General features: G+C 28.3%; 1 protein-coding gene across 4 annotated transcripts; it reads right to left on the bottom strand.

The window, feature by feature from the left end:
- Positions 1–12834: 12834 nt before the first annotated feature.
- Positions 12835–105174, bottom strand: LOC107443007 (tripartite motif-containing protein 2). 4 transcript variants are annotated; one of them, XM_043038920.3, is made up of 10 exons: positions 104885–105174; positions 83405–83452; positions 40312–40428; positions 35800–35990; positions 33233–33563; positions 31689–31991; positions 24417–25435; positions 22872–23121; positions 17201–17362; positions 12835–13347 (listed from the first exon to the last, which is right to left on the bottom strand). In XM_043038920.3, exons 1-9 carry the CDS (start codon positions 104912–104914, stop codon positions 17210–17212), a joined length of 2442 nt encoding a protein of 813 aa, XP_042894854.1. In that variant the 5' UTR covers positions 104915–105174; the 3' UTR covers positions 12835–13347; positions 17201–17209. The 4 variants fall into 4 exon arrangements, with proteins under 4 accessions (XP_042894854.1, XP_042894909.1, XP_042894983.1 ...); XM_043038975.3 differs by lacking the exon at positions 83405–83452 and having other exon boundaries at positions 104885–105162; XM_043039049.3 differs by lacking the exons at positions 83405–83452; positions 104885–105174 and adding an exon at positions 66262–66478.
- Positions 105175–119183: the final 14009 nt, after the last annotated feature.

Below are 119183 nucleotides of genomic sequence, written 5' to 3' on the forward strand. Positions count from 1 at the left end.
AAAAAAAGGTTGGTGATGTTGATCACAGATTAATTATTTATTGTTTTGAATTCCGACAAAAAGGTATTCTAAGATGTATGGTATCTAATTTCTCTTCCAGTCTCGTATAGCTAGAAATAATTGCTATTTAGAAGCAATAAAGGAAATAAATAATCGGTTTCTCTGACCCTGTTCTTACAAAATGACCATTGGTCTGACGTAAGCAGAAAAAGGCAATCTAAATGGGAAATCCAAGTATGTACATTAAAGTTGCTTTAGTCTACTCTTTCCTAACTTTTTTTTTTTTTTTTTTGCGAATCACAGATATGTATAGTAATACGTCATATCACTCTCTTGGATGGGATTTCCCATAATTCCAGTTCCGTTAGAAAGAAGGAAAAAAAAAGAGATAAGATTGAAAGAAAAAAAAATGAAAAGACAGAAGAAGCAGCGTTGATGTTAAGAAAAAATATTCCATTTATCCTCAAACATGTTGCTGTTATTTTTCTTCTGGCATTTAAGCTAAATATTATTTAGAAAAAAAATGAATGGCAACAGTTTTTATGGCAAGTATGATATATTTCCGGATGTTAGATGGAAGTTTTGTGAACTTATTTGAAAGGAAATTGCAGGTGATTTATATGCAATCGAAATGAATTTCAGAAATTACAATTTATTTCCATAAAAAGAAAAATTCATTGATTATTTAAACAGTGGCAAATATTTTTTTAATGCGGTTATCACAATAGAGAAAAATATGAGCAATTTACCTCCACTCTATCCATAACTCTATAGGCAATTTAATGGTTAGCAGTTGCCCATAGGGTTGCTTATTTGCCCGGACGTAGGCGCGTAATGGGTTACCATTTTTTGTTATTTATCTTAACTTCTGGCTAATATTTTTTTTCTCGTCTGAGGCTATTAACTCATAGTTCCTCAACGACGTTCGTAAAAGAAGAAAAAGGAAATCACAGACCTTGTAGAATATTGATTGATATTCGTTTAATTTTGTGCATTTTTAAATCTTTATTCAGCTGCAGTTAAAGATTCTGAGCACTTCATTATCACATTATTGTAGCAGCATGGTATAAAAAGGATTATCATTTCTAGCCCATAATGTGAAAATTATTCTAAGATATCAAGAAATTTCATTTTCTATTTCTAAAAGATTGAAGGGCTAAAAGAGGATAGACTTAAATAACTATCTATTTCTATAACTATCTATAAATAGCTATCTATTTTTTTTTTAAACATTGAATGCGAGAGAGTAATATTTTAGAAGTTATTTATGTTTAATGTATTAAACGTACAGTTTTTAATTTATGCCTATTTACGTATCTAACATTGCTATCTAGACAGATGAGGTATCGTTACCTATGTATATCATTACGCTAAATCGAATAAGAATAGAACCAAGTTGTCTGATTTAACTCTTTAGCAGTTATAAAATTTATATAGGTTTCGTTTGTACAAAATACAATTTTTTGACTTTGACTTATAGCAATTTATGCAACTGACATTAGTGATAGTGACTAGATAAAACATTGCTTCAAATATAATTTTTTTAAGCTAAATCCAATACAAATAGTCCTTTGAACTAATTGTTTAGAAGAAGTGAGGGTTTCACGTATGACATATACAATTTTTGCTTTACCTTTTACTCATAAAATATTTATAAAGTCAAAACTATTAGATCTATCAAATCAATTCTGATTTTTTTTTTACAATTTTGTCTAAATATACATAGGAAATAATGCCTCACTTTTCTATATTAAATATACATAGGAAATAATGATCACTTTCCTATATTTTATTGGCATAAAATGCAATTCATTTATATGTCATTAACTGTAATTATCAGGAATATCATTTTTACCAAATACCATATAATTTTTTTTAAAAATTGTTTTTTAAATATAAGAGGATTGGTTTTCACGAATTGAATGTCATATTTACAATTTATTATTGTAAAATATAAAGCATTTATTATTGGTTTTAATATAATCTAATTAAAATTAACAGGATTTATTTTAGGGCAAATATATGGTAGCCTACAATATCTAAATTCATGTTAAATAATAGCTAAGAGTACTCCTTTTATGTACCTTATTATTTTTGTTAAAGGCTTTTAATGTGTTTTGCATTTTAAATAACGCAGGAATAAATTTAATATAATAAAACATTTAATATCAAGTTCTACATTTAGTACAATATTAATTTACATTTTTGATAATTATATTTTATTACCAAAGCGCTTCGGCAAAAATTATCAAGCTTTCTGGTGTTGCCATACAGCCAAAAACTCGTTAAATTTTACCATATTCACCATATACGTAGTATATTTACCATATACGTAGTATCTACCATACTTTTTTCCTCAGTGTAATGATCGTTTTTCGACGAAAAATACTTTCTAAACAAAGCATCGAAAGTAAAAAAAGTAATTTGCTTTGGTTCAAAATAAACTAAGTGCATTTTTTTTTTTACATTTTCTGTTCTGATGTTCATTCTAAATTGGTCAAAACTTTCTATATATAACAACGGAATTAAAAAAAATTAAGTTGCTTCGATATTGTCAAAATCCGTTTTTACAATATCTGTTAAAATGATCTAAATTGTCTTAAACTTTCTATGCAAAGCACAGGCTTTCCGATTTACTGGAAATTCTGGTTTTCAAAATTATAATTGTTGCTACCATACATTTAGTAAAAAATAAAATAAAAAAACCTGAAAAGTAAATTTAACCGAGTTAAATAATTTTATGCCATGCTCTAAGATGTCGTGATGAAATTACCAAATTTTACCACATTTATCAAGTTTTATCACATATTATAAAGTCATAATTTATTGTTTATTTTAAAAAATCATTACTTAAGCGCTTTGATGAAATATACTGAGATATTTGGTGTTTCCATAGAGCCAAAAACACTGTAAATTTTACCATATTCTGGTAGTTTTGACTTTTAACCATACACTTTTTTTCTAAATGTAAGAAAAGTAAATGCAGCACTTGTATTCGACACTGAGGAAGATTCTATTTTGTGCCCTTATTTGTGCTTATTTCCGTTATTTTGCTTTATTCAAACAGGAACTACTTGTATATTTAAGCGTGTTACTTATGGAAAGATTCACGTTTCCTTGTGAAAATAACGCATTTTATTAAATGGGCATCATTTTTATAAAACTTTGCTGCTACAGTTTTTAAATTTTTTTTTTAAAAAAAAGACGAAAAAAAAACGAGAAATCTTACTTATGTATAACAGGCCAACTTCGGGGAAATAAATATATTTTTAAAAAGAGCAGTTTATAATCTAAGTTAAAAAATAATAATGTAAACAGATAATAAACACTATAAGCAATTAAATAAGATCAATATAAAATTTTTAGTATGTTTAGAAAAATTAAGTAAAAAATATTTTTGTAGAAAATGGATCAATACCCCTAGTTTTCCCTAATACTAGTTTTCCCTAGTACTGTTTTCCCTAATAAAATCATTTATATTTCTTACTGCTATACGTTGATAAGCATTAAATATTTCAAGCAAAATTTTATTTTCTACATGACTCTTATTTCATTCATTGAAATTGTATATTTAACCTCTCTACAAATTGTTTGGGAGTGTTTTCTGACGTTTCCTCTAGTAAAATTAATTACCAAATTATTTAGCATATAGAGAAAAAAAATCTCGCATTTTTCATGCCTTTATTCATTGAAATTGTATAATTAACTTTTTTACAATTTTTATGTTAAGTGCTTTCCTTTGTTTTGCTTAGTAAAATTAATTACCAAAATACTCAGTATTTTATAAAACAATTCATTTTCTTCATGCCTCTAAGCCCATTCATTGAAAATGTATAATTAATCTTTCTACAGTTTGTTTTAAATGGATTAAATTCAAAATACACAATTACTTCTTTGAAACAATATGTAAGAAAACGCGACCATAAGGTCGAAAAAAAAAGAGATGCATAATAAAAATAAAGTAAAAAATGTAGTAAAGATATATCGCGGTTTTCTGACCTCTGAATTCTGAGCTATCTATTCTAATTTCAATGTCAAGGGTAGAAAGATGTTTGAATTTAGGTTTGGATTATTTTATGCTCTACTTCCATAAGGTTACTCTTTTTTCTGTTTTTAGAAAATCATTAATTTTACTTGTTCGTACAATGACTTATTTTTGTAGAGCTATTGTGATGAATATTTTAGAACTTCCAAAAAAAGAAAAGCGGAAAAAAGTATTCGATAACTTTATATGTCAAACCATTTGATTATGAAACATGATGTAATCAGTATAAAATTATGTTTATATTTGTATCATCTTAGTTTATTGATTAAAGCGTATCTTTTGGCGGAATAAATAGTTTTATATAAAAAAAATTTTAATCTTTTGAAAAATTTGAAAATTAATTTTATTTAAAAATTTCTTTCCATTAATTAAGTTTATTTATACTTAAAGATTAAGTAAGAATTAGAATGTTAGAGAGATGTAAGGACGTTTAAGAGAAAGTTGTTCTCTAAAATTTTAGTTAAAATATCTTCAAATCTGATTAAACTTGATGTGTAAATATTTTTTCCAAAATACAATTTTGTTCACAATTTGTAAAATAGTTTTTATTTATCATGTAATTTTACTTTTGATAAATATCTCAAAAGTCTGAAAACTTATCTTTTGGTGGAATAAACTCTTTTATGTTCGAAATTTGCTAGTTTTTAAATTTTGAAAATTAATTTAAATAAATATCTTTCCAATAGCTATACTCATTTACATTTTAAGATTAAGTAGCGGAATCGGTCAAATGTTGCAGTCAATTTAAAAATATAGTCAATTGAAAATATATCGCGATGTTTTCCCAATTTATGTTATTTTTACCTAGGTCAATAATTTTATTCCAAATAAAATTTCGCAACACTCATAATAATATGGTATTGATATATTATCACGACGTACAATATTCGTGATATTATATTTTTAATTTGTTATCGATAATGATTGCAGTATAATCGTAATCGATATTTATAGTTATCATTGTTTTTTTTTATACATCTATGTACAGTGCGCAAAATAAAAACGAACCACCTAAAATAACTTTTGATCTAATGATCGGATCTTCACGTTCTAGGTATCACTCCTAATGGTTGGAGAGGATGAACTCAAATATTCTAATTAGTTAGTGTCACATTTACACTTAATGCAAAGTGACAATTTAATCTTTAATTTTACCTAAGTCTTTAATTTTTCTTTAAACTATATACCTTTTTTCAATATAGCAATTTTATTTTAACTTTCTTGTTGACCTCCCTCATGGTCAAGGTGGTCATCGCACTTCCTGTGGGGGAGGGGGAGAACCAACCCCTATTTCTTTTTTACTTCTTTTATTTTTTAGGGGGCTAACTAACCAATCTCTTTCCTTTAATTTTCAAACTCTCCTCCTCTTTGAACTTAATTGGCTGTAACTTTTCTGTTCCCACACCAGTTAAGGAATTTTTAAGTAATTTTTAATACATTCTCTTTTCTCGAGCCTTCGGGCAGGTTACCTTTTTCCCCCCGAGATGCGGACTTCGGTCCGTATCAAGGGAATTTATGTTTTATATCTTTTTCTCAGCCAGCCTATAATTTAAATTAAATCTGTGAAATTAATTTCTGCAATTTTAATAGCTTCATTTTTAACTTTAATTTTTTTTATATTAAAGACCCTCTTGAATTTAAGCTTTCTCGATATGAATATCTCTTTCTATAGTTAAATTTCTCGTTTTATTTATTTAAATCTTATGCATGACACCTCTTATTTCTTTATTCTCCTGTCATCCATTTCTATTAAGCGGCATTCCCAATGTTAATTGTTTTATCAATGATATTTTCCACTAAATACATTGTGAATTGTTTTGAAATAAATGCTCACGGACGTTAAATTCTATGTGTTCATCTCTTCATTTGCCGTTCTCATCAAATTCTTCTGTATGTTGTGGGCGAGTTTTGTAATTCTTCTGTTTTGGGCATGCTTTCTATTATTATATTGGAAACATCAGCTTACCCCATTTATCTTAAATGTCAACTTGTATCTGGATATAGCATGATTTTGTCTTATTTATCTTTAATCTTTAACTTATTTTAGTTTCGCCCTTTGGTGATCCCAATTTACCCAAACCTCACATTTTGTGACCCTTAAAAGCTATTGGGTTGTTGTTATCCCACATTAGCTTTGCACTACCACTTTCCTTAACGATCACATTCCCCTTTGTTTAATTACCTTTTATATATTTCGGCCTTAATTTGTTTATCATGACATTTCAATTATTTATTTATTTTTTATCATGACTATATCCAAATACAAGTACTTTACCAATGATTTCAACCCATCTATGAATTTTAATACATAAATAACTTTACTTTATTCGCACCAAATTAATATTTTTATTCAACTCTAACAGTTAGTGCAGACCATATTTTAAGTTACGAAATCACGCAAAAAAACGTACCTTCTCTGACTAAACGTACCTTTTTTTGACAGTTTTGGATTTCTGACCTTCAAAATATAGGCAACAGCCGTAATCTGAAAAATATGGTCTCAATAGTTTGACAGGAGAGCGTTTAATATTATGGCCACTAAATGTTAATTTTACTTCTTGCATAGGCCACCATACTACGATAACATTAGAAGTGAAAAATTTTTGCACACAGTTATAACATTCGTTTTTATAAAGCTAAATATAACTTTTACAAACACTTTTATATAAAAATATAACTTTTATCTATAAGGACATAACTTTTTTTTTAAACAAAACAAAATATAATTCCATACAAAATATAACTTTTAATAAATATTTATTATTTTTTATTAGTGCATTTAATAGTAGTCGAAAAAATAGAATAGCAAGGTATAAAAATTTTTTACATCAGTTTAAAAAATGCAATTTTAAATGGAAAAATTAAAAAATTGAGCGAAGCCGGTCAAATAGTTCTAGAGAAATCAAATTTTAAATATACGACTTTTTTAAAACTCGATTTCTCAGGAACTAATCGATCGATTTTGCTTTTGTATTTTTCCATGTAACATTACGTTTTCTGAAATTATGTAAAAAGTTGTATATCTTATGATTCAAAATTTTTTTATGGGTAAAATCAGTTTTTTTGAGTAAATTGACAGATTAATCCAAGAAAATTGAAATTATTTGCCAAATAATCGATTACAATTAATATTTTTATGAATCTGTTAAACGGAATGAAATTTACTTTGTATAAAATATTTTATGACGTGCTCAATTCAATCCTACGATTCTCTCTCTAACAAGCATGTCCAAGTAAACAAAGCGCCATCTTGTCACTTTCTTGAAATTGCAAAATTATTCGCCTTATTAACTTCTACTAACCTATACTTCACCTATTATTAACTTCTATTCACGGTCAAAAGCATACGATTAATGGTATACTTTAAGAACATGACTTTTTACACAATAATGTTAAATAGTCACATACTATAATTATTCGATAAATTTACGGAGCTCTGAAAAACCCGACCTTTGCTGCAGATTGGTGTAAGCTTTATATTGGAGTTAAAATTTAACTACACCCTTTGAAGTGTAAAAACATTCAATTGGTTATTTACTTGGAATAAAGTAATAAATCAAAAAAATTTTAGAGTTTTTCAACACCGCATTCAGATAGGTATTACACCGCAGTTTTTGCATTGCACAACTTTCCGAAACATGCAAAACCCAAAAAATTATGCAAATAATGACAAGATTTTTAAAAAAAGGACCTTGCAGTATTATCTTAAATCCTTCCATCGCACTTCATAAAGGGATACTCTCAACTCCAGAAGAAGACCACTAGTGTATATCCACCTGACTTATGACGTCAGCTGGTTGTTCATAAACAAGACATGGCTTGTCATTATTTTGGATATTGCTGTCCAAGTTTCTCCTCTTAAGTTATAATGCTAACTATAACGTGAAGTTAATTAAATAAAACTCTGTATTTCAGATCGAATTAGTTAAAATGTAATCCCTTTTTGTCAACGTATTTTATTTAACCTAGATTTATTTTTTGCTTATGTATTTTATTATAACAGTTATTATTTTGTTTTGTGTATCTGGCTGGTAACTTTGCAGCATAGTTTATGCTTTAAGTGGCTTTTCGTGCCTGTATTTGTGTTAAGTAAGAAATAAACTAAATATTTCTTAATGAAACAATGTGGAATGAGTCACTTAAAAGAATTTATGTTTGACAAGCTAGGCTTATAAGGCCCATTTATACGATCTAAGTTCATGGACCAAGATTGTTTGAAATTGATGGAAACTTGTTTTGCTTGGAGCATGGGATGCGTATAAACAATCATCCAAGTTCTTGGATGACAGTAGAGCATGTTCTACTTTCAATCCAAGTTTTTCCTTTCATAACCAATCAGCTTTTAAAGTTTCATTACGTCAGCGAGCTGGTATATGATCATTTAATTTTGTTGTCCGTTTTCATATATTCTAATCTCAAATTATTCTGTTAGGACCCATTTGTGCTATTAGGATATTATTTTGCCTTCTTGTAAATATGATTTTTATGATTTTGAATATGAGCAATGCGCATGCGCAGGTTTATCATCTGACCAATCAAGAACTTGGGTAGTGTCAACGAATCGTCCAATTTCTTGGACAGAAATTCCTCCAAGTCCTCGGATTCAAGTACTTGAACCAGGCCTTTTCTCGAAATGGAAAGAACAAGCGCTAACGTAAGCAAATGTCGTGTTCCAACACTCCAATCAGGATCTATATCCACTATGACGTCGCTTGCAAGTATCTAATCACTGTCAAGGATGATTAAGAAGCAAAAACTTAAATGCAATGAATTAAAGAAGCATATATTTCGAAACATATTTTATTCAGTCATATATATATAATATATACAAGAATAATGTTGCCTTTGCATCTGTTTGTACAAAAGCAGAAATACAAGCGATGCAATCAGAAACATTTTCAAATATCACAGCTATTTCTACATAAAATGTCAAAATTATATGGACAACATCATGTTTGAGCAGTCTGTCAGTTTCTATGTTTGCTAAAACTTTTTAAATCAATAACACATAGTGAATAAATATGGCACAATATAAGGGGGTTTCTCTATGTGCATGTTTTACACTGGTAGAAATCAATTAATGTTGTTCAACAGAAAACAACAAATGGATATCCACAAATCATAAGATAGACAAATAAAGCTTTAAAAATCATCAATGAGCCACAAAGCCATTGAGCATATTTGCCTCTTACTTAAAAATTACCCAATAAAACCGAAAAATAGAGATGTCACCTTCATCAATTGGCTGCCAATAAAACAAGAGTGGTTGAGAAAACGCATTGTTGCCATTAGCAACCAGGAGACGCGAACATTTGATGGATTGCTGAAGGTCAACTGATCCAGTTAAGCCTGGTAAGTTGGACATCTCTATAGCTACAGTTATGAAATGTTTAATATTTTTTAAAAACCCTAATATTATATTTTTTGGTCATATTACATATTGTATTTTACATTTGTGTAATATAATTTAAGTTAATGTTTCAATCATTCTCCTTTTATTGGTTCATGATTTTTTTCGAAGCGGTGGCAGTGAGATAACTTGTAGCACAGCTTACATTTTAACAGAAAGAAAAAAGTCGCAAGTTCGATTCTAAGTTCGAACAAAGATCGGGTGTGTATAAGCAGCTGGTGTGACTGGATTACGCTTTCTCTGATAATGTCTTAGTTGTTCGTTTTCCACTCTAATGATAATTTTTATAGCAGATTCAGATATAGAAAAAGTTCATGCGCGGTTGAGAAGCATGGTGCGGAGACCATGTGATGATTACCATCAAGGTCTCTACTAACTAAAAACTACATAGTTCAAGCATGTTCCAGTATTATTTTCGGATCATTTAAGATTAAATCCCACCAAAAGCCCCCTGATGTTACGCTAATAATCGAATAACAAATCCTTTGCCTACCTAATTCTTCCGTTGAGCAACCTCAAAAGCATGAAAACAAAATTATAGCGCAATAATTTATAGGGGAGAGAAAGAAATTAAGTTACCTTCTCAGAATTTAAAGCTTATAATAATCATAATAACTATGGATACAAAATGTTAAGTTTAAACAAATCTAGTTTTAAATAAGAAATATTTAATATCCTTTAGCAGTTTTATTTTGCTCAAAACGTGACAAACTGAGATACTTTATTTACTAGATAACGACGTGGCTTTTCATCATTTCTGAAACTAATAATGTATTATTAATTAATGAAATAGGTTTAACTGATATCTAACATTGTCCACTTATGACAATGTTAGATATTACACTTTATCTATTAAAAGTTTTATTTTGCTCAAAACGTGACAAACTGAGATACTTTATTTACTCAATAACGACGTTTTTATATTACTTCTGTTAGCTAATAATGTATTATTAGTTAATGAAAAACTTTTAACTGATATCTAACATTGTCTGTTTTGTTGAGACGCTAAATTAGCTTGTAATATTGGATAATATTTTATTTTACAAAATTTAATGCTGCTGTGTATTTTCTTTTCTTCACCAAAATCATTACAAAGTTTCAAAAATTTTCTACAAATTGCTATTCTAGCAACAATTATGCAAGTTGTTGCTGAAAGATCACGCGAGTATAACTGTAAGAATAAGTTTTCACAATAAGATAATAAAAAGTTTCACATAAATTTCATTATTATAAATTGATTGAAAGATAAATTTAAACAATAAAAAACGACGTAGCTAATAAACAGCGGTTTTTTAATTATATAAGTTTTTTCAAAGTTAAAAAATTGCCTGAAAAGCGTTGATTATATGCTATCAAAGTTTAATGTTTTAAATTCGTAAGAAATCTCGAAAGACCCCTAAAGGAAAATAAGCTGTTCTGCAAAGCTCAGATAAGCTGTTAGCAGCGAGTTTCTCTATGAAATGTATAAAAAATGCACATAAGCTCAAATTTCTATTTGTACCTTCTGTAGGTGATTAAAATAAATTATTTAGGTGTGTATCCTTGTATTTATAGTATTCGAAAGGCTTAGATTAAAAAAGGCCAAGTTCGAAAAAAAAAAGAAAAAATTGGAAATAGGAGAACAAACTTCTGATTTCGAGTTTCACATAATTCTTTTTACTCGTTTATTAAAAATGTATAAACGAGAAAAAGAAATAATATAAAAGAATGTTTCTATCAGTTTCTTTTGTTCAAACCTGGCCTAGTCCATTATTTTTTACATTTGATTTTTTACACTCAGGAAAAAAATTTGGTAAAATTATCGTACTGTATGGTGATGACATTTTTGCTAAAAAAAACATAATTCCGGTTAATAAAAACAAGATGTATGGTTTTTAAGTCATTCATTAATTTTTCCGTTCGTAAGATAGCGGATTATCGAAAATTCTGGTTTTCAAAATTATTGTTTTGATTACCACACATTTAGTAAAAATACAAAATTTTATCGAATAAATGGTTCTCATGTCATGCTGTAAAGTGTTATGATTTTGCCTAAGCTATTACCAAAGCGCCTCGGCAAAAATTATCAAGCTCTCTGGTTTTCCCATAGAGCCAGAAACAAGGTAAATTTTACCATATTCTGTTTTGACCATACTTTTTTTCTCTGGTAATGATCATTTTAAGTTTGAAAAAAACCCTTCTAAACAAAACATCGAAAGTAACAAAAAGACATTTGCTTCAAAATGGCCAAATCCATTTTTTAACATTGTTTCAATGCTCATTCTAAATTTGCCAAAACTTTGCATACAAAACTTCGAAAGTAACATAGTAAGCAAATTCGATACAAAACTGGCAAAATCCATTGTTTTAACGATGAAAGTCGGCAAAAACTTTCTAACAAAACACAATTTCAAGTACAGATTGTCTCATAATTATCTTTCTTCAGCATACAGAGGCCCATAAAATAAATAAGATATCTAAGTTCATTGCATGTTTCAACAGCAAATGAAATTTTTCAATTAACATTTACATTTTGACAGTATTTTATTTGATTTGCTCGTTTGATAAATTGAAATGATAGACCATTTCTATCCTGGAACTAAGACAAAGAATTTTCTCAAAATCATCCGAAGCTCTGGCAACAATCAGACAAGTTTGTTCACAAAAATTTGTGAAACGTTTATGCTCATAAGAAAACAGCATTTAAAACAATATTATTGTTTGTATTATACTTCAGCTAAAGTTTTACTTATAACCTAGATGCATGCTAGCTAAAGAACATGTATATTTTAGGTGTCACTGGCTTTAAAGATAATTTTGAGTCACTCTGTAGTTTAGCAATATGAAGGAAAATGAACTTATATTTCAATCGAAGCCCTCCATTTTTTTAAAAAAAAAGATTAATTGTGGCATCGTTTTCTGCAAATCCAAATATTAAATATGTTCACGTATTTCGAAAGTAAAAGAAATGATTCTGTCAATGGATAATTATGTCAGTACATTTAGATACATTTTGTGAACCCACACTTCCTTTTTAAGTAAAATAAATAATTGTCATAATTTATAATTATATCAATACATTTAGATAATTATGTCAATACATTTTGTATATCTACACTTTCTTTTTAAGTAAAACAAATAATTGTGTCAATGGATAATTATGTCAATACATTTTGTAAATCTACACTTTTTTTTAAGTAAAATAAATAATTGTGTCGATGGATAATTATGTCAATGGATAATTATGTCAATACATTTTGTGAATCCACATTTAAACAAGTTTATATAAAGGGAGCTATATAAATGCAAATATTGTGAACTCTTCTGATAAAAAATTGAGACGCTATTCTAATGCTTATCAGCTTTATGCTTTGTAATTCACTAAAATAGCTGAAATCTAACAATTCAAAGATTTTATTGTTTTTTTTTTCTAAATTGATAGTAGTTTTTTTTAGCAAAACAATTACTTATAGTTACAGTTAACAATTACAGTTTTACCACTTTGGCGAATTTAGACTTCTAAGTAAACACTTCTCTGAGATTCTTAATCAGTAACTCTTAACATGATTGGCACAGAGTGATGGTAATATGACATGAAAAGTTTTTAAACGCAATAAAACTAGCAGCTAAAAGAAATACTCCATTTTGCTTTAAAAAAAAGGAAGGAATAAAATGAAATAATAAAATAAAATCGAAATATATAATCACAAATATGTAGCTTACAAAGGGTGGTTAATTGGTTTAAATATTTAGATTATGACTAGCAAAAAAAGAAATATTTCACTATATTTGAATTTTTTTTATGCAAACATGATGTATGTAAAATTCACAGTCTTTATGGAAAATGTTCTTTTCAGGAAATCTTGCTGTTTTGTGAAAACATCTGATCACTAAAATTAGAATAACAGCAAACCTGAAAAAAAAGGAAAGTTTTTTATTTTTAAAAAAATGATTAATATACAAATTTAAGTCCTTATAAACAGGTTGTTCAGTAAAGACCACCCTTAATGTGTGTTTTTAGAGTCCTTATCAAAAAAATATTTTTATTTGGGATCACATATTAAAACTTTAGAAAAGGAAAAAATAAAAATGCTTTCAAAATCTGAATAATAATAGTATAGGAGGGTGGAAGTAGTAAGCACAGAAACAGGTTTCGTTGTGAAAAGTTAAAAGATGATTAATAAAAGCATCACAAAGTTTCAACCTCCAATTAAACCTATTTTTGATTTTTATTCCATTAGTTTTCATCTACCGTAATTGATCAGAATTTGATAACGTTTTTGCTTTTTTCCTCGCTATTTTGCGATTTCCAATGTTAATATTCTTTTAATTTATGTATTCCTATTTGATAAAAACTCCTAAAATACACATTAAGGGCCGACTTTACGGAATACCCTGTATAAAGTTTAGATATAGAGAATGTTTTTTAATTTTGCCAAAATTGAACTATGCTTTTAATTTATTATAAATATCTAAAACACACTAATAAAACTAATTTTAAACAAAATTCACTATTCGATCAAATGACACCTTTTAATTTGTAAGTTCTATACACTATAAAATGCCATGCTTTTAAGTATAGTAACTGTATATAATTCTTTTTTTTAAGTAACTAAGCCTGAAACTATAATAAGGGGATACTTAAAAATCAAACCAAATATCTGTATACAATTAAAAATTTATAAACGTTTAAAAAATAGAAAAATAAAATACAAAATCTTTTACTGTTATTCAGTTCACAAAATTCAATTACAAGTGGCAGTTGAAACCAGAGATTTATAAATTTTTAAACGTTTAAAAGAGACGAGAAAAATAAAATACAAAATTCTTCAACTGAAATACAAAAATTCATAAAACTCATTGATAACTGGTAGTAGGAACTAAATATCTGAAGACATTTACAAACTTTTAAACGTTTAAAAAAAGAGAAAAATAAATGACGAAATTCTTCAACTGAATACGGAAATTCAAAAAATTCATTTATAAATTGTTATTGGGACCAAATACTAATTAGACATTCACAAACTTCGAAACGTTTTAAAAAAAAGCATAAAATAAAATACGAATTTCTTCAGCTGAAATATGAAAATTCACAAAATTCATTGATAAATGGTAGTAGGAACCAAATACCTATAGACATTTAAGATTCTTAAACGTGTAAAAATGAAGAGAAAAATAAAACACAAAATTCTTCAACTTAAATACGAACATTAATAAAATTCATTTAATTAAATAATAAATAAAGGGTAATTGGAACCAAATATCTATATACATTGACAGATTTTTTGAACGTTTAAAAAAGAGAAAAATAAAATACGAAATTCTTCATCTGAAGTACTAAAATTCATTCAAAAATGGTACTTGTAACCCTAAGACAGTCAAAAACTTAACTTTATATGTAACTTAACTTAACTTAAACTTTAAATGTGTCTATTAATTAGACATTTACAAATTTCTAAATGTTTAAAAAATAAGAGGAAAATAAAACACGAAATTCTTCCACAAAATAACGAAAATTCTCCAAAATTCACTTATAAATGGCAATTGGATCCAAATCTACTAGAAGAAAACATTAAAAAAAAATTTAAATGTTTAAAAAAGAACAAGAAAATAAAATACGAAATCCTTCAATTGAAATACAAAACATTAAATTAATTTATAAATAATAATTAGAACTAAATACCTATAAACATTTACACATTTCTAAATGTTTTAAAATTCAGAGATTCACACAATAAATTATACAAATTCACATAAAATGATTTGATTTTAAAACATTTAATAAAAATCCACAAAAATATAGCATGAAAAGTGAATATCTAGTTCAATTTATTTTCAATCAATCTATATATTTTTATACAATGATTATCACTTAACTCTTATAATGCAATTACTGTTACCTTTATATAAAGAAAACTTTATATAAAGAAGACACAAGAAACCTTCGATTAACATTAAGCACAGCTAAATATGCTTTAAGTTACTTTTTTTTCAAACTAAAGTGTAGGTTAATTCCAGCTCATCTTGTTTTTATATTACGGGGTTTTGTGGTCCATAGGTCAAAGTCTAATTTTAAACATTGTTTTTTTCAGTGAAAAGGAAAGATAAGTTATATGATTCCTGGGTGTTATTTCGTCAACTTTTAGTTACATTTCAATTTTTTCTAGCCCGAAATAATTATAAATTAACATATAAAAATGATGGCGAAAATGGCAGTGCACACCGAGCAGTGATGGACGGGTGTTGCTCAATCTCCATACTGTCTACTCTGAAACAGACGAGACTAAAAAAATTAACGATTATATATATGAATTGGTTTTAATACTTGTAAAAAAACATGACAGTTGGGTCACCTATTAAAATAGAAAACAATTATGATTGCCTCCTAAACATGTAAATGGTTATATTCACAAACAAAGGACGCGCTAAATTCTTAAAAATTTAACAGTATGTGTATAACGTATTTGCACGTAGACTGTTTTTTTAATTATTAAAAAACAATGGTCATTGTTTATTATTTAATCAATAAAAATCCATAAACGTAACAAAACATTTATCATGCAACGGGAAATACTTTAGAAATTTACAAATGCATATATTTAAAAAAAAAAGCAAATTGAATAAAATAAAAAAAGACACCGAGCCTACTATAATACAAATTACCTTTGAGAAAGCGCTATTTAAAATTTGTGAACGAAATTCATATGTGTGCCAAAGTTAAATAGTTTTCTACGAATTTTAAGCAGTAAGGAAAATAATGTACGCGCAAATTTGGATTCAAATCCATCAATACGTTTATGTGGAACACGAGCTATTAATATAACATTTGATCAAATTGCATAGAAATATCCTTAAAAATTAATTCAACACATAATTGAGTCGCTCAGAAGCCAATGCGGTTAAGTCCAAAACACAACAATTGAGAAAATTAATGTTTTTTGATACATTAGTTTTTAAAATTCCTGGTTTATTAATTTAATTAGAACAGTGTATAAACTCTTTTTTCGAGGTGTAAACTCTGCAAAAAAACAAGATATGTACAGGATGTGTAAATAAAAACGTAAGTATTTATTGAAATAATGACAGCATCTTAAAAATTTTAGGACTTATACCTTTTGGCAGCTGAAAAAGATAAGAAATTTATGTCTTCTAGTATAAACGAACTTCGATTTTTCTCAATCATCACTAGATACAGTGACTAATAGAAAATAAACTGTTGGATTATTTCAAAAATTGTTTTTTACTTCAAAACTAAAGTGGCACTTTTCTTTGTTTTAAGAAATGAAAAAAAAAAATTTTTAAAAAAACCACATTTTAAAAAAATACTACGAAAAATACCATACCCCTTTTTTTGGTGAAAAAATACTACCGTAGTATTAAAAATACTACGTCTGGCAACCCTGGTTACTATGAATTTCTTGTTTTTCAGTGTTACCAACAAATATCGAAAGAAGAAGAAGAATTTAATTTTTATTTCAAAAATTATGTAAAAAAATATTGATAAAAGGTGGACTTATTCACAATGGCTTCTGAAATTATTATATAATATATTCAGAAGCTATTAAAAAAAGGACTGTCTAACCTAGAAAAAAGTAACCAATGAGTAAATCCCTTAATAACTAAGAAGATTATTATTTATTTCATCAAAATTTCCAAAAATCAGAAAATATCAAAAAATGGACTTAACCGCATTGGCTTCTGAGCGGCTCAATTAACAAACGCTCGCAAATGTTAATATTTTAGAATGAAATATATTTTTTCCTTACTTTGATATTTCACTGTAGATATTTGTATACTTTTAGGCAATGATTTCCAGAATCAGCTACTACAACATATCCTTCTGCAAAGAGGGCTAATCCTTGTGGTCCATATAAAGGTTCTCCATTTGTGTTCACAAAAGAAAGAAATGAACCATTGCAGTCAAATACCTGCAATACACAAAAATTGTAATCAGAAGATAACATTTAACCTTTTGGTTACGGCTGGTACAACATGTGGACCACATGCGGTGGTACAATATGGTATACCGTAAGCAAAGGGTTAAGGTTAATTTTCAAGTTCTGTTGATTTTATGACATAAAAATTGGTGGTTTTAAGTTTTTTTTAATGAAATTAAAATAGTTCATTTCAAAGATTTATTAATGTTGCGAAATTAAATCTAATAATTTTATATTACAGGGGTCTGTTTAGAAGAAATTTGGGTCCGTTAACGGACCCTTCACAAAATATCTTTTCATAAAAACGGACCCTTCACAAAATATTTTAACTTAAAAACGGACCCTTCACAAAATATTTTAACTTAAAAACGGACCCTTCACAAAATATTTTACCTTAAAAATGGACCCTTCACAAAATGATTTTTCTTTTAATCGGAACCTTCACAAATTTGTTTATCTTCATTATTATTTTGTTAATCGAATAAATCCTTTCCAGGGCAGAAAACAAGAAAGATGGATGTAAACGAATTAAGTTTTGTCTTCGGCAGACGATTCTTCCATTATTCGTGCGAAATTAATATTCTGCGTTCAGCAGTATAGGCTAAATACCAAATATTTGTATGTTGCATCTCTAATTTAGAAGCAGCAATTGTTGTTTATTTTTTAAAATTTAATTTTTTTAATTACAAATTTACAGTGTTGAGCATAATCTTGCATGTTTTTACAAAACTCCTTGAAAAAAAATTTTTTTTGCAATAACGAACCCTATTTGCACAAATTCATAAAAGCGGACCCTGGTTGAAAGAATGTGAGTAATTTTTTCACAATTTCATGAAAAACGGACCTTTCACAAAATGTCTGGACAGACCCCTGTATTATATTAATTTTATGAAATTAAAATTATTAATTTTCAACTGTTGATTTTAAGACATTAAAATTGCTGGTTTTAAGTTTCTATTAATGTTATAAAATTAAAATAAATAAAACCTTTATAGATCCTCTTGAAGTTTTATTAATTTTATGAAATTAAAATTGTTAATTTTCAAGTTTTGTTGATTTTATGACATAAAAATTGTTGCTTTTAAGTTTCTATTTTTTTATGAAATAAAAATAGTTCATTTTAAAGATTTATTAATGTTGCGAATTTAAATCTAATAATTTTATATTATATTAATTTTATGAAATTAAAATTATTAATTTTCAAGTTCTGTTGATTTTATGACATTAAAATTGGTGGTTTCAAGTTTCTATTAATGTAATAAAATTAAAATACATAAAACCTTTAAAGATCCTCTTGAAGTTTTATTAATTTTATGATAGTAAAATAACTTGTTTAAAAGTTTTATTAATTTTGTGAAATTAAATTTAGTAATTTAATCCGTTATAATTTTATGAAATTAAAAATGTTTATTTTTAAGTTTTACTAATTTTGCATTATTAAATTTAATAACTTTATATTATGCTAGTGTCATGAAATTGAAATTGTTAATTTTAATATTCTGTTAATTTAATGACATTAAATCTATGGTTCGAAGTGTCTAGTTATTTTGTAAATTAAAATCGATAAAACCTCCATAGATTCTAATGAAGTTATATTAATTTTATGAAATTAAAATTATTAATTTTCAAGTTCTGTTGATTTTAAGACATTAAAATTGCTGGTTTTAAGTTTCTATTAATGTTACAAAATTAAAATACATAAAACCTTTATAGATCCTCTTGAAGTTTTATTAATTTTATAAAAGTAAAATAGTTTGTATTAAAGTTTTATTTATTTAGTGAAATTAAATTTAATAATTTAATTTTGTATTAATTTTATGAAATTAAAAAATTTTATTTTAAAATTTTATGAATTTTGCAAAATTAAATTTAATAACTTTATATTGTATTAGTTTTATTAAATTAAAACTGTAATTTTCAAATTCTGTTAAGTTTATGACATTAAAATTATAGTTTGAAGTGTTTATTTATTTTTAAAAATTAAAATAGATAAAACCTCTATAGATCCCCATAAAGTTTTAATATTTTTAAACAGCTCATTAATAATAATATTAAATTAAAATAGCTCAATTTAAATATTTATTAATTTTGCGAAATTAAATTTAATAATTTTAAATTATATTAATCTTATGAAATCAAAATTGTCAATTTTAAAATTCTTACGCTTAAAATTCTTAATTTTAAAGTTAACGCATTAAAAATGTTAATGTCTAAATTTTTTTAACTTTAATGGAATTAAAATAGTTAATTATAAAATTAAATATATAATGATATAAAATGAATAGTTAATTATGAAATGAATAGTTAATTATAAAATGTTAACTATAAATGAAGAAATCTTTTAAAAAAAATGTCAATATTATTCCATTTTGATCCAATTTTAACGAATTGTTTTGCATTCGACCCTCTTTATAGTTCAATAATGGAAATTAGTTCAGATTTTGGAAGCATTAAATTTAATTATAAATATTAACTTCCACTTTTACTTAAAAGTATTTAATATAAAAACAAAATTTAAATTTTTGCATAAAAAAATATTTTTTTCAGAGATCATAAATGAAAAAAAAAAAAAAAAAAAAATTCAGAAACAAATAAAAAAAAAAAGAATATGAAAACAATCTAAAATAATTTGCAAATAAATAAATGGCAGAATCATAATAGATAAAGATTCGTGCCCAACACCATTTGGATCAACTGCTGCTCTAAATATTATCCAACTAAAGAGTTTTTTCCGCTGTTTTCCCTTCAGCTGAATTTATTACAGGCCACTTTTTTAGATTCACTTCATTTACTTCGATCCAGGCAGAAAGGTTTTTCTTGGAGAGCAGCCCAATTCTTACAAAGACAATAAAAATTGGTTTCCGACTACAGATTATTTTGAAAGAAAACATCTTCCTTTATGGACCTATGCGTAAATTGTGTCGGGGTACACAGAAAATACTCGGAGAAATTTGGTAAGGGGGACCAAACAAAAATTTATAAATCTTTTACCATATGATTTACAACTAGCGTAAGGTGACCAGATTTCTAAACCGTGATTTGAGGACAAAACAGCGAAACGTTCTCGAAAAATTTTGTGATTCTAGGACACCTATATATTTATGAAAAATATTAGTTTATAAGAGCGAAAAAGATTTCTATTAATTTTTTTTTTTTTAACTAGTATCAGGTGCGGAATCTTCATTAAGTTTAATTTTATGACTAAGCAGTAATGACAAATCATATTATAGTCTGCATTTGTTTACCACATGTAAAATGAATTAGTTAAAGTTGTTAATTTTCAAATTCTGTTAATTTTATGACATTAAAATTATGGTTTGAAGTGATTATTTATTTTAGGAAATTAAAATCGATAAAACCTCTATAGATCCTCATGAAGTTTTAGTATTTTAGATCCTCATGATTAGAGTTTTCATTAGCTAGTTTTAGCATGGTAAATTTTTGCTTTTCGCTTGAATTCTGTACAAGATAATAAAATATCTGTATAAGATAAGTCTTTGTTTTATGATGAATCTTGTTAGAATTATGTATGCGCATTTCCGATTTTTTTGATATTTCACGGCATGTAATAAAATATGAAATGCTTTTATAGAAATTTGAGCGCATTTTAGGACATATCGCTGGTTCAAAACTAAAACGACACTTCTGCACTCACTTCTCATTCAAATAACATCACAAGTGAGTGCAGAAGTGTCGTTTTAGTTTTGAACCAGCGATATGTTAAGATTTTGAGACCTTCAAATAGATTGAAAGGTTTTTAGTACAGCTATTGAAATTCGAGAACTGTTCTCAAGATTTGAGGACGTCAGGTCACCTCATACTAGTGATAAGTGACTTGCACTACTAAGCAGTACAGAATCCGTTATCCGGAAATCAGAAAACCGGAAAACCAAAAAACCGGAACGAAATTCAATAAATTTTCCCGCCATTTTTAAAAAAAAATTTTTTTTTCCTTATAAGATTTTAGGATTTTTCTTTCTTTTTTGAAAGATGTTCACCTTACCATCATTTTGGAAATAATCATTAGTGTATTACTTCATCGTTTTTTCTTCTTTTTAAGATTATTTCCCCCAAAATTTTTTTTTTTAGTTGGGTTTAACAATAAAAAAACGGCTTTTTGTAGCGATTCAGAAAACCGGAAAAATCAGTTATCCGGAATAGGGATGGTCCTGATCGTTCCGGATAATCGGTTCCCTACTGTACATGAAAATAGCTCTTTTTGTTTAAAAAGGATGAATTATTATTTGTTCTTCTGTGTATATGTAAAAGAGTTAGAACAAAAGTCAATAAATTGAAAGAAAAAAAGATTTTTTGATTTTAGCTTTAATCCTTTATTAAGTACAGTAAAAATAAGGTTTAAACTAACAATATAATAGATAAATAAACAAACATAAACTTTCAAGAAGAGAAAAAACTCTAAGTAGCCTCCTCTTAGTAAGTTTCATAACCGTCAGTGAACAGCCGACCCAATTTTTTGGGTTTACGACTACTAATGTTCAACTCCGTAGCCTTGTAATTTTAAACCCAATCCGGAATACAAGGGAACTCTTGGATCGAGTATTAGAAGAAATTTGCCTTCTTGGAGGACTTTTTTTATGGAACTAACCCGCATTTGCGTTACATGGAGAGGAAGACCTCGAGAACCACCCACGGTTAGCCTGACGGCAAGGGTACTCTAACCCATGATCTGTCTACCACTGAGGATATTTTACGTCAGCACTGTGGTCGTTGCAACCTGGATGCGGAATTTGCATCTACTGGGATTCGAACCCGGTTTTCCTCATTGGGAGGCGAACGCTCTATCTCCTGAGCCATCGTGGCTCCCTATTAGTAAGATTTTTTTTATTTTATAACCGTCGTTGAACAGCCGACCCAATTTTTGGGTTTACGACAACTAATGTTCAACTCCGTAGCCTTGCAATTTTGAGCCAATCCAGAAGCTATGGAAACTCCAGGATCAGTACACCCAGAGGTATGATTTGTTATGGGAACATGGAGGACTTCGTGACTCGACATATTTAACTTGCATCAGTCACTATTTACTACATGGAAAGTCTTCGGCAGGCAAGGATCGAGCCCACGACCTCTTGGACATGGATCTGGATCCAGTGCCCTACCAACCAGGCTATCCCGGCCTGGTTGGCAGGTTAAGTTGTAAAAGTTATGACCTCATACGTCGGGTTTTGGAGGAAGAATCAAACGGGAGAAATTTAAATATTCTTTTTAGACAAATGATGCGCTGTTTCCAATTTAGTTTTTTATGATGAATCGAATACGACTAAACACGGGAGGATTAGACAAGAAATTTTCTAAGTTACGAGCGTTTTATGTTGAAAAAGAACATTTGCTGAAACCACAGTAATGGAGAGGAGAATAATGCAGAGAAACTAATGACTAAAGACGGCTATTCTACTAAAAAAACTATGACTAAAGCATGCATATACACCTTATGTTTACCAACAAAAGAATGAATCAATAAATAAAATATAGTATGTCTTGCCTGTATTCGACTGTTGCCCCAGTCTGCTACAATGATGTTATCTTGACCATCAACAGCCACACCAGTAGGAGCGTTGAATTGACCGATGCCTTCACCATTCGACCCAAACGAATAAAGAAAGTTGCCTTCCTCATCAAACACTTTGATGCTGTGATTGTGAAAATCAGAAACAACAAGATGGTTTTTACTATTGATGGCTACGTAGTGAGGCCCAGCAAACTTCGAATTGTTACTTCCGCGAGCACCAAACCTTTTGGAAGAATAAGGGGGAATAACTTTTAATTAATAAAACTGAATTGACGTACATCATTGAAAAATATGAAAGATATTTAGAGCAGTTTATATAAGAAAATGCAGAAAGAAGTTTTTTAAGGGTTTCATTTTTATTCACCAAGTGACCCAAAAATGATTAACAACATGAAAAATCAATTAAAGATAAGCGGCAGGAGAGGAAAATATTGTTTGCTGCCTTCTGCTTAGGAAACTAGAATCTATTGCTAAGTTTCGATTTCCAACTTCATCTACAGACGGCTCTGTTAATTGCGAAACAGCATAAAACAAAATTTTCAAAACAGCCCTCATTTGCAGCAATATCGCGGCGTAATGCAGATACATATAACAGGGGTCTGTTTAGAAGAAATTTGGGTCCGTTAACGGACCCTTCACAAAATATCTTTTCATAAAAACGAATCCTTCACAAAATAATTTATCTTTTAATCGGACCCTTCACAATTTTGTTTATCTTCATTATGGTTTTGTTAATTGAATAAACCCTTCCCAGGAAGTGGGGGTGGAGAAAGACAGATGTAAACGAACTAAATTTTGTCTTCGACAGAAGCTTCTTCTTTATTCGTCCAAAATGAATATTCTGCATTCAGCAGTATAGGCTAAATACCAAATATTCGCATGTTGCGTCACTAATTTAGTAGCTGCATTTGATGTTTATTTTTTAAAATGTAATTTTTTTAATTATAATTTTACAGTGCTGAGCATAATCTTGTATATCTTTAAAATTTAAAAACTCCCTGAAAATTTTTTTCAGCAATTACGGACCCTATTTGCGCAATTTCACAAAAGCGGACCCTGGTTGAAAGAATGTGACTTAACGTCTATTTTATATTCACAAATTACGAGTAATTTTTTCACAATTTTACAAAAACGGACCTTTCACAAAATGTCTGGACAGACCACTGTATAACTATGCAAATAGCTTAGTTGGAATGGTCTGACAAGCAGTTTAAAAATTGTATTGTAGATTTTAGTCAGAATCATTATTTGTTGACAAGCTATGCAAATAATTTGTAAAACCGGTGAGAATAGATAGATAGTTTCCTACATTGAAAGCTGCAAGCCATTCATTTCTATCTCCTTTTTTTAAAAACTAATTCTTCAAATCGTCAGTCATTTTTGTGACAGTCGGTAGCTAAAGTAACCCCCTATATTAGATGAAATCATTCCTTGCAGAAATTAGCATATAAATTCCAGAAATGTGATATTTTTTAATTTAAAAAAATATTATTTTGATTTTTTTTATAGTTACATTACCTATGGAGTAGTTTGCCATTTTCTTGGAAAATAAGTACGCAATTTCCTTTGTTATCTGCCACAATTATGTGTCCATTTCTGTCCACAACAACTCCTTTTGGACCAAGCATTTTCCCATAACCAATTCGGTTCAAGAACTTTCCTTTGCAGTCATATATAAAAATAGCCTTATTTTCATAATCGGCCACAACATAGTTGCCAGTTGTACTGACCGCAACACCCGTTGGCCTTTGAAGCTGCCCAGGTCCTCTTCCTCTCACACCAAACTTCATCTTAAACTCTCCCAACGTAGAGAACACCTGAACCACCTGATTGTTACTGTCCGCCACAACAATCTTTCCCTCATGTGTGCAGCACACTCCTTGTGGATTCGCAAATTCACCTTTATTTTTGCCCTTCTTGCCAACTCTGAGGACGAGGTCGAATTCATCCTCGATTGGGATACTCCAACGATTCGAACTACTGGATCGGTAACTGGAAGGCCTTCGATTGCCTCGTTGCCGAACACCAGTCGTCCTGGGTATCTTGGAGTTGGCCGGACGGTCACTGGAAGAGCTTTCTTCCTCAGGAAATGCTTTTACAGTGAACGGACTTCCTTTGATGGGAAAGCCAAAAAGCTTGATGGACAAAGTGTAAAGTCCTTCTTTCGGCACAGTGTAAAGTAAATCGTAGCTGCCGTTTTTCTGGTCAGACATTTCCGGTTTGATTGTCCAAGGGGCGATGTAGTTGCTGGAAGTGATCTCTACTTTGAAATCGACTGCATCGGAAGCTACAATCTCGCCTTTGAGGTCTTTGGTTATCAGGTTGACCAGAGTCGGTTTTCCAACAGTGCTCTGCTTAAGGCCTTCTCCCGTTGCAGTGGTTTCCAGGGCAACAGCGTGAGAAGTTCTAATGGCACCACACATTTGAATACTTTCTCTGGCCATGCTTGAAGTGTTGTCTTCAAAATCCAGATAGTCGTTTTCTTCTGGCATGCTTTTGACTTGCATCACAGAATACTCTCGCAGTCTATCAGATACCTATCAATAAAAATAATTTTTTTAAAATTTTAAATCACATTTCTAAAAAAAAACATAATTAAATTAAAATTTTAATCATGGAACTACATTTTTCTTGATAAACGGTCAAATAATAAATTTGGTGGCGTCTTTAAACACCATACGAAAAATTGAACAAAATTATTTCCCTCGCGTTGTCCCGATTTTTATGCGCATTGATTTTTGTTCCAATTTGTCAAACTTGCATTTATAAGTAAAAAAAGAACGTTCGTTTCGTACGTTTTATTTGTGATATCATATGATTCTGCACTTCACAATAATCTTTCAAAATTTATATGCTTTTTTACATACATTGAACTGGTTTAAAATATAATGGAAATTTCATTCATGGTTAAAAATATTCTATCGTTGTAGGAAGTGTAATGAATTAATAATTTCCATATGTTTAACTATAACAAAATTTCCTTTAAAATTTGTTACCTGAACTAAAGAAAGTCAAGAATCAAGTTTTTTTTTTTAAATTTAAGAAAATACCTAACAAGAGTTAGGCTACTCGTTAGAGGCCACTGGATTGGAAAATCACGTTCCGGTTTTAACAGAAAATTATAAATTGTTTGTTTGTACCTTAAAACTGTTGCTCGAAGCTCTTAGATCAAGGAGAATAATAATAATAAAAAATCTTTAATTTGTGCGTACCTTAAACTTTAAGTAAAGTTCCGATTTTTTTATGTATACTATCGTGCTCAAAAATTGAGTAGCGAAAAAAACTTTTTTTTTTTTTAAATACTAGAATGTATCACACCTTGTTCGCTCCGCTCGCCAACACCCGTTGTTACTTCCCAATCAGCATTGAAGATCAAGGGAAAGAACGGTTTGCATTTCATTTTTACAAAAATTACGATTGAATTCCCATGCGTTGCGTTTTGAGAATGACTCAACTTTGGCAAATTAATGACATGGAAAATCGGTTCCCCCCGAGAGTTCTTACATAGTTAAGATGGGCCGTGCTGTGGAAAAAAGGTCCTGCCCATAAGCAAATTCGTTTTTACTCAAATTCAGCTTTCATGGACATTAATCGTTCATCCCCCCTTGATCTTCCTAAAGTTTTCTTTTTTAAAAGTCAATAAAATAAAGATCATTTTGTTTATAAAATATATAATTATTCTAATTTTATGCAAGCAAATTTTATTAATGTTAATGGTAAAGAAATGAAAGGATAGCTGGATTTGAAAAATAATCAACTCTACTTGAAAAAAATTTAAACTTAATAGAACAAGTGACACAGTAAGAAGTAATTTTATTTGTTAACAATCTGTAAAAAATAACCTTATATTGCGTAAATCATAGCTTAATCCCTAGCGACCCCCGTAAGAGGTATTCGTGGAACATTATATTGTATAACAGTAAGCATTAGAAACAGTTCTACTCTCTCTCTTTACGTTTTTAAAAATGTCTACATAAATGTTAATATTTATTTCTGGCAACATCTAATCCCTCTCTTATTTTTTATTAATTCCTTCTTTTGTTGTTATTTTTGACATAAAGTCAAGAGCGAGCTTATAAAATGGAAATAACCAAAGAGATAAATTTTTCTACTACAATTTATGAATATTTAATGAAAAAAAAAGAAGAAGAAAACCACTTAAAATTGTAATATCTTTCGAATAAAGAGGAATTTCGAAATTTTTTTTTTTATAAATAAATAAACAATACAAACGATATAACGATAACGATATAACGAAGCAAACGATATAATTCATGAGCTAATAATCGTAATTTTTTTATTCTATCAAACTCCTTGAATATTTTTCTACCCACTTTCTTAATTTCAAGTTACTAAATTTCATAGATTTTGAGCAGTCAAACAAAATGTAACGGAGATTAAAAATAAAATAAAAAAGTGAGAAAAACCGCAAAAGATCCGCAGACCTTAAAATAACAGTAATTTTCGAAGAAATGGAAATTTTGAAAAAAAAAAAATCTGTGAGTTAAGTTCATAAACAAATATAGTCCTTTCGGCATGGTAAAAATGTCAATGGACAATTGCAGCATCTCTTAAATTTTCCAAATTATAGTCATTACTTCTTAAGATTGATTTCCTGATTACGAAAATATAATTTTTAACTCTGACAAATAAATATTTATTTAATTATTAATATTTTAATTTGAGCGAAAACGCCCTCACTCGAAAACGACCGCTGATTGGTGTGACGTCATTAGAGCCTTACTCCTCACGACCTTCCCGTTGTTATTATGTATTTTCTTTCTTGCGGTTTTAACTAGCTCTTCTTTAACTTATTTTTTCCAAATTTTCCCGCGTGTATTTAAATGCGTATTTAGCAGCAAATATTTTGAAATCTATTGCATATATAGAATCAAAATGGAAGAGGGGTTTCAAAAAGCTCAAACGGACAATTTGCCGCAAGTTACTGAAGAGATGATTATGGATTTTTTTCGAACGAACCAAGATTTCATTTCGCCTGAAATCAAAGGCATAAAGGCTCAAAGGTATAAATTTGTTTATTTATAAACTGTAACTGTAAATAAGGGCGTCGGCAATGAGGTGCACTTGCACTACCCTGGATTTTCTTTAAGCAATTAAAAATAAATAGAAAAGCAATTTAGTTATAAAATTTTATGTAAAAAATTGATTAATCAAACAAGAATTGCAATCATACAGAATAGTTTTAATCTTTTTTTTTGTGGGGATGGTAGTTTGTTAAAGGGTTGCACTCCCCTATATTTTATTCTACCGGCGCCCCTGGCTGTAAATAATTTTGTGTGTGAAAATGGAACGGCGATTTGTTATAACACATATAGGTACACGTTAAAATATAGCAAGGATTTAAGTATACTAAAAACATCTTTCCACTTTCATAAAAGTATAAAACTAAACGCTATTCTTACACACTAAATTATTATTACTCACAAAAACAAATAATTATACTTACTCACAAAATTATTATTATAAACGTTATACTTACTCTTTTATTAAAATTATTTTATTAAAAATTAATTTTAATAAAATGTATTATTTTATTAAAAATTAATTTGAATTAAAGTTATTATTTTATTAAAGACCAATTATAAACAACTTTGTAATAATTACAATCAATTTTATTAAAATTAATTTAGTTAAAAATTAATTGAAGTCAATTTTATTAAAAATAATTTATAAACGATTTTATAAAAATAAATAAGCTATTATTTTTATTAAAAATTATTGTTTTATCAAAAATTAATATTTAATAAAATAAAATTAAAGAAAATTAGATTCTAATTTATAAAAAAAATTAAAGAAATAGTCAGAGGCAAGCTAGTTATAGAATATTTTTACCCTTTCTACTGTCAAACATAAATACACATCTTCAATTTTAGTATATTTTACTTTAACTACACCTGCTAATGTTTTTTTATCGAATTTTTTTATTAAATTTAAAAATAAGTTTTGCTTCATAATATTTTTTAAAGTGTTAAATCCAAGGTGTAAATAATAACATGAACCATTTTGAAAGATACTGGTACATTTTATGAATGATGTATTAAAAATCAAAAAGATTTTTATTACATTATATTTTAAAGCGTCTAGTTATGCAGATAGTGTGCATATTGAAGGATTTAAAAAAATATAATAGTTTTTATCCCTATTCTGTAAAAAAAAAGAAAAAATTAATGTATACTAAATTTTATATTAAATAACTATTTCATAATTTAAGGTTTCCAGAAACTTTTGGAATTTTTACGGAAAAGAAAGATATGAAATAGCGATTAACACAAACTAATATTACATGGACATAGGAAAGCTATAAAAAACTTCTTCTTCTTTATCGACACTATGGCCTTGGGGAGGCCAGGTCTGTCTCAATTGGTTGTTTAGTCTAATAAGATTCTGTTTTTCAGTTTTTAAATCATCTTTTTCACACACACATATATATATATATATATATATATATATATATATATATATATATATATATATATATATATATATATATATATATATATATATATATATATTATATATATATATATATATATATATATATATATATATATATATATATATATATATATATATATATATATATTTTAACTTCAGATCAGCAAGACAAACATATGGGGATAATGCTATAGGCTATGTGCAAGTTAAGCGAGAAAGTGATATCTGCATTGTTAAAGGGAAAATGACTCCTGAGCATAAAATAAAAACCAAAGCATATGCAATAACTTTGACATGTGATGAATCTTCTGGGGTCATAAACTCATTAGTGTGCGATAACTGTGCGGCCAGCGCAGGAGGATGCAAGCACATGATAGCATTTCTTTTCTGGGTTCACCGAAAATGTTCGCTACCATCTCCAACAGAAATAGAATGCTATTGGAAAAAATCTAAACTTTCATCAGTTGGTTCAGCCCAAAAATTTATTCATGCTTCTAGTTCAGGTAAAAAAGATATCAAAGATCTTCCCCCAAAGTGTCCTTCTATTTTAGAAGCAATACACTTCGATTTTAAAATATATTTTTAAAAAAACAAACGACGTTCAACTAGGCACGTAAACAAGCGTTAAATCACCAAGGAGAAAAAGTGTAAACAAACGCGAGTCAGTCTCGAATGGCGTCACTTTCTTAAAAGTCACGTGACTTCCTTTTTAAACTGAAAACGAAAGTACACGATTTTTAATTGCTCTTAATTAAAAAAGTAGCATTTTTTGGGAGGTAAAAAGATGTTTTTCAGGACTTTTCCATCATTCTGAATTCATTAAGAACATAAAAAAAATTGACTGCAATTGTCCATTCTGCGGTTGCATTCTGACGCCTTCTATGTGGAATGTATGGTATTTTTTCCAACAAGTTTATCAGTTAATTATTCTAAAATTAATGATCGAATGTTCTTTTTTTTTTATTCTATCGTAACCCCTGTACACCTTCCTACCCTCATTAGTAATTTCAAGCTTACAGTTTTAACGCAGCAAAACAAAATGTAACGTTAAGTTGGACACCCATAACAGCGACATCAGCGTCACCTTTACCTTTTTTTAATATAGAAAGAAAAATTGTCGATTTGCAGATGTGTATCACTACGAAAAATATAAAATCAACCGTATTTTTCAATTTTTGTACATTTTAATGAGTAAAAACAATACGACTACAGAATAAGTTTTCAAATCTTTAAAAGTTTAAGAGAAACGTTTCCTATATTGGAAAAAAATGTGTATCGATTTTCTTTAAACTAGAATTTTGCATGATTTTTATTATCAACCAAGTACATTAATTATCAGAGATGGACAAAATTTAAAGAAACAGTTAGAATAACTATTACTAATTCGTGATAATTATAATCAATAGATGTCAACCCAACGCGGAAGTCCTAGCTATAAGCTATATTTAATATGGTAGAAAAACATCAATTAAGCTTAATTTGTTTAATTTTCCAGCTCTTTAAAACTTTACTGAAAAATTATCAGGTCGTATATATTTATTTAAATTGTTTATACTCAGTGGTGGTAGAAATCATTGTAAAACAAAATTATCAAACCAAAAATAAAATAGTAAAGCATAAAATTTACAATTACAATAAATGCTTGAGGAAAATCTAGCAAAAGCAGGAAAAGGTAGCTAGTATGTAAGAGAGTTGGGTACTGATTTCGCTGATTCGAATCATCAACTTGTAACTGATTCGAATCACTTGATTTTTTCGGAACAGTTAAAAGTGATAATGAATTACTGTTTCTTAAATTTCAGTTACTTTGTTTCACAGTGAATATCCTGTATGTCCTATAGAGTTAAAAATTTATTGTAAAACTTTAGTAAATCTTACGCATTCATTACTAAGTGAAACAACAACTCCTGCAACAGCAGGAGTTGTTGTTTAAAAAAAAACTGCTAGGTAAGTGAATAGTAAGTAGAATCTAAGCTGAATAGTGTTGTGAATAATTTTATTCGAATCACGTGATTCTGATTGATTCATTAAGTCATGCTATTCAAATCAGTGATCCGAATTACACGATTCGAATTTGGGATCTGAATAACTTGAATCGAATCACTAACTTGAATCACTTGATTCATATCACTGATCTGAATCGCCTAGTTCTGATTCGATTCAGCGAACTGATTCTATTGATTCGAATCACTCTGATGATTCGTCTTACCCAACTCTAGTACGTAATAATAACATGCTACTTGCAAAATGGCGTCAAATTACACGACAGTAAACATTCTTAAGTTAGGCTTAAAAGCATTACTGAAGTTTCATGCCAAGCATAAAAATGATTACTTGTTTATTGACTAAAAGGAACTCGGCATCATTCTCGTGTTCAAGGGCTTTTTTGGTGAACTCGCAGCTTGAACTCAGAGTTTCCAAGCAATACTGCAACAGGCTTTTTTGGTTGTCTAGTACGAGGCGTTTGGCATTGTAGGTATCCTCGAGCTGGCCAAGCATTTCGCTCCGTCTCATGTGGACACTTTCGAGGAGTAAGTTGAAGCACATATCGATTTCGTTGGCAGCTGACTGATGTGCGTCATCCAGTGATGTGATAATGCTTGTGACTAGATCGATAGCTTTCTCAACAACGGGGATCTAGATAGAAACAGAATTCAAATCAGAATAATTAGTTTGAAGAGATTACCATATTACGCAAATCAACAGTAAGAGGGACTAATGTCATAGATCAATAGAAAAATCTTATAATTTTTGGTTATTATGTCAAAGACAGTATGTACTGTATTAAATACTTGATAACTCTTTCAACACGGCACAGGATTCATTATATTGGGAGTACAAATTAGTTCGGTCCGTTTTCAAAAGATGGCTTTGGCTGTTATGAATGTTTCATAGTGACAGCTAGTTTTGGTGGTTTCAGAGAGGTTAGATATCTGTCAATAATATTAAGTTTATATCGCATTGAGTTTCATACAAAAACCCTGTTTTTTAATTTGTTGAATATGTCAAATTTTGTGTTGACTAAGCAGCATTTGCGGGAGGTTTTATATTTCTGCTTTAATTTTAAAAAAAGTGCAGCTGAAGAGCATGGAATGCTTGTAGATGTTTATGGTGACAATGCTCCAACTGATAAATCATGTAGGGATTCAACGTTTCAAGAACGGTGAATTAAGAATGGTTAATGGTGAATGTAGAATGGCTAATGGTGAATGTAGAATGGTGTTGCATACAACCTGGCGGTTTCATTAAGGGCGATCGGTATAGGCTACAATTGATTTGTTTGAGCCGTGCATTATGAGAAAAACGGCAGGAATACGAGCAAAGACATGACAAAGTTAATCTTATCCATGATAACGGTCGGCCTCATGTCGCAAAAGTCGTAAAAAAGTATTTGAAAACGCTCAAGTGGGATATTTTACCGCATTCACCGTATTCGGCGGACATTGATCCTTTTGATTACTGGTTGTTCCGACGGATGCAGCATGATTTTTCAGATCACCGGCCTACTTCTTTCGCAGAAATCGAAAATTGACTCCTAACTTGGATATCCCCAAAAGACGAGACATTTTTTCGAGATGGAATTCGAAAATTGCCTGAGAGGTGAGAAAAATTAGTAGCCAGTGATGGACAATACTTTGATCAATCTGTTAATTCATTTTGTTCTGAAATAAATGCATTTTTGACCACAAAAAAAATGGACCGAACTAATTTGTACCCCCAATATTTACTAAAAAAAAGTATGCATGAATGCCGAATTGCTTATTACATTGCCACCAGAAACAATTTTAATATACACGAGTAAGAACCTTAGACATAATGCTATACATAAACGAATAATAGACTTTCGATGAGAGAAACACTTTATATTGAATGCTCACTTTTTCTTCGACGTTGTCCAGCAAGTTGCTCAGCATTTCCTTCTGGTCATTTACAGCTTCTCGCAGTCTGATGGTAAGGTGGCCCTTGTGCTCTATGTCTGTGCAGGTAACGCAGATTGCTGTCTCGCATTCTCGGCAGTAGAAGCGCAGTGTCTGAGAATCATGCTTCGGACACATCAGAGAGCCTTGCTTCTCTTGAAGGGCTATCTCGCTCAAAGATAAAAGCTTGTGGTTTCTGGTGGCGTCTTCAATCTGATGGCACCTGGAACAGTCTTCGCATAAGAAGCCTTCGCATTCCGCGCACTTGGATGCCGATGGCTGCATCGCACACCTAAAACAAAAATCAGTTTGCACAATTTATTAATTAAATACAGGATGTTCCGTAATGACCACACTTAATTATATGTTCTATTCTGTTTATACAACTTAACAATTAAATACAGGGTGTTCCAAAATGGCCACCTTTAATATAAGTTTTTGGAATTATTGTCATGCACATCGGGGGATATAATTGGAACAACATCCTTAATTATATGTTCTACTCAGTTTATACAACTTAGAATTAAATACAGGGCGTTCCGAAATGGCCACTTTTAATATAAGTTTTTGGAATTATTGTCATGCACATCGGGGGATATAATTGGGACAACATCCTTAATTATATGTTCTACTCAGTTTATACAACTTAGAATTAAATATAAGATGTTCCGCAACGACCATCCATAATTATATATTGCACTCAATTTACAATTTAACAGTTAAATACAGGATGCTCCGTAATGATCACCTTTAATATATATTTTTGGAATCATTGTCATGCACATCGGGGGAATTAAACGAATATTTCAACAAAAGAGGAATAAAAACTCTATCGAAATTTAAAAACTCAATAGTAAGGAAGAGGAGTGTACAAAGTATCAAAGCCTTGCTGATTGCTGGTTGAAACTTTCGGGTGTTTCCAATAACCCTAATCTAATAACGTCTTTATTTCTGCCAACAATGAGGCAGGTTTTTAGGCCTTGTATACTTATTTTCCTCATTAGTGATTCGTTAAATCCCCCCTTACTCAAATAATAATTTATAATCCCCAATATATGTAATTTTTCAACTCAATTTTTGACAGGAGTTCTAAAAATTCATATTAAAGTTGTTCCTTACTTAAATCCTACTTTGAAATCTTAACTATCTAAAACTAATACAGGATGACATTGTCATTGTACAGCGAAAAAAATATAAAACGTACCACCTTGAAAAACTTTTGATCCAACGATCGGATCTTTACGTTCCAGGACTCAATCTTAAAGGTTCAAGGGTTAGCTTCAAATACGCTATTTAGTTGGTACAGACGAAATTTTAGGTTACGAAATCAGACACAAAAACGTACTTTTTCTGAGTAAACATACCCTTTTTTCGACGAATGTGGATTTCTGACCCCCCAGATATAGTTCCCCCCTCGAAATATAGTCGCAATCTAGGAAATATGATCCCATCAATTTAATCAGGAGAGCGGTCCAAACTTCGAACCCCTTAATATTAATTTTACCTTTTTTCGTACTTCACTATATTTTGAGAACTTTTTTAAGCGAATTGAAAGATTTTTGTACACAATTATAAAATTTATCTAAATATTATTCCAGGCAAAATGTAATTTACAGTAAATATTTATCATTTTATTTAATAATAGTCGAAAAAATTTCGAAACAATTACAATTTTTTAACAATTTAAAAAAAATTTTTTTTTTTACATCATTTTAACGATTGCAATTTTAAATGACAAAATACAAAATTTGAGCAAAAGCAGTCAAATATGTTCTGAGATACCGAATTATAAAAATATAACTATGAAAATTTGATTTCTCAGGAACTATTTGACTGATTTCGCACAAATTTTGTAATTTGCTACTTAAAATTGCATTCCTAAAAATGATGCAAAAGACAGTATAACTTACAATTCAAAATTCCTTCGACTATTATTAGATAAAATGATAAATATTTACTAAAAGTTATATTTTGCAGGGAAATTACTTTTGGAAAGACGAATTTTATAATAGAGTGCAAATATTTTTCAATTCGCTTTAAAAGTGCTTAAGTGCTCGAAAAAAAGGTCATGTTTATTCAAAGAATGTATATTTTTGTGTCTAATTTCGTGATTTAAAATATCGCTTGCGCTAACTAATCAGGATGTTTGAGCTCATCTCCTTGAATCTTTAAGATTCTATCCCAGAACGTGAAGATAACAGTGACATTGTACTAGTTACGTAAATAGATACCTGTGACATTGTACCAGCTACGTAAATAGATACCTGTGACATTGTGCCAGTTACGTAAATCGATACCTGTGACATTGTACCAGTTACGTAAATAGATACCTGTGACATTGCACCAGTTACATAAATAGATACCTGTGACATTGCACCAGTTACATAAATAGATACCTGTGACATTGCATCAGTTACGTAAATAGATACCTGTGACATTGTACCAGTTACGTAAATAGATATCTGCGACATTGTACCAGTTACGTAAATAGATACCTACGACATTGTACCAGTTACATAAATAGATACCTGTGACATTTTGATGGATGATCAAGGGTTTCCATGAGATTGCTAATGATGAAGTTGGTCTGTAGGGCGGGTACTCCAGCTCTGGGAACTATGGATTGTTGGCGACAAACGGGACAAGAGAGGGTGAGGCTCTCAGGGGGCATGTACCGCACCAGGCAGCGCTCACAGAATGTGTGTAGGCATGGTAGCACCTAAATTAAAATAAAATATTTGGCTTCATTACTTTTTGTTTGATATGATTGGGAACACATTTTTTTTAATTATTTCGAAATATTGGGTTATGAGAAAAATGAAAATTCTTTAATTTTACTGCGTTGTTCAGTTTAGCGAAACTAGCAGCAAGAGTATTATATATTTTTTTGCAGACTCCTTCTGTAGGTCTGAAAATGAGCAAGAAAACTAACTTGGTTTGAATTAAAGATTAGTATTGAAGTACTTAAATAGCTTACACTGTCAGATATTCGGATTTTCCAATGCAAAGGTAAAATTCCCCCCCAAAAATAAAAATAAATCTACATTTTTTCCTTATCACGAATCGTCCGTCACATAACGCTGGTGAAAATTTTTTTTATTGGATTTATACAAATACTTCATCTTGCTTGATACGAAAGTGGGATTTCAAATTTAAAATGAGTTTTGTTCCCAAATCTGTAATTTTTTTAATGACATTTTTAATCTATTTTTTGTCGTAATGTATCAGTTTAAAAAAATTAAATATATAACAGAGAGTTGTGCAAATGTTGCGACAAATTTCTCGGGGTGTTAGGGCACATCATCAGAATTATAATTGCATGCCCGGAAATGTCGTCGCACGTGGCTAGTGGCGCGTGTCTATTATGTCCTCTGTTCAAAAGCATACACTGAGAAAAAAATATGGACAAAACTATCAGAATATGGTAAAAACTACAGTGTTTTTAGCTCTATGGAAAGACCGAAAAACTCGGTAATTTTTAAAGAAACGCTTTGGTAATAATTTTAGTATAATTAACAATAAAATGTTTTATAATATGCGATAAAGTTTGGTAAATGTGGCAGGATTCGTTAGTATTATAGAGCATGGCATAAAAACCATTTATTCGGTCAAATTTACTATTCAATTTTGTATGTTTTACAAAATGTGTGGTTATAAGAAACATAATTTTGAAAACCAGAATTTCCATTAAACCGTTATTAAATCAGTGTTCTTCCTAAGTGTTCTTAGATAGGCGGCCTGTCCGCCGCCTGCCTGCCTGCCCTTTGATCCCTTTAACTGAGCTCTCCTTGCCTTTTTCTTTAAAAAAACAAAAAAAAAAAAAAAAAAAAAAAAAAAAAAACACCATCTTTTTATTTTATTTTTTCAGGAAAAGATTGTTTTCTTAACCAACAGATTTAAAGAAAAGTCCACTTCTGATTTATTATTGATAATTATTTAACTTCAATTTTTAATTTCATCCCATTATTTTAATAAGATTTTTTTTAATGTAGTTATATAGTTAAAATTCGCATTATATTCGGCCTCAGAGATATTCGCATCTTTTACTTAAGGGGTATATTAATAAGCTTTTAGTGATTTTAAATTTTACCTTTATTTTTTAAATAAATATTTATTCACAAATGCACCATTAAATGTTTATTTTCTCATAGTTTTCAGTTTAAAATATATAAAAAGCTTTCAATTTTATCAAATAAAACTTTTTAAGTTTACTTCTTTTAAAGAAAAAAATTTATACACTGAGATTGTCTTTTAGCTTGCCTTTACTTATTTTGCAAAAGCTTCATATTTTTCTGTTACTTTGATAATGAGTGAGAATCACTTTGCTGAATATAGATATAAAATAGTATAAGGGGTATAATTTAAAATATAATAGTATAATTTAAAAAATGAAAATCAGATTCAGTTATTACATAATATTACACATTTTGATAAATTTTGAAGTGCTGAAAACACATCCTTTTAAAATCCGTATTTTTATGCCAGAAAAAGTATTATAATAAATATAGTTACTCATATCAGAATATCAGAAAGAGTTACATCAATCTTAGGAAAAAATATGATACAAAACATTTTATAACTAATATATTTTTTTAATTGTAATTTACCTTCAACATTTTTATGTTGGAAAAAATTTAGTAGCAAATTAAGCAACTGGACAAAGAATATCAGTAATAGTTATACCAATGATAAAAAAAAATTTAGATATGCAAAAATATATAACACATACTTGTTAATTTTATTTGCATTCAATATTTTTATGTTAGAAAAAGTCTAGTAATAAATTAAGCAACTCGAATGAGAATGTCAGAAATAGCTATACGAATCACAGAAAAATATAAGATATGCAAAGTATATAAATATTCACTGCATATTTGTTAATTGCATTTACCTTCAACATTTTTATATTAGAAAAGGTCTAACAATAAATATAGAAACTCGTATGAGAATATCAGAAAGAGTTACATTAATTAAAAAAAATAATAATAAGATATACTAAATTATATAACTTCATATTTTTTGATTGACTTTACCTTTAACATTTTCATGTTAGAGGTAAAACATTATTTTTCATGAAAGAGGAATGAAAAAGTCTAGTAACAAATTAAGCAACTCGAGAAAGAATGTAAGAAATAGTTATGAGAATGATAAAAAATATAAGGTATGCAAAAATATATAATATTCACTACATATTTGTTAATTTTATTTGCATTCAATATTTTTATGTTAGAAAAAGTCTAGTAATAAATTAAGCATCTCGAATGAGAATGTCAGAAATAGTTATACAAATCACAGAAAAATATAAAGTATGCAAGGTATATAATATTCACTGCATATTTGTTAATTGTATTTACCTTCAATATTTTTATGTTAGAAAAAGTCTAGTAATAAATTAAGCAACTCAAATGAGAAAGTCAGAAATAGCTATACGAATCACAGAAAAATATAAGATATGCAAGGTATATAATACTAGGAGGCTTCGCCCCCTGCTCGCTAACGCTCACCAACCCCTGAGAATTGCTACGCAATCCTATGTGGTTCACGCCGTGAAACATGGCTCGCTGCGCTCGCTCGCCAATGAACACAATGTTCTAGCACAAAGACATAGTATATTATCATCAAGGACATAGTATTTTATCATCAAAGACATAGTATTGTACTTATGTTGAAGAATTCTATCAATGTTCTTATTGGCTTTTAAAAAAGTATATTAGCTATTTAGATTGTACATGGTGAAAAAATCAAAACATTAGCTAAATGAAAAACATATTAGCAAAATAAATTATCAAATATTGCAGTTACTCACCTAAATTCAACTAAATCTGTATAATAAATTAGTTAATGCTAGAAATTCTGAAAGTTTTAGAAAAAAATTTTATTATTGAAAAATATAAACTTTAAACCCTAACTTTTCCTAGTGAGATAATAACATTCAAAAAGTCTTTCATTTTCAAGAACACAAAAATTTGTTTTATCGCCAAATGAAGTATTTTTTGGTGATCAGCATTATTGAAATCAATTTCTATATTAATTAACATTTGTGATAAAGTACATAACATTTTAGAACAAAATAAGGATGATTTACATACAATTAATTAAAATGCATGACTGTTAGCATTACCCGAGAAATACCACGTGGAGGTCACCATGCTGCATTTCTAATCGGGGAGTTTTGATTTTGGCAGTTCCCCTTGCCTACTGCCAATAGAAGTTTCAATTAAATTTTTTCCAAAAAACATTTTTTTCTGCAAAGCTCTAAGAAATTAACACTAAGCATTTTGAATTTCCTTGAAAGCACAATTATAGATTTGGCACCTTGGAGCAATTACTGAAAGGCTGTCAAATGACTTAACTCTTGACAGGCCAACATAAAGTTGTCCATGACTAAAAACTTCTGTAGTCAATACTAAACTGATTTTCTCAAAAGTCTGACCTTGTGATTTATTTATAGTCATGGAGAAGGCCAGCCTAATTAATTCCTAATTGAGTTTAAATTAAATATTATCATGTTTTTAGGGCATGAATCTGAATTGAACAACCTGATAATGCTCACTCTGGTTATTGTTTCCGTTTTTAAAAGCGCTATATGTTGAGCCAGCTCATGTGACATTTGCCATGTGACATTTTTAGCAGCGATCATTGGTCGATTTTCTAACGTTGCCATCCGGGGAATTGTAATGAGGCTTTTTTTTGGTGCCGTGTAAGAGAAATATATATATAGATTCACTGCATATTTGTTAATTGTATTTACCTTCAATATTTTTATGTTAGAAAAAGTCTAGTAATAAATTAAGCAACTCAAATGAGAAAGTCAGAAATAGCTATACGAATCACAGAAAAATATAAGATATGCAAGGTATATAATATTCACTGCATATTTGTTAATTGTATTTACCTTCAATATTTTTATGTTAGAAAAAGTCTAGTAATAAATTAAGCAACTCAAATGAGAATATCAGAAATATTTATACCAATCATAAAAAAAAATATAAGACATGCAAAGTTCACAGCATTTATAGATATTTGATAATTGTATTTACCTTAGGATTCTCGTACCTATCCAAGCAGATACCACATTTAAGGAACTGGGAAGTAATTTGGCGAATAACTGGCGATGTTACATCCGGTACTGAGTCTGGAATTGATGGAGCGAAGTCCTAAAACAGAAAAATAAATAAATATTAGTTTAATTTTAAAACTATTTTAATTAAAGAACAAGAAGAATTTTTTTTTATTCTTCTTACAACGTTAGAAATATGAGGTACATTTATAAGAACTTACTAGTCACTATCTTAGAACACGTTTTGTTATTAGATAAGAACTGCAACAGAACAATGAAGAATAAAGAATTGTGACTGAGTATAGGTATCACAGCTTCTTTTATACCTTTAATTGATACATAAAAATAGAAAAAAGCAATAAAAGCCTAAGAGAATCTCAATTTATTAGGAGTACCGTCTATTACTACGTAGATGAAATGCTCATATATATTATTTTATTGGCAGTCTACCTGTGAGACAATCAGAATTCAATTTGTGGTAGAATTTAACGATCGGATTTATAGAATCAACTAAAATGTCCACGTGCTGCACTCAGTAAAAATTTCCGGATCAAATTCCGGTAAAAAGTACCTGCACGCAGACTCCATTTTTACCAGAAAAAAATCCATTTTTACTGGAACATGTTACGGAACAAAAAATGTGATATACCGTAATTTTACATTAATTATTACCATAAAATCACAGTATCACTCTAATTAAATAAATATTACTGTAAAACTTACGGTATAATATTTAACGGTAAAAAGAGATTTTATGGTAAAATGGATCTTACGAATGATTCACCCTAAAGTACCGGTAGTTTATAGTGTAATTTGATACGGAATGTTTTGCATGTTACCATATCAACAATTGTTTTATTCACCTAATGTAAGTTAATTCCGAAGAATTTACACTATACGCATTATAACGATTTAAGAAAAATATTGCATTTTCCGAAAAAGATATTACTTTTTATACTCGAAAAGTTTAAAACAGATCATACATATCCCAAAAATGATAATAAATTTGACTTAAAAATTTTAATAAATTCCTCATTTCTTAGTATATTTAATACGATTTATAAATTTTGAATTGTTTAAAATTCAAAAGTTATGAACATCTATTTACTGTAGTAAAAATATATATTTATGATATAAAAATTTTGTGTACTTTAAATACTATTAAAAATTAAATTATATTTTTATATTTTCTAAAGTAAATGTACGGTAAAACTAGCTTTCATACTTTATACACCTTACAAACGATTGCTCTAGAATAATTATTATTACATAAAATAACCATATACGCATTATTTTGCAAGAAAAATTAGAATTAGTAAAAAAATAAAATTTTGTTTGCTGATATGATGTTACAAATAATTTTTTTAACCGTTTTCTTATTTTTGTTAGGTGCTAAATAACTGAGGTAAACTTTCTTTACAGGAGACTAAATGTCTATCTTAAACGATAATTTGATTCTTCCGAAATCAAATGTCTATTTCAGACGATTTAATAAAGTTTGTTTCAAACGATAATTCGATTTTCTCAAAATTAGACGTCTATTTCAAACGATATTATAAAGTGTGTTCTTAACTTGAAATAACAACTTGAAGAAAAATTTGAGGGACAATACATTAAACCTTGATTAAAAAAACAAACATGAAACATATGTCCTATCAAATCACACTTAACCTTGAAATATAAGTGCTTTTGCACATTAGGAAGTAAGATAGTACCCAATAGACACATTTTGCCTAAAATGGAGGATTCATATTTTACTTTGTAACCAGGCAGACGATAGATCTTGACAAAACTCTTAAACATTCAAGAGAAGTGTGGGATATGCCTGCTTAAGAGGTTTGACCTTCCGTGTCCATCAAGCAAAGAAGCGACACAAATCGTTTGTTCTTGATAATGAAAGTAGTTCATTGTCAAAGGGATTTAGAAGGTGCGGTTCCGGATAGGAAAAAAAAATGGAATTTACCAATTGTGCCTTTCAATCAAGTTTTACATTATTTGATCGTTTTATTTTTAGTCATTGATTAGAATGTTCCACACAATAAAGTTAAACTTAAAATGAACTTGAACTAGACACATATATTTATATGTTATAGCGTATGTACGCAAATTGATATAATGTGACTTATATGTGTGTAGCTTGTTTTGAAGCAAAGATTAAACTGAGAATAATTTTTTATTTAGCGTTGCCAGTACCTAGTTTTGCTATAGCTTTATATCTTGTCTGCGAGCCGATTTACGAGCAAACAGCAGCACTTAAAAGCTATGAAATTTCAACATGGAATAGATGTCGATCGGAATTTATAAACCTTTCAGATAAATTTTTCATTTTATTTTCTAAATATTTTTTTAAAAGATTAAATTCAACAACTGTTGAAGTTTAAATAAAAATGTTTTCAGTTGTCTAAAATTGATTAGATTGGGTAATAATCCTTTTTAAGCAATCTTTTTAAAAATAATTATATTTAACTACAATTACCTACAAACAATACTTATTTTTAAGAAATTTTAATAAAAATGGTTATATTGACCTATAATCATTTTTAACCAGTACTTTTTACCAAGTAAAGTTTAATAGAAATGTTTATATGAAGCAATTGTCATTTTTAAACAGTATTTTTTTCTTCTAACAAATATTTCCTAACTTGGTTAACTCGTTTCATAGTTATTATTGTCACTGTGAGAAGTTTGCATTTCTTTCATAATGAAATAAAAATATTTCTTACACGAATTGTGTTCTACGATTTCTAAACCAATAAATATTAAAGGGATGGAAGTTGATCAAGGACTAAAATATCACTCTTCATCCTTTCTCTCCTACCTGCAAGTAAGAGGATTTTCGGCACATGAGTGCAAGAACTCAAAGCAATACTGTCAATGTTGCAGTTGTAGTTCATTTACGTCACACTAGGGCTACACAATGGGCTATTAGGATAGAGCGTTCGCCTTCCAATGAGGCGAACCGGGTTCGAATCCCAGTCGATAAGAATTCCACATCCGGCTTGCACCGACCACAGTGCTGACATGAAATATCCTGGATCATGGGTTAGAGTCCCCTTTCCGTCAGGCTAACCGTGGAAGGTTCTCGTCGTCTTCCTCTCCGTGTAACGCAAATCCGGTTAGCTCCATCAAAAAGTCCTCCAAGAAGGCAAATTACTCTCAATACTCGATCCAAGAGTTCCCTTGTCTTCTGGATTTGGTTCAAAATTACAAGGCTACGGAGTTGAACATTAGTAGTCGTAAACCCATAAAATTGGGTCGGCTGTTCAACGACGGTTATAAAATGGGCTATTGGCGACCATCTGGGAAACATCCCTGAGGATGATCCGAAGACATGCCATCACAATTTTGATCCTCTTCAGAGGGAATGGCACGCCCGCTTCGGTAGCCCAAAGACCTGCACGCGAAGTCGAGCACTTTACGGTAGAAGAGTTTAACGAGGACCAATACCGCACACCCTCTGTCCCTACGCAGACTAATCCAAGTGGTCACCCACCCGCACACTGACCGAAGCCAGTGATGCTTGACTTAACGATCAGTATACTGCCGAAGGTTGCAAGACAGACACAGAAAGTAAATTTGATAGAAAAATCCTCAGATCGCCTGAAGCCGTTAGAAATTACCATTGAAAAGTAAAATTGCTTGCCCACAGAACAAATTAAATTTTTTATTTTTTTAAATTTCATTTATTGATTGAACGAACTAAAAAATCAACAATAAAATCGAATATATTTATAAAATGAAACAGAACAGACGTTATTATTAATGCACAAAACTGGCATTTTTTTGGCCTTTTACATTATGATAGAATTTAATAAGAATGCATTGAAATAAACAGCGCAGAAGTTCTGAACAACCAGAATACCTTGAATATTCTTTTTAAAATTTTGGATTGAATCCAATTGAAGTGTTTTAAATTTATTATGAAAAATGTAATGAAATACATTGCAGTTCGAATACCGTGGCCTACTTCGCGAATAAATGTATTCCTATTTTTGGATTATATTAGACTTTTACGGCTGAGAAAATAACTATTCATGTTCCGTTTCATAATATTTTATGTCTCTAAGCTTTTTTTTTTTAAAAAAAATATTTCTTTTCCTGAATGTAAAGAATAGTTAAAAGAAGAAAATGTATATTTTTATATTCGATTTTAATGGAAAAACTTTCTTACAACTAAAAAGTAAATGTTAACATCCATCAGCATAAAAGTTATATTATTATTCTATACTACGTAGAGCTCATATAAAAGCAAGGTTTTTCTTTTTGAGAAAGTGTTTTTTTATTTTTTAAATGGATAAGAGTTACTCATTTTTGTTACCGCCTTAAAGAAGGTTTTATCCAATAAACATTAAGAGGTATTTTTCAGTTTTTTTTTAAATATCTTTAATTCTGATATTGTCAAAAAGATTATAGTATGAAACAATTAATTTTTTAAAATTAAATAAATATTTAATTATGTTTTTTCACTGTTCGCGGCAGCCCATCAACCCCGATGATTGCTTCACAATAATTGTTGTTTCTTGGTATAAAACAGTTTTTTCTACGAATGTTGTCGTTTAGTTATTTTGTTAGTACAATTTAAACTCATTTTTTGAACCTTGAAACAACTTTTTATAACTATATAGTAAAAAATCGTTATTTTAATAAACAAATAAAAAAACGTTCATTATAGAATGTTAGGATCATTGCAATTACTTTAAACAAAAAAAATTCGTGTCAAAATTACAGTTAGAGATATTGTTAAAACAGAATGGCTTTAAAATTTGAACATTAAATTATCTTATTTCTTACAAAAAATTAAAAATCAAAATTATAATTAAGAAAATATATTTTCAAAATTTTAAATACTCCCTGAGAAAAAAAAAGTACGGTTAAAACTACCAGAATATGGTAAAATTTACTACGTTTCTGGCTCTGTAAAAACACCAAAAAACTCGGTAATTTTTACCGGGGTGATTTGTCATACATATTTTGGTAAAATTAACAATAAAACATGGTTTTATAATAAGTGACAAAATTTTGTAAATTTGGTAAAATTTGGAAATTTTATCACGATATTTCAAAGCATAGCATAAAAACCACTTAATCATTTAAATTTTCTAGTCAGTTTTTAATTTTTTACTAAATGTGTGAGTAGTAACAAAAACTAAAATTTTCAAAAATGGAATTTTCAGTAAACCGTTGCCATATGAAAAGAAAAATTACCAAATGAATGGTTTAAATATCATGTATTTTAGTTTTTAATATCGAAATTATTTTTTTAACCAAAAATGCCATTACCATGACAGTACGGTAATTTTACCAGAATTTGTTTCGCCTTGTACATTTGGCAACCCAAAAATTTAAAATTATCAACATTCGTAACAGAAGTCTTCTTGTACGATAATAAAATAATAATAAAAAAAAACGACATTAATAAAATAACAGATAACGAAATAATAAAACAATAATACTTTATCTATATTTCACGGACGGGAGTTACTTATTTCAACTGGTGTTTTTTCTTACTCAAAAAATACAAAAGAAATGTCAGTAAATATTTGGGAATGCCACAGACAGATAATAATTGCCATCGAATCGAACATTATCTTAGTATGTCAAAGATAATAAATCTTACAGCGACAAACGTTTACACAAGTTTATTTCTTAGCGAATAATAACAGCAATAAAAAAATTCATGGAAATAATTTAAAATAAACTTTGCCAACTCAAACTTTTGAGTCAAGTTTCGCAGGCATTGCGTGAAAGGTGATAATCGTTTCAATGGTTCATTAAGTTTATTGCGTACAAAACATTTGAATTTCATAGTTTGACATTGAAAAATATAAACTTTTGTTAGTTTATATTTACAAATACGCGATGACCCAAATTCATTCAGGTCAAAATAGTTTATGTAGTTAAATACGTACAAATTTTGTAAATCCAAAAAAAACCTCTTTTAAAATTTTAAGTACAATAAATAATGTAGATAATATGATTTTAACAGAGTTTGAAGCTTTTTTTCGAAATTAATTTTATGAGGATTTTATGTGTTTCCATTGATTTTCATTGCAACCAATAAAAATTTAATTATAATGCTACTAACCACCTGCGGCTGCAATTTTATTGTACAGTAAGTATTGTTCAGTTGCAATCTCGCCTCCCAATGAGGTAACCCGTGTTCGAATTCCAGCGGTGGCTAGTCGATACGAATTCCGCACCCGGCTCGCACCGACCACGCTGCTAAAGTAAAAAAAATCCTCAGTGGTAGGCACGTCATGAGTTAGAGTCTGCTTGGCGTCAGGCTAGCCGTGAGAGGTTTTCCTCTTCATGTAACGCAAATGCGGATTTGCTCCAACAAAAATATTCTCCGCGCTGGCAAATTTCTTCCGATACTAGATCCAGGAGTTCCCTTGTCTTCTAGATTGGGTTCAAACATACAAGGCTACGGAGTTGAACATCGGTAGTCGTAAACTAAAAAATGGGTCGGCTGTTCAACGCTGGTGATAAAATAAAATTAATTTGAGCTTATTCGCGGTGGCTTTGAGGATAGAACGCTCGCCTAATAAGGTGACCCAGGTTCGATCCCAGCGTTGGCTTGTCTGCTCGAAATCTTCTCCCATCTCGAACCAGCCACAGTGCTGGTATAAAAATATCCTAAGTGGGTCATGGATTAGAATTCCCTTGTCACCGGGCTAACCGTGGGAGGCATAACCTCTCCCCTGCATAAACTATTAGGACTATATTTTGTAGATTGCAGCTACCCGTATAATTTGAAAGTCAATAAACCAAATACGTCGATATAAATGTATTCAAAAAAAGTTTTTTTTGTTTTTGTTTATTTCGCAATTGAAAATAGCAATAGTCTCACAAATGAATTAACGTATTAAAGATAAAGCACAGAAGTCATTAATATTGAATCCTAATACGTGAAAAATCCCATCATTAGATCAAACGTTATTGAGGTATTTGCTTTTTTATTTCTGGCGTCGTACGTCACTTCCATGCTACTAAGATTGCAAAACTCGTTGTTTCATCCTCATATAAAAAAAAAAACTGAAATAATTAAAAAAACAGAAATAATTTTAAAAACTGAAATAATTAAAAAAACAGAAATAATTGAAAAAACTAAATCAAATGTAATCAAATTCGATGTCTTCGGTCATTTTAACACATTGTAACGATCCAATGAATCCTAAAGATCAAAAATACATTTAAGGAACTAAAATATCAAATTAAAAATGGTTAGAAAATATTTTTCTTTCGAAGTTACTTGCATATAAAAAATGCAATAAAAATATTTAAACAAATCTCCAGCAAGACTTGGAAACACAAACAAAGTAGCAGTAGTAAGAAAATGCATTTTTTTTAAAGAAAATTTTATCTACTCTTCCAAGTCTAAATGAGATACCATCAATTTAGGGTAGTAATAACAATAATTCTCGACTTTTCGCGACCTTCAAGAACAACCACAATAGAAAAATATCCCCATATGCCATCCCCTTCATAGGTATATAGTTGATGCAGAAAGTCATTACAAAAACCCGTTATTGACTTTTTTTTTCCACTTGCAAAAACCCTTATGCGTGACGAAATTCGTTCTTTTTCTTTTAAATTGAACTAAAAGATAATATCTCATACATGCGTGCACACAACGTTCTTTTTTGAGAATAGAACGACACACATTTTTCATTTTTCTGGAAGAAAAAATAACGAAGGCTCTCGAATCAGCCGTTAATATAATAAGGAACTAAGTATTTCCTTGTCTTTCTAGAACTAGTAATTTAATCATCAACAATGGTACATAAATGAAAAGATAAATATCGTTTGGTACTACGTTGTAATGTAGATTGCTAAATCGGTAATCTCAGCTTTCTCTTCAAGGCTGAAAAAACAAATCAAATTGTATAATGATAACAAGGAGCAAAAGAAAAGAAAAATTTAGCAATGGGTGATTTTTATGCTAATTGAATCTGTGACAATGGATTGTTCCTTGTAGTTGTTGGTTTAATTTTTTTAAAGAGATTTTAGAGCGCCATAAAAATGCCTATATCTGTGAAAATCATGTGTAATTACTTTATTGTAAGGTACGTTGCATATCTGAAATATTACAGATAGATATGATTTGGATAATAAAATTTTTTTACGAGGATATTATATTAGGATAAACAACTTTTATAATTTTAAGCACTAAGTTTTCGATTTTCTTAAATAGTACTGGAGATACGTGAAATTAGAAAAACAAAAAGTAAAATTTACTTTAAAGAGTCCAAATTTTCAAGCCATCGCTTGACTAAAGTATTCGGATAATTTTTTCTGGATTTCTCCTCCCAGTATTTTACGTTTTAAGAATAATTGTAGCATGTTCAAAATTCAAAAACAGCACTTAAAAAAAAAAATTTTTTTTTTGTAAATTTAATTTTTTAAAAATTATTCCACCAATTCTTAAATTTTGGATTTTCATCATTAAACATTGAAGTTTAAAATGGTGTAAAAGTTTGTATAGTAGTGTATCGTCCATTATTAATTAAATAATAAAGAATTATAAAAAAAAGTAACTATTTTTGAACGCAATCATTTTTAAATGAACTAGTTTTGTAAGTGAGTACAAAATTTCCTAGATTCGCTTACATAGTTCTAGAGATACAGCAAAGTAAAAAAAAAGTAATGTTAATATTATGTGGCCTAAACCTTCGACCGCTTTTTTCCGACTATTGGAACTCCATTTTTCAAATTATGATTCTCCCTCATATTATGAGAGCATATTTATTAAGAATATGTACGTTTTTTTTTCTAATATCATAACGTAAAATTTCATCGAATAAAATTAATTAGCACATTCAATTTTATTTTATAACCGTCGTTGAACAGCCGACCCAATTTTTTGGGTTTATGACTATAATGCTCAATGCCGTAGCCTTGTTATTTTGAACCCAATCCAGAAAACAAGAGAACTCCTGGATCAAGTTTTGGGAGAAATGTGCCCTTCGTTGAGGACTTTTTGATGAAACTAACCCGCATTTGCGTTACATGGAGAGGAAAACCACGAAAGAAAATTAACACGGCTAGCCTTGCCGGCAAGGGGACTCTAACCTATGATCCGTCTACCACTGAGGATATTTTTTCGACAGCACTGTGGTCGGTGCAAGCCGGGTGCGGAATTCGTATCGACAAGTCATTGCTGGGATTCGAACTTGTTTCACCTAATTGGAGGGCAAACGCTCTATCCCCTGAGCCATCAGGACTCATTCAATGTTACTTTCACGAATCATTTAGATAGCATCTTAGTACATAAATATCCGATCATTAGTTTAAAAGTTATTGAAGTGTTTCGTTTTTATTTTGCACACTCTATATAACAAGCTATAAAAGATACCTTCTATAAAATGAGCTTTTTTAAACTGCATGGTACGAAAAAATGTAAAGCTGCTTTATATTAATTTAAAATTTTCTGCAATTTTTAGGCACATAAAAACAAAATTTTTATTCATACGAATGATTTTCTATTTATAACAGCAAAACAGTAAGAAAAAAAAAAACAGATTATTCATTAACTTTCTCGGCAATTGTGAAACTTTAATGATTATATCATAATCATAACATTGGTAATCATTATGAAGTAAAGAATATTAAAAGAAAGAAGAAAAAAAAATTCGAAAAAATTTGCCCTAAGAGCAAACAAAGAAATACTTTTGAATGACACCATGAAAAGATTTCAAGGTCAAGTTTTATGAATATTGAATTCATCCAGAGTCTTAATTAAAGTTAATAAACATAAAATAATGAACTTCCTTTGACTATGCTCCTTTGACTATCTTGCAAGAGAAAGAATGTCATACTAAATTAAACGTAATTATAGACCTTCTACGAACAATTTGTTTTTCACCAAATAATATTAAAAAAACTTGAATATGCTTCACAAATCTTTGTATATCTAACGTCCTTTCGTAGTTAATTAAATTCATCGCGTGATATATGATTGATTTGAACAAGAAAACATGTTTTTTTAACAGCCAAACGCAGTGATTTGAATAAAAATAATACATCTTGTCTTAAAAGGTCTAAGGTGCCTTAAAATATTTATTTAATTTTTTTTATAAACATGATATTAATTTATAGAACGAGTGATACGAAATTGCAGTATAAAAAGATAATTGTCGTCTTATCGTTTTGTTCATTCTTATTGGACAGAAAAACTGCATGATCACTGAGGAAATAAGTATTGCCACAACTAAAGGAATAAAGTAAAATTTAATGTGTTTTTGGCTCTATGGAAACACCAAAAAGCTCGTAAATTTTACTGATGCGTTTCGGCAATGATTTTGGTAAAACTAGAAATAAAATATGGTTTTATAATATGCGATTAATATTTGTAAATGTGATAAAGTTCGGTAATTCAATATGATACTTTAGAACATGACATAAAAGTCATTTATTAGGTAAAATTTACTTTTCAGTTTTGTATTTTTTACTAAATGTGAGGTAATAACAGTTATAATTTTGAAAACCAGAATTTCTGGTAACCCGTTATCATATGAACGGAAACACTACAAAATGAGGGGTTTTAAATACCGTATATTTTCGTTTTTATTAACAGAATTATGTTTTTATCTTGTTTTTTTTCCAGAAATATTATTATCATATACAGTAGAATAATTTTTCCAGAATTTTTGATCAATAATAAACAAAGAAGATGTAGATAGATATCTTTGACTAATTTTTAATCTTTTTTTAACGGTAATTACCAGTAATATTTAGTTATCTCTTTCTAATATTCTCTGTTATTATAAAGTATACGCGTTTTATTGTTATTCTCTACAACATCTCATGATTTTACCTTCTAATGAAACATTTTTCATTTAATTTTTGTGAACAAAGCACGATGGAAATGAATAAAAGACTTTAACGTCAGGAAATAAAAGACTTTTAACAACAAACTTGAAACAGCGGAATAATAGAGATGGCTATGCTGACCACACTTCACTTACCTGCCGACTGAAAACTCATCAATGATCAATCAGTTACTAGTAGCAAGCAATTGAAATACGTTTCATATTGAAGTAAAATTGTGTAAACAACTGATTGCCATTAACAACCACAACATTTCGGCAATTGATTTAATGATAACAATCAAGCGATATAGTTCAGACTCCTGCTAGGACATCTCTATTAAAAATGTACAATAACATACACATTTTTAATGCATCAAAAAATTCTTCCTGTACTTTCCCCCCTTCCAAACAATGATTTAGGTAAATAATGTCCACATAGATAGGTGATTAATATCAATTTATGAAGAGCCACTCCAGTTGTTTTTGCCAATTTATTGATTAAATAAAGAGGTAAACGATGCAGCTTGAAATGGAGAGCTAGGGGTTATGGGTTTGATCCTGGCAGCTGATAGAATAACCAGCATGTATATGTAGCAAGGTGAGCGTTAAATTTATAGTGTTTGAGAGTTTGTTCGCTGGTTGAGGTGTGGAAGTTTGGAGAGAGGGATAACAGCTCAGGCGCTGTCCACATCACTTAACTGGAGTTAAAATTACAAAGCATTCCTAACATGGCTGGAAAAGATAGAGCAATAAAAACGAGTGTTAGTGCTTGGGCATGGCTAGCTGGCGTGAAAACGTTGGAATGTAACATGAAAGTGGTAAATCCCTTTAATGTCTTTTCATCTTAACAGCGGTCAGCAAATTCTGCTCCAAAACCTTGCTGTTGTTCGCTCGCAATCCAAATGCAAGCCAATTCAATTGCAAGTCAATCCAAATCCAAAGCAACAATTGCCAAACACTGAACGAGAGTTGCGTTAATGAAGAGCGAGAAAATACAATTTGAAGAATTCTATTTTACTTAATAAAAAAAGGAAACATTTCGTTTGAGATAGATTAATAAACATAATTCATACCAGTATTCAAAAGCAATAGAAAATAACTCTAAGATACAAAAGAAAAGAAATAAAAGCAACATTCCGTTTCAAAATGCACGTTCTGAAAAGGTTAAGTGAATTCAATAAAACAATTGTAAATGACTGAGGGGAGATAAAAAAAAAAACCTATATCAATAATTCATTTGCTTTAAAAAGTGCAATCGACGATGTAAAATTTAAGGTTAGTCTAATTATCCTAAGTTCCATTATTAAAAGCTTTTACACGCCTGTTTCAGGGTCACATATTCTAAACGTGACCACTTTAATGGTTGTCCGACCTTCTTTCTACCATCTACAATTGCTTTAGAAAAACAACGATTCGGAAAAAAAAAAAGCCCGTAACAAAGCCTTTATTAAAAGAATGGATTTCAAATGGTCCAACAATCTGTGATGATGATGTTCTAAATCGTTTTATTATGAGCCACTCAAGCTATGTATTTACAGAATGTAAATTAATGGTATAGAATTGAAGAAGCTGGACAAAATGATGTCTGCGTTTTCTTTTTATTTGAATTAAGGGAGTTTTTGGGTACCTTGAAATTTCCATTTAATATTTAAAACGATGATGAAGTCGGAAAAAAGATTCTATTTTCTCTATATTAATGATGAAAATGGCGCAAACGCATTTTCTTCATATATTGATAAATTAATTAACATTTTAAAATTATTTTTGTTCGTTTTATTCACTTAAATTCTTACTTTTGAGCCTAATAGCTGAATTTAAGATTTTAAGAAGGTAAATATTTTCTAAAACCAAATCCTTGAATTTTGAAAGAGGCATTAAACATACTTACAACTTTAAATTCGATAATTAGTAAGCTTCAGTTACTAACTAAGCAGTGCCGTAGCGAGCTTAACTCGCGCCCGGGGCACAATATCTTTTTAGCGCCCCCGCCCCCACATTCGAAAATCATCTAATATTATAAGTAAAATATACTTGCAAAGTAATAAATAAATAAAGTTAAATAAATAAAGTCATAGACTCAAGTTAGGCATTAAATTTGAGACAAAAAATGTAGTTAAGAAAACAAGACTAGATTTTGAAATGTATATGATCATCTAGAATTAGTTCATAAGATACCTATTAGTCTATAAGATACCTTTATTTTTTTTACATATTTATAGAGAAATATTTTAAAAACACGCAGTTTTAAAACAATAAAAAAGTAAATATTTATTATCTCTAAGGAGATACATATATTTAAAAATATGATTATAATACAATTATAAAACTAATTACTATGTATAAATTTTCCGCTTTTGATGAAGCAAATTTATCAATAATATCATCAAAGTTGATCATTTCAAATTTTTCTCTTTCCACACTTAAAAATGCTAGGTCACTTAGGCGATCTTGTCCGATCGTTGATCGTAGATATGTCAAAATTAATTTTAATTTGCTGAATGACCATTCGCATCTAGCAATTGATACTGAGATAGTCAAGAGTATTTGAAGTGCCACTCTCAGGTTTGGAAAAACATCTTCTCCATACGGGATTATAAAAGTAAGAGATTCTAATGGAGTTTTAAGTTCAATTTCTTTTCTACTACGGAGTAACATTTTGCAGTCACATTCTTCGATAAAGAGTTATATTCCATTGAAAGCTGTATTATACACTGCACAAACATACAAACACTTTGTACACTGCAAATATTTGGAGATAATATATGTAACCACACAGCGTAGATGCCATAAGGAAGTGCTGACAGACACAGGTCGAGTCAGCCTAGCCATTAAAAAAGACGTGTCATTTCTATTATGAATATAGTATTACAGTTTGATTAGTGTTCCTTTTTATTTACGAATTAACATTTATTATATTTCACTGGCACTAAATTTAAAATATATTTTGTAGAAATAAATTATAATAAAAATAAAAATTATCCAACAATTTTTTTTGTTTTGCTGACCATTTGGCGCCTCTTTGTGAGTAGCGCCCGGGGCATGATGCCCCCCCTTGCTCCCCCCTCGCTACGCCACTGTAACTAAGTTCTCCTTTTTCTATGTTTCCATTGGTTATTAAAAACATTATAGAAAAAATAGCAACAATTTTTCTAAGAGTGCAAAATTTGAAAATAAGACAATTCTAATACATAATTCATTTATTTAAAAACATAACATTAAATTTTTTATTACTATAGCGTAAATAAATAATCTCTATGCCGTAATGCTTTCCATTATAAGCTTTTTATAAGTACCGATTCTGAAAAGTCTTATTCACTCTGATAAATTTAAACATAACATAACAAACATAACAAACATAGCAAACATAACAAACAAACATAACATAAACATAAATACTGAATGTTTTTCATTTTTATAAATACTTAAAAGTAGGCAGAAGTTAATAAATCATATTACTCTTTATTAATATATAATACTCCTAATTATTATTACATTAACAAATCAAAAATAACAATAAATAATTTATTTTTAATAAATGTTCTTAAAATTTCCTTTTTTTAATTACGCTTTTAATGTTTTTGATTATCCATTTTGACGAATTCAGTATTTAATTTTAAGTGCTTTTCACTCGAAACCTTCTTATACGAAAGCTCTAAGAATGATAAATGAGAAATTAAAAGACTTTGTTGAAGTATCAGCAGCCTACAACTCAACTCTACAATAGTTGTATATTTTAATTAGATATGCTGTAATTCGAATTTTCATTAGGCTTCCAAAATTAAAATTGACAAAAGAAACTAATGATGATTTTTTTAAGATTTTTATTTCAGTAATTTATGGCGAAATTTGAAACTGGACGATAATTTTCCAGGTAATATTAATATTATTATGTTGATTAATTTATTTTTAAATAAACTTAATTTCCTATTTTAACGTTATGACGTATTACTACTAATTTAACATAATTTTACGTCATCAAAACATATCACCCTTCTAAAATCATAAGGCGACGCAGGAGGTGTTTACAGCTAGTAAACGATACTCCTTAAACAAAAGTTTAAAAAAAAAAATCCTACAAACGGAAATAAAGACGCTGAGGGTGGTTTCAAATTCCACGAAACGTTCGGTGGAGAGAAAATAAACTGTTAATACGACATGAAGGTCGGCGCTTAGAACTATCGAAACATTATACTGAAGTAAATTGTTCAGTGATGACATAGTTAAGGAGAATCATAAGTGTATTATGATTCTCCTTAACTATGTCATCACTTAATTTGTCTACTTATAGAAGCTCACGTCTAATGCATAAACAGCGAAACATAAATCCCCTGATTCCAAATGATGATAAAACCGTTAATGGAATGGCGCAGTTAAGAGACGTGCATGGAAACTTCATTTGTCACATTTAGACATTCTAAATTTAATTAGGTAACGAAAACAAGTTGTAACCAAGTTATTGTAAGTTAAAGCTTTTAAGATCTGAATTAGATTATAATAATAAAGGAGATGTTTTTTTGTTAAGTGATTGTAAGTTAATGTTTTTGAAATCTGAATGAGATTAGAATAATAAAGGAAGTTGAAGTAAGTTTTTGTTGCGTTACGGTAGATTTAGGGCAAATCGTAGGGGCATTTTCGATCGTATGCATGACGTTCATTTTAAAAAAATGAGATCAGAAGCAATAATACGTTCATCATAATAAATAAAAAGGTTTAAATTGTTCTGAAAGTGCGCGTAAATTATGAAGAATCAGTGACAATGAAACTCAACACATTTAAACTCAGCAGGACCTGCACTAAGCATTCGCTTTCTCGCCAAATGCGATAAAATTGTAAATTTGGCGACAAAATTGCGTTTTGGCGAAATTAATGGCGAATTAAAAATAAAAAAAAGTAGGCAAAAGTAACTCTTTTGAACAAATCCTGTATTTTTTATTCGATTAGAGTAATTTTCATTAGATACGTAGCATAACCAATTAGATAATGTAAGCATAAGCAACAAGAGAGATGACGTAAACATAAGACTAACTATCGTAAAATACAGACGTTGTCTGTCAGATCACGCGATATCGCGTGAACAAAATTCTGTCCTACGGTTTGTGTCGATGAAACAGATTAAGTGGTCGCAAGATGCATATCATCATCCAGCAATTTTTGCAGAAAATACGTTTTCTAGTGTCAATAACGTGACAACAGCATAATGTTACTTCAGATTTATCCTTATATCTAAGAAGTGTCTAGTCCAAGAAGTCCTCTAGTTTAAGAAGTTATCAAAAATTAACCCCAATTATTTCTATTTCGTTCCCATTCATTGCTCATTTATTCCCCCCCAACTGCAAAATGACTCTTGATTTGAATTTGCATTTTATAAAATAATTCAATCTATAGTAAATTTGTATTCTGATTTAGAGTTTTTTACGGGGAAAGAATCAATCATAAAAAATAGTTAAGCTTTTGACTAAGAATTTCGAAAATTGGCTAATACATTTGATATTTGGCCAATTTACTGGCTAATAATTTGAGTCCTTAGCACGGGCCCTGATTTTGGCATATTCACGTAGTATTTAGAACAATATTAAATATAGCATTGGTATAATATTTATAGGTATAGTATCTATATAATTGGTAGAGCCGTGATGGCTCAGGGGATAGAGGGTTCGCCTTCCAATGAGGTGAACCGGGTTCGAATCCCAGCGTTGGCTGGTCGATACGAATTCCGCATACGGCTTGCACCGATCACAGTGCTGACGTAAAATATCCTCAGTGGTAGGCGGATCATGGGTTAGAATCCCCTTGCCGTTGAGCTAACCGTGGGAGGTTTTCGTGGTTTTCCTCTCCATGTAACGCAAATAGGGGTTAGTTCTATCAAAAATTCCTGCATGAGGGGAAATTTCTCCCAATACTTGATCCAGGAGTTCCCTTGTCTTCTGGACTATGTTCCAAATTACAAGGCTACATAGTTGAACATTAATAATCGTAAACCCAAAAAATTGGGTCGGCTGTTCAATGACGGTTACAAAATAAAATACGTAATTGGTATAGTATATATAGTTCGTATAGTTTTAAATTATATAATTATTAGCATTCTTAACAAAAAATCTTTTAAAAACTCTTGGCATAAATAGTTAGTTTTTTTTTTCATTAAAATTTTTTTTAATTATTATTAAAACATAAATTTTTGAGATTAAAGAAAAAATTTAAATGCTAAAAAATAATATTGTAAGAAAGTTTCACGATAGAAGTTTTATTCTAACAACCTAAAAAACAAAAATAATCGTAGAATAAGAAAGTAGCTTAGCTATTTTAATTTACATTATGCCTTACGGATTAGCAGTTGTTTTTAAGGATAAATTATAGTAAAATGCACGAATTTCCCATTACACTGTATCCATTTATTAATGATCTTAAAAGTGAAATTAAAGTAGGTCTGCATGGTAAAAATTGAAAATACGTCGTTAAGTTACTAACTTGTAAGCTGTCGTAACATAAAGCTTCACTTTTACAAAAAAACATATTTTTACATTACATTAACTTTTTTTTAACGTAAAGCTAAATTTTTTAACATAAATTAGCAAACTTTTATGAATGTTATAACTAAAGCTAAAATAATATTTGTTTATTTATTTTTATTTTAAGGTTACAGATTTAAAACATAAATGCTCACTACGTGCTCTTGCGCGCCGAATCCAATCAATTAAAAATGAAAACTGTTACCAGCGCGAGAAAAGAAATATCATCGGTTTTATTGATACATACATACGTACGTATTAGCGTTTTATATAGTACTAGGAGGATCCGCCCCCTGCTCGCTAACGCTCGCCAACCCCCGAGAATTGCTACGCAATCCTATGTGGTTCGCGCCGTGAACCATGGCTCGCAGCGCTCGCTCGCCAATGAACACAATGTTCTAGCACAAAGACATAATATATTATCATCAAAGACATAGTATTTTATCATCAAAGACATAGTATTTTATCATCAAGACATAGTATTCGCGATCGCAACGCTCGAGTACGCCGTCTAGCGGGAGCCTGTAAATATCGGACATTAATTTATCACGTTTTCATTTAGTTCCATCAAAGTCATTGACTGAATCAGACGCCATTTTTTAGCAGCAAATAAGAAACAAAATTTCCCTAAGGAAAAGGCCGAAGAACTTGAAAAAAATCTCCAGAATATTAGTAAATCTTTCAGGAACAGAACACGCCAAACATTTGAAGAAAAATTCCTCAATAATTTTTAATTTCTATTATCAACAAACTTGCAACTGATGACTTCCGATTTCGGATACTGTTACAGATGTGTGTATTAAGGTAAAATGCATTTCTTCTGTCTTCAATTCATTACGAATTAAAGTGAAGTCAAATTGCTTTCGTCATTCCAGTGAATAAATATGAATTCAGAACATACAGAATTGTAATAGTTATAGCATATTCTTCTTCGTTATAGAAGAGTATATATTTCTGTATCCATATAATTCGGAAAACAGCAATAAAGAATCATCCAATTTATTCGAAATAGTGTCATTTGTGCTGATGATTAATTAATTTAAATCATTTTCTTGGTAAGTTTTTTTTAATTTTGAAAGAATAAGTTCAACTAGAATTCAGCTATTCTGTTTTTAGCTACATATTCAAATTCATATCAATTATAAAATTTTGCTGTGTAGTATGTTATCTAAAAGTAATGAAGGTATAAACTATGTATCTATTATTTGAGAATAAAGTTTTCAAACAAGGAACTTATCATTTTGGAATTCTCCGGGAATTATAAATCAGGTAAGTGCAATGATTTTTACAATAAAAAATTTGCTAGTAAATATTTTTTTTTTCATTTGATGATGGTTCTCTACAGAATGGTTTTTTACGTCTGATTAAGAACTATAAGAATAATAAAAAAAGAAACAATATGAAAGTTTTTATTTCAATGTTAAGAATTCTTAAAATCGTTTTTTTTATCCTAAGAATTCTTTATTTTCCGTTTTTTAGTTTATAATTTTTTGATAAAAATTGTTCTCGAAATACTTTTGAAAAATTAAATGGTATAACATTATGTGTTTATGTATACTTCTTGTATATTCCAATGTTTGAAATAATATGATTCAGAAAAGCATGGACTTACGTATTAACGCAACCGCCGCTACAGATTTGGCGGTTTTTAAGTGCCGCCAATCTACACTTAAAATTTTTGCGACAATTCAGAAAATAAAACACTTTATTTAAAATCAAAATAGTTAATCGGATTTCGGTGGAAAATGAGCCGATATAGAGTTTAGCATAGATTCAAAACAATCATATCGCCATATGAACTCTGATGAATAAGATTCCAAATGAAATAACATTTCCAAAACTTACGTTTACCAAGATAAAGTTTTATGTTGTGGGAATTGGTACATTTTCGTTTTTTCGGTAAAATATTTCCCTCCTGAAAAAATAAAATTGCATCTTGTTTTGTTTTTGGCAAATCCCAAAGACGAATATTCGTAGCACTAAAAATGGCGACAAAAAAGAATTGTTTTTTTGTTTTAGTTTCGTCAGCATTCTTTATTTAACGTTTCTTAGTTTCTAAATAATGATTTTTATTGAAACTTGAAATTTTTTGATAAAAATTGTTGTCAAAAAACGTTGTTTACAAAATTAAATTTCATAAAATTATGAGGCTTATGTATACTTTTTGTTCATTTTAATTTTTGAACTAATATGATTCTTAAAACTATAGAATGTAAAGTTTAAATGGGCCTTTCATGTTATATCATTAAATTTAGTAATACTATTTCTCGGGCATTAGGTATACATATTTATACTCTTATAAGAATATACATATTTTTTTCTGTTAATGTACAAATATTTTTCCGATGTGTTTTGGATGTTCCTTCTCTAATAAAAAGAGATACCATTTTGTTTTCGGTTGTACAAGAAAGAAGATCAAGCATTTTTCTTTTTTAAATTTAATAAGCCACATTAAAGAAGGAACGTTGCAATGCTACACGCTACATTAACGACGTCTCCAGAGGAACTGAATGACGGTTCATATAGAAATCGCAGGTATGCGTCTCATACAACAACGCCCCCTATAGCTCGTTGCGATCGCGAATTGTACTTATGTAGAAGAATTCTACCAATGTTCTTATTGGCTTTTAAAAAAGTATATTAGCTATTTAGATTGTACATGGTGAAAAAATCAAAACATTAGCTAAATAAGAAACATATTAGCAAAATAAATTATCAAAAATTGCTTCACTAATATTCTGCATTTTAAAGCGTGAAAATTCAATGCATAAATAAACGCGAAATATAAAAAAATTCAATGCATTCAATACAAACACTTAAACGTTTTTTAGACGTTTAGGTAGCTCCCAGTAGAAAAATATCAATTCAACAGCGGCCTTTTAAAGCATTCTCACTTCAATTAATTAATTAATTCCTAATTGAGTTTAAATTAAATATTGTCATGTTTTTAGTGCATGAATCTGAATTGAACAACCTGATAATGCTCACTCTGGTTATTGTTATCTTGGTTGCTCACTACGTGCTCTTGTGCGCCGAATCCAATCAATTAAAAATGAAAACTGTTGCCAGTGCGAGAAAAGAAATATCGGTTTTATTGATACATACACACATACGTACGTATTAGCGTTTTATATAATAAGATAGATAGATATTTCGAGTTTAAGGTGAAAATCTAACGCTAAAAAAATAATATTATCAGAAAGTTTTGCAATAAAAGTTTTATTCTAATAACCTAAATAACAAAAGTAATCGCACAATAAGAAATCAGCTTTGCTATTTTAGTTAAAATTATTCATTAAGGATTAGCAGTCGTTTTTTAAAGATAAATGGTAATAAAAAGCACGATTTTCCCATTACACTGAATCCATTTATTAATGATCTTTAAAAGTGAAATTAAAGTAGGTCTGCATGGTGAAAATTGAAAATACGTCGTTAAGTTACTAACTTGTAAACTGTCGTAACATATAGCTTCACTTTTACAAAAAACATTCTTTTATGTAACGCATATTTTTACATAAGGATTAACTTTTTTTTAAACTTAAAGCTCAATTTTTTAACATAAAGTAGCAAACTTTTATGAAAGTTGTTACTAAAGCTAAAATAAAATTTGTCTATTTATTTTTATTTTGAGGTTACGGATTTAAAACATAAACTTTTCGAGTTTAAGGAGCAAATCTAAACACTAAAAAATAATATTATAAATGAAAGTTTTATTCTAATAACCTAAATAACAAAAGTAATCGTACAATAAGAAAGCAGCTTTGCTATTTTAGTTAACATCATTCATTAAGGATTAGCAGTCGTTTTTAGAGGATAAATGGTAATAAAAAGCACGATTTTCCCATTACACTGAATCCATTTATAAATGATCTTAAAAGTGAAATCGATGTAGCTCAACATGGTGAAAATTGAAAATACGTTGTTAAGTCACGCTCGCTTAACCGGATCCCGAGAAATAGAAAGAGACGTGTTAATCGTGGCGTAACGTAACTAAGGGGTTATGAGGGTAGAAAGAAAAATCAAAATCCACTTTCTTACAAGGATGAATAGATATGTTAATAATGGAAAATAAAACAGAAATATCATTAATTTGTACCATCTATTATTATATTACTATAATTATGTTTTTATTAACTGGTTTTCGTGATGATGGAAATCTGGCAATGAAGATTTCGATCACTTTCTGGATATCAAGAATATTTAATTTCAACTGTACTTGTGTGCCTGATGACAGTACAAGGCTCAATCGTCTCCTGATTGCTACTACTTGAATTTACCATCAAGAAGAATTTATTATCTACAGAGCCTGTCTACAGAGGGGCATACGGGGCAGTTGCCCTGGCCCCCCACATCAGAGAGAGCCCCCAAATCGAATAGAAAGTTAATTTTAAGTTTCCTTCTTCAATGAATTTTTTTTAAACAAAATATCAGTACAGTGTAAAATCTGTCAGTTTTATATTAGCTTTTTTATTAATCTATCGTATGAACGCAATTTATCTTTCGTAAATCCATGGCTTTCTAGGGCGGAATTCAGCCAAATTTTTGCAATTATGATAGACAAATTTGGCCAATCAAAAGCCTGCATTTTTACATATCGCTATGTGCGATATGTTTACAAAAATACAGGCTTCTGATTGGCTTAATTGAGCCATCGTAATTGTGTAAATTTAGCTGAATTCTGCCCTAATGTCAACAAGGATTTTAATTTTTCGCAGCTAGATGACAAAGTTAACAATCAGAAAACTGCATTCGGCATGAAATTGCGAGAAAATCAGTAAAATGGACCGAACGATATTTCGTCTGACCATTTGGGGGGGGGGGGTACTTTATAGGTATTTCAGGTTCTAATCTATTTTCCTGTTATCTATAATGGGCTGAAAAATTTAAATACCTCCATAACGTTCGGTTCTTCAGAACTGAAGTAGTGAAGCAGAGGGGGCCCCCAAAGAAGTTCTCAAAGAAGGCCCCAATAAGGCTAAGTCGGGCCCTCGTTGTCTATCGAATTCCGATCACTTATTGTAAAGCTAGAGAGCTGAAATTTAAATTTCAATACGTTTCTGCATCTGACAACAAGCAAGGCTCTTTTAATTTCTGACTACCACAGACAGAACGTATATACATTTTGTCGCCAAACGAAGTCTATTATCAATAATAATTCCGACAAGATTCCAAGTAGCTAGGAAACTCAAATTTCAACTTCACTTCAGTGCTTGATGAGAGCACAAGGCTCAATCGTCTCCTAATTGCTACTACTTGAATTTATCATCATTTTACCGTTATGAAGAATTTATCGTCTATCACATTTCGATCACTTTTTGTAAAGCTAGAGAGCTCAAATTTCAATACATTTATTCGTCTGATAACAAAACAAAGCTCTTTTGTTTTCTGATCACTACAGGCAGAAAGTATTATCATTTTGTCACCAAATAAAGTCTATCATCAATAATAATTCCGACATGATTCCAAATAGCTAGAAGATTTAATTTTTCAACTGTACTGTCGTTCCTCATGACAATGTTAAAGTTTAAATCGTCTCCTAATCGCTACAGGCAGAATTTAACGTAATTTTATTGACAAATATGTATAGTCAATCAACATTTCAACAACTTTCCTAAGAGCTAGGGGGTTTAAATTTCGACTACATCTCTTTTTTTATAAATAAAATCGTCTCTAGAACGCTACGCTATAAAAACTGCGTTATAATTAGTGGTCAATTAAGTCGGTGAAAAACTTTATAAATTGTGTGAATGAATACTTTAATTCAAGTTAATGCCCAATGGAGATTTAAATGTTAAATCTGAACATCAACAATTGAGCAAGCTCACATGCATTTACTCCATTCATAAATTACTTTAGCCAATTACAGCGTGCGTTAAGAAATTGTCAGATGACAAAGGTAGATTGACTGCATATAGTGAAGTTCATCATCACTTAACATTCTACTGAAACAGAAGTTAAATGTTATAAGAGTCATGAATGTTTTTAGTTGTGTAATTAAGATACTTATGTTCTCATAATGAGATTTACATAAATCTGTCAATTGTATTAAATGATTTTATAATTTTTAGTTTATATTCGCTTCTATTTTGTTAAGCCAAGTTCGATGTCATTTTATTATTCTTCCTGTGCTGAGTGTATGCTTAATTAACAAATGAATTTTATTTTAAGATTTCGCTTCTTACTTTATATTGTGTCGTAAAAACATATAAAGACTCTTTTATGTATTTCATCTTACTATAATTATAAATTTTTTCCCCCGAGTTGCCTTACCATTAAAAAAGTTCTGCGAATCCTCTGCAGTAATTCATCATAATAAAATATTTTTATTACAATTTTTCAAAATTATCAACATTATTATTAATTTTGTCATTTGTAAGCTTATTGTTATATTTGTTTCTAAAGAATTATGTAATAATTAATCAAACTTTATCAATTATATCTTTATCATAATGCATCAATATTTAGTAAAAAAATAAAAATTTAAGCTGAATTTATTAAAATTGCCTATAGTTTAATTTATTTTAATTTAGATCAATAAGCTTGTTATCATTTTTGTTTTTAAAAACTTAAGGAATCGTATTTTATCTTGTAACAACATTTTTCTATGTATTATTTTATTTTAAACTTTAGTTTGTTTCGACTAAAAATGTTGCAAGTTTTAATGGCTTAGTAGACTGCACATAAGGATGTTAGAATAGCGCTCCAAAAGTATTACAAAAACTTTAAGTGAGGAGGGAATATATGCTATATATATTTAAATCTTCAAAATGTTTGCGGGAAAAGTAAGCCAGAATGCTACTACTTCACTCTAAGTTTGTTTGTTTTTTTACTTTTTGTGAATAAAAAGCAAAAATCAGGAATATTTCGTTTTTTCATGAAGAAGAAAATCTTATTTTATTGCAGAATAAGTCATAAAATTTGAGTTATTTCCATATCAATCAATACAGTTGATTATCAGCAACAAAATGTGGAAACTTTTATGTGTAAATGGAAAAGAAATATTTTATTTAATTTAAGAAAAGAACTTAGATTATCTACCTAATCGAAATCAAAAATTTAAAATAATTCAATTGTTGTTTGTTTCTGTAGGCATGTTGGGCTTTGCTTTATTTTTTGGAAAAATATTTATTTGAAATGTGTGTATAATAACGTTTAACTAAGAAAAATAAATAAAGAAAGAAGAAAAGAAACTGGCAAATAAAAGTTTGTTAAAAATATGACTCAAATATAATGTCATAAAATGTCATAAGTTAAAAAAAATATGATTCAATTGAACTTAAATTGAGCTGGTGAATCAAGTCCATTTCTCTTCCTTATCCCCAAAATTAGCAGGGCTAAACAATGTCTATGTAATTCATGACCAGGAGGAAGTCGGCCACCAAAAGTGGGTTATTTAGAATGTCCCTTTTGTCCAGTCCAAGACATGTTGGGAAGCCAATTTTTAAAATTTATGAAATAATAAAAATTATTTAAATAATAAAAATAAACTCCATGAAACGAAATAATTTTTGTTTTATATGTTCCATAGTTCAAATATTATGTAAATTTGTTTTTGATGAATTTAAATCACAGCTACAAAATAAATAAATAAATGCAAATCCCTTCCCCCATTATTACATGAGATTTTTTGTAAGATTAAATAAATTTTTTTCCCAATAATTAAATTATTTTTAAAGTTTACATCATTAAATATTTTGTAACTGCAAGACGTAAATGTTTTCAATGATATAAATATTTTTGCAGTTTACAAAACAATTTTGTCAATAAAAGATATTTTGATATAATATTTATCAACTAGTCAGTAAAACACCTTCCTTTTAGGTATCAGTATAATATTTCAGTTATTTGAAACTGAATTATCACATTAATAAATAGAAAGCATCACTATTACATTACTAAATTACAGAATATATGCAATGAAATAATTCTATTAAATATAAAAAAATTTTATTTAAAATTTTACAAACGGTCTCAAAAAACTAAAAACATTTATAAATAAATAATATAAAATAAAAGCAATAAAATGTATACGTGTTTTGCAAACAGTAAAATAATACCAAAGTGAAAAAAATAAAAAAAATAGACATTATACTGATTCTTAAAATAACTGTTAATATTTTCTGATAAGTAAAAACATTATCAAAGTAATTGCGTTAAATAAAATGAAAAAAGTTCTTTGCATCCAATAAAATAAATTAAAAACGAAAATAACTAATAAATAAGTAAATAACTAAAGATATTAAATAGATTCTTGAAATAATTGTATACCTTTGATACATAAAAATATTATTAACTCTAAATTAATCGAAAATCGTTTGATAATTTTATGATTTTTTTCAAATATTCCTAGCAATACAACACCCGATAATTCCAAAAATGCAGAAAAACAATAAAAAATGAGTTTAATCAATCAACGTTGCAAAATATCACACAATGCCTGCTATTTATAGGAGAAAACATGCCACCTGATTGGGGAGAAAAATTATCTTAACATTCGATAGTGAAACTTCTTTTTAAGCTCAGATAAGTACACACATAAGTTTAGTGCACAGATAAAACTGATGTTGGTGGAAGCGTTAACATGTGTTCAATAAATGAAATGGTTAAACTCACCTTATGTTATCGTCTGCCTTTACCTCTCTGTCAGGGAAGGTCTATAAACTTTTATCTGGTTGGGGTCGAGTTACTATTTTTAAATCTCTTTCGAACGGAGTCTGGGTAAACTCGGGAATTTTTTTTATTTTTTAAAAAACTTTTAAACGGATTTTCGCTAAGCTAAATCAGTCGTAGACTGATTGCGATTACACTTTACGAATGACATTATTGTTCCTTGAAATATTACGCAATCACGTGTCATTGTGTATACGTAATGAATGATGAAATTAGTGTTTTTGGTATACATGCAAAGTTTTCCTGCATTTGAAATGTCGTAATATAAAGGGTATAATAAAAACAGAAAATAAATATGTAATAGTATATGTTTTTTTCCATCTCTCTCTACTAAATCATAAAAAGATATTTGTCTAAAAACCGTTGTTTTACTGTTTTTGATTTTTGTCGCTGTATTCTCATTGAATTGAAAAAGCACGTGATATAACCATCAATTAACTAAGATTCGGGCATCTTTGGCCCTTTTTAGCTTAAATTTAAAAAAAAGATATAACGTTATTTACCTTCATATTAATTATTCATTACTTATTAATTTGATTTGCATATAATATTTATTTATTCTTCCATTCTCATCATATTCTACTTAACTTACGTTTTAGTTTTATTATTATTCGAAATTAAAGGCTTAAAACTAAGAGTGGTGTTTCTTTATTATGTTAAAAAATAATTATATGCTATCACCCAATGACACAACATTATATAATAAATAAAGTTATCCGTTTAATAGTTGCTAAAATCTTTTTTGCAAAAGAAAACCGTGAACACTTTTTACTTGAGCCGCGATGGGGAGAGAGCGTTCGCCTTCCAATGCGGCGAACCGGGTTCGAATCCCAGTAAATACGAATTCCGCATCCGGCTTGCACCGACCACAGTGCTGACGTGAAATATCCTCAGTGGTAGACGGATTATGGGTTAGAGTCCCCTTGCAGTCAGGCTGACCGTGGGAGGTTCTCGTGGTCTTCCTCTCCATGTAACGCAAATGCGGTTAGCTCAATCAAAAAGTCCTCCACGAAGGCAAATTTCTCTCAATACTCGATCCAGGAGTTCCCTTGTCTTCTGGATTGGGTTCAGAATTACAAGGCTGCGGAGTTGAACATTAGTAGTCGTAAACCCATAAAATTGGATCGGCTGTTCAACGACTGTTATAAAATAAAATAAGATACTCCTTACTGTCAGTTTGATGATAGGATGGCTCTCTTAGTCCTTTGTCCCCCAATGTCGATATTTTTTCAACACTAGTAACATCGGTATAATTGTAATATAGCCATATATATAGAGTGTCCAATAAATGTTGCGACAAACTTTGAAGTAGGGCTCATCATAAGAATTAAGAATTACTTAAGAAACCCTGACTGGAAATGTTATCGTATGCCGCTAAGGACGCTTTCCTATTATGTACTGTTACATCGTGTGTCTTTGAACATCAGGTACTTTTATTTATCTAAATTATCTTAATTTTTTTTTGTTTTCTATTAATTTTTGTCAAAAACTGCTTTCAAATAGGCACAGTATTAGCTGTTTCATCGTAACTTGATGATTTGGTGACTAACTGGACTAGCTCGCCTACTTCGACTCTAGTAAGCTCGCTCATTTAAACTTGTAAATAAAAAACCTGAGATAGTTTCCAGGGTGTCCAATTTTTATAAGTTTAACTAAGTTATATACGTAATTACATAAATTGTTATAAGTTACCAAGACCAATTAAAAAAAAAATATTTGAGTAATTAGAAAAAACATAGCAAAAAAAAAGTATTCCTTTCATATATTTTACAAATCTATAACTTTTAACCAACTTCAACAGAAAAGAATTTTTTTTTTAATTATGAAAACAGTATGTTTTAAGTTAAAACATCATAAACAAACTTTTTATGCTCAGCTCTAAGCAAACACATAGCAACGAACTTCACTCCAATATTTAACCCTGAAATTTCGCATTTAGTATGCAAATATTAACTGCCAATAGCACGTAACGTAATATTTGAAGCCATAAACTGATAATAACACCTGTATCATAATGTAATGACTAACAAAGAGTACAATGACCTCTTTGTGAGTTGAAAAGCAAGTGATTAAGCTATTTTATTCAAAAGAGAAACGCAATAATTTACTTAGAAATGGTTTGTTAGCGAATGTATTTCGCAGAATCAAATACAATTAATTAAAGAAAGAATAACACTTTATCTAGCTTTTCTGTGACTCAGCGATGAGATACAAAGAAAAATGAATTATTAGAGTTTAACCAATCACATAAATTAAAAAAGTAAACAAGATGCTGGAATAAGAAAGGGAAAATATAAATGTATTAAGAAGAGTCTTAAGCAATTTATATATTCGCAAGAAAGCAGAGCCATTAATACATTTTTGAATACTAAACTTAGCTTATAGCTATTATAAGTTAGGGAAAAGTAATGACATTGACACTATAGCTAGAGAGTTGCAGGTTTTACTTTGAAGTATGACGATTTTACCAGACCTGGCCTCGTAACATTATTCAATATTTAAACGAACATATTGGTTAGATCAAAGATTTACTAATGATAATGTAATTATTAATAAATCTTTGAATCTTCCAATTACGGGAAAGTAATTTATTTATTTATTTTTAAACGTGGGCGTAGGACCGAAGGGAAAACGGGATCTACATATCATTTAAGTTTTCAAATGCTTTTTTGGAGCACTATTCTTTGAATCTTTTGCGCAATCTACTAAACCACTAAAACTCGCAACATTTTAACGCAGTTGAAGAAATGATAATAAAAATAATACTGACAGAGAGAATAGGGCCGGAGTTAAATGAAAGTTTCCATAAGACATAAGAATGAGCTCCTTGCGATAATTTAAATAAAAAATGAAGGAAGGAAAAAATGGATCAAGTTTTGGGAGAAATGTGCCTTCGTTGTGGACTTTTTGATAAAACTTACCAGCATTTGTGTTACATGGAGAGGAAAACCACGAAAATCTAACACGGTTAGCCTTGGCGGCAAGGGGATTCTAACCCATGATCCGTCTACCACTTAGGATATTTCACGTCAGCACTGTGGTCGATGCAAGCCGGATGCGGAGCCATTGCCGAGATCGAACCCCGGTTCACCCCATTGGAAGGCGAACGCTCTATCGCCTGAGCCTAGTGGCTCTCTTTTTTGGAAATTTTCTTCTTGGCGGTAGTTAGTCCCATTTATATAACAGGTTTTTTTTATTTCGTTTAAAAGTTTTACCTGAAAAAAAACAAGAATCAAGTTGTTTTTTTTTTAATTTAAAAAAAATGAATTTTTTTTTGTTTCTTTTTTCAGGTAAAAATTTTAAACGAAATAAAAAAAAACTGTATTATAAATGGGACTAACAATCGCCAAGAAGAAAATTTCCGAAAAAGAGAACGAGTCGCTAAAAGCCTCTGGATTGTAAGTTAGCGGTTGAGAAACTCACCAGACCTAAATCCTTATCAAATATCTTTGATCATCTGCAAGCAAAAACTCGCCAAAACGAATTGCTAAACGAAATGTATACATAGGTTAACATATTGTAAAACTGTAAAAGCCTAAAAAAATCTCTGTCGAAACAAGTTGTTTTTAAATCAAAAGCAGGGTATATAAAATGTACGAAAATGTATTACTATTCCCAAAACATTTTTGTTTTCCAAAACATTTTGAGATTGATTGAATTAATAAACTCGCTATGTAAGAGCGTACTAAATGATACTTATTTAACTTTTCAAGGATTAAAAAAAAACAATAGGGAAAAAATCACCCTATACACGTGGCAAACAAAATCATTTGTAAAGACATGTATGTTTATGATTTATTTTAAATTTAGGAGTATACGAGAGTGTCATCTATTCACCATTTTTAATATAAATTTTTAGAATCGATGTCAAAAATTGGGACAGTGGCAGCTGAATTTTATGGGTCGTAAATAATTATTTATGATATAAAAGGAGGATAAATTATCAAATCACAATGAGGTGGAGCTTAAAGAAGATGAAAAACATTGTAAATGTGAAATAAAAATCATCAAAATTTATGCAAAGCTTACCTATATACGTGACAAATACCTAAATACGTGACAAATAAGATCATTTGTAAAGAAATGTATGTTTATGATTTAATTTTAATTTAGGAGTATATACAAGAGTGCTATCTATTCACCATTCTTAATATAAATTTTTAGAATCGATTTCAAAAATTAGGACAACGGTGTCTGAATTTTAAGGGTCGTAAATAATTATTTATGAAAAAAAAGGAGGGAAAATTATCAAATCACAATGAGGTGGATCTTAAAGAAGATGAAAAACATTGCAAAGATGAAATAAAAATCATCAAAATTTATGCAAAACTTACTTATATAAGCGACAAATAAAATCATTTGTAAAGACATATATGTTTATGATTTAATTTTAATTTATGAGTATACAAGTGTGTCATCTATTCACCACTCTTAATATAAATTTTTAGAATCGATGTCAAAAATTAGGACAACGGTGTCTGAATTTTAAGGGTCGTAAATAATTATTTATGAAAAAAAAGGAGGGAAAATTATCAAATCACAATGAAGTGGATCTTAATGAAGATGAAAAATATTGTAATGATGAAATAAAAATCATCAAAATTTATGCAAAACTTACCTATATACGTGACAAATAAGATCATTTGTAAAGAAATGTATGTTTATGATTTAATTTTAATTTAGGAGTATATACAAGAGTGCCATCTATTCACCATTCTTAATATAAATTTTTAGAATCGATGTCAAAAATTAGGACAACGGTGTCTGAATTTTAAGGGTCGTAAATAATTATTTATGAAAAAAAAGGAGGGAAAATTATCAAATCACAATGAGGTGGATCTTAAAGAAGATGAAAAACATTGCAAAGATGAAATAAAAATCATCAAAATTTATGCAAAACTTACTTATATAAGCGACAAATAAAATCATTTGTAAAGACATATATGTTTATGATTTAATTTTAATTTATGAGTATACAAGTGTGTCATCTATTCACCACTCTTAATATAAATTTTTAGAATCGATGTCAAAAATTAGGACAACGGTGTCTGAATTTTAAGGGTCGTAAATAATTATTTATGAAAAAAAAGGAGGGAAAATTATCAAATCACAATGAAGTGGATCTTAATGAAGATGAAAAATATTGTAATGATGAAATAAAAATCATCAAAATTTATGCAAAACTTACCTATATACGTGACAAATAAGATCATTTGTAAAGAAATGTATGTTTATGATTTAATTTTAATTTAGGAGTATATACAAGAGTGCCATCTATTCACCATTCTTAATATAAATTTTTAGAATCGATGTCAAAAATTAGGACAACGGTGTCTGAATTTTAAGGGTCGTAAATAATTATTTATGAAAAAAAGGAGGGAAAATTATCAAATCACAATGAGGTGAATCTTAAAGATGAAAAACATTGTAAAGATGAAATAAAAATCATCAAATTTTACTCACTGTTTGCCTACTTGCATGAAATCGGAAGTCTGCCATACAAATTTCTATGTGTGGGGTATCTAATAAATGATTCAAATTAAATCCAGAAATAAGCATAGACATATAAGGATGGCATAAGTCAGTGAGAATCTCAAATGTACTAATGAGGAAACCCTTGTAATGATATAAGTTTTAAATGATAAAATAAATCATAAAATTACCAACCTGACCTCCATATCATTTAAATGTTTGTTTTATATTTTATGAATCATGGCATCAATCAAAAATAAGGACAAGGCAATTCATAACATAAAACAGTATAGCGAGCAATTATCAAAACAATAAAGCTGCATGGTATTCAGAAGCGTTACCAAATAAGGAACGTAGAGTTTACTAAGACCCCTGAAGAGTTAAAAAAAGAATCGGGAATTTTAACACCTAAATCTTAATATAATAAAATTTATGTATTTTTTTCAGGTTTATGTATTTTATACAAGATAGTTGAAATCCTTTTTTTGTACACTGGTAAAGGTGTAAATAAAAAATCTTCCAAATTTGTAATGCCCGTAAAATTGAGGAGGAGTTTTGAAAATGTCGAAAAATAAGCGAAAAAGCGATGTGAACGTAAATGCAAAAAGCACTGTTTAAATACATACTATTGAATTATATTAAATTAATAAGAGAAATTGTAATAATCGGAAAATATTGCTATTTGTGTTATTCAAAAAAGAGTTGCGTAATTGCTTAGTAAATATAAAGGTTATATTTATATCTAATGATAAAATGTTTAAATACATGCTGTTTAAGTACATTACAAAGACTTTTTAAAATATACATACCAACAAAGTTTACTTTACAAAGAAAATCGGAGAGGCTAAGAAATGAAAAAGAAATTTGTTTATTGGTTATTGATTACGATGTTAATAGGAAGATGGGGTTCGGGGAATGCTATTGTTTACAAAGAGAAAAAAAATTCTGGTAAAATTATCGTACTATGTGGTAATAAAATTTATGGTAAAAAAAATCATAATCATGGAACCAAAACATATGGTATTTAAACCATTCATTTGGCAATTTTTCCGTTTATATGGTAACAGTTTACCTGAAATTTTGGTTTTCAAAATTATAGTTCTTATTACTACACATTAAGTAAAAAATACAAGACTGAAAAATAAATTTAACCGAATAAATGGTTCTTATGCCATTTTTTAAGGTATCATGATAGAGTTATCGAATTTTATCATTTATTATAAAATCATACTTTATTGTCAATTTCTCCAAAATCATTAATCGGTAAAAATTATCGAGCATATTGGCCTTTCCATAAAGCCAGAAACACTGTAAATTTTACCGTGTGCTGGTAGTTTTTACAATATTTTCTTCCTCAGTGTAGGAATCTAAAACGATACGTTTAGACATTCATTTGCCAGCATTTTCCCATAGAAAAATAATATCTGACGCTTTAAGAACAAATATTAAGCTTATCTAATCATTATTTTTATTCATTAACTAGAACGCAAACGATTTTAACAACATTCGAAACTCTCTAACTTAATTATTTATATTTTGCATTTAATACATATATTGCTTTTAAAAAGAACTATAAGAATTTCTATTTATTTATTTTATTCATCAGATTCTACATTTGTTAAAAGTAATTAAAAAATAAATTAGAACTGATTAGAGTTAATTAATTATTGCGAATTAATTCGAACAAAAACACGTGATAGAGCAATAAGGTGCGTTTTCTTGTTTTTTGTTGCGAAATTCTGGAAAGGATTATCCATTAAACTACAAACAACTTTGCTCATTTTTTTTTCAAAACAACTATTAATTTGTTTCTTAATTAGTTTTGTTTATGTTTATAATTCTGTTTTTTAAAAGTTCAGAGATATTTAGCATATTTATACGTAAATTTTTGAGAAGTCGCTTTAAAACAATTTTCTGAGACATGGACGAGATTTAATAATTTCCACGCACAGGATAAGAAACAGTTCAGAATGGAATTAAAAAAAATTCAATGACATAATAAGTTTTTACAAGTTATTAATCATTATTAATAAATTATTAACCATTTTGAAGTTTCATTCTTAATATTAAAAATAAAACTGGATATGAATATAGATATCTTTGTTAACAATTAATTAATTAGGGGATTAAAATGGTAATTAAAAAATTTTTACATTTATTTCATTTTGAATTTTTAAACAACGTTAAAAAGGCTGATAATCCATTTCAAGTGTGCTATTTATATAGAATTATGAACTAAACTTTATATTGAATTAATACTGTACAATATAAATTCCACGGAGGCTCAGAAGAAAAGCATTCACCTCCCAATGAGGAGAACCACGTTCGAATTCCAGTGGTGGCTAGTTAATACGAATTTTGCTCCCAGCTAGCAAAAATACCACCAGTGGATAATAATACCATCAGATGGACACAAAAATACCATCAGTGATAGATGGATAATGGGTTAGAATCCCTTTGCCCTCAGATCAGGAGATTTTCATGATTTCCCGCTCTATGTAACGTAAATGTGGTCTAGTCCACCAGGAATGCCAGTTTCTCCCAATGCTTGATAAATGAATTCCCTTGTCTTTTGGGCTAGATTAAAAATTACAAGGCAACAGAGATGAACATTGATAGTCCCAAACTCAGAATCGGTTCTGCTGTTTAATGCACTCTCAGAAATAAAACTCTCACTTTTGACGTTTCAGCATTCCTTGAGCAGAATACGTTAATTTTGAGAATCATCTCGTCACGAAATCACGTAATTTGTGAGGAAACACGAACTCTCAAATGCATGACGAAAATATTTCCTCAATTCGAAACTTCTTCGTAGTGCACTGTGGACAAGAATAAAGACTGTTAACAAGAATAAAGACTGGACATAAGAAATAAGACTTGACAATCAAAAATTAAGTAACAAACTACGCTGACCGAAGATCCGGTGTTCGAATCCCTCTTGGGGTATGGGTGTAATTTATCTATCTGTCCTTGTTGTGTCGTGTAGTCTATACGGTGCCCACGTTAAAGTGATTATTAAAAAAGTTAGATACAGAAAGCACTTTAAAAAATTTTTTTAAATAATTAAAAGAATGACGAAATTTTTCTGCAATTTTGACGAAATTGGTTTCCTTGAAAAAGTGACGATAGTTATTTCGTCACTGACAAAATTTTCGCTCGGAGCATATACCAGAAGACGGTTTCGTCAAAAATGAAGAAAGTTTCGTGATAATCGAGTATTCATTTTCCACAGCGTGCCAGTTATAAACAATAATTTTCTTAATTAGTGAATTATTAAATTAACCAATAAATTCTTCAAAATTATGATTACACATCAGCTTATAAAACAAATATTTTTATCTCTTATCGTTCAAAATTCTTAATAAATGATTCTTGTGATACTTAAAAGAAAAAATTTTTTGTGAAATTAAATATTAAAAATATTTTCTGCCCTCATTTTGGATGAAGTATACATAATTATGTATTGGTTTCAAAAGAAGAGAAGAAAATTAACTTTCATGAAGCCTATTTGGATAATATACATTCCGTAAGTAGTCCCATCTTTAATATATTCCTTAATGGAAGAAAAGCAGAAAAAGTTAATTTATTTATATAGAAATAAGCCCTGAGCAAATTTGTTATAATCCTGTTTTGTCAGTTATAATCATTCTCCCAATAATTTAAATGCGATTATGTTGTCAAAATGAACAAAACTTCATTAATTTAAACCCTGATGTCTTAACCAAATATTAATCTGAAAAGCTACATTTTCCTAAGATAAATATATAATTTTGTTTCTGTTAAAACATACTGGCAGTAATCAAATAACTTTTCCCCCGAAATAATCAGGTTAAATAGGCGTTTCGGATTACTAAACCCATTAAAATACTTTAAGTTTTTCTTTTACCGAACAAATTATTTGTAATTCATAACATGTTAGAAAGCAAGGTAATCTTTCATTAACAGTGATGAAATTTCAGTAGGTAACTTTAATAATTTTTATTAAGAACTTGTAACAAATTTTTCACCTTTTTTTTCCTTACTTTGAACTTTATTCATTTGATGTATAAATAAAATAGGACTTTTTACGTCATCTCAAATTAAAGAGGAAATAATTACAATCTTATTTTCTTCAAGAAATGTGGTAGAAATAGTACTCTAATTTTGCAAAATTTACCAACTATCGCTGTTGATTGATATATACTACCAATTACACTGTTGAACTATCTTTTCTGTTGCGTAAGATTTTTTTTAAACATATCTTAGATACTTTCGCATCGTTGGTTTCAAATCTGCCATCGGTAGTACTATTTTTTCTGTTGCATGAGATTTTTTTTAAACATATCTTAGATACTTTCGCATCGTTGGTTTCAAATCCGCCATCGGTAGAACTATTTTTTCTGTTGCATGAGATTTTTTTTAAACATATCTTAGATACCTTCGTATCATTGGTTTCAAATCTGCCATCGGTAGTACTATTTTTTCTGTTGCGTGAGATTTTTTTAAACATATCTTAGATACTTTCGTATCATTGGTTTCAAATCTGCCATCAGTAGTACTATTTTTTCTGTTGCGTGAGATTTTTTTAACATATCTTACATACTTTCGTATCGTTGATTTGAAATCTGCCATCGGTCTCTCTCTTTAAGCTACATTTTTTTTAAAATCCCATTTTTGTCTAGTTTCAGCCCAAATGTAAAAGTTTCAAAATGTTATATATAATAGGGTGTCGCATAAATGCTGTGACAAGCTCCTATAAGAGTTATAGCAAATCATCAGGATTAAAATTGCATAGGTATTCATGCCGTAAATTTTGCCGTTAGAGTCAGGGGCTTTTCCCCTATTTTGATCTGTTCAAAAGCACACGAAGAAATAGTTCATAAGAGGGGAAGCGCCCCTAGCAGCGTATGACAACCATTTCCAGGCATGGGTTCTTATGCAATTTTGTTCTTGATGATATGCTCTAACGCTCCTAGAAATTTGTTAAAACATTTAAACGCCCCCTATCATATATATATGACGTTTTAAAACTTGTACATTTCGACAAAAAATGACTAAACATGTCATTTAAAAACAAAATAAAATTGTAGCTTTAAGAGCAAAACTAATCGCCACACCCAAATTAGGCGAGATTGCATTTGTGAAAATGCAACTAAAAATTTGTTCCTTCGGGTTATTAAGATGTGTTCTTTGACATAACGTATTAAAAAAAGAATTGAATAAAATTAATAAGTTTGCCCTTTATTTCAAACATTTTACAGTAGAGAGGTGTGCAATTGCGGCACACGAAGGATATATGTATGTGTTACTCTGCCTTCCAACCACAAATAGCAAAAGAAATTTTACTTCTGTATTTCAGTTTTATTTTCAATAAACTTAATAAAAAAATATGACATAAAATTTACTAAACAACTGAAAATCGTGATAAGGAAAAAGTTTGGCTTAAAGTGCGAGCAATTATCTGTCGAGACTTTGAAGGTGAAGAAAAAAGTTCCATAATTTAAAACTACTAATTTAAAGTGTCAAAAAAATATAATTATTTCGACATTTCGATTTCTTTAAAGGAAATCGACCGACCAAGACCGAATCATATTCTTAATAAATATAGTTCAAGGAAAATTAAAGATGATAGTAATTTATACACAGTAAAGAAAATAATAAAACTAAGTTTTTTTTTTCAGAGGAAGTTTAAAACGCGTCATTATTTAATTTTATTAAAGAAAACAATTAAGTTACGCAAAACGTCGAATGTTTAATAATTGAAAATATTATGCATACACTTCATTGCATTGTCCTCAATACAATAAGAAATAATTAAGTTATTATAAATGATATAAAAACTGAATTTGTAGTAAAATATTTTTTTTTCGGCTTTCTTATAAAAAAAAGTATATGCATTTCAATTTTATAGGGTATAGGAAAAAGTAATGTAGACATGTTAACTAAGATTTAAAGCGTGAATAAAACCATATGAAAACTAACGTTAACAACTGTATTTTGCATTTAAATATATTTAAAAGAAATTTAATTGACATAAAATCTTATTTTAAGTAAGGAAATCTTATTATTTGATTAAAAAAAAACAGTTTTTAGGCATAAATATTTCACTAGCAACTGTTATGTATACAATGTAATGCGTATGTTTGTTACTCAATGTCAAATATTAATAATGAACAACTAATATGTAACAATTTTCAAGAGCAATTATTCTTTTAAAGTTTAAATGCTAAGCATAACTTTTATTTATTCAAATTGATTAGATATTTATAAAGAGGGAAAAACTAGTATCTTGCGTTTAAATATATTATTATAGAAAATCTTATTTATTATAATAAAATTTTGTTATTTAGCTTAAAAAATATTTTTTTGTTTATAAATATTTTATTAGCAACTCTTACAATGTATATGTATATTACTCAACAAATATTTACAATTAACGACTAAAATGTTATAAATTTCCAAGAGCATTTATTCTTTTAAAACTCAAGTTATTCTTTTAAAGCTTAAATACTACACATAACTTTTATTTGTGTCTAAATTGATCAAATATTTAAAAGAGTTATTTTTTTAAAAAAAAAGCTGAAATATGCCGTTACAAAATGGAATAAATTGTTCACATAGTAGGTATGAATGAAAATTCTAAGAAATATCATATCGAATACTTATTCCCCTTTTATGGGAAAAAACACTTCAAAAAATTCAAGATATTTTTAAGATACAACTTAGTATAGTATATCTTTAAACCAGTATCATTAGTTAAATTAAAAATAATTATGAATCATCACTTTAAAGCTTAGAAATAATTGTTCACTTATATTTATGTTTTCCATTATTTTCAAATGTCAACAATAAAAATAAAAAGAGTGCAATCAAAACTGTATTTAAGAGAAACCGATAAGAACAATACCGCCTCACGTATTTATGACGAATAGCTTCCGGTTTAAGCCAATGAAATAAACGAACAATAATATTAGTGCATTCAGCTTTCTTGATCTAAAAGTTCATCCGGACTTTCCTCTCGAAGTTCCGGTTAAGTCATCGTTTTTCTCTACTTAAAAAAGCACATTGTTAACCAGAAAAGAAAATTGATAATCGATGAGTAATTTTATTTTAAAAACTTCACCAATAATGGCAATGAAAGCATTAACAACTAATAATCTCAATATTTATATCTTAAAACAAGTTTTGAAATATTTAAGTAATTTTATTAATTTATTCTTAAATTAAAAAAAAAAATTGAGCTATAACTAGGGGAGAGTGGGGTCAATTGTAACATTTTTTACTTAACTATTTTCAACTAACAAAGAATCCAATATATTAGTATTAATTCACAGACGAGTAAAGTAGACTATCCTCTACTAGAAAAAAAATACTTTATTTTAAATGTTATTATATTAGTTATTAACAATTTTTGACAGTCGTGCACTTGTTACAATTGTCCCAACTTATGGAGTCAATTGTAACAGTTCATGAATTCAACTAAAACATAGTTAATTATACATATTATCATAGTTGTGATATATTTTTTTATTGATCAAAATAGTAGTGATATTTTAGGAGTAAAAATAATAATGAGCAGAGACCTAAAGGGTTAAACTTTTAACTTTAAGGGGTTAAAAATTTTAATTTATGCTGTGAAAGGTGACAAATAAAATAATGCGCATGCAACATAATATAAATGATATTGGAAACTATTGGTGGTTCTTAAAGAGTTAAGTAATGGTTTGTAAACATAAGATTATTTATTTTCAGCTGTTACAATCGTCCCCAAGGCGCCATTTCAGCTTCATTTGTTAAAAACAATGCTAGTTAATTAAAAAAACTAATCTTTTTTTCTTTTTGAAATGTTAATTAAGGTGTCCACTTACATATTCGGTTAGTAATTTTTATTTGTTTAAACAAAATTACTTTGTTACAATATAATATTCTAATACCAAAAAAAGTATTTACGTAGCGTGAAAATATCTTTTGTGATGTAACTCTTTCAAAAGTACATTAAAATGGTTGCCAGCAGGGGTGTATATTTAGATTTATTAAATACACCTTGTGCGCAACCTAGGAACCAATTCTAGAACTCGACACTCGAAATTTTTGCTCCGTTACAATCGTACCCTGTTACAATTGACCCCACTCTCCCCTAATAAAATTTTTTTTATGTAACTTCGGTTGAAAGATTCAGTTATACCGTTAAAAATTTCAGATCAAATTACGCTTTCAAGTACCAACACTTTAGGTGCATCAGCCGTAACATCCATTTTTACAGTAAAATATAATACCGTAATTTTTACAGTAATATTTATTTAATTAAAGTGATTTAGTACATTTTACGGTAATTATAATTGAAAAAATTACAGTATGTCAGATGTTTTGTTCCGTAATATGTTTCAGTTAAAACGGATTTTAAGACAAAAAGTGTTGGTACTTTTTACCATAATTTGATCGGGAACTTTTTACTGTGTGCATATCCAAACTTTTAGGGAGAATATTATTACCATTAAAACTTCAACATTATGGAGGTTTCTCATTCAAATGTTATAGCGAAAATTAGTATAGAAATCTAGTAACAAAAAATGGAATTGAAAGTTAATGATTTAGCAGTTATCATATTCAACAATGTAAATTTCAATCTTAACGCATCAACTCGGAAAATATTTTCATATTTTAGAGTATCTAAAAAAGATTTGCGTGTACTTTTAGATACACTGTTAGAAACTTCTCTGTAAAAATGATTAAAAGCAATTTATTTAATTGTTATTTTACCATAGTCAACCGAAAAAAAATAAATAAAATAACCATAAAAAAGATTATATTGTGAGTGAGGAAAATCTTTTACGGATTGTATTCACCTAATACGGTTTAACAACCAGAATTCTATTCGCGCCAACTAGACTCATCTTATGTTAATAAGGTAGTTAATAATAAGAGTTAATAAGGTTGAACAGGGGTTCGATCCCAGAATTAATACCACACTATTTCTTACATTTCTTTAACACATGAAAAGTTTCCAGTGCCGTACACTCTTCATTTGGTGGCCCTGGACTATTAGAATACGAAAACAATCATTGACGCATAGATGAAGCAACACCCACTGAGCTCCAACGTAAACTTTATTTTTATGGTTTAGAAACTATGATAACTGTATATGGTTACAAAAAATCATTTGGTTTTGCAATCACGGTTTCTTAACCGTACCAGTTATAAACAGTTTTTAAAGCGTGACTGTAAAAACTGCTCATAACCATAAGTTATATGGTTAATCAGATGGACAGATAGCTGCAAGATATTTTACTGTAATTTCAGCAGAAAAATTCTTACAGCGGATATTTGAAATATCAACAAAGAAATTTGCATACATTTTTAGATATAACTGAAATATCGACAAAAGAATGTACAAGCATTTTCAGATATATTTTGAATATCTACTAATATCGACATAAATTTTTGGATTTTATTTATTTACTGAGTAATTATGAATTAATATTGTATTGTGTATTTATATAGGACTTTACATGCAAATAAATTCATATAACATCCATGTATAGAGACTTATAATCCCTATACATCCATGCATGGAGATTATAAGTCTATATCTAAGCAATACTAAATGTTAAATTTAGCTAAGTATCTTGGATAAACTAAAAATATATGGATTTAAAATAATATGAAGCCCTAATACGGATGAAAATATTCCCTTTTTCAAAGATTATATTATTAAAAATAAAGTGTAATTTATAGAGAAATGTTTCATGTAAGAAAATATTACATAAAATTACTTCATTAAACTTAAAACCTTTTGTAAAAGACGCCATTTAGTAATTGACGTTAAATCTAATGCTTTAATATAACTTTCTTTAAAATTCAAAAAGTCAACAATGATGAGTGGAAGATTATATCACTGTATCAATAAATCAAAAATAAATAAATACGTAGAAAAATTAGTAGTTAAATTTTATTTTTAAACAAAGAAAAATTTACTTTTATCTTTCTGAATTTTAAAAAAAAACACAATTCTCCCTGAACATAACATTAGTAATTTAATAATGAAACCCCACATTACAGCAAAAGCATACAATTCAAAAATAAAGTAAATGATATGTTATCGTGTATTAGATAATTTATGATCAAAAAATAGAAAATAAAATAGATCTTTTATAAGTATGAATGGCTTTAGCAACGAGTACCTGGTTTCTAGCAAACACAGACGGATTCGATTTCTGTATGTCAGTACACCACTTCTCGGAATAACAAAAAGGGCATTATTGATTCGGCCTAGTAGTAAGAAGACAAAAAGAATTCCAAGCAGGGGGTGTAATAACCTAATTAGACGGAAGTAAAAAAGAAAAATACAGAGTATGGAAAAATGGGTCCTTTTGCTTTTCTTTCGTGTTATTTTTTATATATTTTTTTTATTGTAATGCTGCTTAAGTAAAATGGCCTCCTAAAACTCCAAATTAAACTCCCGTTTTAATCCATCTCCACCACTTGCAGAAGATGTTTTCTAAAGTAGGTTGTTATTTATTTATTTATTTTTTTAATTTCATGACCATGGAAGGCCATTTGAAGGAGAAGGATTATTTTAATCTACGAACTTAAGTAATCCCTCCGACGAGCAGAATTAGTTAAAAGTTCTATAACATGAATATTTGTAACAAGGTTGTAATCTGTGCGTTTTCCGCCTTTAATAGTAAAAGAAAAAAAAAATCATTAAAAATTATCGGTCTTTTTCACAATTTTTTCCCTGTACTTTAACTATTTAGGCTTCCAGGACACAAATAGCAAAAGTATATAAATTTTGGACTTATATACTTAAAGTAAATTATAAATTTTACAGTACAGAACAAAAGTATATAAATTATACTCGTAACTCTAGCAACATACGGTTGTTATAAAAATTTTTATTAATTATATGGATTATTATTCAATTTACAAAGGTGAGCGAAAGTGTTCGACCATTATAATATTAATGACCTCTTTTGCTTTTTATGCATATAACTTTAAAAAGATACATAAATCTTTTAAAAGATGCATATAGAAACTGCTCTGAACACTGTAAAAAATTCCGCATCAAATTAAGGTGTAAAGTACCGTAAAATCCATTTTACCATAAAATCCATTTTTACTGCAAAATATTATACCGCAATTTTTACAGAAATATTTATTTAATTAGAGTGGCTCAGTGATTTTATAGAAATTATTACGGAATAAAATTACGGTTATCAAATTTTTTGCTCCGTAACATATTCCAGTAAAATAGATTTTACGGGAAAAAGTGTCGGTTAATTGAATACCAGTACTTTTTACCGTAGTTTGTTGTTTTTTTTAAGCGTAGTTATACCAATGTTTTACAATGTATTAAAAGATAAAGAATTTTTATCTTTTTTTTTTCGTTGTAATTAAATTAAAATAACAATATAGTGGCCTGAGACTTTTGCAAGCCACTAAATATTGTAATTTTATTTCTTGAATTCAACGATTCCCTCACATTTATATTTCAACAGAAGTTTAACAGAAATCAAAGAATAAATAAGAATTAATGAAAATTAAACTTATATTATAAAACCAAATATAATGATTTCGATTAAAAAAATTTTTATCAATTAATTGAAAAAAAAATTTAACAGAAGCATCAACTTACGGAGTCTATCTCCAGAGCATCACTTGATCGATCCAATTCATAAAAAGCCTAATAGAAAAGAAAACATTAGAAACCTAGCTTAATGCAAAACTTTCTATATTACACACTGAGAAAGAAGTATGATCAAAACTACAAGAATATGGTAAATTTTACCGTGCTCGTGGTTCTATGGGAACACCAAAAAGCTCGGTAATTTTTACTGAAACGCTTTGGTAATGATTTTGGTAAAATTAACAATAAAATATAGTTTTATAATGTGTGATAAAATTTTAAATGTGATCAAAATTTGTTATTTTATTGCGATACCTTATGAACACGACAGAAAAACTATTTATTCGGTTAAATTTACTTTTTAGTTTTGTATTCTTTACTTAATGAGTGGTCATAAAAACTATAATTTTAAAAATTAGAATTTCCGGTAAATGGCTACCATATGAACAAAAATATAAAAAATTATCAAATGAATGGTTTAAATACCGTATATTTTAGTTTTATTAACTAGAATTATATTTTTTCCATTTTTTCGGAAATGTCATTACTATAATTACAATACAGTACGTTAATTATGCCATAATTTTTCGCCGTGTGGAAATAAACATGACAAATGAATTGTTCAGAAATAAAATATGACAGAGGATTTACATTTTAAATATGTATAATTTAAGTGTTTCTGAATAAAGTATAATTCATTACGGAGAAAAAAAATTTCTAAAATTGACGTATTATATGGTAATGATATTCCTGATTAAAAAAAATGAGAAAAAACGATAGTTCTGGTAATAAAAAAACAGAATATACGATATTCAAAACATAAATTTATAATTTTCCCTTGAATATGGTAACGGTTTATCGGAAATTTTGGTTTTCAAAATTATAGTGCTTATTACCACACATTTAGTAAGGTATGATAAAATTACTTAATTTTACCTCATTTATCTAATTTTAAACTTTATCACGCATCGCAAAACTATATTTAATTGTTAAATTTATCAAAATCATTACCAAAGCGCTTTGGTAAAAATAATGGAACTTTCTAGTGTTACCATAGAACCGGGAAAGCGGTAAGTTTTACCATATTCTGGTAGTTTTGATTATACTTTTTTTTATCAGTGATGAATTCTTTATGAATGAAGTATAATATATTATATGAACTGTTTCTGACTGAACTGTGATAAGGAAGTTGTTTCAGAATAAAATAAATAACATAAATTAATTGTTTCTTTGAATTAAGTACAAAAATAAATTGTTTCCGATAAAACTTAGATAAATTATTTGTTTTTATATGAAATCATGATATAAGAATTATTTCTGGATGAATTTTGATAAATGCGTTATTATATCTGATTAAAATATTAAAAAAAATAGTTTCTAAATTTGTTTCTTTTCAAATCAGTTTTACTAAAAACATCAAGCTAAAAAAAAATTCTAAATCAGCAATAATCAAAATACTATAAGGGTCGTAATTTGTTGTTAATTATGATTTTATAAATTATAAAAAAATTGAAACTACTTTTATTAGACATGTTTTTATTTTCCTTTTTTCCATTCCTGTTATACTGTTATCATTACGTTGTTTCAATATCAAAATTTAATTTGTAACAGTAAATAACAAAAAATAAAAGTAGTTTAAATTCAAGATGACAATGACTCATGTATTTCGACGAATTAAGATAAAATTAGCACTATTTAATGCATAAAACTTGTATTTGTATCGCATTTTTCCACAGTTCCTAACCCATTATATTAAATTCGAAAAAAATTCGTTTTTTCTAATTTCAACATCATGACGTACGACGAAAATAATAACTATACAATAACAACGTAAACAAAAATGTAAATAGTGCACTACGTGTAGAGCATTTTCACAAACTAGTAAACAATATTTTCTTGAATGATTATAAAAAAATAACTATTATAATATGCAAGCTTCGAAGTAGAAAATTTATTCTCGTAAATTGAACATAATTATTTAAACTACGTGTAGGAATCTGAAAACAATTGGTGCCGCTTTCATCAAAAGATTTAAACCCTTTGAGTAATAAGAAATACTTCAGAAGAAAGTAGACGGAGTGGAACATCAAGTTATTTAACTATTAAAAGTAGGTTACAGTAAGACAGATAAATTGATGTAAAATGACACACGGACATGTGATTTTAGTTAAACAAAAAAAAAAAATGGTAGTTAGCTCAATTGACTAAGGAAGGATTTAAATTCCTATGAAATTAGAAAAATTCTTCGTATTCGTATTCAAGAAATTTTGTATCTTAAAACTGTCAGCTCAAAAATATAAATAACTGTAAGCGTAGTGTGGGTATCTCAATCCTGATTGGTTGTAGAAGCGTAGCATTTGTTTACGTTAGCAACTGTTCTTTCCATTTTATCTCTAGCAAGCCAAGCCCGTCAAGTGGCACATTTTAATTTCTTTCACAAAGATTTCAAGTCTTGCACTAAATATATTTCCTACTTAACACAAAGACAGGCATGAATCCACATAGAAGATAAACAAACTAATTGTTCATCGAAGTTGCCAGGTACAGAAAACAAAAATACATCACGGTTACAATAAAGCACAAAAACAAATAATTTAATTTAATTCAAGTAAAAGAGGTTGATTGGTTGTAGAAACGTAGCATTTGTTTACGTTAGCAACTGTTCTTTCCATTTTATCTCGAGCAAGCCAAGCCCGTCAAGTGGCACATTTTAATTTCTTTCACAAAGATTTCAAGTCTTGCACTAAATATATTTCCTACTTAACACAAAGACAAGCATAAATCCACGTAGAAGATAAACAAACTAATTGTTCATCGAAGTTGCCAGGTACAGAAAACAAAAATACATCACGATTACAATAAAGCACAAAAACAAATAATTTAATTTAATTCAAGTAAAAGAGGTTGACGAGAAAGAATTAAATTTAAACAAATTCGATATGCGATACGGTGCAGCATTTAATTAATTTCATATTAATTAACATTCTAATTTATTTGAGGGGAACGTAGCTCAACTAAAACACGCCATTTTGCTTATAAACGATCAGCTGGAGCCGACGTCATAGATCACATGAGTGGGTATCAGTGATTTTCTTCTTCTTGAAGTGCTAGTAACAATTTGAATTAATCGATCGAAAACAATATCGTAAAAATTATATTATATTAAATTTCTGAATGAATAACAAATTCAATTCTATGCGAAAAAATAAGTGTTCACGTGCAAATTGCAAAAAGTTGCTAAAAAGTAATGAGCAATTTCCGAATTTAAAAAAATGTACCTTAAAATTGAGAGACATTATAAAACACTTGAATTTTTCTACAATTTTTAAACGTTTTCATCGTTTAGTAAAAAAAAAAAAAAAAAAAAAATGTGGAAAAAATTTGAGAAAATTTGCTTTTTTGTATCTAATAAATTATAAAATAAGTTGACAATTGTATTTTACGTTAGATTTAATACATGTTTTCTATTTTGTTATTTTTTTTTAACTTTCTACATTGCTTGAGTAATAAATTGCATAAAATCAAAAATGACTCAATTTATGATAAGTCTCTAAAGATATTTAAAAGTATTATAATAATTTATAAGAGTGATATTTCATATTTATAACATAAATGAGTATTTTTAGCTTTTATCTCAAAAGTACTAAAAAAAAAACAGAGCTACATGTTTCAGCTAGCAATCAAGGATCTTCTGTGACATTAAAATCCGATATGAACTAATAAAAAATGCAAATATAACTGCAGTAGGAGTTGAAAAAAAAACACACCCATAATACAATCGAAAAGATTTAATAAAATGAATAAATTTTTGAATAATCGTGAGAATAATTTTTTTAAAGGTCCCTGGGAAAGAGAAGAAAATGATTCTTAAATACACAAAGGAATTTTAAGCGGAAAAAAAAGGTATAGAAGTAAATGTAACGCTATTATTTTAATAAGTTTAATGAGTATATTGTCAATTGTCAAAAATTAAATAAAGCTTGGAATATATTTTAAAACCTGTGCACATTTTGGTAATCTAAGACTACACCGTACCGGCACTCAAAGTGCCATTACTTTTAACCGAAACATCCCTAGCAGCAAAAAAACTTGGGCCCTCATCGGGCCAATATTCATGATCTTGGCTCAGTAAGGGTTAAAAGGGCCTTTATTTTTCCGATATTGGCCCTATATAGAATTTTCCAATTCACCCGATATTTTACAGCCACTTTGCAACCAATATCGGTCCTATACAGAATTTTTCGATTCACACGATATTTTACAGCCACTTTGCAACCAATATCGGTCCTATATAGAATTTTCCGATTCACCCGATATTTTACAGCCACTTTAGAACCAATATTGGCCCCATATAGAATTTTCCAATTCACCTGATATTTTACAGCCAATTTGCGACCAATATTGGTCCCATATAGAATTTTTCAATTCACCCGATATTTTACAGCCACTTGGCAATCAATATCGGTCCTATATAGAATTGTCAGATTCACCCGATATTTTATATCAATTATTTAGACAATGTGATTCTATTTTGGCCAATGTAGGCCCTATATAGACCACTCTAAGACCAATATTAAAAAATCTAGACATTCCAATATCGGTCCTCGGTGCATGTTTTAATAGTACCCATATCGAGCCAATTTTGAACCCAATTCTGGCCAATGTAAAATTGTTGCTAGGGGTAATGGAACGAAACAAAAAAAATTTATACACCGTGTACAGTATAATAGTTTAGGGTAAAAATGAATTTTACAGTAAAAAAATGGATTAATAATGTATTTTACGGATGACGCACAGATTAATTGTAATAATGGTAATTTTAATATTTCGGGAAAATAAATGGAAAAAAAATATCAGAATTGTAATTAACATGCAATCTTAAGATAGTTTCGATTTAGATAGCAAGAATCATCAGAAAATATTCAGATGTTGAACAAAAAGTAAAATTAAACTAATGATAACATAAAATTAGCTTTAGAGCTCAGTTTATTTTATCATCATTATTCTACAATAATGATCAAACAAAGTAAAATGCTTTTACCATCATTGTACAATATTTTTTAATTAAAAATCTAATAAATCAAATTACTGAGTAATAAGGCAAAAAGAAATCTATGTCCTCAAAGTGAATTCAAATTTCATTTCAAAGCGAGACATATTTTCATAACAATATGGGTCTGAAAAGAAAAAGCGAGAAGCGAATTCCAGCTGTATTTGAATATCGCAGGTGATAGACCAAAAAAGAAAATGCAATAAAGATAAAGATTTTGAAATTCGAATGCAATTGCGAAAATGATTACACTCTCTCATTCAATGTAATCAGAACTATAAAAAAAAATATTTGGGCGAGGTCATTTCTCAAAATAGTTTATATTTTATGCATAGCATTTCAGTTACACTTATTACATTTAATTATATTATATTATATTATATTATATTATATTATATTATATTATATTATATTATATTATATTATATTATATTATATTATATTATATTATATTACATTTAATTATATTATATTATATTATATTATATTATATTATATTATATTATATTATATTATATTATATTATATTATATTATATTATATTATATCATATTATATTATATTATATTATATTATATTATATTATATTATATTATATTGTAATAAAACTACTATGCAAAAAATAAAGTCGTACAAGTTGCTTTGTAATAAAAAAATCTTGCAGATTTCTTTAATAAAAAACAAAAGTTAAAATGATTGACTGAATAAGCAATGAGATTTAGGAATGCCAACCTCGGATTAAAGTTTTATGACAACAAATCCCTCACTCACAACAAGGAGAATTTTTTTTTTTGTAAAATTACTGAACTGTAGGATAATGACATTTTTAGTAAAAAAAATTCATAATTCTGGTAACAAAAACCAAAGTATGTGGTATTTAAGCCATTCATATGGCAACGGTTTCCGTCCATATGGAAACGGTTTCTGTTCAAATTTCCATAACTATGACTATTATTATCACACATTTAATAAAAAAATACAAGATCAAGCAAATTTAACAAAATAAATGATATTTATGCCATGATTGAAATTTAAGATATCATGATAAAATTACCCTATTTTACCACACTTGCAAAATTTTATCACATATTATAAAACTATATTTTATTGTTAATTTTACTAAAATCCTTAATAAAGCGCTTCGGTAAAAATTACGGAGATTTCTGATGTTCCCATAGACCCAGAAGTTTGGTTAAGTTTTACCATATTCTAGTAGTTTTGACCAGACTCTTTTATCGCTGAATCTTTTATTGCTTTTTGTGGATTACCCGCTAAAAAATAGATGATACCTTGGTTTTTGCCTAAAATTTATGTTTTATTATTATGTTTTAAATATTCTAATATTTTACACTTGCTTCATATTTTAAATTAATAGATATTCTTGGATTTTGTTTGCTTTTGATTGCAGGTGATGAAAAGAAACTGTAAGAGTTTGCAACAGAAAATGCTAGAATGATATGTATGTAAAAAAAAAAAAAAATTTCTATGCTTCAAAACTTTGAATATAAATATATTTTTATGAATAGCATTTAAAGTGTGAATGTTTAAGGTAAGGTTACACAGTGATTAAGGTAGTGAGCTATCATTGTAAAGAACTAAGGTTTTATCCCGACTGGTGGCTTGAAGATTACCAAGTTTCAAGTCGATGGGTACCAGCCTTCAAGTAATAAAAGTGATCGGTGACCAATGACTCCCATCATACCTAGCAGCGAAATAGCATGGGACTCACGATTCTTGGCTTAATAAGGGTTCAAAAATTCGTTATTTTCCGATATTGGCTCTTTATAGAATAGTCCGATTCACCCGATATTTTTCAGTCACTTTACAACGAATATCGGCTCTTTATAGAATTGTCCGATTCACCCGATATTTTTCAGCCACTTTACAACGAATATCGGCTCTATATAGAATTGTCAGATTGACCCGATATTCTATATTCAGCCAATATAGGCCCTATGAAGGACGACATAAGCCTTATATAGGACCAATATTGAAAAATCTAGACATCCCAACATCGGTTCATCGGTGTAGGATCATATAGGGCCCATGTTGAGTCAATTTTGAGTCCAACTGCGGCAAGGTAGAATTGTTGCTATGGATGCTGTCGGCTACGAAACCATGAAATTTTATTAATTATGAGTTATGACACCTTGGCTCGCAATGGGTTGTTGGAGGAATTGTTTATTTTTATACATAACGAGAATCTTTATATTCATAATATTTTATTCTTAATTTATATGATAATGTTATAATTCTTATTATATACACTTCAATTTGTTTAAATGTTTAATTACAACTGTTTAAAAGAAAATATAAAATTTTGCACAGAAGATTTTTACATTTGAAACATTCGCGGAAATAATTATACCCTGACATTTAGAGATATCCGAAAAGAGAGAAAACTCTCCTGCATAATCACATATTTCTAAAATAATTTGATAAAAAAATATATGCTTAGAAGAGAAAAAAAATCATATTTTTCTCTGTTTTTTTTAATTTTTAAATTTAATATTAAATTTATTTTAAACGCTTCAATCTCCGTGTTCGTATTTTGTAGATCTGCCTATCGATAGAAAGTATCTAGTTTCCTAAAAGGAGGGTAAATAAAATAAAAATTAATTATCACTTTTAAAACTTTATTAATAATTAGTCTTATGATTTTTCAAACATAAACTTAGTGTACTGTAACACTTATTAATTGGAAATAAACAAGGATGTTCAATATTATTTTGCATCCAGAAAAACAAAAGCTAATATATTCTTCAATTGTGATATTATCTCAATTTAATAAAAAAAAACAGGTGTTTCTTAGTTTTTAATAATAAATTATTATCTTAAACTCCGAGAAAAGGGACTATATTCAATTTATATCAGGGGTGCTTATCATTTGGTTTCAAGGACGCAAAACTGCCCATGCTCCCAACCCCTTTAAAAGAACTGCATATTACAGTGGGATTATGGTCAAATCTATCAGAATATGGTAAAATTTACCATGTTTTCTGGCTCTATGGGTACACATAAACGCTCGGTAATCTCAACCAAAGCGCTTTGGTAAAATTAGCAGTAAAATATGGTTTTATAATATGCGATAAAATTTGTCATCTATGGTAAAATTTGATAATTTTATCATGATACCTCAGAACCTGGTATAAAAATCATTTATTCAGTTAAATTTACTTTTCAGTTTTGTATTTTTTACTAAATGTGTGATAGTAAGAGCTATAATTTTGAAAACCAGAATTTTCGGTAAACCAATACAATATGAATGGAAAAATTTACCAAATGAATGGCTTCTGCTTATTTCACTTTTATTAACCAAAATTATTATTTTTTATTGGAAATGCCATTACCATACAGTATGGTAATTTTACCGCATTTTTTTCCGTGTTGTACAAAATTAAATATGATTTAGTTAATAATAGATAAATATGATTGGTCAGTTCCGAATTTTTTACTAAATGAGTGGAATAAAAACTATAACTTTGAAAACAAGAATTTCCGGTAAACCGTCACCGAACGGAAAAATTATAAATGAATAAATAGCTTACATACTGTATCTTTTGGTTTTATAAAATACAGGGCTTTTTTTTAAATCTGAAATGTCATTACCATACAGTGATAGTTCTGCAATAAATTTTTTTTCGTGTAGTTTTAAAACTAAATTTAGATTAAAAACTACCATAAATATTGCTTTTATTCGCACACAACTATTCCAAAAAAAAAAGCAACTCCGAAATAATTCCCAATTTCCAAAATAAAAATGACGAATTAGTTATTATGTATAGTAATTATGCTAATAATTATAAAACTTTAAATATCTATCTAGATCTACACATAAAGGAAATCTAACATCAATGAAAAAACACATCCACTGAAGGTGGACAAATAAAGACACCGTAAAACTAGGAAATACAGGACCGATTTGCGTTTTCCTGGAGTTCAAAGAACTTTTATAGGTCATTAAGCTTTTGCTAACTGTTTCAGAAGTCTTAATGTCTTTTAGAAAAGACATCGCAATGTAGACGGACATTTTTATAGGTAATATGTTAAAAAAAGGAGTACTCAATACCTTTTGTTCAATGCATGTTAAGATTTTTATTAGGTCATATGTTATGTTATAAACGAAAAAATGAGGCATGTTTTGAAAGAGAAAAATGTATATTAGATTTAAAAAAATGATTTCATTATAAATACTCTAATATTATATGAGTTCTAAAAAATTAATTTTTATTTTTTACTTTTTCTACTTAAAGAGTCTAGATTTCGGAACTTATTGAACCTTATTGCTAGAATTTGTTGCAACTTTAATATGGTAATAGTTAAACCATGTTATCGTTCTTTTAAAACTTGATAAAACGATGCAAAAATTAAAAAAAAAATTTAAAAAGAGATCCAAAAAAAAGAGGTTCAATTAACTAGAGGAAAATGAAGAGAATTAATTTCATTTTGAAGGCTTATTAGAAATATCTAATATGATATTTCTAAAAAATTAACTTTTATCTATTTTACTTTTATTCCATGAAGAGTTTAGATCACTGTTAAAAATTTTGGGACGTATTGAAATATTTTGTTCAAACTTGCAGCAACATTAATATTTTACTATTTGAACCATATTATCGTTCTTCTAAAACTTGATAAAACAATACTGAAAAGAAAAAAATATTTAAGAATAAATTTCAACTTAATGAAATTTGAATAAGAAAAGGCTTAACCAGTGATCAATTGACCAGAGGAAAATTAATTGAATGTTTATTAGAGAGATCTAATATTATGTAACTTCTAAAATATTAACTTACATTTATTTTTAATTCCTTTGCAAGAAGAAAAGTCACATTATTTTTAAAAATTTTGGAACGTATTGAACCATTTAGTTCAAATTTGCATCAACATTAATATGGTACTATACTAGTTAAACCATATTATCGTTATTCCAAAACTTGGTAAAACGATACTATGGTTTTATTTGAACAGAAAGTTTATTCAAATTAGCTCCTTATTAAGGTTGCAAAAGACTAGCTACGTAAGGGATCAATAATGTAGTTTAATGTTGAGCTTATTTCTCTGAGACTATAAAATAAAGTTTAAAGTTTAAAAAATTCATCAGTCCTCCTTTTTATTTTTTTACTTTTTATTTTGCGTCACCACATTGCTCACTGTCGTTATTTGAAGTTTTAAAAACGTTTCACGCAAAATTAAGTCTTCCACTACATTGACAATCACAATCTTAATCCGATTTACTTCAAAATTTGACAAGTCGTAGTACTAAGTATGATTCAGTGATCAATTAACCAGATTATGGATTTATCAATTATTCTTTTTTACATGAGAAAGTTTTAAGAATTTTCTTGTCGAAATCGTGTACCTATCATTCAAAATAATAAATACGAAAAAAAAAACATTTTATTCTTTTAAGTACGAAAGTAAAAGAAAATTTAAATTTTGCGCGGATCATAAAATAAAAACATGTGCTTTAATGTTTTTGCTCAAAATCTGAATTCTTTCTGTTAAATAATCAAATTCCTTCTGTCACAAAATCAAATAGCTCTTTTCGTGAGAGCAATTTGCTTTTTAAGGTAACTGAAAATATTGTTACCACGAAGGAAGTTTCTTTAAGATTTGAAATTAATCTCATACCCCACCATTGAAGATTAAATTACTGCTATTTCGGATTATTGTAACTTCCTTTGACTTTTGAATCTAGATTAAAAATAATAAAAAAACGTTAAGATATTTCGAATGCAGCACTCGTAAAAACCACAGCATTATTCACGTTTAAACCACAAAAAGTGCCTTATTTATCATTTCCTTTCAAATAAATAAATGATATACTTTTTGAGTAGCATAACATAATCTGAGCTCATTAAAATAAGCCTAAATAGATTATTAGGAAATATTATACGTTTAAACCACAAGAAGTGCCTTTTTAATCATTATATTTCAAATAAATGAATGATACATTTTTTTAATAGCATTACACAATCTGAGCTCATTAAAATAAGCCTAAATAGATTATCAAGAAATATTATACGTTTAAACCACAAGAAGTGCCTTTTTTATCATTTTATTTCAAATAAATGAATGATACATTTTTTTTAATAGCATAACATAATCTGAGCTCATTAAAATAAGCCTAAATAGATTATTAGGAAATACTAGATAATTTTCCAAGTAAGCAGATTCGTTGTAAAATGACGGCAACTGTTTCCAAATAGCTAGAATTTCCAATTAGCCAACAACGTAGACACAAGTCGAAAAGTTGTGTAAAATTATTCGTTCAAAAAACAAAATTCTTCTGACTTATGAGAAAAAATTTATTCATAGAGTTACTTCAAAGCTGTTATCAAATGATTGCTCATTTAAATAACTCTTTTTTTTATCTATGATTTTAAATATATTCAAACAAATATATATTTCCTTAAGTCAAAAATATAAACTTACAATTAAATTGGTTTTCTTTGTAAATTTTCAATTTGTATATTCAATAGTTAAAAACGAAAACTCTTAAGCCGATTTTGATTCTTTGAAAGCTCCTTCCAAGAACGGAAATTATTATTAAATATTCTTTGTTTTTTACTTTTTAAAAAAAACTAAAGCCAGTTACAATCAATATTACATAATATTACATTGAATATAAAAGTAAACTGTTTGTTTGGTCATTTTACTGAATACTTGCTCTGGCTCCAGCTGTGTCACAGAATAACTTTTACTGTTATGCATTGAGAAGAAAGTACGGGTAAAAAAAATCAGAATATGATAAAATTTACCGTGTTTCTGGCTTTATGGGAACAACATAACGCGTGGTAATTTTAAACGAAGAGCTTTTGATAAAATTAACAATAAAATATGTTTTTAGAATATGTGATAAAATTAGATTGGTAAAATTTGGTAAGTTATCATAATACCTTAAAACATGGCATAAAAACCATTTATTCAATTTAATTTATTTTTCAGTTTTGTATTTTTTATAAATGTGTGGTAATAAGAACTACAGTTTCGATAACCAGAATTTACGGTAAACTGTTATTATATGAATGGAAAAATTGCAACATAAATGGTTTAAATACCATTTATTTTGGTTTTACTAATCAGAATTATGGATTTTTTTAAACCAGAAATGTAGGCACCATACAGTACAGTAGTTTTACGAAAAAAAGTTTTCTCTGCGTGTTCTGAGTTTCTCTTCATAATATTCTATTCATTTACAAACGTTTTTTCTTCTTTTACACGTGAGGTTGCCCATTAATCACGAGATCCCATTAATCACGAGATTTTTGATTATTTTAAAATCTCTTCTCCCTACCTGCATGAGGCGGAACTTCGTACGTACCTCTCCCAACCAGTTATCATTCGTCTCACTATAAAAAATAAAAAAAGTATAAAAGAGGAGTAACAATGTGATTTCAGGGGAAACTCCCTCTCCCCTCACCATTACTTTACAGTATATAAAAAAAAACTCCTCTTCTTTTTATAAATAAAAATGATTAGTAAAAATGAAAAGTGCCGTATTAAAAAATATGAAAATTAAGTTTTTTAAATACCCATAAAAAAAATTCGACACAGAACCGACTGGTATTAAATTACTTTACTTTTACATTATTTTACAATTTAAATTACTCCTGTAATAATAATACTTAAAAAAAAATCCAATTAAAACAACTTAAATTTGAAATCATAAAAAGCATTAGTTTGTAAGCTAAAAAATACTTAATTATTCGATTCATTATTACTTTTAATTAGTTTAATAAACTAAATGATAGATTTTAAATTTACGATATTTAATAAAAACATTTTAAATTGAAAATCCGTAATAACTTTTTATATTCAAAGATCTTAAAGATATTAATTTTTTGCTAGAAATATTCAAGTATTAGATCTAATACTTCTTTAAATCAATCAGTTTTATAAGCAAAATAATAGATTTGAAATTAAGATATTTAAAGATAATACTAAACTAATTTTAAAAAACTTTAAAAAGTCAAGGATCTTAAACAAATCTATTAACAAACTAGAAAATATTCAATTGTTAGATCCAATACCTCCTTAAATCAATGAGTATAACAAACATATTATTTTATTTGAAATCAGGATATGAAAAGAAACTTTAAGACTTTATAAACTTTATAAACTAAACTGAACTTTATAAATCAAAAGAAACTTTATAAAGTTAAAGATCTATTATTAACAAACTAGAAAATATTTAAATACAAGATACAAAACCTAGTTCAAAATGCTTCTTAGAAACATTTATATAAATTAAATAATAGATTTAAAATTGAAATATTTAATAACAATACTTAAAAATAAAGTTCCTTATAAACAACTTTCTAAACTTAATGATCTTAAATGTATAAATTTATAAGTTAACAAAATATTCAAATATTAAATCCAATACTTCCTTAAATCAGTTTAATTCATTAAATAGTTGCTCTGAAATTAGGCTGTTTAATGAAAATACATAAAAAAAAAAGTTTAATTCCTTAATAACTCGTTAAAATCAAAGACTCTTAAAAACATTGTCGTTGGAAAATAATTGGATCTATTATTTAAATAGTTTTTACCTAGTATTTTAAACTGAAATTACTAGCTAGAAAATATTAAAATATATACAATATCCTTATAAATTATTTGAATAATTCAAATAATAAATCTGAAATAGGATATTTAATCGAAATCTTTAAAAATAAAATTCCATAAAACAAGCTTTCAAAGTCAAAGATCTAAAAGACATCAAGCTAGAAAATATTTTAATACTAAATTTAATGCTTCTTTGGGTCAGTTTAATAATTTAAATTACAGACCTAAAATAGGATATTAATTTTAAAAATTGACGGAGACAGAGTAGAATTACAGTTTTCGAAGAAAACCTTTTAAAAAAATTTACTGCAACTGTTATGAAGTTATTTTGGACACAAAAGTTAATTTTATAAGAGCCGTTACCCTTTATAACCATCCAACGCCATCAATTCTAATTATTTTAAGGAATTGTTTTCGGGTTTCCATAGAAACGTTCATCTTTCCTCGTAGGCAAGTCTATAAGTCCTTTCTCTACACATTTAACTTATTCTAGCATCCAATTATTTATAATGAATAGTTTTAGTTCTTGAGACAACAAGAGATCACTGTAAATATGCTTTGTTATATTTATTCCGTAGACCTATAATTAATGAGTAAACCTTGCAAGTCTTATTAATTTTTTTTAAGCATAGACATATGTTTTTCCTATTATTATTAAGAATTCAGATGAAAGAGATTGAAAGGATTTTGTATCATAATCAAAAAGATTCCTATAAATAGGTTTTTGTTTTGCATGGAGAAATATGGGCAAGCGTTACCTTTGTTTTTAATAAGAAATATGTTTATAGTTAAATTTCACATTTAAAACAATTTATTTTTATTAAATAAAACGTTATTCAAGATTTATTTTAATTTATCATATTTCATGAAGAATTAAAAAAAAATTTTAAGCGCTTCCATTTACAAAATCGTTTGTTTAAAAAATTTGCTCCTATATCAATTTAAAATACTTTTTAATGAGAAATCAAGAAAATTTTTACTCTACAAAATTATTTTACAGCTCTAATTTTAAAATTATGTATAATGTAAAAATTGATTACAGCATATTTCTGTAAAATTATTCTATAACAACATTTTGTAACATATTTAAAACTTGAAAGCGATTTTTAACCTAATTCACTCAGCAATATGAAGACATAGCTTGAAATCGTTCGTTGAATCGTTTGAAGACATAGCTTGAAATCGTTGATTTACTTAGTTATTTTTACTTATTATTTAAAAACTATATATAACAGTTTGATAGTTTAATGAAATGAAATCGTTGATAGAAGGATAGATAATAATACAGAAATATATAAACGACAGTGTGATATCAAATTATAAAAGATGCAGCCTTATTTTCTTTCATCGAAATTAATCATGATTTATGTAAATTACAGTATAATATTTACTAAAATTAGAATTTTCGCTATCAAAAATTAATGTGATTGTACACTTCTTTTCCTAGATATCCTATACATAAAATTTATTAAAGCTATAGAAGTTTGAGAAAAAAAACATCATACAAATAGTTTGACAGTTAAAACTGATGATTGGTCTTATTTGATTTATTGTTTATTGTTTGATTAATTACAAAGTTATAGGGAAAACGTTTTTGAAAAATTATAAAAACTAACAGATTAGGTATTAATATGTTTCAAAAAATATTTGAATTTATTACTTTTCTATGTATTATTTTTAAAAAGGACTTTTTTAATTGTTCTCTTTTTAATAATTTTCGAATAAAATTTATGTAATACTACAAGCCATGCAGATTGCAATATGTAAGTATATATCTTGCCTATATGATTCTTAATATCCAGCATACAAGAACATGGCTCTAAGGGAATAATTACCTGTATTATATTATCTACATTTACCCGTATCTCAGAGGATACATTTACCTGTATTATATTATATACATTTACCTGTATCTTAGAGGATACATTTATCTGTATCATATGACTCTATATATCCCGTGCATACAAAAACCAATAAAGTATTAAGTCATACTGAATATATTAACCTGCCGTATATGCACACAAAAATACGCTTATTTTAAAATACTTTTAGTTAAATGTAAACATTATTAATGTAAAAAATTCAAAATCTAAAATTTTACGAAGAGAAAATTTTATCTGTTTACGCATCATCTCTAGTTCAACTTGATAGTGATACGGGATACATCTATTTACGAGTCATTCTGATTTTCAAATCAAATCATATAACACAAATACTATAAACTATACAGGTTTCTTATCAGAATATACCGAATATTTTTCCTGTATGACTCTTAGCATCCTGCACACAATATGCAGGGTGCAAAGAGTCATCCGGGATACGTCTAGCTGTTATATATTGAAACGACAAATTTTATAAAAAAATATGTTGTTATTTTAAGTAATAATTTACAATAATAAGATACATGACTAATAATATAATATCATACAATATAAAAGTATGTAAAAATTACGAATGAAATTCTGATTATTATTACAAATATTTATTTTGTTAGGATTATTCTGAACTGGTTTAATTTTTACTTCTCTTTATTCAAAGGGACGTATTAAAAATTTTTTTAAGGGATTTTAAAATTTAAAATTATTTTTAAAATGAATATCTTTTTTTTAAAAAATGCACCTTGAAATTTTCTTTTTTTTCATAAATTTCAGTTTTTATTATAAAAAAAAGCTTTCAAGTTGCTCATCAATTTCTAATTTTTTTAAAAGTTCTTTTAGTTGGTTTTTTGAAGAAAAAAAATTTGTGCACAGTTCTATCTTTCAGAAAGAATTTAATTATTTTTTTATAAATACAAATTGTTCTCTTATTTTGATAATTGAGTGAGAATCAGTTTTTGAAATACAACCTATATAAAATAGTAAAAGAGGGTAATTTAAAAATTGTTGAGGATAAAATTCACTTATTACATAATATAACACATTTTGATAAATTTGCCCTTTCAAAACTCAAAGTTGTGAGAAAGCACCCTGCCTTTTTTTTATTTCTAGGGAGATCTCTGCTGACTCATTATAAGAAAAGATTTCGTGAATTCACCCATATCATTCAGGACGCAGTTTAATTAAAAAAAGTTCGTTTTAATGACCTGAGTCATTTTGTAAATAACTTAATATGTTTAACGAAATCGCGAAAAAAAAAGTCAATATAATTGTTCAAACAATAATCACTAAAAATGATAAATTCAATACTATTCAGACATGTTTCAAATTATTATCGCAAGATTTCGTGAATTCACCCATATCATTCAGGAAGCAGTTTAATTTAAAAAAAATTCGTTTTAATGACCTAATTCATTTTGTAAATAACAATCTGTTTAACGAAGTCCCAAAACAATTAAGTCAATGTAATTATTTTCACGTTATCATATATTCTATTGATAAACAATAATAACTAAAAATAATAAATTCAATACTATTCAGACATGTTTCAAATTTTCATCAAAAGAATTCCTGAAATCAGCAAGAATCAGTTTAATTTAAAATATTTCGTTTTAATGACCTAATTCATTTTGTAAATAACAATCTGTTCAACGAAGTCACACAAAAAAATTAAGTCAATGTAATTATTTTCACGTTATCATATATTCTATTGATAAACAATAATAACTAAAAATAATGAATTCAATACTATTCAGACATGTTTCAAATTATCATCAAAAGAATTCTTGAAATCAGCAAGAATCAGTTTAATTTAAAATATTTCGCTTTAATGACCTAATTCATTTTGTCACTAACAATCTGTTCAACGAAGTCACACAAAAAAATTAAGTCAATGTAATTATTTTCACGTTATCATATATTCTATTGATAAACAATAATAACTAAAAATAATGAATTCAATACTATTCAGACATGTTTCAAATTATCATCAAAAGAATTCTTGAAATCAGCCATATCATTCAGGAGGCAGTTTAATTTAAAATATTTCGTTTTAATGACCAAATTCATTTAGTAAATAACAATCTGTTTAACGAAGTCACGAAAAAAAAAATTAAATCAATGTAATAGTTTTTTTTTCTTTTAATTAAATTATTTTCACGTTATCATACATTCTATTGATAAACAATAATCACTAAAAATGTTATCTTCAATACTATTCTGACATGTTTCAAATTATCATCACAAGATTTCGAGAATTCACCCATATCAATCTAAAAGCAACTGACAAAGCAATAAAAGCGCCAATGTCAGAAAAATATTCGCCAACATTTTCCGCAGGGTAATTGAACTACATTTAGTGTAGAAAGAAATGGATTTCATGTTAATAATTCATTCTACGCTGTGATGAGCAGCACGAAGACCCAATGAATGGACTTTTTCCTATAAACTTTGTGCTGCGCGACCCAGAGAGTTATTGTGTTGGTGATTGTAGCGTAAAACGAATGAACTACTTTTTCCTCTAGCATCATAGTATACTTTAACACTATTTAATACAATATCAAGGTCAAAGGGATTTCCCAGAAAGGCGACATATGTCTGACGTAGGCGGACATTTGACTCATTGGTAAAGAAGCCTTTTTTATGGAATACCTATAAAAGCAGACAAAAATTTTATAAGATTTTTTTTTTCAGTAATCAATTTACACCCATTTCTCTGAAAGGTCAGATCATAATAGAAATATACAAATACCATCCGCGAACTAAAACAGAGCGAGGGTTGTAGGAAAATTTTGAGCCTCAAAAATATTTTAACGAATTTTGGTGCTTCAAAACATTTATAGGAAATAAATATTTATTCAAGCACCCTTTTTTGAGGGGAAATGTCATACTTGTGCTTTTAACTTTGATATATTTTTTAATTTATTTTAAATTTTAATGTTTAATTTATTATTAAAAATTCATTACAAATGAAATTATCTCTAAAGGTAGCACATTTACATAAATTAATCTTTTGACACAGATGGGATCCCTGCTTTCCTTCTGTAAATATATAATTTTTTCTGATGCTCTAATTACAATCAAAAATATATTTTGGAACTTTTAATTTTAAAAAACAGTCTAATAGTTACTAAAAAAGCCTGTTCGGTTATCGGAATTATATTGTACTAAAATATAAAATCCAAAAAAAGTAGTTTCACATTTTTATTTTCACTCATGTTCGAAAATTTACCAATATTTGATTTCGTAAATAAAAGAAATTTCAATGATGTATAACTATTTCTCTCAGATCTAAATAAGTGCAAATGAGTGCCAAAATTACTGTTTGGAAGTGTATCGTGCTTGGAAGATTTCACCTTTAGCGTAGAAAAAAACACCGGTGTTTCATGTTGAATTTCATAATCATTAATTATTTAGATGCTAAATATAATATTTTTCACTTATTTTGCCCTATATTAATACATAATAAAGAAAAAAGTATGAAAAATATATTTAATAAAAATTCTGCGTCTAAGGGTTTTAAGACGTTTATGCTATCTTTAACAATTGAAAACAATTGTTAACTACTTTCTTTTTCAATTTCTTACGTAAGCGGCACTGAAGTGAAAAATAACTAAAAATGAAACAATTATCCACCAGCATCCCAGAGCACGAGGTCAAGAAATCTGGAATGCGCACCGATGGCCTTGGCCCTACATGGGCTGTCGCGCTACTGAGTTTAGTTTTAGAAACAATTGACTATACAATTAAAAACAAAATTTAAAAAGAATCGTTAGGACAGATATCATTTTTCATTTGAAGTATTTGAAGAAAACTGTAATAGTTGTTCGAAATATAACTTTTCTTTCTTTTTTTCTATTTAAATATATTGGCCGCAAAGAAATATTTTTCTTGAACTCGTGCTCAAATAGGAAAGGATTTCTATAACAATGTTTAATATTACTTCCTATTTGATATGAACATGAAAATTAAAATATTGGCTGCCCTTATAAATTCTTTTAAAAATAATTACGAGAATAATAATTTCTTTAGCTTTTACGCTAGAAAAATTTCAAATTCATGAGCCTTAGTAAAAGAATGTCTGACATCTCCCCCCCCCCCCCTTTCGACCGCTCTGAATAGATTATAATAATTAAATGAAACATACAAATACCACAAATTAACGCATAATAACTAACTACAACAACTATCATAAAAAATACCATATTGTTCTTTAGAGTTATTACTTACCGTTAACATTTTACATACTTATATAAATTATTCTTTAGAATATGAAAAAAAAAAATTTCTAATAAGTTTTCCTCTATAGTGAAATTGTAAATAGCACATAATTGCTATTTAGTAACTAAATTTTGTAATCCGCTTTCATTTCGCAGTAATATTTTAACTCTCCTAATTTAGAGTGAGTAATTTAAAAAAATATTTCAAAGTTAATAATGGACCTATTATAGAAGATTAAAAACATTTTAAAAACACTAAAAAATTTTTAAGTTTCAAAATTGGTTTTCACGTGATTCTCAATAGAAATATTGACTTTATATAGAAATATGTATAATATATTCAAGGGCATGCATATTCACATATTCAAAAGAAACATGGGTAAAATGAATACCGACTCAGAAGTGCCCTTAAAATTCAACCAACTCATTAGTTCATTTTCATTGTAGATCATTTATCAATGTTTTAAATTCAATTCATAGTAATATTAGCTTAGTAAGTTGCACTCGTAAATCGATTGATTCCAAATCCATAGTTAACTTAGTTTTTTTTTTTAATTATTTCAAAGAATTATTTGCAACTGCATACGTTCAAAACTAATTTTTTTAATAAGTAGTATCAGTATAGAACTAAAAGACGAAAATTTAAGCCCCCTAAAAAAATAAATAATTTATTACAGAAGTAATTATTCATTCAGATTATTATTTATAATATTTGTTTAATGGAGTAAATCGATATGACAAGTGAGTCATTCATACATTGCTATTTTTTTTCTCCAGACATTATAATTGATATTCATTGTTAACGATGTTAAAATGAAAGTAAATAGAATTATATAATTTCATTTAAATTAAGAAAGAAAGAGTTCAAAATTATAAATGAAAAAAGTTTCATAATATTAGCGCTCTTTCTGAAAAGGTGGTCCGGAAAATCTTTTTCCGATTCTCTCCTTTAAATACTACTTTCCATCACTTAAAATGTTGTGAATTAATGCAAGACTTAATTATTAAAATAAAAATAATTGTGTGATTATTTATTTGAAATTTAACAACTGGAAAAAGATAATAGAATTTACTTATAAAAAATTATAAAGGTTCAGTCTAAGAAACTATGTGAAAAATTCTAAAATAAAGGAAATAGTCTTATCATAATGATAATATCATTATCTTTCGGTTACATTTATTTACAATTTTATTAGAAATGAAATAATATCTAATAATAAAGACAAATATGTATGTATGATATTGATTATATGTAAATAAAGAGTATAGAAAGCGAAGAAAATTTTTTTTAGTTCTTTATAGCTGTTTTATACTTTTCATGACTGTTTATGTGAGATTTTTTTATAAAAATAAAATTCATGAAATCTACACGTGAGAAACAAAGGAATTACATCGAAAATATGAAAAAAAATATACATATAAATCGATAAAAATATATCTTAAGATTTATTATGAGAAAATTATTAGCATTAATATAATTAGTAAGTAAACATATCATGATGGTGGTATAACTTTTCATGTATATTTATTCCATATTATTTAAATAAGGTTGGAAGGAAATTTTTTAATTAAAAACAATTGATAAACCAATTATTAACTAATAATAAAAATGTTTTAGCATTATAATAATATTTTCTCATTTAAATAAAATTTACGGAACTTAATGATTTATTTATTTATAATCTACAAGTGCTGATTTTTTTATTCTAATCAATAAATACCAAACACCAAAAAACACAATTTAAGTGACAGGTAAATTATAAGTACTTACTTCATCTGTATCAGTACCCGAAGCAAGCATTTTTGAAGCCGGCTCAAAACACTACAAATATTCCAAACGTCAAAGACCACACATTAAAACTGGCACCCAAATCATTCTATTAAACACGCCATTTTAATTCTAAAAACAAAAGAACATTTCCAATTCCACAAACAATCGTCTGCTATTTTTAATTCACGTTCGAGTTCTGTTTAACAACATTATTAAACGGTAAAGCTGATGTATGAGCAATGCTGAATGATACCTATCTACGCTTTCCTCCCCATCGTATCGTTTTGTTAGGGTTGCCATAAGCGTATAGTGGTCATTTGGCTTTATTTTTTTTCTTTTGGCACAATCTGCGCGTGATGCTCTTAGTTTCGTTTTGAAAATGGTTTCGAAATTGAAGGGAATTGTGCGGGAAAGACGAATTAAGTGGGGTGTTAAAAGATTAAATGCAGTGGAGTAGGATTTATATGTTTTTCGAGAGACCTTAGAAAAATCGAATAAATATTCAATGGCTTATGTTTATAGAGGGTGCGATTGTGTTATCTTTTTTCCACCATGTTTTATGTCACAAGTCGAATAAATATTAAATAGCTTACATTTGTTTTAAGTTATTTTGGTATACCTTTTTCGCTATTGTTCATTATACAATTAGAATTTTAAAGACTACTATCGTCAGCTTTTTTGAATTGTTACTTTTGTATTGTTTCATTGTTTTGTTTTATAAGTTTTTGAATATTTTATGTGTACCACTTTTAAACAAAAATTTTGTATTAGTACTTTTCCATTTCGTGAGCGCAAAGTAAATTCAATTATTTTATTTATTTAGTTAGTTTTTTTAATAGATATAACAAAAAAATATTAATGGAAAAAGAGTTGAATTTATATGCACTTGGTGATTTTTCAATGGCAACTTTATCGAATGTATAAGAGCCTTTGTATTCTCATCTTTATTATTGTTTTAATTTTTTTATAATAAAGCATAAATAAAAGATGCATGGTTTAAATTTGGCGTCATTCTAAATTTTTCAAATAGTTTTTTTTGTGAAATTATACAAATTTTTTTGAAATAGCCTTTTTGTGAAATTTTTTGATTCTTAACGTAAAATAATGATAAATAAATCGAACTAAAAACGTTTTAAAAATAATAAAAGCGACAAAAAAATTATTTGGCCAAAAGAGAAAAAAAAGAAAGAGAATTATAGTTAGCAAAGCTGAAAGCTTTAAATGACACAAAAGAGAATATTCTGTTATTGAAATCAGATGGCAAAAATTCGAAGCATAATATTACTTACTTACCAATATTTAAAATATTAAATGTATATCAAAATGATTATTTTATATTTTAGTTATTTTTTTGTTTAAAATGCGTATATTTACAATTGAAATTCTTGTAGAGCAAAATTCTGCGTTTATCTCTTTTAAATTAACATTTACTGCAATTCAAATAAAATAGTTAGAAAGAATAACTTGTGTACAGTCTACGTTTTGTGATTTACCTAAATTTATAATAATTCAAAAAGGACTTAAAAGAAATAGTAACAATTCAGTATATTTTAATGGAATTTCCCAAAAAATTTTTTATACATATGTAAACATATTTTAGAATTTAAATGATACTATACACCAGGGCGCTAGCTTGCTATTAGCGACCATTTAGGGGCTTAAAATGTTAACAACATGTGTTAAAATTTTAAAAATTGTTAACATTTTTTGTGAAAATAGTGGCGAGCAAACAATTTAGTCTACTTAAGACCATTAGAATTGAAATTTCATGCCAGCTAAACGCGATTGTAATATCCTATATCAGTGGTGCGCAAACTTTCTTCGACTGCGACCCCTTTTGTAGAAAGAAAATTTTTGGCGACCCCTGGAGATAAATGTTCACAAATACGATGTATATTTCGAGCATTTCTTTCGTTTCATCGAATAAAAACATCATCATATTTGACTCATATTAATTTTATTTATAATTTTAAGAAAATACTTTTTGTATAACACAAAAATCAGTAATTGCCCTTTAATGAGATGTATGTTGCTGCAAGTTTCTAATTATCTCATCGATGTTTGGATGTATGTTGCTAATTGCAATTCGCATATCATCTTCAGGGTTTCAACGCGAGCGGTATTTAGTTTTTATTGAAACTAGTTTGCTAAATCCAGTTTCACATAAATACGTTGATGCAAATTGTATTAACACTCTGATGGCATTCTTGCATAAAACGGGATAATGTTTTTCCACGGATAGCCAGATAGAGAATACATTACGCATTACGGTCAAAGAAAGAGTGGACAGCATGAAATTGCAATTAAACAGTGAGTGACGGCGTTTCACTCTTTATATGTACACTGTATAGTATGCAGCATGCAGGGATAATGCATTTCATAAAAATTTGGAGACCCCCAAAAAACTTCTGGCGACCCCCATGGGGGTCGCGACCCCTAGTTTGCGCACCACTGTCCTATATCATGCTTGTAACACTCGGAATAAATACAATTTATTTCAAGAATTGGAATCAGCACTATTTATTTATTAGTTCTGCAGTAGGTATGAAATGGTCAACTCAAACTGGTAAAATTTTCATTACTTAAAATAAATTCAAATTTTAAATGCTAAATTCACTTTCCTCAAGCATCATGATATAAAAATGAATTTAAAAAAAATAATAAAATAAAAATAAAAAAACAACTACGTTTAGGCTTAAGAATACAGATTTCTTCTAGGAAACTAGCGTAATATAAATATCATTGTAAGTCCTTGAAGCAAACGATAAATTATAGAAGAAAACTAGCACAGACGATTTAAGTTATGTTTTCAAAATAAAAATGAATGACTTTTCATTTTAAAAAAAATTCGCTTATAAATTGTTCGAACTAAATAAAAAATAAATTCTTTACTACAATGTAAAATATATTAAAGAGAAAATAAAATTACAAGAAACTTTTTTCAATAGTGTTTGATACTTACAAATAAACTATTTCTTTTCCTTAAAAAGATATTCATTGCCTCAGTAAAAGAACACTTATTTTGAAGGTCATAACTTTAACTTATTCCAAACTGTTACAACAAAGCATAGTATGAAAAGGATCTCTTTGGTTTTATTAAAATTCGCCGTTTCTTCTTATTCAGTTTCATTGACAAAAAATTCCGATGTGATGTCATTTGATATTCTCGCAACATAGATAAAACTGATTTATTTACTACGTCTTGCATCAACTAACTCGAAGTTCCTAAAAAAATAGTTAACTAGGTCAGATTGAAAACAAACATTTTTTCGCCATCCTTAGTCGATTTTAAACAACCCTCATGATGTAATGATTCGGATGGTTAGAGAAAGGAATGGTAACTGGAAAGTTCGAAAAGGATTTTTTTTTTTCAAAAATATTTTATTTCTATGCATTTTTATTATTTCGCATAGTAAATAATTTTTATGACATCTCTTTTGGTCTATTTTAATTTAATGTTTAAATTAATATATACATGGCATTCACTTAATAAGAGCAGCATAAAAGCCCTTACTTTATATTATTTTTATTATAAATGCATCCTTTATGTTTTTAAAATTCTCAGAAAAAGTTGTATTTTTCTCCATATAATGTATTTTTCACCATATAATATATTTTTCCTCATAATATAATTTTCACCATGTAATATATTTTCTCCTTATAATATATTGAATGAAGCCGACCACCCTGTGTAGGGGCAGGTAACTGGCCTTGCATAAGAAAGATTCTGGGTTCGAATCCCGGGCAACGCATGGATGTTCTTTCATTCTATGTACTATCTGTCCTTACAGTAGGGTAACATTGGCCCATCTAATATGGTTTCCTGAAAGAGTGACCTACAGACCTGCCCTTCAGATGCCTGTATGACTTAGGTCTTTTTCCAGGTGGACATAGGAAGAAAAAAAAATATATGTTGAAAAAATTTAAAAACCAAATAGACTATTTTAAAGCTCGTTTAGCCAAGGATAATTACTCGCAAAATAAACAATTATTTAATTTAAAGCGATTTATTACTTTTTCTTAAAAAATAATAGATAATAAAAAAGTTTCCATCAAGCTGAACTACGTAATTTTAATTGTCAAAAGTAGATATTCGATTATTACTTTTTCTTAAAAAATAATAGATAATAAATAAGTTTCCATCAAGCTGAACTATGTAATTTTAATTGTCAAAAGTAGATATTCGATTATTACTTTTTCTTAAAAAATAATAGATAATAAATAAGTTTCCATCAAGCTGAACTATGTAATTTTAATTGTCAAAAGTAGATATTCGATTATTACTTTTTCTTAAAAAATAATAGATAATAAATAAGTTTCCATCAAGCTGAACTATGTAATTTTAATTGTCAAAAGTAGATATTCGATTATTACTTTTTCTTAAAAAATAATAGATAATAAATAAGTTTCCATCAAGCTGAACTATGTAATTTTAATTGTCAAAAGTAGATATTCGATTATTACTTTTTCTTAAAAAAATAATAGATAATAAATAAGTTTCCATCAAGCTAAACTATGTAATTTTAATTGTCAAAAGTAGATATTCGATTATTACTTTTTCTTAAAAAATAATAGATAATAAATAAGTTTCCATCAAGCTAAACTATGTAATTTTAATTGTCAAAAGTAGATATTCGATTATTACTTTTTCTTAAAAAGTAATAGATAATAAATAAGTTTCCATCAAGCTGAACTATGTAATTTTAATTGTCAAAAGTAGATATTCGATTATTACTTTTTCTTAAAAAATAATAGATAATAAATAAGTTTCCATCAAGCTAAACTATGTAATTTTAATTGTCAAAAGTAGATATTCGATTATTACTCTTTCTTAAAAAGTAATAGATAATAAATAAGTTTCCATCAAGCTGAACTATGTAATTTTAATTGTCAAAAGTAGATATTCGATTATTACTTTTTCTTAAAAAATAATAGATAATAAATAAGTTTCCATCAAGCTAAACTATGTAATTTTAATTGTCAAAAGTAGATATTCGATTATTACTTTTTCTTAAAAAATAATAGATAATAAATAAGTTTCCATCAAGCTGAGCTATGTAATTTTAATTGTCAAAAGTAGATATTCGATTATTACTTTTTCTTAAAAAATAATTGATAATAAATAAGTTTCCATCAAGCTGAGCTATGTAATTTTAATTGTCAAAAGTAGACATTCGATTATTACTTTTTCTTAAAAAATAATTGATAATAAATAAGTTTCCATCAAGCTAAACTATGTAATTTTAATTGTCAAAAGTAGATATTCGATTGATTAGTTTCCAAAAAATAATAATTCAATACACGAATTTTATGAGTGTTAGATAACTAGCGCATTTTGAATTTATCCTTCGAATAAAATCGCAGTTTATTACCAAATATGTAATGAGAATCCAATTATTCGAAAAATCATTCTTAAATTTTTGTTATAAAATTTGTTGAAAAATTATTTTTTTAAAAATGAAAAAAAAAACTCGATTGAACTATCAGAAAACACAATATTAAATTATGAAAATAATAATAATAATTGAAAATTAAAAAAATACGACTTTTGGAACAAGAAACTGTAAAACTGTTTGAGTAAAACTCTGTCTAAATGAGTACTTGCAACTTCAGAAGTGAAGTAATTAGGCCTAACCATATGATTTGAACCAGATTTAATTAGATGCATGTAATTGACGTCACGAGTGTGATTGCGATTGGCTTCTGAATCTACAAAAATTTATTTCTGCCTCGATTTATCGACATTTACAAATATTCAATTAAAGTTATTGCTTGTTGTAGTTATGAAAGTATACAGTTTTGACATATCTGAGCATGGAAATCTTAATTAAACGCATTTAATTAGGAAAATATCATTAGTCAAAAAAATCTAAATTAAGATTATACAAATAAACTCATTGATTTAAAAAAAAGAAGAAGAAAAAATCAGACCTCTCTGCTGAATAACTTTAGATCTAATAATTGGATATTTACGTTCTAGAACTCAGTCTTAATCCTTCAAGGGGGTGACCACAAACAGGTTAATTGATTAGTGCAGCCGATATTTTAAGTTACGAAATCAGATACAAAAACGTGCTTTTTTTGAATAAGCATACCTTTTTTTCAACAGATTCGAATTTCTGACCTTCAAAATATAGGGGGTAGCCGCAATCTGGGAAATATAGCCTGGTCAGGAAAGCGATCCAAAGTTTGAACCCCCTGACCCCTTAACGATCGGTTAATTTTCAAGAAAACGGTCATAAAAATGCCCATTTTTTTGGTTTTTGCATTTGTATAACGTATTTGATTAGTACTGAAATCTAGTTTAAAATAAACTAACTATCTACAATAAAAAAAATCCTGGCACTGACATTTGCTGTGTAAAATGAGAAATAAAAGGTTTTCCGGGCAAAAAAAATGAATTAGTTTTATTCTTATCGGCGCGTTACTACTGAACATATATGACAGTACTTTTACTTTCGTTACTTGTACCGCCAGTACAAGTAAAAAGTACGTACTTTTACTTGTACTTCGTTACTTTTTAAATTTAGTACTTTTATTTGTACTTTCGTTACTTTTTTAGGAAAAAGGTACAAGTATTTGTAACGGGAAAATAGAACGAAATCGTTACTTTTTTTCTAAAACTCGGTAAGCTTTCTGAAAAAAAAATATTGAATTGAAAAAAAATGCTTATGTTTTTTTTTTTAATTTATAAAATTAATGCGCAATATACATGCATTCACAGCTAACTTCGTGTTTAAATACCTTCTGTTTCCACTTATACTGCACATTCAATTATTTTTTACTAGCTCAAAGATCACAAAGCTATCTGAAACCCTGTGTTTGCTTTGTTTATGTTTGTGCTTTTAAAACGCGTCTCTAAAGAGTAAAACAATCTTAAATCAATGGTAATTTAAATAAATAAAAATAATAAACTAAAAATTAAAATCAATAGATAAAATTTCTTTTTCGTGCAAATCCATAAAAAGTTTGAAATTAAAACTATATTTGATTTTAAAATTATATTATACGATTATATTATAAAATTATATTATAATATTCTTTCGAATTTAAAAGTAAATTTAAATCCATAACTTTCAAAATTAAAAATAATTAAATAAATGACAACAATTTGGCAAAAACTTTAAAGAGCATAAGAATATTATTCAATAAAATTTTAGGTTACTTTGAATTTTCGATTTCCTAGAAATGTACTTTTAAATCGTTACTTTTTTTTTGCTTAGTACTTGTACTTTTACTTGTACTTTTTACTCGTTACTTTTTAAAATAAGAACTTTTTACTTTTTACTCGTTACTTTTTTTAAAAATACTTGTACTTTTACTCGTTACTTTTTAAAAGTAACGTTGCCATATATGCTACTGAACACTCCAGCCCATCAATACCACGGGAGCGAGAAACAGAGGGCGAAGCCTCACCCCGTCATTTTCACGGGAGCGAGAAGGAAGGGGTTAATGATAACTTTCACTTTTGCGTATTTCGTCAGATTTTGCGTATTTCATTATACACTTTTTAAGGAAATTCAAAAATTATTACACACAATTATGAAATTTGTTTATCCAAGGAAAATTCCTTGGAAAAAATGAAAAATTAATTGTAAGTCAAAACAATAAAATTGTAAGGTATACAATCCCCCCCCCAATTTTAAAGCCTGTAAACGAATTGGATAAACGAATTTCATAATTGTATACAAAAATTTTTCAATTCGCTTAAAAAGTTCTCGATATATGGGGAAATACGTAAAAAGTAAAATTAAAATTAAAGGGTTCAAAGTGTGGGAACCACATTTCCCAGATTGCGGTTATCCCCTACATTTTGGGAGTCAAGAAATCCGAATCCCTTGAAAAAAAGGTATGTTGATTCAGAGAAAGTACGTTTTTGTGTCTGCTTTCGTAACTTAAAATATCATCTGCGCCAATTAATTAGCATATTTGAGGTCACTTCATCGAACCATTAAGAATGAGGACTAGAACGTGAAGATCTGATCATTAGATTAAAAGCTATTCAGGGAAGTCAGTTCTTTTTCTTCCCCCGCACACGGCTGTGTACAAAATATTAAAAAAAAAACAGAACTCGTGAATAAATTTTGACCTACTTAGAATTCTCATATATTAAGATGCGATCTTACTGGTTCGAAGGGCTCAACTTAAATATTCTAATTAAGACAGACAGACGATATTTTAAATTACAAAACCAGACCAAAAGAAGCACTTTCTCTTTGCACTTTCTTTTGAATCGAATCTACCTTTAATTCCAGGTATTTACATTTTTGATTCTAAAAATTTTGGGGAAGAGCCGGGATGTGGAAAATATGGTCCCAAATAGTTAAGGTAGGAAAGAGGTCAAAAGTTTCACTTTTAACTTGCTAAATGGAATATAAAAAAGAGCCATATTGTTAAATTTTCCTTTATCAAGCACTATTTGACCCATTCCTGATAAATTTCGGATTTTGTCATTTAAAATTATGTAGTTAAAAAGGATGTAAAAATTTGCATACCATATTATTCAAAAAAAAAAAAAAAAATTGGCAAATACTACAATAAATAAATAGAAAAATTTTATTAACAGTAAGGAACCTAAATTTTTGACCGCTCATCTAGGTAACCTACTAGAACGATAAATTCCAGCTTAAGGTTAGCTCCATAAATTTGAGAATCCATATGTTTATTAAGAAAAAGTATGTTGCGTCTAACTTCGTAACTTAAAGCTCCATCTGCATAAACTAATTATCATATTTCACTTTAGTCCACGGAATCTCTTTAAGATTGCATTTCAGTACGTTAAAATCCGGTTATTAAGTTAAAAGTAATTATAGTAAACAGTTTTTTTTTTCTTTTGATTTAAAGATATTCACAAGTAATTTCAACTCAGGAAGCAAAAATTCAGAAAAAAAAAGGATTTGTTATCAAAAGGTACCAAAATTAAATCCTTTCCCTCTGGAATAACAAATGTTTCTTAAAATAGCCTTGAAAGATTATAGTAGACACAAAGCTTTTAAGGAAGTGAACTATTTGACGTAATAATTAGGGTCAATTGAATATTTCAGCTTTATTTTTTCGAGAAAATATCTTTGATAAAACAATTTAAAGTTAAATTATTTTTATTAGCATTTCACGAGAGTAAATATTGAGTTGCAGAGAGTTTATGATTCATAATAATCACCTTTGAAGGTCATAATCAAAATAGAAGAGTAAAGGTCATCAAAACACCCGATGCAAACTATTCAGGGAAACTTCAGCTGCTTTGATAAAATATTTACATGGGTTTTCATTGTGCATACATAATGATACGCTTGACCTATTCTTGCTGGGTGTCTATAGGGCGGAAGTTATGCATGAAGGTGAATTTAAAGTAGTGTTAATTAAAAGACCCCTTTATAAAGAACTGGTAAATTTAATGTCACATTCGTCCAGATTTTACTCGGTTTTTTTTGTGTAGGTGGGTGGGTGGAAACTTAAAAATCAAAATCGCATCCACTTGCTGATAAGCCAGAGCAACCAATTATCTGCTCTAGACGGAATGGCTATACAAATTTTAATTCTTCATTAACCTCCACAAATAGAATTTATCGCAACATAATTGCCAAAGGGAATCTATTGAGAATCGAAATTTCGTCGTCTTTCCGATTAGTTAGAATTCAAATCCCAGCTAAGAGCTTTGTGCCTTATGCCAGTTATAAATTTCAATCTTTCTCTGAATGCCAAGTGGTAGTAAATTTATTGCCAATCGTCTATCAAAATTTCAACCATTTTCTGTTGATCTGGTGTGCTGAAATTTATTTCAAATGTAGTTCTGTGCTTAAGGACAATACGATTTACAAATGTTTCCTGATGTTGCAAGTAAAATTTATCTCTCAATTTTGGCCACTTGTCAGCAAAAATAAACTAAGAGGCCCAAAAATAAAAAAATAAAAAATCATTAAATAAAAATTTAAAAAATTTAAGTTTTTATATGAAATGAAGATGAGAAAATAATCCTTTTTTTTGTCATACCTAAAACGAAAAAAAGACGGCACATCACTGTCGTAATAAATACTTTTTATCACCGAAAATATTCTCCGTTTTTTCTGATTGACAGAAAAATTAATTATTTTCTCCGTTCATATTGAAATTGCGAATAAAAATCATTTCAGATTAGATTAATCAAATCTCTGTTCTTTCAAGTAACAACATCTTAATAACAACGTTGATCTTTTTTGTTAATATATTCACAATTGTCAATATTTTTTTTTTATTTCTAAATCTCTTTTTTAAAATACTGGCATTAAAAAAATTTCTGTAACGTTCTTACACTACATATATTACATTCTTGTAATGACTTCAAATATCAAAACCAACCTTCCAATAAGCAATTCGACAAGAATTCATTTCATGCAATGAAAAAAACTAAATATTTGTCTTGAAATTTTTCTAAAAAAAGTACTTGTTGTAAAATAAGTTTTGTCCCTTAAAAGAGTACTATTCTTTAACGAAATAAAAAAAAATTGATGAAATTAAAATTTTTCTTCTTTTTACTAAATGCTATCATTTATTAAAATGAATTTTATAAAAAAACTTTATTTCCTGTAAAAATTATTCGATAAAGGGTTAAAAAATATTATTTTCTTCTAGATAAAAGTATATTCGATAACTTCATATTCCTGTATTTTTGAATCATGTTTAAAATTTAAAACACAATTTCATGAAAGGGGTAATTTAAACACATCAAGAATTTTATTAAAAAAAAGTAAATAAAATTGAAAAAATAAATCCTTACTCGTTTGCTGGGCAAAAAAAAAATATTGTCCCCTGAATCATTAATAGCTCTGCCAATACGGGACATCATTCGATAAAGAGCCAAATGTGGTGTTTACCTACAGCGCGAAGACTCTTTAGTAAACGTCATTGTTGCTAAGGTAACGTATAGTCATGTGATCTAAAGCGCATTCTCTGTTGAGTAAAGCTAATGATCAATATGGGTTTCCCTCGGTTTCCTCATTGGATAAGAGATGCTCAGATGCTGGGGATCAAGCGATCTTCAATAGATTTTTATCTGTGAAAAAGCACATGTTCAGAAGAGTTACACGTTTCATTCCTTGTAACCATTCTTTCTGTTATTTTATTTGGGAAAGGTGTTTAAACTTATTCTTTTAAGTTAAAAAAAATTTAATTACCTGTGATATTGAAATTTATTACTATATGCCCATTTCTTCTTCTTTTTTTAATTTTTGATGAAATGTTAATTGAATAAAATTCTATCTCTCTCGGGTCACCATCACGCAAATTAATTTTAGTCAGTGCATGAAATGCCGGTATTCTCCAGAATATCTATTCGTCTTTAAGGAAAATTTAAAATATGAAAATTAGTATATATTATATTATATTATATTATATTATATTATATTACATTACATTACATTACATTGCATTGCATTGCATTGCATTGCATTGCATTGCATTGCATTGCATTGCATTGTATTACATTACATTACATTACATTACATTACATTACATTATATTATATTATATTATATTATATTATATTATATTATATTATATTATATTATATTATATTATATTATATTACATTATATTACATTACATTACATTACATTACATTACATTATATTATATTATATTATATTATATCATATTATATTATATTATATTATATTATATTATATTATATTATATTATATTATATAGCCGACCTGGTGCCCGAGTGGTTAGCGTGCCTAACTGCGGAGTCGCTGGTCGCGGGTTCGAATCCTGCTCAGGGCATGGATGTCTTTTTCTCTCTGTGCTCTATGTCCTTTCTCCTTTGTGCGTGAATGTGACCCACCCTATAAACGGGTTTGTGGTTGTGTGACGTGGGCGACGCTGCTCCACCGCCGTGGCTTCGCCACAGGTGCCCACTGGGTAACGAGAAGAGAGTAGCAGTTCTGGCATTTCTGTGGCCAATGGGACAACCCCCAAGTGCCCGCCATTAAAAAAAAAATAATAATAATTATATTATATTATATTATATTATATTATATTATATTATATTATATTATATTATATTATATTATATTATATTATATTATATTATATTATATTATATTATATTATATTATATTATATTATATTATATTATATTATATTATATTATATTATATTATATTATATTATATATGTTCTATATTAATCATTCTGTAGGATTCCTGCGCATTGTGTGAAATATTAATTATTTCATAGTTTGCTGATCGATTTTAAGTATTTTATAGACAGTCATACTTTATACATTGATTGAAATTTGTAAAAGCAACAAAATCTGAAAAACTATTATTAAATAATATTCCTTTTCTTTAAGCTATTTTATATTGAAATATCTTCTACCATATAATTTATAACGTAAACGTATTACATAAAGTTTATTCTGGATAAATATTGATTCTAAAAATTTGTTTTGTCATAAAATTAAAAAAAAAATCTTATTTTAAAAAATCTAAAGTAACATTTAAGCGAAATAACTTTTAAGAATAATATTATTCAATATTCATAAAAGCTAGTTAATCGTCAATAATCGAACCGGAATTTTCATGTTTAAAATAATGCCTCATGGCGTGGATTGAACACATAAATAAGCATTATAAATAGCATTATGAATGAAAGTCAAAAAATATTTAATACGTTTTTTATATGGGGAAGTAAAATGGAATAACAGAAAAATAATTAGATTTTTGGCAAACCTAAAACGTAAACATGGGACGCATTATATTCGAAATATGTGGGTGGAAATTTAGGTGGTAATAGAAATTTAATACAAATGTGATGCACTTTATTTAATCGACACAAAAACAGCTTTTTTCTTTTTCCTTTTAGTCACCTTGAAAAGCATAATTTTAAAAATATTCAATTTGTGGGTCTGTTTATTTTCATCGGAAAGTGGTTAAGTTTTTGTTTGACGATAAATTGTATTAGAATATTAATACTGTTTCTAACTGTTGACGATAAACCGTACATACGAAAAAATAACGATAAAATTTTCTTACAGAGTCACGAAATGATCGAGACTTGTATTGTGATTAGTTCTAGATAAAATTTGATTATTAGCTTGTGGGAAATTTGGTAAGCAGCAAATTCACTTAAGCGAAAATATAGCATCATCTAATACTACACTTCCCTCTCCTGTGAAAAGGGTTTTATTTTTTGAAAAACAATTACATATTTATCAAAATGAGTTTTAAAATAAACATATTTTTTCCAACGAAACTTTTAACTTATCAAATGTAACAGCTTTTGTTAAGAAATTAGAAATATTGTCATTCGTATTATGATACACTGTCTTTAAAATTTTATTATCAATCATATCTCTAACAAAATGAAATTTTAAATTTACGTGTCTAGTTTTATTTGATGATTTACCATTATTTAACCAATCAATGGATGATTGACTATCGAAACAAATAACGGTTGGAATGTTAATGAAATTTTTACAATTAATTTCACTTAACATATTTATGACTCATTTTAAATATCTTGCTGTTTCAGGAATAGCAAATAGCTCTGCTTCACGTGTTGAGAATCCAACAATTATCTGTTTTCTACTCATCCACGTGATCAGAGAATTACCTAATATAATTACACTTCCTGAAAAAGATTTACCTCCTTCACTATTTCTCCAGCTTGCATCTGCACTACAGTTTAAAATTCTAAATTCTTTATCATAAAACAAAATTTTATCTTTTGAACTGTTTAAGTATATAAAACCTTTTTAGCCAAAATGTAATGCCCTTTTCAGAAAGCTTATTAAATTGTGATAAATAACTAGTTACAAAAGAAATATCGGGACGAGTGCTGTTTGCCAAACATATAAGTTCATCGATAATTTCCTGATAATCTGTCTGATTGACTAAATCATCTGTTGGATTCAAACATCTATCTTCACCTTTAGTTATAGGAAGATTAGTTTTTTTTCTTCTAATTTTACTAGATTATATTTGTTAATTAATGATACAATATACTGGGATAAACCATTTCCGTTTTCTTGTTTCGAAACTTCTATACCTAAAAATTTAGAATTTTCAGTAGTTTCATTTAATTCAAATGATTATTCAAGTTTAAAGATTATATTCTCGCATAACTTTAAATTGTTAGAAAATCACCATTTGAATTGTTAGTTATGAATTGTTAGAAAGTCCTCAACGTGAACGCAAATAGCCAAAAAATCGGTTTGGTCAATTTTAGTTAATGTAAAATTACCAGATGCAAGTTGGTTGAGGCCAATCTTTTTCAGTTCATTTTTTTAATTTAAAATTCCAAATTCTACCTTTGTTCTTAT

This window comes from Parasteatoda tepidariorum, chromosome 9 (assembly GCF_982258835.1).
Source record: "Parasteatoda tepidariorum strain Cologne lab strain chromosome 9, Ptep-v5.0, whole genome shotgun sequence".
NCBI lineage: Eukaryota > Metazoa > Arthropoda > Arachnida > Araneae > Theridiidae > Parasteatoda > Parasteatoda tepidariorum.

Excerpts from the sequence above, each read along its gene's own strand:
- LOC107443007 (XM_043038920.3), bottom strand. The coding sequence starts at position 104,914 with ATGCTTGCTTCGGGTACTGATACAGATGAA. Across the intron at positions 83,453-104,884 it reads CGGGTACTGATACAGATGAA|GCTTTTTATGAATTGGATCG; the intron begins GTAAGTACTTAT and ends CTTTTCTATTAG. Across the intron at positions 33,564-35,799 it reads CATCCATCAAAATGTCACAG|GTGTGCGATGCAGCCATCGG; the intron begins GTATCTATTTAT and ends TTTTTGTTTTAG.